The following is a 144,179-nucleotide window of genomic DNA, read 5'->3' as shown; positions in this document are numbered from 1 at the left end:
AATCTAGGAAGGTGAAATACAGGAAATAAAGAGGAAGAGTTGCATAGCTTTCCATCCTTCTCCTGAGTGCTCAGCAGAGGGTAGAGGTGGTGGCGTCCTAGTTCAGATCAGGCATCGGTCCCTTAGGGGGTTAGATTGGCATGAGCTCCCCTCAACCGGGTCGGTCTCTCTTGGGGGACTAGGCGCCTAGGTGGAGGGACCTACCATGCCGCTGCTACCACTAGGTACGCCGAACAAGTTCTAGGGGCCATATAGGCTAGATGTCAGAGCCGCCTCATCCTCCCCATCTGTCGTTGTTAGCCCCCAGGGGTCCCGATGCGATCATCGCCGTCACCCGCGGGGGCCCACATGGAGTGTTGCCTCGCAAGTTTCTATTTCTAGGGCTCATACTCCACCCGGTGGCCTCTAGGTCCGCTCACCACACCTATAGGTGACTCACCCCCTCCCTATGGGGGCTTGTGTGGCTGTGGGGACTTTGGCCCGGTAACACGAGCTTGTGTGCTTCCCTAGCGGGAGCCTTGCCATCGGTGTGATGATGCTCGTGGGGCATCCTATCATGCTCGGTGTTGCTAGAGTGATGTCCTGTATCACTCCCTTGTAGAGTCCTGAAGAAGGCGCACAGCGAGGGGGCATCGGCCCCTGCTGCACCAAAGAGGATGGGGCTCTAAGGCGCCTTGTGGATCATGAGGTGCTCTAGCGCCATCTAGAAGGACACCGCCGTGCTCCAAACTATGATGGGTAGATCTGGGAGGCAGTACTAGAAGCAGTGAGGCGGCAGGAGCACCTCGCCAATGGTGATCTAGTGGTGGACATTGGCCAGCATGTAGAACATCTAGTAGCGGTCCGACATGGTGGGATTCGGGCCCAAACTGTGCTAAATCTATCAGGTGTTGGTATTTATTAACGCAAATAGATAAATCCACAAGCGCACGGATATCATTGTATCTTTCACCTAGGAGTATTCTAGGGTATCATATTTATCCTCAGGGAAGCAATGGTTAAAGAAGTTGATAAACAACCATCACGCATCAACTAACTAGTGTACTAACTAGACTAATATGGGGGTAAGTGATAAAATTGGAGTTTTGTATAAATGACACACATAGGAGAACTCCGTGATAAGGAAGATGAGTAGATAGGCTAAGCTAGGAGGACAACAAGAGAGTTTAAGGTTCCTATTTACTTCTCCATTACTGTGGTTCTATTCTAGAGCAAACCAAAGGGATTAACTAGGTAAAGGTCAGACATAGCGATCACACCTTAACACTTCGGAGCAACAATACCTTATCGATCCTCAGAAAGACTAGGAAGGGGTGATCGGGGGAAGGCTACCAAAAGCTCTACTAAAACACCAACCCAAACATGGTGGACTACAAAGGCCTGGTCAAAGCTATCACCTCTAGGGCTACCACAACTATCCATGGGGTTGGGCGCAACCTCAGGCAACCTATAGTCTAGACACCATGTCTACACTATCGATTACTACTCCAGCCACATATGATAACTAGAGCACTCGATCGAGTAGAGATCCCATGCCAAGGTATAAACCACTATACTAACCATACTTAGCTAAGCCACTAAGGCATGAACTAGATAACCATGAAAGATATTCAAGTAATTGGAGAAGATAAATATATGAAATACTTGAGTCTTACAAAGGAATGATACAAGATTATACCAGACCTCCATGGACTCCTCCGGAACTTTAGCACCTCTCCCTAACTCCCAACTAGCTAGTGCTACTATTACATCTTGGAAATAGTAGAGGGGAGAGCCCTTGTGGTGTGTCATGTAATAGATACACATATACACATACTTTATTTCATATTTTTTTAGATTCACAATATGTGTATGTTCAAGAAAATCTTCTATATTATCATTTCCTTAGTAAATCAAGTATGTCCTGCAAAATAATGAGAGACACCAAAAACTCGAGAAACTTGTTAGATAAAATAATATTTTGCTCTAATATACCATGGAATATTGTCATTTTAGATTAATTTGGTGGTCAAAATATATGAGTTAAGGACCGCCAACATCGGGCTAGGACCTCAAGATATGCTCCCAAAAGTCCTAGAGGAGGGGGTGACACCGAGGGCTCATTGCTCGCTGGCACAGCCCCATAGAGTGGACAAAGCTTGTTGTAGCAGTCGGTGATGTAGACCAGGCTCCCAAAGTTGAGGACCAGGCCTAGAGCAAAGGCACCGGCCATGACGTAGAACTCACCTAGGAAGCTAACACCATCGTCTTAGGGGCACTACTTGCTCCAGCGATAAGGCGGGTGGCTTTGGCCTTCATAGAGCCTGAATCACACTTGATGCTGCCCCCTACCTAGCGCACCAGCTATCGCAAGGTCAAAATCATGGCAAGCATAGTTGTTCGAGTTGGTGTTAGAGTACGGGTCTCCTGTGGCTTGGGTGGACTCAAGAACACAAGAATCATAGAGAGGACACAACAGTTTAAACTAGTTTAGTCCAATCAATGCCTTACATCCAACAGCTCATGATCCTTATACACAAAAGCACTCAAAATCAGGGGGTTACAATAGAGTGTAGAGAGAGATTTGGTAGGGGGTTAGCTCAATGCTAATCCTAAGGTTGCCTCACCACCAGTGGAGCCTATCCCTCATCAGAGAGGGATGTGGTGGAGTAGCTCTTAGTGCCCCTCTCTAGGTTGCTCTGCTCTCGGTGCTGAGCCAGAGTGGATGGAATGGAATGGAATGATTTGTCTTGGATTCGTCCTCCTCTTGGTCCGACCTTATCTCTTACATAATGAGATATGTTGGGTACATGGTGGTTTGGGGAGATGAGTCTATGGTCTACATGCGCTAGAGTCCAGGACGGTCTTGCAGCGGTGCTCTGTGGACTATGGCGGTGTTGTGGAGCTGAAGAAGCCTTGGGCATAGCTCGGCTACTCTATTCTAACACTCTGCGTGTTAGGCCATGTCGGCTTGGATCGTCCTCTCCTAGGTAGACCTTCTAGAGTCTTCTTAGTGGTGAAGGAGGTTGGCTCCAGGGGCTGATGTGTGAGCTAGGAGCTACCTAGCCCCTAGAGGCCATGGGAAGCTTGTCTTCTTGTGTAATGCCCATGCATGACCCTATCACGGAAGTGGTCAGCAAGGCCATGCCCAAAGCACAGCGTCTGGGAGCCCCCAAGCCTTGATGGCTCAGGGCTTGTCTTCTTGTGCCAGGACCTTGGCTAGCATCGCAAGCCAAGCAGGAGCCAGGGCCCGAGCTTGAGTGTGTCATTGATCAAGAGCCTTAGGCCTAGATGAGCCCCTAAGCCCTATGCGAGGGCTGCGCCATGCCCAGGCTCAGTCAGTTTTCTTCATTGGAGGGTGCGCGTGAGCATACCCAATAGGTATAGCCCTTAACCCCCTGGGTGTTCCTAGAGGGGTTGGTCGGGGGGTCTCTTTGGTTAGGAACCATTGAACTTGAGCCTTAACATGCCCATATGTTAGGATCTCATTAGACATTGTGCACAATCAGATTATTGAGGGCCGCTTCACTGCTGGTCAACAACTCCCACTCCTCATCGTGATTGGTCTCATGGGCTACCTTCATCAAGCTCGCATGGCTTTTCTTTGGTGCCATTAGGCAGATCTAGCAGGGCAGAGGTGTTTATGTGATTGATTTTGCCCTAATGGTAGAGAGGTAGAAGACAAGAAGGCGCTTGCACGAGGAAGAAGACAATGCGCTGAAAAATTGGAGTGTGAGCCGGTGCTGCGGCGAATTTATACAGGATTGACCCCAACCTTTCACCTTCCTAGGTTTTTGGGAAACCGCACCCTACCACACCGTGCTCGCTTCTAAAACCTCCGCACGCCCTCCTGAGTGGCTAAATTGTCTTAATTCGAAGCCACAGCACATTTGGGCCACAACATGATGCTAAGATCTATCATTGTTTGGTATTATTAAAATTGCTTTTTCTTTGATCCTACTACAAGATGTTTTCTCCATCTTCTAGCAGGCTTGGGGACTAAGTGTGTACACTTCGCCTAGCGGTGAGTGTACAATTGTCTATTGCATTTAACCAAAGTCAGTTAAATAGGGGACTGGCTTTGTCTTTAGTTAAAATGGGGACTGGCTACACTATGGAATTACTATATCCTCAGCTAAGCTGGGGACTGGTGGCATTTTTGGCTAAGCTAAAAATTTTCATGGTTTTTTCCTAGATATTTGCAAGATTTTAGTTTTTGACTCTAACACCAGGTGTATTCTACTCCTAATCTCAGGCTTGGGGACTACATTGTATACAACGCACCTTGCGGTGCATGTACTGTTCTTCGGATAGGCCTTAACGAAGTCCTAGTTGGTACAAATTTACCATTGCTATTCATAGATGACTAAGTCATTGCAGTTACTCACATGATAATTCTTTTTGCACCTAAGTGTCTACACTTCATCCACGATGAAGAATTTTTAAATTTTCTTGAGCTCCTTATATCCTATTGGTGAGCCTTGCTTGGATAAGTCCAAGGTCTGTTGTCTAGTTAAATTGGTCGGTAGATGTTTTTACTGGTCGGCAGACCAGTTAAACCGGTTAGTGTCCACTTCAACAGGTTTGGCTACCAATTAAATTGGTTGGCTTCATTTTTCGCCGCTCGGATCTTTAGTTAAACTAATCGACTTCACACTAGGCTTCTCAGATTTGAACAAGACGGCGTCACCAAGCAGATACAAGGCACTAGGGGACTAGCTGTGGGGGGTCTGACCCTAGGTATCTACGGCAATGGACATGGGCCACACCAACAGGGATGGTCTAGCCCACAAGACGAAGACTTGCGATGCACGACACTGCTCGGCGCACACCACAAGACATCTCGGCGACATCCTAAAGATAGCATAGGATCTGTTAGGATATGCTAGATGTAAGATTCCATGTAAAGATTATCTGTTACTTGATTAGACTTAAACATGATCGGCATGTAACCCTACCTCGGGCTATCTAAGGAGGGTAGGGGACCCCTCAAAACTCATTCAATCTCATACAATAACCAATACAAACTAGCAGAACACAAGATTAGGGTATTATGTCGAGTTGACTGTAATAGAACCGTTCAATTTATAAGAGCACAAGTACAATAGCAATCACCGAAGCGATCGAACTGTCATACTTGAACCCATATAAACCTAGTAGTCCGATGAAATCATGAAGGATCTCAAACAAACCAACAAACAAACCAAGATCGTACATGATTCAACACAACTAGTCACATGTTACAACAAGTTCACAAATAGTTCTCATACATCGGAGTTTCAATAGAGTTATTACAACCCAAATTGAGAAGTAGTGGAAGCAACATAGTTTCAAAACATCATCAAGATAGTTTAAATACATAGCTAGCTTAGGATCACCTCCAACAAAAGCACATAGGTGAGATGATATAGAATGACCATGCCCTTGGTCTTACTCTCCAACAACTGCAGGAGTTATGCAATGCTTGCAGTAACCATGGTACATCACATCATCTAGAACAAATGGGAATAAACCCTAACTACAAGAATGTACTCAACTAGACTTACCCATCATAAACCAAAATAATAAGACACCAAGGAATATGCATGGCTTTAAAGGTGGAGTTAGCTAGACAACATTTTGCATAAAAGCTTAAGTAATATAACTTGGAGATTTAGTACTTCTAGCATCAATTTGAATACCTATTCAATAAAGCATCTCTAGATTAGCACCTGTACTAGAGCAATCACTTGATTAAGCTAACAAGCATTAGTAACCATATCCGGTATAAGAATAATTTGAGCATTATTATAACCATCAAGTTTCTATTAAGTTACTCTACGTTGTCGCTGCTCAGTCCAGTTCCCACTATCCGAGAGAGACAGTGATTTGAATCAGTTCCTACCTAGCTAGGGAATTTATTCCTAACACAAACCGAGGCACACCCCATGAAGGTAGCCTCAGGTCACCATAGGTACAATTTAGGACGAACTCACGGGTCTGATCAGCGTCGCACCCTTAGAGATTCTACCAATCTGCCAGGAACATCGGGACCCGGTCCTACCCTTGGACTCACGCCATTGGCTCTCCACACATCCTTACTGCCTCTAGTGTGCACACTTTCACTTATCGGGGACCAGCCTGTATTGAGCTACTCGGCTTTACGGTCATATCACCATATTTGGCCAACTAAGTGCTAGCGTTCAATATGACATGAGGACGTACAGCGAATTGGTCCTTAATCAACATAGATGAGGATAGATAGGCACCTAAGACCTCCAAGCCTTGTTGCTTCTCTATCACGATCCCAACTGGTCTCCTTTATTCATTGACACATGGTTATATTCCATGCTAGCACATATAGCCAACCATGATTAGTTATCAGCCTATATCATGTAGGTGACAGGTAATCACCCGAGTTCTATAGGCTAAGTATGGCTAAGCATATATTCGATCTTGGACCTACATAGGATTCAAGATATATATCTGATCAAGGAAGATAAATGCAACAAGTAGCTCCAATCAACTCCTATTACTTAATGCATCAACATAAAGGGACTCAAATTGATAGTTTAAAAACATAGGAGGCTTAGAATGCTCCAAGGCTTGCCTTTCACAAAGGTTGATGGCTGGTGATCTAGGCACTTAGGCAACTATTCACCATCGGGCTCGCCTTCTCCCGGGGCCTCCTGTTGCTGCACTTCCTGGTGCTCTTCCTAGGGATCCGCCTCGTACTCCAACACGGTGATTTCTTCCGTCGCACCTATTGCATGCATATGCAAAAAGTGAGAATCATGAATGCATAAGAAGGGTCATGGATGACATGACATGATAATGCGCATGGTTAAAGGATGACTATCATATTAGGTCATTAGGATGATAACAAGGTTAAATACTTATTTATTGAGTTGGTGCATATCTCTTCTCTAGAAATTTCAAGAATCCACACTAAGTCCATTTCTGGACCACAACACAATAGCTACAAGTTTAGATCATAACTGGAGTTCTACTCAACCAAATGTTATGATCTTGGACTTTCAAGAAATCTTATAAAATTGCCTACAACTTTCATTTAATCACCAAAAGTTGATTCAACTACTATCCTAGCAAAAATAGGTAAACTTCCCAGCTCTGTCCAGAAATTCTAGAGATTAAGCATTTTGGAAGACCAACTTCTAACAGCTATAACTCTCAAACCATTTGGCCTATTGCCTTGAAATTTTGACACAAGCAAGATAAAGAAATTGCCTACAACTTTGTTATTAACCATTTTTACAACAAACTCAATTTTGCCTATGCAAAACACCTAGTAATAGAATCTATCCAAACAACTTCTATAAATGAATTATAGAGCAAAATAATATTTCACTGCATACAACCAATCAAAATTGGGCACAACCAAAGGTACCAACAGTTCATAGGCATCATACACACTCTAGAAAATATGATGATAAACCCTAACTCAATTATTTAAATGCCTTTATTAATTTAAATAGATAATAAGGTGAAATAAACGATATATATCAAAATTGCACAATAAATTCTAAGAAAAACACAGTGGTCAATATATGATCCCAAAAGATCACTGTAAAAATTTCATGTCGAAAAGACAAGTACAGCACCCTCTACATAAATGGCAAGTTATAAGGCCTGATTTTTGTGAAAATAGTTATCCCTATTGAAAAGTGTCAAACAACATATTTTATATTTTTCTTAGCTTCCATAAAACCCATTAATACTGTACAAAAATTTGTATGGCAATATGTTACTTATTTTTATCCCTATGAATTTCCTTAGAAGACACCATTTTTTAAAATATAAATAGAAAGACCCTATTCCACTCAAGTTTACTACAAGTTCAACATTTTTTCCTAACTAGAGCAAGTCAACACAAGATCAGAAAAATTAGAATCACAATTTTATCACTTCCCTAGCTCAAGTTATGTATTTTACAAAATTGAAAACATTTAAAAAGCATTTATATAGTTCCATTTTATTCACCTAGAAAAATATCATAAATAGTATATTTCATATTTTTATCAAATACTACACTTCATGATGAATCCAACAAAATTTGGTTCACACCATTTGGACATTCATAGCTCTGGATATGAATTTTTTAAACATGCTTTCAAATATGTGAAAACAAATAAGAAAACCAAGACACACAGTGACTGACAGATGGGCCCGCTGGTCAGTAGGACCCATGCGTCAGCAACTCTAGAGCAGAGGAGGTGCTCTGGCCATCGATATCTCATCGATGGTGAGATCACCGGCGACGACGGTGACACCTATGTGTTCCCCACATTGAGCCACGTCGATAGGTGGTGACTAAGCGACCTAGGGTTCACCAAAGATAGCTCGCCGGTAGCGAAGGCGGCACGGCGGAGTTGTGCAGGGATGCACCGGCCATCTCTGACCATGACATGTGCCGATGAGGATGGCTACTCCATCCTGGAGACCTATTGTCGACGAAATATGGTCGGCAGTCTACCTAGGGGTATGCCCAAGGTAGTAGATTATCGGCAGACAGATGCGCAAGCCCCAAACAAGACGGTGACGCAAGACAGACACGAGGTTTTATCCAGGTTCGGCCGCCAAAAAGGCGTAATACCTACGTCCTGCGTCTGATTTGTATTGCTGTATGTCAATGAGAGATGTTTTTTAGAGGGGTCCCCTGCCCACCTTATATAGTCCGGGGGGCAGGGTTACAGATCTGGAAACTAATCCTAGTCAGTTACAATTGTCATATGTGGCCGGACAAGGATTCCTATTCTAACCGACCAGGATCCTGCTTGATCGCCAAATCCGTCTTGATTCCTTGTGCGGGACTCCGATCAGGTGGACCGAGCCGCACGTCGTTTTTCGGGTGGACTAAACCCATTGATCCGGGCCAGCCCAAGCTTAGCCGTAAGGGTATAGGGGTTAATACCCCCACAGCTAGTCCCCGAGCATCATGTATTATGCTGCGACACGCCATTTTCACCTTCTCCGACAAGCGAGGCTTGGAACCTTGACGCCTCCGACCACCGTCATCACCGGAGAAGTAGGTTGTCCGAAGAATGTATGGTGCTCTTATAAAAAAAGAAAAGATTTCTGTCCTGAGAAGTGTGCCCACTTGAATTTCTGAAAAGAAATGTAAGTGGTCTTGAAGCATAGCATTCTTGAACATCAGAAGCGTAGGGGTCGAAAAACAAACACATTCACCGCAAGGTGAAGTGTGCCCACTTAGTCCCCGAGCCTGGTAGGAGGTGACGTAGGCACGTGGTGCCAGGGTCTAAAAAGAATTCATAGTTTAGTTGAAAACCGAATTGCCGTACAGGCAAACATGATGCACCGGCAGGTGCATCGTACCGATGTAGTCCCCGAGCTTGCTGGAAGGCAAAGTATGAGCCTTGTAGCAAGGTCTAAAGAAATGTCTCTTAACTGTATGTGAGTACAAATCACATGTAGCCAAGGAGAACCATTATTCAAGCAGTGGTCGGGGCAGTCCCCGAGCATATTAATAATCCTTTTAATCATTCGAAGCACAGGGGTCGATTTAAACAAACACATTCACCGCAAGATGAAGTGTGCCCACTTAGTCCCCAAGCCTGGTAGTAGGTGACACAGGCACGTGGTGCCAGGGTCTAAAAAAGAAACTCCGCTGAAGTTAAGAATCCAATTGCCGTACATGCCAAACAAGACACACCGGCAGGTGCATCGTACCGACGTAGTCGCCAAGCTTGCTGGAAGGCGAAGTATGAGCCTTGTAGCAAAGTCCAAATAAATGTCTCTCAACTGTATGTGAGTACAAATCACATGTAGCTGAGGAGAGCAAAACTCCAAGAAGTGGTCGGGAGAGTCCCCGAGCACAGCGGTTGTCATAGCAGCTCCTGAATACGGTAATAGTCGGAGCAGTCCCCGAGCACAACCGTGGTCGGAGCAGTCCCCGAGCACAAAAGTGATCCGGACAGTGCCCGAGCATGGTAGTGGTCTGGGCAGTCCCCGAGCACAGTAGTGGTCAGGGCAGTCCCCGAGCACAGTAGTGGTCAGGGCAAATCCACGATCGCGTGCGCTGCTTGTACTATTATTTGGTGTATTTATTTTTCTCTACTCTCTGCCAAGTCCAGTCTGACCAGTCTGACACGTCTGGTCGAAAAAGTAAATAGGTATAGTACGTCATTCTGTCTTCTTATTTTTATTTTTTTATTTTTTTTTGGCAAACAGTCGGTTGACACCTGTACTGAGGTGTGTCAGTGTGGGCCCTCTTACACCATCAACGAAGAGGCGCGTACACTGTTAACAAAGGAGCACATTTATTGGCGCAGATTTTGAGGTTGTGTGAACAACCGTCTGCGGCGCGTGCGCACGACTCCCAATATTCTCGGGCGAACGAAACGACGGTGCCCTTTTGCTTTATATAATGTAGGTCTGGTAAGTTACCCTCACCATTCCCCATTGTCATCCGCCGCTGCAACCTTCTTCCTCCTGCCGAACCCTATTCCCCCAAAAATCATCACCAATCCCCTCGGTCTCCCGCATCCACCCACTTAGTAAGGACGAACTAATGGCGAAGAGAGACGCCCAGAAGAAAGGCGGGGTCATGGCGAAGGAATGGTGGAAGTCGCGGAGCAATGAGCAGACCATCGAGGACCTCGTCGCCATGGGAGTGCTCCACAACAAGGCGCTTGCGGGATGGCGTGCACCTGAAGGAGAAAGCTTCCCCGATCCACAACCAGGTGAAATTGTGGTTTTTGAAGATTTCTTCAAACGGGGTTTTGGGATTCCAGTGCACCCTTTCCTTCAGGGTCTCTGCTTGTACTACGAGATTGGGATTTGCAATCTGCATCCCAACTCGATTCTTCTCGTCTCTACCTTCATCCATCTCTGCGAGGCGTATGGTGGCTTCCAGCCCCATTTCGACCTCTTTCGCCACCTGTTTTGCCTTCGGAAAAAGGGAAGTGGTGGCTCGAAGATCGACGGAGGCGTCTATCTGAACTTGCGTGACGGCATGAAAGCCCAATACCTGCACTGTCCCTAGAACACCTCATTGGACGAGTGGTACAAGAAATGGTTCTACATCTGTGAAGAGCCGAACACCATCACTTTGTGCGACGTGGGGCTAATTCCAGAGAAGAAGAACAGCTGGTCGGAGAAGCCCGAGAACTTGGAACAGATAGCCGAACTGCTCGGGATGATCCCGTGGGGAAGGCTTGATGGCCCGAGCGTGGTCGGCAACTTCATTAGCCGACGAATTCAGCCATGCCAGAAAAGGATTCATCCTGGCTTCGAATACCAAGGTGGCGCGGATCCGACAAGGACCATGAAAGAGCCGCTCGACAAGATGGAGATCAAGGCCAGGATTGGAGAGCTGTTCAATCTGGCCGATCCGAATTATGTTGCACTAAACGCCATCGAGCACGCCTTCAAGCTGGCTCGACCTCCCCCAAAGGTAAATGACGCTTCCTTTTAACTGTAGAGTCATGTTGTATCAAGAAAATAACTGTCTTTTCCTTCATTTTGTGTCACACTATAATGGCCGTGACCGGGCGGGAGTGTTCGTGTCGCCTCCCCCTGGTGTAGAATGGCCACAAGCTACCGGCCCAGCCGCCCAGACCAGCACCAGGACCGACGACGTTCACTGGGCGGTACTCGAGACCGTAGAAGACGCCTCGACCAGAGCCGCTGGCAAGCGTCCGGCTGCCAGCAAACGGCGTCAAGCCATCTTCCCCCTGTCGGACGACGAAGCAGAGGATGCTGACATCTTCCGGCTCGTCCCCCGAAAGAGGAGAAGGCAGGTGGGACCGATAGAGCAGGGTGGCTCCTCTGGACCAGCAGTGGTCACAGCACCGACCACTGCTGCACAGAGGACCGACGAAGGGAACATGCCGCATCATACTTCGACGCCCGTACTAGAGGTTGATCAAATCCCAGTGGGAACTGCCGAGCAAGCTGAGCAGGGACGGTCGAGGAGACGTTCCTTCGCCACATCCTTCCGCAAATCGAAACTGTAAGTATCCATATTTTTGATGTAAGCTTTGCATTTTGTACTGGATGCTATTGTCGTCTAAATTTGTCTCTGAATTCATTAGATCTCAGTCCACCGAAAACCCCGACCAACTAGCTGGGTGCGGAACGTCCTCACCAACAACGGCGGGACCAACTGCTCAGCAACCAGCCGTGGAGGAGCCCATGGCAGGGACTCCGCCTGGGTCTCAGCAGGCGGACGACCAGACGCCGGTCCCCGAGCAGAATACAAGTGCTCCAAGCACGAACCCTGACGAGGCGGTTACCACGGCGCCAAGGGAGCTGGATCTAGCCGAGGGGCAGCAGCCAGAAGTTGCCCGGAACATGGTTACCGATGCGACGGCTCGTGGGAAAGCCGTGGTGGTCGTGGAGTCTGCAAACACCGGACCAGTGCCGCCTCCCGAACAGGAGGCTAAAGAGGACGAAGTAGAAGAAGTCCTGGGCCGTCCCCAAGATAGGCGACAACATGTATATGTATCGCGCTATCGGAACGACGAATGGGTCATGCACGAGGAAATCCCAGAGGTCGAAGAGACCTTAAGAGTCGAACGGGCGGCCAAGCGTCTGGTGACTGAAGTCCAGGTATATTTGGCTTTAGTCCTTGACCCTGTTGTGTAGTCGAACTGTCTGACGTAGCTTGTCTGTGTGCAGGACTTGATGAAAACTGCAAGATACCGCAAAAGGTGCTTCGACCAGATAGAAGGAATCGTGATGACCAACAAGGAGCTGACGGCTGAAGTGGAGCACCTACGGCGCCAACTTGAAGCCGCCGACCAGGAGAGGACAGACCAAGAAGCACAGAACCAAAACCTGGTCGGCCAGCTCCAAAGCAAAGAACAGGAGAAAACAGGTAAGTGTTCACCGTATCATAACAAGTGCGGGACTTGTGTTGTTTTGTTTTTGACAGTAATAGCTGTAATGCAGGTTTAGAAGCTGAAGTGACCCGCCTCCAGGGAGAGAACAGCCGTGCGCTTGCAGAATGTGGTCGCCTAAAGGAGGACAACGAGAAACTGGCACGCCGCCAGTCGGAACTCCAAGACCACACTAACAGGATGAAGGACGACCTGAAAAGTAAGCACTCCAGACCACCTTTCTCATACAATTGCCCACATTGCCTTGTCGTATCATCACGTTTGATGTCTTGTACTGTTTTTAGTTTTGAAAGTCAATGCCAAGAGGCACCTTGAGGCCGTGATCAAGGAGCGTGACGACTGGAAAGCACAATGCCTTAAGGCCACCGAGGAGCGGGACACGTGGAGCAAGCGGTGCCAAGAAATGGCAACTGGCATTGTGCCCGTCCTCGACCTTATCAACCCGGCGCTCACAGAGGAAGAGCTAAAGACGCCTCAGCTCGGACTGGTCGAGAGATGCAAGCAAGCATGGGGATGGTTCCAAGACTTCGTGAAGGAGGCGGGTGAGTACACGGGTGCCCATGTGCTAAGCATGGTGCATGCTCACTACCCCCTGATCGATCTCAAACGCTTGGAGGCTGGGTACCCGAAGGAGATAGACCCAGACAAGGCCGAAGAGCTTCGGACGGCCCAGCTAGACTTGTCGTCAAAGATAATTGGCGATATTAACCTATGCAGAGGTGGGACAACACCTGTGCAGGGTATGCCATCGACAAGTCAGCTGGAAATGCCGTCGGCTGCAAGCCAACCGACGAAGCCTGCGGTCTCGACCAGCCAGGCACCGGCGGGGCCATCTCCTTCAGCTTGATTAGCTCAAGAGTCCTCAAGACTCGAGTAGGGTATCAGAGGCGACGAGCAGTAAATGCCCTGCTCGCCGACCAGCCAATGTAATAGGCTTAGAGCTGTAGAAGGAGGACATAGTTGTGTTATTGTAAACTTGAGCCTCTTCAGGCAAGCTTGTAATAACGTAACTGTATATCTTTACAAGCTTGTTTGCTTTATACAAAACGCGTTTAAGCTTGAAATTTTTTGTTGGTGTAACTAAGTGGGAACGTGTTAACGTTCGGTTTAGTTGTACCGTTTTGCTCGACACATCATCCCGAGGGGTTTGTGCGGCCCTGGTTGGCATGTGGTCGGAGTGTGAGGTAACATGACCTGTGCACATGTGGACACGGACAAGTCAAACCAGGGGGGACCTGCCAATCACCCGCAACGTAGAGAGCGGATCCCATGCACGTGTTGGGAGGAACCAGAGACAGGACCTGCTCCGAAAACCGTAGAAGGAGTGGTGGTCGGCTTGTACTGGCTAAGTCAGAATATCCATAAAATTCGTAGTGACACATTAGAGTGGTCGGAGAAATCATAATTGCTTTATTAAAATAAATCGAAAATGTAAGTAGAGTACATATCTCAGTAGTTAAGCATAGAATCGTCTAAGCTTGTCGATGTGCCATGAGTTCGGTACGTCCGTGCCGTCTAGATGAGCTAACCTGTAAGACGTTGGACGTGTGACTTCCTTGATCATGTAGGGTCCCTCCCATGGGGTTGCGAGTTTGTGGACACCAGCCTGGTTCGTCTTCCACTTCAGGACTAAGTCCCCGACCATGAAGAAATGCTCTTTAACGTTCTTGTTGTAGTACCTACGCAAAACAGCAAGGTATTTGGCCGTGCGTACGCAGGAATCAAGCCTTTTCTCTTCTGCGCTGTTGACTTCTAGCTCCCGTACTTCGTCGACCTTGCCTTCGTCGAAGTTCTCTACCCGTGCTGATCTGAAAGCTATATCTGGTGGAAGGACTGCCTCAGCGCCGTAAACCATAAAGTATGGTGAGACGCCGGTGTTACGACTGGGCTGAGTTCGGAGGCCCCAGACAACGGCTGGTAACTCCTTGAGCCATCTTCCAGGAGCTTTATCATTTTCTCTGTACATCCTCTTCTTCAACGCATCCAAGATCATGCCATTTGCCCGCTCGACTTGTCCATTAGCTCTAGGATGCGCCACCGAGACGTATTTTACAACTATGCTCCTTTCATCGTAGAAGTCCCAAAAAGCGTTCCCGGTGAACTGAGTACCCAGATCAGTAATGATACTGTTGGGCACGCTGAAACGGTGGATGACCTGGTCGAGGAATGTGACAGCTTTCTCTGATGATGCCTGTACCAGAGGCATGTATTCTATCCACTTAGAAAACTTATCAATTAGCACGAAGACGCACGTAAATTTCCCAGGAGCTGGTTTGAAAGGCCCGATCATGTCTAGTCCCCAACATGCGAAGGGCCAAGAGGCTAGAATCGTCTGGATCTCATGTGCTGGTACATGGATTCTCTTGGAGAAGAACTGACAACCCTCACAGCGGCGGACTAGCTTCTCTGCGTCGGCCACTGCTGACGGCCAATAGAACCCTGCTCGGAAAGCCTTACCGACCAGTGTTCTCGAGGCCGCGTGGTTGCCGCAGGAGCCAGAGTGGATTTGGTCTAGGAGGTGCTCGCCTTCCTCCTGGGTTATACATTTCATCAAGATTTCCTCCTTAGCGTTTTTGCGCCATAACTTGCCATCGACGAGCAAATACTGCTTACTGCGACGCATCAGGCGCTCATTTTCTATTCGATCGATATAACCGCTACCATCTGTCAAGTACTTGATGAAAGGCGTTCTCCAGTCCGGCTCATGAGTGGTCAGAAGTGGCTCGATTGTGCTTGGCACCGGAACCATAGCCACTAATTGCTGGTCTGAAACTTTGTTGGTCGTTGAATCTTCGTCTTCAATGGAAGGCGTGAGCAGGTCTTGGACGAATACGCCATGTGGGATTTTGGCTCGGGATGATCCTAACTTTGACAACGCATCTGCTGCTTGGTTCTTGTCTCGGACCACGTGTATGTACTCGATGCCATAGAACCTGCCTTCCAACTTTCTTATCGATTTGCAATATGCGTCCATCTTTTCACTGGTCATGTCCCAGTCCTTGTTGAGTTGGTTGATGACCAGAGCCGAATCTCCGTAGACATAGAGACGTTTAACTCCAAGCTCGATCGCAATGCGTAGACCATGCAGGCATGCTTCGTACTCGGCGGCATTATTAGATGCTGGGAAATAAATCCTAAGGACGTACCGGAGCTGCTCCTTGGATGGTGACACGAAAAGAACTCCTGCTCCCGCACCGTCAATGTTGAGAGAACCGTCGAAGTACATCGTCCAATATTCGTCGGATCCAGGAGAGGCAGGCGTGCTTAAGTCTGTCCACTCGACGATGAAATCGACGAGTGCCTGAGACTTGATTGTAGTACGGCTTGCAAATTCCAAGGAAAAGGGGCATAGCTCCATTGCCCATTTGACGATGCGCCCGTTCGCATCCTTATTGCGAATGATGTCCCCCAAAGGATACTCGGTCATGACCACCACACGATATCCATCGAAGTAATGTCTCAACTTTCGGGATGTTATCAGTATGGCGTAGAGCAGTTTCTGAATCTGCGGGTACCTGGTCTTGGATTCGTTGAGTACCTCACTAATGAAATAAATTGGCCGCTGTACCTTGTAGGCGTGGCCTGGCTCGTCGCGCTCGACCACTATTGTAGTGGAAACCACCCGATCGGTTGCCGCAATGTAAAGTAGGAGAGTTTCGTCTTCTCTGGGAGCAGTAAGTACCGGAGGTGAAGTGAGGTATTGTTTCAGCTGCGTGAAGGCAGCGTCTGCCTCCTCCGACCACTCAAACTTCCCGGACGATTTGAGCAGTTTGAAGAACGGTAGTCCTTTTTCTCCTAATCTTGATATGAAACGGCTTAGAGCAGCCATGCAACCGGTGAGCTTCTGGACATCCTTCACCTTTTTTGGGGGCTTCATGTCTAAGACAGCTTTGACTTTCTCCGGGTTAGGGTGTATGCCGTCGTAACTGACGACGTTGCCGAGCAGTATGCCAGAAGGGACACCAAAGATGCACTTCTTTGGGTTTAATTTCCATTGGAACGTATTAAGGGCTGCGAAGGTGCGTTCCAGATTGTCAACAAGGGTATGTGCTTCCTTGGTTTTGACAACTACATCGTCGACGTAAGCCTCGACGAGGCCGTCTTTTATCTCATCGTTGAGGCAGGCCTGTATAGCGCGTTGGTAGGTAGCACCGGCGTTTTTGAGCCCGAACGACATAGTCATGTAGCAATAGGCGCCAAAAGGCGTGATGAAAGATGTCTTGATCTGGTCGTCCTTTTTGAGAGCGATCTGGTGATAACCAGAGTAGCAATCGAGAAAGGAAAGCAGCTCGCAACCGGCGGTTGAATCTACAACCTCGTCTATGCGAGGTAAGCCAAAGGGGTCCTTAGGGCAGTGTTTGTTGAGATCAGTGTAATCAACGCACATTCTCCATTCATTATTCTTTTTGCGTACAAGAACCGGGTTGGCTAACCATTCCGGATGATACACTTCTTTGATAAATCCGGCTGCCAAAAGCCGTGTAACTTCTACCCTAATCGCCTCCTTTTTGTCGCGAGCGAACCGTCGTAGCTTCTGCTTGATTGGTTTGGCTTTGCTGTTGACATTTAAGGAGTGCTCGATCAAGTCCCGAGGTACACCGGGCATGTCGGAAGGTTTCCATGCAAACACATCCACGTTGCCCCTCAAGAACCTAACGAGCGCGTCTTCCTATTTGGGATCCAGGTCGGCCCCGATGAGGGCCGTTTTGCTGGGATCGCCTTCGACCAGCTGGATCGTCTTGTGCTCCTTGGATCTGATGTTCTTGCGTGGAGCCTTGAGCTCTGGGATCTCCAAGTGGTCGGCCGGGGTCTTCTTAGCGTCGAGCATGGTCTCGGCCATGCGAATAGAGAGGTCGTGGGCCTCTGCTATTTTGAAGCTGTCGTCCTCGCAGGTATAAGCTGCGTATACGTTGCCCCTGAGGGTTAAAACTCCTTTCTCAGTGGGCATCTTGAGCACCAGATACCTGTAACGAGGTATGGCCATGAACTTGGTGAGCGACGGTCGACCAAGAATAGCATGGTAGGTGTCATCGAAATCAGCGACCACGAAGTTGACGTAGTCGGTGCGGAAGTGGTCCGGAGTCCCAAACTGCACAGGTAGCGTGATCTGCCCGAGAGGTGTGGAGCTCTGTCCAGGGAGAACGCCCCAGAACTGTGCCTCGTACGGCTTCAGGTCCGCCTGGGCTATTTTCAGAGCGGGCAGGCTGTTCTTGAACAGTATATCAATGGAGCTGCCGCCGTCGATCAGTACCCTGTCGAATTGAACCTTGTTGATACAAGGATCGAGGACCAGGGGAAAACGCCCTGGCTCGGGTATGGCGGCCCATTGGTCCTTCCTGCTGAAGCAGATTTCACGGTGAGACCACGGAGGAAGCCGTGGATCGGTGAGAAGGTTGTCGGTCTTTGCCATGTTCAAGCAAGCGCGGGCGAGCAGCTTGCGTTCTCGTTTGGTCTCAATGGACACCTTGCCGCCGATGATGGTGTGCACGCGATCAGTCGGCTTGACGTATTTATGACGAGGATCTCCATCGTCATCGTCGTTGTCCTCGTTGCGCTGTTCCCCCGCGTCGTTAAGCTTGTCGGACGTATCCGGAGCCTGTTGACGCGTGTAGATAGTCTTGAGGACGCGGCAATTCTCCATGGTGTGGTTCGACTTGGGATGGAGCTGGCAGGGTCCTTTCAATGCTTTGGCGTAGTCGTCCTCGTAGTTTCGACGTCCGCTGCCCTTTTTCACGGTATTGACCTCGCCGTCGTCTTCCCGAGCGCGCTTGCTTCTGTAATCGTCACGGCGGTTGCGCCGCTGATTACGTTGATCACGGTGGTCGCGGGAGTCGTTGCGCTGGTTGCGATGGTCAAAATTGTTGTTCCGACCACGATTGTTGCGGTAATCGTCGCGGTGTGGAGGGTGGTCGGAGCGTGGAACCCTTGCTGCTTCTTCAACGATTATCTTTTTAGCGTCGTCAGCGTCCGCGTATTTCTTAGCGGTGGCCAAAAGCGCTGTGACTGATTCAGGTCTCTTCCGGAGGAGCTTGTCTCTTAGGGCGTCATGGAAGCGGAGGATGGTGATGAAAGCCTCGATTGCTTCGTTGTCGGAGATTGATGGGACCTTGATGCGCATCTCCGAGAAACGCCGAACGTACTCGCGCAGTGGTTCATCCTTCCGATCTCGGATCCGCTGCAGATCGTACTTGTTGCCGGGTTGTTCACAAGTAGCGATGAAATTGTCCATGAAGGCCTGCCTGAGCTCCTGCCAAGAGTCAAAATAGTTTGCTGGCAAGCTAACCAGCCATTGGTGACCTGCATGACCAACAGCGACTGGGAAGTAGTTAGATATGACGTGCTCATCGGCCATGGCTGAGCGGCACGCAGTTTCGCAGAGCATGACCCATAATTCGGGGTTTTCCTTGCCGTCGTACTTCTGAAGCTTCTCGAGCTTGAAATTCTTGGGCCATATGACTTGGCGCAGGTGTGGAGTGAACTGCTTCAGACCCGGCGGACCGTGGGCGGTGTCATACTCCATACGGCGATAGCTTTCATGGGATGCACGATCGTCGGCTCTCTGGTTGATGCGAGCACGCAGATCACGTCCGCCGAGGTAATGGCGGAGATCGTTATTGCCATCGCGGCAATCTCGATTGCCATCTGGATTAGCCCTGCGACCGTGGTTATCACGGCGATTATCGCGGTTATCTCGGCGGTTGTCGTCTCGAACGTCGTGGCGGTTATCCTCCCGACGGCGGTTGTCGTCCCGACCACCATCATGACCACCGTTTCCGCCTTGATGATTGTCTGATGGGTCGTTATTGCGCGAGCCACGTTGGTTGAGTGGCTGTGAGCGACTCGAGTATTGGCGGCTGTGGCTTGATTCGACAGAAACTGATGGGGCCCGGGCTTGATTCATCTCCGCGGTTTGAGCCATAGCAGCTGTCAGATAAGCTTGTATGTCATCACGGACTGCTTGGGTCTCGGGAGTGTTGGGCAACCGCTGCATTGTCGCCATGGCGACGGCCACGTTGGCACTTGGGGTCTTGAAGACCTGTTTGTCCCCCACCCTGTCGAAAGCATTGTTGAGGTCACGAGGTCAGAGTCTTATGCGTCGTGCCTCCTGGTCTGCTTCAGCTTCGATTTGCCGACGATTAAACCGGTCAATATTACGTGCTTCGCGTGCAGTCTTTTCTTGTTCTGTTTCGCCAACTGCTGGCGGCTCGTCGTTGCTGACAACATGGATCAAATCCCCTCGTCTTGGCGGGAAAGACGGAAATTGGGGGAAACCCGGGGCGTGGTCTGGTAGATCCAGATCGTATTTGACACCTTCATCTTCATGACGCTGAAGCTCGGTGTGGACAGATGCGTTGGGTGCGACGCCGGATGAGGAGCTGGAGTCACCCTCTCGGACTGTGTGGACGGATCCTTCTTGATAATCTTCAATCCGGACCATGTTTACGATGTTGCATGGCTTTGGCCGAGATCGGTGGATAGAACATAGGTCCGAGCGGCGTCGTAGGTTGTACGCGTAGCTGGAGGCAGCGTTTCATAGGCCGTAGGGCTGGACCTGGTGGTTCTCCGTCGGGACTTCGTACTCGCAGAGTCGGAGACCCGTCGCAAAGGCTGGCTGGCGACGAGCGGAGCGCCCCTCAGGAGTAGATACGACCACAAGATCTGTTCCAAGCCGTGCAGGATGACTGGCCCAAGCCGGTCGGATAGATCTGTTGTGGGGAGCTGTTACCTGCTCATTAGGTTGGCTTTGAATCGTACTTACCAGAGCTAGGGTTTCAGCGAGTTTGATGCCGACCCGATCGATGGAGTCGTGCAGGTTGGTGTTGTCGATCTGCTTTCCTCTGTAGCGGGGAAGCGGATGACGGGTTGTCGGCGTGGCTGTGGGCGTGGTCGGAGCCAGATGTACCGTGGTCGGAGCCAGATCCATCGTGGTCGGAGCCGTGTTCGTCGTGGTCGGAGCCGTGTTCACCGTGGTCGGAGCCATGTTCACCGTGGTCGGAGCCGTAGCCGATGCAGGTGAAGTAGTCGTCGACGCGGGTTGAATCCACGCCTCCTCCGCGGTCATGGCGATGGAGACGCCAGGGCCGGTAGTCCAAGTGATCTGGCCGACGGTGAACGTGAGGCCGTTGGGCGTAGCCATGGAGCCGGAGATGATGACCATCTTGTTTGCTTGGATAGCAGTACGCACACCCCCTACCTGGCGCGCCACTGTCGACGAAATATGGTCGGCAGTCTACCTAGGGGTATGCCCAAGGTAGTAGATTATCGGCAGACAGATGCGCAAGCCCCAAACAAGATGGTGACGCAAGATAGACACGAGGTTTTATCCAGGTTCGGCCGCCAAAAAGGCGTAATACCTACGTCCTGCGTCTGATTTGTATTGCTGTATGTCAATGAGAGATGTTTTTTAGAGGGGTCCCCTGCCCGCCTTATATAGTCCGGGGGGCAGGGTTACAGATCTGGAAACTAATCCTAGTCAGTTACAATTGCCATATGTGGCCGGACAAGGATTCCTATTCTAACCGACCAGGATCCTGCTTGATCGCCAAATCCGTCTTGATTCCTTGTGCGGGACTCCGATCAGGTGGACCGAGCCGCACGTCGTTTTTCGGGTGGACTGAACCCATTGATCCGGGCCAGCCCAAGCTTAGCCGTAAGGGTATAGGGGTTAATACCCCCACACCTATCATAGCACTATGATGAGGATTAGGCCATGGTGACATAGTGGACAAGCTTGGCCGCATGGATGGCTATGCGGTGGCACTCGGTGCGCTGTGGTGGGGCTCTCCCTTCTAGTTAGCCGGCGGTGAGAGGGGAGTCTTTGTCTAACCTACTAGCTCTAGGTCACAAGGTCATGTAAAGACGACAATGAATGGGGACAGGAGTGACCCTGAGATGGCTGGCCGCGGTGAGCTCAAGCTCACGGCCATGGCAGCCATGGTAGGAGCGGTGGTGTGTTCCCGTGTGTCCACACAGTAGCATGAAGCCAAGCTCCTACCTAAGCATAGGGACCACAAAGCGACCACAGACCATAGAAAAGGAGGGTAGGAGGTGTGATGGAAAGGCACGGCCATGGTGAGCCGAGCGCGCGGTGGCGCTCCGACGAGCTCAAGATGACGGCGATGCAAAATGCACCCTTACCAAGGCTCGGCAAGTGGGGCTAGCGGGTCGGGGTAGAAGAGGTGACCATGGTAGAGCTATAGGAAAAGCTAGATTAGGCAATGGTGTAGTGATGATGATGCATGAGTGGGTGGAGCACGATGGCGGCAATGGCAGGCTTGGTGTCACCTTTGCGGATGTAAGAGCGAGCGAGGGAGAGGAAATGAGTGAGAGAGAGTAGACGGGCACATCGTGGTGGTGTTGAAGCCCTCCTCGGCCAGACTGGTGGGGCCCACGCTAGTGTATGGCCACTAGATGGCAAGCACGGTCTGATGATGGTCGGCCACCACCGGCCTGATCTGAATCGGCATGAGCCATTTTAGTTCGACTGAAATCGCCCCCTTCCTCACTCTCTATCTCTCAAACTAGCGTGATTCAATGAAAACCATAATAATCAAAGTTGTAGAGCTTCATGAGTACTCCAACTTTGCTTAAATGGGTTTAGTCTAGATCGGCCTAGTTTATGAACTACAGTGCGTCAAACATAGGTACATTGAAACTGTAATGCGATCCCAGAATTAGAAAAAATTTCAGTCAAAAACAATAATTCTCTTGCTAATTGTGAGTTGTTTTTGAGCATGCTATGCACCAAATTAGATCTTGACCCAAAAATAAAAGTTGTTACCCTAGTCAAGTACTACAACTTTTCTTAAGGGTGTATAGCCATGCAAACAATCTATGCTATAGTTCAACTTAGGTCAAACATACAACTTGAAAATGGTAACTTACACTATAACAATGACTTAGTGGCCAATTGGGTCTAAGTCATGAATACCAAAGTTGTTCCATGTGTCATTCTAAACATGTTAAAGGTACTCCTAAGGTCCCACAAGCATTTTATACATTGGTCACATGTAAACCCTAGCATATGTAAAGCATTTAGTGACAACACATGTGATATAAGCAATCATAGAGATAAAACTTGAGATGCTCATGCTCATGAATGATCAATGATGCTTGTGCTCATGCAATGCCAATGCCAAATGCATGCTTAACACCAGGGTGTTACAGCCCCTCCCCCCTTAAAGACATATCATCCCGAGATTGGAAAGACCTACCAATTCCTATAGAAAATGGGGTAGGCGTTACGCAGAAAATCGTCCCATTCCCATGTTGCATCTTGTTCACTATGGTTATTCCACACCACTTTATAGAACTTAACCACCTTACTTCAAGTTACTCTCTCCATTTCTTCTATCACCAAGATAGATTCTTCTTCATACGTCAAATCAGATTGGATCTTGACACTAGCGGGTTCAATGACTTCTTTAGGCACACGAAGACATTTCTTCAACTGAGATACATGGAAAACATTGAAGATGGCACTCATCTCTAGTGGTAGTTGAAGTCTATAAGCTATTGGTCCACATTGCTCAATAATTTTGTATGCATATTAGGGCGCTAGTTTTTGCTTCACAGCAAATCATTGTACCCTTTTCATTGGTGATACTTTCAAATACACGTAATTACCAACTTCAAATACAAGAGGACTCCTTCTCTTATCCACATAACCTTTCTATCTTGATTGAGCAGCTTCTATATGTTGTTGAATGATTCGAACTTGCTCTTTGGCTTCTTTGACAAAGTCAATACCATAATACCTTCTTTCACCTGGCTCAACCCAATTTAGAGGAGTTCTACACTTGCGGCCATATAAAGCTTCAAAAGGGGCCATCTTGATGCTTTCCTAATAGCTATTGTTGTAGGAGAACAAAGCCAAAGGTAGCCATTGATGCCACGAACCCTTTGAGGATATTACATAGGCTCTTAACATGTCTTCAAGAATCTAATTCACTCACTCTGTTTGCCCAGCAGTTTGAGGGTGATAAGCAAAACTTCAGAACAATTTGGTACCCAACTGATTATGTAAATGTTCCCAAAAATGATTTACAAACTATGAACCTCTAACAGACACAATGTTTCTTGGTATCCCATGCAATCGCACTATGTGGGTGATATACAGCTCTGCATATTGATGTGGGCGGTAAACTATCTGAACTAGAATGAAATGTGCAGACTTTGTTAGATGGTCCATAATTACCCAGATGGAATTGTTACCCTTCTGAGTGGTTGGAAGACCAGCAATGAAATCCATGCTGATTTCTTTCCATTTCCAACCTAGAACAGGCAGTGGTTGGAGTAGCCCTGCTGGCTTCAAATGAACGGCTTTGACTCGGCAGCAAGTATGATGAGGACATCACTCCTTCGGATGTACCCACTGATCCTCCAACTGACATGCAAGGTCCAATGACCCAAGCTCGAATGCATCAACTCAATTTAGAGGTGAGTTCATTCTTAAGCGATCATTTTCATACTTTTGAGAATAGACTACTACCTAATGAAGTTATCTTGCTTAGGAACATTGGAGAGGGTCATGAGGGACTTAGAGGAAGAGGTGGAGGCGTTGATGACCAGCAAGGACATTCAACAGAAACCGGAGGCCCGGTCCAACATGATTTCGAGTCTACCTCGGCCTCCAGGACCAGTCTGCCATAAACTGGCACCTAGGACGCATCCGGACTCCATTTTCGACGATCCACATATTGGAAACCTAATTTGATAAGGAAGCCAATACAAGTGGTCTCACATCAAAAACCCTCCAGAATCAATGGGAATCATCGAAACAAGTTAGCGTCCCGATCTGCCAGGGTGCTGCAACACCGTCTTTTGGTCCAATGGACCATGTATCATGTTTGGGCCCATTAGGGGGCATGTCCAGGGTAGGCGATGACCCTAAGACCTTTATAGTCATATGCCACCACCAACATTAGGTTTTGGGTTTTGCTTAGATTAATCTATCAAGAATAGTTTCATCGTTCTTCGGTTTGTGAGACCCCAACTTCATGAGATTAATCATTCATCTGCAATTTGGTTGCTTTCTTTCTTGTTCTTGCTTATGTTCTTCGTTGCGTAGGCAGGGATTAGCCTTCTTGGTGAGGTCAACCGGATCCGTGTCTCGGTTGATAACTAGAGGAGTTGTGGTGCTAAGATTGCAGGGTTTGATCTTTTTATCTGAAGCCGGATCGGTGTGTCATTCTCCGCCACAACGATAGTTATCACTACCTGACGGAAGATCGGGATCCCCATTTCCATTAAGTGGTAATCAGAGCTAAGGTATACAGTCAGGTTCATATTTATCCCCTAGTTTGGAGTGTTTCGCATTCATCCCATAGTCCAGTGCCATACTTCTTTCCTGTCCTAGAACGTTCCGCGCCATAGCCTTTGCATATTTTAGTTTCAGAGTCCGTCGTATTGAGTTTATGTCCTGGTCGAGGTCTTGTTGCTCTCTAGGTCATGTTAGAGTCTAGTTCATGTGTTTCCCCCCATCGTTTCCATCAAATCCTTGCTGTCGTGACCATTTTTACGCATATTGTTCTTGTTTTGTCCTCTAATTCGGAGCCAATTCTTAAAACTAGTCTAGTTTTCGCATACGAACTCAGATTTTGACGTTCCATATATCAAAATCGATCAGAAAAAAATTTTGGATCCATCCATTCCCTACATGGCTAGGGTTAGAAAATTTTATTTTGATCAAAAACTGGTCACAAGATCCTCTTTTCGTGGTTACAAGCTTTTTGTCGATTTTGAGCACGTCTTCTAAAATTTCCATAGACCATGTCTTTCACTTGTTTAAGCTCATATTTTCTGTGGTTACTTATTTCGTGCTCCTAAGTGAACGAAAAATATCAAAAAAATAAAAATAAAAAGTCAAAATTTCCCAAAAAAACAACGACAGCCCAAAAAATAGAAAAAGAGAAGGGCAAAAGAGGAACAATATCTAGAGGAGCACATAGAGATGGCCAAAGTGAGTTGTGTTAGCGTGTGCTGTCTGGTTTCTTGTTTGTGTTGTTGTTGCCATCCACCATACTTGTTTTTCACACCCCTATCACCTTGCTATCCACCATACTTGTTTGTTACACACCTGGTACTTGGAACATTTTAGACCAGCAACGAGAACAAGTACTTTGGACTATAATTCAGCATTACTTTCTGTTACTGACTTTTGTGCTAGATATACATATTATTGTTTGTATGCCTTCCAAGCTCCACAAACTCTTCAGATCAATATAGAAAAAGGGCCTTGCAATCTCGGTACCACTGCCTCACAGGTATCACGAACTAGCCACCGGTTGTATCACCCACTGCTTGTGTTGGTAAGAGCTTGGTAAGATGCTTCCACTTGCTATGAAAAGTGACACCACTGCAACTAAAACCACATAGTTATTTGTTAGGGATAACTTTCACCATTTGTTTCTGTTTTTGTGTTTACAATGGCAGGAGGTGATCAGACTAGAGATAACAATCCTAAGGGTTTCAACGAGTGTGTCAACCAAGAGCAACTACAAGTTGTTGTAGATGATGCCCAAAAAAGGATGAATGAGGCCATCAGGAAGGCCATCATTGATGCACTCATTGAACTCAACATTGGCAATAGCATGGAGCGTTTGGACAAACGAATTTCCATGCTAACTGACAAGGTTACTGAGTTGGAAACCTTTGCGGCAGGCAATAAGACGTCTCCGACAGCAACACTGATGGTCTCTTACTAGAAGACATGGTGCATGATGCTAGTGGGAACATAGATCGATCAGCCTTCCGACAAGCAAGATTACGACGACGTCTTTGCCACAACACGACAGGTATGGGTGGTGTCCACCACCATCAAGGTAATAATCACCGTGTGCCCGATGATCCTTATGCTAAGATTAAGTTCACAATACCATCTTTTTTGGGTCATTATGATGCTGAGGGATATCTTGATTGGGAGATGATAGTAGAACAAAAGTTTAGCGCCCACCTTGTGCCTGAGCATCATAGAGTTTAATAAGCTACTAGTGAGTTTAAGGATTTTGCCATTATTTGGTGGAATGGGCTAGCTGCACAGGATGCTTTACCTGGTTCGTGGGAAGAACTTAAGGTAGCTATGTGTGATCATTTTGTACCTCCTTCTTATCATAGAGACTTGCATAAGAAATTGACGCATTTAGAACAAGGAGATAAATCTGTACAGGATTACTATGGTGAGCTCCAAAAGGGATTGATGTGTTGTAGTGTTGTCGAGGGGAACAAAGATTCCATTTGTCGTTTTTATTCGGGTTTGAGGCGCGAGATTTAGGACATTGTTGATTATAAAGAATTTAACATTGTCAACCAATTGTTTCAGTTTGCTATGCTTGCAGAAAAGGAATTGCAGGGGCGTGAACAGCAGAGCAAGAGCAAGGTCAGCACCACATACACGCCATGCTCGGCACCATCTTTAGGGCTAACCAAGCCAACCACTTTTTGGGTGCCTCCACCAGTGAGCAAGCGACCAACAGCCTCTAGAGTTACCGCTACACCTAAGACACCTCTCGCATGACCTTCAGATTTAGGTAAAAATTCTTTGCAGGTGCCTACCAAGAGTGCCTCATCCGTTGCATCGACGGGATGCACTTTAGGCATTCAGTGCCACCGCTGCCATGGCATTAGCCATGTGTAGAAGGACTGCCCAAGTCAGCGGGCATATATTGCTATAGAAGATGGTTACATCAGCACCTCTGACATTGAGGATGAAGAAGACCAAGATGCAGATGAGGAGGATGGCGAAGTCCTTGGTGATGAGGCCACAGCAGCCTATAGGAGCATCATTATATAGCAGGTGCTCAGCTCACAAGTGCAGCAACCTAAGAAGCTACAACACCATAACTTGTTCCAGATTTTCTTCATCATTAGCAACTGTCGAGCACATGTCATTATTGTTGGAGGTAGTTGCAATAATTTGGTGAGTTCTGATTTGGTCAAGAAGCTTGGCTTGACCACATGCCCACACCAACGTCCATACTATATTCAGTGGCTAAATGATTCTGGAAAAGCAAAGGTAACACAAACTTGTAGAGTTTCATTTTCCATTGGTTATTATGTAGATTCTGTTGATTGTGATGTGGTACCTATGCAAGCCTGTTCACTTTTATTGGGTCATCCTTGGGAACATGATAATGATGCTACACACCATGGTAGAAGTAATAAACACACCTTTGAGCATAAAGGAAAGAAAATTACTTTGGTACCTTTGACCCCTGCTCAAATTGTACAAGCTGATAGAGAACGTGATGCTAGTTTGAATGATGTTCAATCTAAAAATTAGTAAGTTGCTAATTCTATTCTCCAACCTAAAAAGGATAAGTCTACATCTATTTCTAAGGCTGAGGGGATTAAATTGAAGGGTGGTGTTATGCTTGCAACAAAATGTGACTTTGTTGAAATTTCTGATGATGATATTTGCTATGCTTTGGTATGCAAACGAGCTATGTTTTCGCTTGATGATATTGTTAGCTTGGCGCCTCCTGCTGTCACTAACCTTTTGCAGGAGTATGAGGATATTTTTCCAGCTGAGATACCTCCTGGGCTGCCACCTATGAGAGGGATAGAGCATCAAATTGATTTGATTCCAGAAGCAACCTTGCCTAACAATGCTGCCTATCGAACCAATCCCGAGGAGACTAAGGAAATTCAGCAGCAAGTCCAAGACCTTTTGGACTGTGGGTATGTACGTGAAAGCCTTAGTCCTTGTGTCGTTCCTATACTTTTGGTTCCTAAGAAAGATGGAACTTGGCGTATGTGTATTGATTGTAGAGCCATCAATAATATTACTATTTGGTATTGTCATCCTATTCCTAGGCTAGATGACATGCTTGATGAGTTGTGTGGTTCTATAATTTTCACTAAGATTGACTTGCGAAGTGGCTAACATCAAATTAGAATGAAACTTGGAGATGAATGGAAAATTGTGTTTAAAACCAAATTCGGGTTATATGAGTGGTTAGTGATGCCTTTTGGTTTGACAAATACACCTAACACTTTCATGCACTTAATGAATGAGGTTTTAAGAGCTTTTATTGGCCATTTTGTGGTAGTTTACTTTGATAATATATTGATTTACAGCAAGTCTTTTGATGAACATATGGATCACTTATATTCTATTTTTAATGCTTTATGTGATGCACGTTTATTTGGTAACCTTGAGAAGTGCATCTTTTGCACGGATCGAGTTTCTTTTCTTGGCTATGTTGTAACTCTATAGGGAATTGAGGTGGATGAGACAAAAATTGAAGCCATAAACAGCTGGCCGGTCCCACAAACTATCACACAGGTGAGGAGTTTTCTTGGTCTTGCAGGATTCTACCGCTGGTTTGTTAAAGATTTCAGCACCGTTGCTGCCCCGTTGCATGAGTTGACGCAGAAAGGGGTGGTGTTTCATTGGGAAAAGGCACATGAGGAGTCCTTTGACACTTTGAAGGACAAGCTCACACACGCACCAGTGCTACAACTTCCAAATGTTGGTAAGACTTTTGAGCTAGAATGTGATGCTAGTGGAGTTGGCATTGGGGGTGTTTTGATGCAAGATGGTAAACCCATTGCTTACTTTAGTGCAAAATTACATAGTCCTATTCTTAATTATTCCACGTATGATTAGGAATTGTATGCACTTTTCCGTTCTTTAGAGACATGGCATCATTATTTATGGCCTAAAGAATTTGTTATTCATTCTGGTCATGAATCACTTAAGTATCTTCGCTCTCAACATAATCTGAATCGTAGGCATGCTAAATGGGTTGAATTTATTGAATCTTTTCCTTATATTATCAAACACAAGAAAGGAAAGGATAATGTGATTGCTGATGCTTTGTCTAGACGATATACATTGCTGTCCCAACTTGATTGTCAGATTTTTGGGCTTGAATCAGTAAAAGAACAATATGCGGTTGATCCTAATTTTAAGGATGTGTTGCTAAATTGTAGAGAAGGATGTACATGGAATAAGTTTATTATCAATGATGGATTTTTGTTTAGAGCTAACCGCCTATGCATTCCAGTTGGCTTCGTTCATCTTTTGTTGTTGCAGGAGGCACATGGAGGTGGATTGATGGGACATTTTGGAGCCAAGAAGACAGAGGAGGTGCTGTCCAGACATTTCTTTTGGCCTAGGATGAGGCAAGATGTAGAACGGTACATGGCTCGGTGCAACACATGTCAAAAAGCTAAGTCGTGGTTGAACCCACATGGTTTGTATATGCCTTGTCCTATTCCTTCTACTCCTTGGGCTGATATATCTATGGATTTTGTGTTGGGTTTGCCAAGGACTAAGAGTAGGAGGGATAGTATTTTTGTGGTGGTTGATCGTTTTTCTAATATGGCACATTTTATTCCTTGTCATAAGAGCGACGATGCTGTTCATATTGCTGACCTTTTCTTTGAAGAAATCGTTCGCTTGCATGGTATGCCTTCTACTATTGTTTCAGATCGCGATGCAAAATTTTTGAGTCATTTTTGGCGCACTTTGTGGAATAAATTGGGGACCAAGCTGCTGTTTTCTACAACATGTCATCCCCAAACTGATGGGCAAACTGAGGTAGTGAATCAAACATTGTCCACCATGTTGAGAGCTATTTTAAAGCGCAATTTGAAGATGTGGAAAGACTGTTTGCCGCATGTGGAGTTTGCATATAACAGGGCGTAACATTCCACCACCAACGTAAGTCCTTTTCAGGTAGTGTATGGTTTTAACCCTCACGCTCCTATTGATCTTTTGCCTTTACCTACCATTGAGAGAATATATAGTGATGCTAGAGAGCATGCTAAATTCATTCATAAGTTGCACGAAACAACTAAAGCAAATATTGAAAGAATGAATGAAAAGTATAGAATTGCTGGTAGTAAAGGTACAAAAGAAATTAAACTTCAACCGGGTGATTTGGTTTAGTTACATTTGAGAAAAAATAGATTTCCTGAGCTACGTAAGTCAAAATTAATGCCAAGAGTAGCTGGTCCTTATAAGATAATTGAGAAAATAAATGATAATGTCTACGAACTTGAGTTGCCACCCGAGTTCGGGGTTAGTCCCATCTTTAACATTGCAGATTTGAAGCCTTATTTGGGAGAAGAAGATGAGCTTGACTCGAGACGACTTAGTTTCAAGAGGGGAGGATGATGAGGACATCACTTCTTTAGATGTACCCACTGATCCTCCAACCGTCATGCAAGGTCCAATGACCCAAGCTCGAATGCATCAACTCAATTTAGAGGTGAGCTCGTTCTTAAGCGATCATTTTCATACTTTTGAGAATAGACTACTACCTAATGATGTTATCTTGCTTAGGAATATTGGAGAGGGTCATGAGGGACTTAGAGGAAGAGGTGGAGGTGTTGATGACCAGCAAGGACGTTCAATAGAAACCGGAGGCCCGGTCCAATATCATTTTGAGTCTGCCTCGACCTCCAAGACCAGTCTGCCTTAAACTGGTCACCCAAGACACATCCTGACTCCTTTTTTGATGATCCATATATGGTTGGAAAGCTAATTTGATAAGGAAGCCAATCCAAGTGGTCTCACATCAAAAGGCCTCTATAATCAACGGGAATTGTCAAAACAAGTTAGTGTCCAGAATCTACCAGGGTACTGCGACACCGTCTTTTGGTCCGATGGACCGTGTATCATGTTTGGGCCCATTAGGGGGCATGTCCAGGGTAGGCGATGACCCTAAGACCTTTATAATCATATACCGCCACCGACATTAGGTTTTGGGTTTTGCTTAGATTAATCTGTCAAGAATAGTTTCACCGTTCATCGGTTTGTGAGACCCCAACTTCATGAGATTAATCATTCATCTGCAATTTGGTTGCTTTCTTTCTTGTTCTTGCTTGTGTTCTTTGTTGCGCAGGCAGGGATTAGCCTTCTTAGCGAGGTCAACCGGATCCATGTCTCGATTGATAACTAGAGGAGTTGTGGTGCTAAGATTGCAGGGTTTGATCTTTCGATCTGAAGCCGGATCGGTGTGTCGTTCTCCGCCACAATGATAGTTATCACTACCTGATAGAAGATCGGGATCCCCATTTCCATTAAAGTATCACAACTAGCCACATATGCAGCAATCTCTTTCTTCATCTTTGTCCACCAAAACTAGGTCTTCAAATCCTGATGCATCTTGCTACTGCCACGATGGATGGAAAATTTAGAAGAGTGTGCTTCATCTATGATTTGGTCCCTAAGTTCTCTATCTTTAGGTACAACAAGCCTATCCTTAAACTAGAGTACACCTCTCTCATCTAATCTAAAATGTTTAGTCTCTTTTCTTCCATCTTTCTCTTGATATAAAATATACCCATGTTGGTCTTTTGGAGTTCCATGGCCTTAGCTTCAAGAGAGCAACTGATAGTGAGATTATGTAAAACTACACGATGCAGTAGGTTGAAGCCATCTTCTAGTAATGGTTTGCTATGATACTTCCAGCTCAAAGCATCTGCAACTATATTTGCCTTGCCCAGATGATAATGCACCTCAAGGTTGTAATCCTTGATTAGCTCTAACCATCTTCTTTGTATCATGTTCAACTCAGGTTGCATGAAGATGTACTTGAGGCTCTTGTGATCAGTGTAAATGTGGCACACATTGCCAAGCAAATAGTGCCTCCAAATCTTCAAAGCATGAACAACCGTGGCTAGTTCTAAATTATGAGTTGGGTAATTAACCTCATGTTTCCTTAGTTGATGCGAGGCATAGGCAATGACTCGGCCCTCTTGCATGAGCACACACCCCAAACCAGTACCAGATGCATCACAAAACACATCAAATGGTTTTTCTATGTTGGGCTATGCTAAAACCAGGGCAGTGGTCAACAAAGTCCATAAAGTGTGAAAAGCAGCCACACACTCCAGAGTCCACACAAATTTCTCATCTTTCTGAAGTAATCTGGTCATGGGTTTGACTATCTTAGAGAAGTCTTGAAAGAAACGATGGTAATAAACTGCTAATCCAAGGAAACTCCAAACTTCATGAACCAATGTCAGGGCCTTCCAATCCATAACTTCTTGCACCTTGCCTAGATCTATTGAGATTCCATCTTCAGATAACACATGACCAAGGAACGGTACTTTCTTTAACCAAAATTCGCATTTGCAAAACTTAGCATACAGCTTATGTTCTCGCAACCTTGTTAAGACAACTCTTAGGTGTTCTTCATGATCTTTTACATTCTCAAAATAAACTAAGATGTCATCAATAAACACTACCACGAATTTATCAAGTTCACACATGAACACCGAATTCATGAGATACATGAAATTGGCAGGGGCATTGGTTAGCCCAAAAGATATGACAAGATACTCATATAGACCATACCTAGTAGAAAAGGTAGCCTTAGGTATGTTTTCTAGCCTGATCTTAATTTGGTGGTACCTCGATCTCAAATCGATCTTGGAGAACACTTTAGCCTTTGATAGCTGATCAAACAAGATATCAATTTGAGGCAATGGATACTTGTTCTTGATTGTTACCACATTAAGGGGTCGGTAGTCCACACACATCTGCAAAGATTTATCCTTCTTTTTCATGAATATGGTAGGAAAACCCCATGGTGATGAGCTGGGTCGAATGAGACCTTTTTCAAGAAGCTCCTACAGTTGCACTTTGAGCTTAGCTAATTCATTGGGTGGCATCCTATAAGCCTTCGCGAGATAAGTGTCATGCCTAGTAATAATTCAATCTTGAACTCTACATCTCTGTTAGGTGGTAACCTAGGTAACTCATCCGGAAACATGTTGGAGAATTCACACACCACTAGAATGTCAGCAATAGTCACGAGCTGGATAGCATTAGCTACATTTTGGAGGTCAAAATCTCTGGGAAGTGGTACTAAGAAAGCATTCTTACTGTCTAGTTCCCTTAACATAACCACCCGAGTGGAAGTATCAATAAGAACTCCATGGCCACTCTTCCATTTCATTCCCAGGATTACATCTATCCCCAACTAGGGTAACACTACAAGATCTGCGGTATACTCACGGTTGCTTATTGAGATGCACACAACTATTTGGTTCGTGGAGATTTGATTTCTGGCTACACTTATGTAGTAACTACCCTTATCTATAGTAACTACCCTTTGATTATGTTTGGATATAAATATTTAACTCATAAATGAATGTGATGCCCTAGAATCAAACAAAACAACTGTGGGATGTTGGTTCACAAGAAACGTACCCACAGTAACAACTTCACTGGCAGAAATTTCTTCAATAGTGGTATAGTGCACATGTCCCTGATGCACATTGGAATTACCCTGCTTTTGGTTGTTCTTCTTGGGATAGGGCCAATTTCTTACCCAATGGTCGGGCTTGTTGCAGTTCCAACACGGCAGGTTGCTTGGTGGAACATTGGAACTTCCTTGTCCTAAGCCGCCCTTTGGTGGAGTAACAGAATAGGCCTTGCAAAACAACTTCTGATTCTGAATGGTTTGCACCTTTTTCTAAGGTGGCTTGAACCTGGGAGCAGGTGGGCGAAACTGAGGTCTCACAGCAACTGGAGCTTTTGACTGAGAAGCGCCTGCTTCAAAATCTCTCTTCTTATTCTTGGATGTAGCATAAATGTTGTTTTGATTGTCTTGAGTTAAGGCGTCACTGACAAATTCATTAAAAGTGGTAGACTTGTTATTAGCAAGAGTCTTCATCAGCTTGGGACCAAGTCCCTGCTTGAAACTAGCAATTTTCTTCACATCAGTGTCAACAAAATCTGTGGCATATCTTGACAGGTTGTTGAAAGCATGTAGATATTCAGTCAAGCTCTTTGTACCTTGTGTTAGCTTCATAAACTCGGTATGCTCGATACTCATAAGACCCGGAGGAATATAGTGTCCTCGGAAAGCAGCCTTAAACCGGTTCTAGGTAATGTGAGCATTCTTAGGCAGGGTGGTTCGGTGATGACTCCACCAAATGCTTGTAGGCCCATGCAACTAGTGGGATGCATACTCAGTTTTCATTGGGTCAGTCAGCCTTAGCAAACAAAACTTTTGTTCAAGTGTGTTCAGCCATTCCTCTGCTTGGAGTGGCTCTTCAGCCTCCTTGAAAATAGGTGGCTTGGTATCTAGGAACTCCTTGAAATCACTGTATTGGTTTGGCTCAGCACCCTAGCACTGATGTCTGCCCTGGGCGACTTGTTGTGCCATGGTGCGCATAGCCTCGCCCATAGCACATTGCCCTTCAACGAGCATAGCCATCAACTCTGCCAGAAAGGGTGGTGGCGGTGGTGGCAAATCCTCATTGTCATGACCATTCAAGCCACTACCCTCGGCACCATAGTTCCCATTGTTCTCACCGGCTCTAGAATGGGTGCGAGGCATCTGCAGAATTGCAACAGTAAGCAATTATTGATAATGTCAGAAAATTGAAGAATTGTATAATTATGTCAAACTGAATTTACTAGAGAGAATATAAATTGATAGAATAAAATAGAGGCACAATAATTCATTTCCACAACCATCCATCACCAATTATATTACTTAATGCCATTCGCAATGCATTTCGTATATGCCAAATTACTTACCAACTTAATGGTCATTCATTAAAAGTGCAACCACAACATGGAATACATGCAAGGTTTCAAGAGTACATCAAAGGGTACACCATAAGATCGAACTAAATTATGAGTTCATTACATATATGATTGAAGATAGAGAGCTAACGCATCTAGCTAGATACTAAAGCTAAGCTACTCCGTGGGGGGTCGCTGTCGATGTTAGACACACCATCACTGTGGTCATCCTCAAAAGGCTCAATCTCCTCATCTTCAGGCTCGTCCTCACCATCCACCTCCATGCCATCATCCTCGGCAATCAACACAATGGGATCTTCTTCCACCACTGGAGCATCTGGAGGAAGAATTGGTTTCACCATGTTGTTGAGATGATGAACATCCAACTGAAGCTCCTCAACCTAGTGTATAAGTTCCTGCTCTCTGCGATCAAACTCTGTTACCTACCTAGCAGCCTGAAACACTATCCGCATTCTAGCTGCTTCCCTAGTCTTAGCAAGGTGAATAGCCTCATCTCTCTCCATACAGATCCCCTAAACCTCTGCTATGGCTGCATCCCTCTTAGCAACAGCATGGACAAACTGCCCCCAACGAGCTTCCAAGGCTGTCATATAATTACCTATCTCATTCTGAGCTGCTCTAACTGCCCTTTGTGCCTGTGCACGTGTTCTCGTATCCTACGCTATGCAGCCTATGCTCTTTGGAGCTCTTGCATATAGTTGATGTAGCTATCCTGATGAGAGTAAAACATCTTCATAACAGCATACATGGCACTCATGGTAGAATTACTACTTCCTACTCTTTTATCCTAGTCTCTTACTAAAGCATTACCGCCTGGTTGGGTCCAAGCGGTTTGAGATGTGTCCACTTGAGGAAAGGATCCAGCAAGACCGTTGACAAGCTCGTCCCCAAAGTACTGACATATCTCACTGAAGACCTTGAAAGCTACAACTTGGGCACCCTTCCAAGGTGTCTGCCCATCTGACTCCACACTCCAGCCTTGCCACTATGGGTGATCAGCATGGGCTAGGGCAGTCACCCGTACGTCATACTACTATTGTCCCTTAGTTACCACTTCGCTCCAAAAGTAGCGAGGTAGCTTAGCATACCCGACAGAGTGCAGTACCCTCCATAGTAGGGTGGGAGTTCCAAATAGTGCCAAAAAGGTGTCACTTGCAACAGGGACTCCTGGGGCTACCATCTGTATCAAAATGGTATAACTCCTATGAGACAACATGATAATAGAAAAGGGTTACATAACATAATCTAAAACTTATAAGGGGACGAACAATGTAATGATATGAATGAATGATTTATCATGATGCATGCATGTTCCATACATCCTTATGAACTTAGGAAAAATTAAATCCTTAACGATATATGTCGTGGCATACACACGTTCTCTCAATATAATCATAACTAAATGAGCTACATGTTTTGTTATTAGTGTACCTGTAGAAGATTCATTTTAGCCCATCCCAACAATTAAATGTACAAGAATGTAATCTAGGCTCTAGGTTGAATATATGAGAGCGGTAAACTAAATACTTCCATATATCCCAATATATATTTCTATATCAAAGCTACCCAATGACAATTTATTACCCACAATTAAATACGCACCATACACACATGCAAGCATGCATATACAGCCCTATCAAAGCTAGCTCTCCCTGACTGCACACTTCACACCTTGTGGTAAAGCCACTCATTAACTTACCTTCTTACCTAGGCGTAGAGGCATTCAATCCAAACATTACTACTCAAGTGAATGGCATTCAAACAATAGCACGCCGTATGGACAATGAAAGCAAAAATGCATCCCATGTTAGTACTTATATAGCCACCTAATAGTCCTTAACTAGGCATAAGGGAGATGACCACTAGCATACTTTCTATTTTTATAAATTAAAACCTTTGTTTTGAATACACATATGACAAGTTTAATGTTGAACCTTGCTCCGATGCCAGCTATAACAGAACTGTCCAATTTATAAGAGCACAAGTACAATAGCAATCACCGAAGCGATCAAACCATCATACTTGAACCCATATAAACCCGGTAGTCTAATGAAATCATGAAGGATCTCAAACAAACCAACGTACAAACCAAGATCGTACATGATTCAACACAACCAGTCACATGTTACAACAGGTTCACAAATAGTTCTCATACATCGGAGTTTCAATAGAGTTGTTACAACCCAAATTGAGAAGTAGCAGAAGCAACATAGTTTCAAAACATCATCAAGATAGCCAGCTTAGGATCATCTCCAACAAAAGCACATAGGTGAGATGATATAGAATGACCATGCCCTTTGTCTTACTATCCATCAACTGCAGGAGTTATGCAATGCTTGCAGTAACCATGGTACATCACGTCATCTGCAACAAATGGGAATAAACCCTGAGTACGAGAATGTACTCAGCTAGACTTACCCATCATAAACCAAAATAATAAGACACCAAGGAGTATGCATGGCTTTAAAGGTGGAGTTAGCTAGACAACATTTTGCATAAAAGCTTAAGTAATATAACTTGGAGATTTAGTACCTCTAGCATTAATTTGAATACCTATTCAATTAAGCATCTCTAGATTATCACCTGTACTAGAGCAATCACTTGATTAAGCTAACAAGCATTAGTAACCATATCCGGTATAAGAATAATTTGAGCATCATCAATACCATCAAGTTTCCATTAAGTTACTCTACGTTGCCGCTGCTCAGTCAAGTTCTCACTATCTAGGAGAGATGACGATTCGAATCGATTCCTACCTAGCTGGGGAATTTATTCCTAACACAAACTAAGGCAAACCCCATGAAGGTAGCCTTAGGTCACCTTTGGTACAATTCAGGACTAACTCATGGGTCCGATCAATGCTGCACCCTTAGAGATTCTACCAATCTGCCAGGAAGATTAGGACTTGGTCCTACCCTTGGACTCACGCCATTAGCTCTCCGCACATCCTTACTGCCCACACATCCTTACTACCTCTAGTGTGTGAGCTACTCGGCTTTGCGGTCATATGACTAGATTCGACCAACTAAGTGATAGGCATGCGTTCAACATGACATGAGGACGTACAGTGAATCAGTCCTTAATCGACACAGATGGGGATAGATAGGCACCCAAGACCTCCATGCCTTGTTGCTTCTCTATCATGATCCCATCTGGTCTCCTTTATTCATTGACACATGGTTATATTCCACGCTAGCACATATAGCCAATTGTGATTAGTTATCAGCCTATATTATGCAGGTGATAGGTAATCACCCGACTTCTACCGACTAAGCATGGCTAGGCATATATTCGATCTTGGACCCACATAGGATTCAAGATATATATATGATCAAGGAAGATATATGCAGCAAGTGGTTCCAATCAACTCCTATTACTTAATGCATCAACAAAAGGGACTCAAATTGATAGTTTGAAAACATAGGAGGCTTAGAATGCTCCGGGGCTTGCCTTTTACAAAGGTTGAGGGTTGGTGATCGAGGCACTTAGGCAACTATTAACCATCGGTCTCGCCTTCTCTTGGGGCCTCCTATTTCTACACTTCCTAATGCTCTTCCTAGGGATCGGCCTCGTACTCCAACACAGTGATTTCTTCCGTCGCACCTATTGCATGTATATGCAAAAAGTGAGAATCATGAATGCATAAGAAGGGTCATGGATGACATGTCATGATAATGCACATGGTTAAAGGATGACTATCACATTAGGTCATTAGTATGATAACAAGGTTAAATTCTTATTTACTGAGTAGGTGCATATCTCTTCTCTAGAAATTTCAAGAATCCACACTAAGTCCATTTCTAAACAACAACACAATAGCTACAAGTTTATTTCATAACTGGAGTTCTACTCAACAAAATGCTATGATCTTAGACTTTCTGGAAAGCTTATAAAATTTCCTACAACTTTCATTTAATCACCAAAACCTGATTCAACAACTATCCTAGCAAAAATAGGTAAAATTCCCAGGTCTGTCTAGAAATTCCAGAGAGTAAGCATTTTGGAAGACCAACTTCTAATAGCTATAACTCTCAAACCATTTGGCCTATTGCCCTGAAATTTTGACACAAACAAGATAAAGAAATTCCCTACAACTTTGTTATTAACCATTTTTACAACAAACTCCATTGTGCCTATGCAAAACACCTAGCAACAGAATCTGTCCAAACAACTTCTATAAATGAATTATAGAGCAAAAAAATATTTCATTGCAAACAAAGGTACCAACAGTTCATAGGCATAATACACACTCTAGAAAATATGATGATAAACCCTAACTCAATTATTTAAATGCCTTTATTAATTTAATTAGATAATAAGGTGAAATAAAGAATATATATCAAAACTACACAGTAAATTGTGAGACAAATACAGTGGTCCATATATGATCCCAAAAGGCTACTGTAAAAATTTCATTTCAAAAAGACAAGTACAGCACCCTCTACATAAATGACAAGTTATAAGGGCTGATTTTAGTGAAAATAGTTATCCCAATTAAAAAGTGTCAAACAATAGATTTTATATTTTACTTAGCTTTCATAAAACCCATTAACACTATACAAAAATTTGTATGGCAATAAGTTACTTATTTGTATCCCTATGAATTTCCTCATAAAAACACCATTTGTTAAAGATAAATAGAAAGACCCTATTCCAATCAACTTTACTATAAGTTAAACATTTTTCCTATCTAGAGAAAGTTAACACAAGATCATAAAAATTAGAATCACAATTTTATCACTTCCCTAGCTCAAGTTATGTATTTTACAAGATTGAAAACATTTAAAAAGCATTTATCTAGTTCCATTTTATTCTCCTAGAAAAATATCATAAATAGTGTATTTCATATTTTTATCAAATACTACACTTCATGATGAATCCAACAAAATTTGGTTCACACCATTTGGACATCCGTAGCTCTAGATATGAATTTTTGAAACATGCATTCAAATCTGTGAAAACAAATAAGAAAACCAAGACACAAATTGACTGACAGATGGGGCCCGTTGGTCAGTAGGACCCATGCATCAGTGACTCTAGAGTAGAGGAGGTGCTCTGGCTAGCGATATCTCGCTAGCAGCGAGATCACCCCGTGCGACGGTGGCACCTATGTGTTCCCCACATTGAGCCACGTTGATAGGTGGTGACTAAGCGACCTAGGGTTCACCAAAGACGGCTCACCAGCGGCGATGGTGGCATGGCAGAGCTGTGCAGCGATGCGCCAGCCATCTTCGACCATGACATGCGTCGGTGAGGATGGCTACTCCATCCTGGAGACCTATCGTAGCACTATGATGAGGAGTAGGCCATGGTGACATAGTGGACAAGCTTGGCCGCGTGCATGGCCATGCGGCGGTGCTCGGTGCGCTGCAGCGAGGCTCTCCATTCCGATTAGCTGGCAGTGAGAGGGGAGTCTCCATCTAGCCTACTAGATCTTGGTCACAAGGTCATGTGAAGACCACAACGAGTGGGGATAGGAGTGACCCCGAGATGGCTGGCCGCATTGAGCTCAAGCTCACGGCCATGGCGGCCATAGCGGGAGCGGCGATGTGTTCCCGCGTGACCACAGAGTAGCATCAAGCCAAGCTCCTACCTAATCATAAGGACCACAAAACAACCACAGACCATAGAAAAGGAGGGCAGGAGGTGCGATGGAAAGGCACGGCCATGGTGAGCAAAGTGTGCGGTGGTGCTCCGACGAGCTCAAGGCGACAGTGATGCAAAATGCACCCTTACCAAGGCTCGGCAAGTGGGGCTAGCAGGTTAGGGTGGAAGAGGTGACGATGGTAGAGCTATAGGCAAGCTGGATTGGGCAATGGTGCAGCGACGATGGTGCATGAGTGGGTGGAGCACGGCGGCAGCAATGGTAGGCTTGGCGTCACCTTTGCGGATGCGAGAGCGAGCGAGGGAGAGGAAATGAGCGAGAGAGAGCAGACAGGCGTGTCATGGTAGTGTTGAAGCCCTCCCAGCTAGACTGGTGGGGCCCACACTAGCGTATGGCTACCAGATGGCGAGCATGGTCTGATGACGGTCGGCCACCACTGGCCCGATCTGAATCGGCATGAGCCATTTTAGATCGACTAAAACTGCCCCCTTCCTCACTCTCTATCTCTCAAACCAGCGTGATTCAGCTAAAACCATAATAATCAATGTTATAGAGCTTCATGAGTACTCCAACTTTGCTTAAATGAGTTTAGTCTAGATCAGCCTAGTTGATGAACTATAGCACGTCAAACATAGGTACATTGAAACTATAATGCGATCCCAGAATTAGAAAAATTTTCAAAGTCAAAAACAGTAATTATATTACTACTTGTGAGCTATTTTTGAGCATGCTATGCACCGAATTAGGTCTTGACACAAAAATAAAAGTTGTTACCCTAGTTAAGTACTACAACTTTGCTTAAGGGTGTATAGCCATGCAAACAATCTATGCTATAGTTCAACTTAGGTCAAACATACAATTTGAAAATGGTAACTTACACTATATCCATAACTTAGATGCCAATTGGGTCCAAGTCATGAGTACCAAAGTTGTTCCATGTGACATTCTAAACATGTTAAAGGTACTCCTAAAGTCCCACAAGCATTTCATACATTGGTCACATGTAAACCCTAGCATATGTAAAGCATTTAGTGACAACACATGTGATATAAGCAATCATAGAGATAAAACTTGAGATGTTCATGCTCATGAATGATCAATGATGCTTGTGCTCATGCAATGCCAATGCCAAATGCATGCTTAACACCAGGGTGTTACATTGATGGCCTGAACCTATCTAATCTTGTATCTCTGTCACCATCAAGCTCCTGTTCATGTGCACCTCTCCGATCAATCTACCATCATGGGAATCACCCTCGGTGGATTACCGAGCATATTTAGTCAACAGGCACCGGTGATCCCAACAAGATGGAAATGATTAGTGCCCATCTCTCCAAAGAATAGGAACTGGCACCCACCAACTTTCTCAGGGACAACAAAAATATCTTTGCTTGGAAGCTAGCCGACATGTTAGGTGTCCCAAGAGAGTTGGCTGAGCACAAATTAGAATTAAATCCTAGCTCCAAGCCAGTCAACCAATGACTACGATGGTTTTCACTAGATAAGAAGGCAGCAATCAAGAAGAAAATCACTAAGCTATTAGCAGCTGGGTTCATCAGAGAATTTCTTCACCCTGACTGGCTAGCTAACCTGGTGCTCATACCGAAGAAGTCGACTGAGTGGTGCATGTGCATCGACTACATAGATTTCAACAAGAATTTCCTAAAGGGTCCCTTTGGCTTGCTGCACATTGATCAGATTGTAGACTCTACAACTGGGTTGGCTCTCTTATCCTTTCTTGATTATTACTTGGGATACCATTAGATTGCCCTTAGGAAAGAAGATCAAAGCAAGACATGTTTCATCACTCTATTTGGCACCTACTGCTACACAACTATGTCCTTTGGGTTAAAAAATGTTGGAGCCACTTATCAGTGAGCCATCCAAGCATGCCTAAGAAACCAAATCAGTCGTAACGTTGAAGCCTACGTTGATGATGTAGTTGTCAAGACCAAGGATCCCTCAACACTAATTGCTGACTTAAAGGAAACCTTTGACAACCTTCGAGAATACAAGTGGAAGCTTGACCCAACCAAATGTGTATTTGGAGTCCTGTCAGGACAGCTCCTGGGTTTTCTCATCAGCCATCGGGGTATCGAGGCTAGCACAAAGTAGATCCAATCAATCACCCAGATGGGCCACCCTTGTGGTGTCAAAGATGGGCCGCCCTCACTATGTCAAAGGTGCAGCTGTTGTAGCAGATGGTGGAGGTTTTGATGCCAACTATGGTTAGCACTTTGCTAATCGGTATAGTGCTTTCATTTTGATATATTTTGTCTAGGGAGCTTTGCTTCATAGCTTGTTCAAAAAAAACTATGGTGACTCTATTGCCAACATGTAAAGCAAAATTTGATGAGGCACCTCCATTCAGGAAGAAAGCCTCTTCCACGCCCTCTGTTCCTGCCACCATTATGGTGGCCATAGGAACCTTGGTGCCCACTTAAACCATAGTGTCATAACCTAGTCGTGACTAGTGCATTTTTATTAGCATTGTAAGCATCCTTGTTGATGGTCATGAAACACCATTTTTACTATCAACATTGCACCTAAATTGAAGGTATAATTAACATTATAGTGATGATCTCTGTTTCAATTAACATAGTTCCACTTGCACTTGAAAGATATTTGAATGTTGATAAAATTTCATCAAATTCAACAACAAGTAGCAAGGGGTCATGGCAAGGCCACCAAGGACTTGCTAGTGCGGTTGGCTATCCCCACCCTAGGTAGCCTGACCTGGCCCCACCTAGTGCCACATCACCGATCCATGCCAAGACTAGGAAACACACTTTGGGCCAATCCTAGATGTTACTTTGATGGTGGTTGCATCAAAGGGTTATCATGAATTAATGCAAGGATTGGAGGACCCACCATGGCATCCCCGGTCAAGCTATGGCTATTACACTACCTAGGATACATGTCAACTGCCTTGGAGGAGCTCCCTGCACTATTAGATGATGAGACAGTGGATCCTAGGGTCAATCAACCCTAGGGGGTCACCCGACCCTACTAGGGCTCCACCAGCCTCCCATCTCCTCCTACAAGTATCCCTCCTCCTTTGTACTATAAATAGGATTGTTGGCGCCACTTTGTAACCATCTCTAATTAATATATCCAAGATCGTAAGCTAAGATAGCCACAAGTGAGATCACTCTCTAGTAGTTAGGCTAGTTGTGGGAGTTAGAGTAAGAATTCGATTCTAGAAGAAGTCTTTGGAGTCTAGTATAGCTCTTGTATCTTTCCTCTTTTGAAACACTTTCCTTACTTGAATATATACTTTTACTTTAATCAAGTACTTCATTCAAGCATACTTGCTTTGATAGTATACTTGGAGCTTGTTATAAGCTTAGCATCTTAGTTAACTACCTTGTTTAGTGTAGTTACATCTTGCATGGGTTTCATCGCTCTTAAAGAGAGCTTTGGTCTCATTTCATTGGAGCTTAGACCGAAGTAGTGAGTTTATAGATTAAGCATGGTGCTTAGGCTATAGCTTGCCTATGTGAAAGGACCATGCATGATGCCTAAGAGAGGGTTAATTAGGCAACTTAAAATTCTACTTCTAACTATAGCCTCCAATTTCAACCTAAGCATAACCTATGCAATGGATAAACTATCTAAATGTGCAACTATGGTTTTGCTAGGTGTGTTGCTATCTCAACTACCAAAGAGTTATGCAACCTTGGTTCTAATCCTATCAACTAGCCTATCAACTAAGCTAGGAAAGGTAAAGTGCACAACCAAGGTAGCAATGTAAACATGGAAGCTTAATTGAGATAGAGATGCAAACTTCCATTGATGACTCCGGTATTTTTACCAAGGTATTGAGAAGCGTGCAAGCTTCCTCATAGTCCTCATTGGATTCCCTCGCAAGGAAGCCCTCGCAAGGGTCTTGGTCGGGTAACTCCATGGATAGCCTCGGGCCTTCCTCATGTGCAAGTTGGTCTTTGATGTGCCATCCGGCAAGCATCTCCCGGATGCTCTCCACTGTCTTCACTCTCAAGCTTCTAGCCAAAATGCCACGAGCCTTGTTCACTTTGTACACGGTGGCGGCCACACCACAAATGCGGTTGGTATGGTCTCGAAAGACTTACATGCCCCACTGAGTACAACAATGGTGCGCGCAAGCACCTTTGATTATGAGGTATGCAAACCTCACTAAACACTAGGCCCAACACCTAGAGCAAGCACATAAGCATGGTCTAACTAGCCTAGGCATTTCGCAAAGCGCCTAACTAATCTCCTAATCTTCTCTTAAGCACTTAAGGTGATTGGAGCACTCGGCGGTGTGGGGGGGATATACCCCCGGGTATCCATAAGACAAGACATGGGCCGCACCATCAGAGATGGCCCAGCCCACAAGATCAAGGCGTGAACGGCACTGGTCGACGTGCACCGCAAGATATTGTATAGTACCAAATAGGATACTTTCCTTGTAACCCTACCCCTCCAGAGTATATAAGGAGAGGCAGGGGTCCCCTAGTTGACATCTATATACATCTCAATGCAATACATTGAAACACAGGATGTAGGTATTACGTTATACTGACGGCCGAACCTATCTAAATCTTGTGTATCGGTGCTTGTATTACCATCTAGTTCGTATCACGCGCACCCCCACCAATTCATCTACTACTGTGGGTATACCCCTCGGTAGACTGCTGACCAGATTTCGTCGACACGGTATGTCTCAACACTCCTATATCTCCAGCAAACTCCAACAACTCTAAAATGCCCGGTCAAGGGGGGTATAAATAGCCCCTCCAAAGAAACTAGCCATTGGGATCCGGATCAATAAACCTCTAGGGTTTTCGAGCGATTCGACGAGGGAATAACTCCACAATAAAATCCAATATAATCTGTTACAAGGCGGGGACACCCCTAAATAAAGGCACACAAGCCTGATAACACTGGACCAGACTCGACGACTACAGCATGTCCCTATCTAGCCCTCAACCATAATAACATAAAAAGGACTCAAACTTAGCTACCTAATTAAATAGAACACTTACACAAGTTCAAAATATATATTAAAATAATGCAGCCCACATACTAATCATGTAAGCACCTTGGATCTTCCAGTAGTAGTAGTATATGAATATCGGCACCTTGGAACTATTTCCTCATGGTAATAATAATTTAAGAGATGTCAATCTGAAATGAGCCAATAAAATATATTTTCTTGGTTCCATATTTTCTATTGTCCTGAATGTTGCACCTCTAAAAATATTCGTTGACCAAAATCCACCAAGAGCAACTATTTCATTCTCCTTCCTCATGGTATATGTTTGTTCATCATGAATAGTACCAAACTAAACAGGGACAATTTTTATAGCATTACCTTCTGAATATTTTGAAATCGATGCACTTTCCCATACTTCCATTAGTAATAGTAGTTTGAGAAGTCATAGACTCATCATCCTCTCCTCCTTTAAACAAAGTTGTCATTGGCTTTGGTACATCCTCAAGTGACTTTTATGGCTCATCAGATAATTTGCTACCACACACTACAAGAGATGTGTCATTTTTAACATTTTCCTGCCATAATATCATAAATTTATGTCATAGTTCAAGATTTGTGACATCTAATTGATGAAAATGTTTGTCGCAAACCATGAGTCCAGAAACATGCTTTGTGACGTCTGTGTATTTGATTGGCGTCACAAATCTATGGCATTAGTTTTTAATGTCACAAATGTTTATGACATTCTTTTTTGTCGCGATTCTTGCATCATGCCATGTAGGATCAGAAAATTTCATAAATGTTGATGTTGTGCTGAGTTCGCAGGATAGGTCACAAAAATATCATAAAACTGAAATGCAGCCTGTTAAAGCCCATATGGCAAGCAGACTTATAATGGGCCAAGCCCAATTAGAGGGCTTTGTTTTTGGGTCTAGCCCATTTTATGATTTATGATTTTTTTTGGCTCATATGTTTTTTCATGATTCTAATTTCTATTGTGTCAAGCCCGACCCTTTTATGTGCCACATTTTTTTCTTGGTCCATCGCATGGCACATTTATTTTTCCACAAATCACATGTTTTTCAATAGTCCATGGGCACAAAAACAAATCGGATTACACATGTATGGTCCCAAGTCAATATATTCCATTCATGACCAAATAACAGGCTCACCTGTAATACAATAAGATATTCATTACATTCATCATCGGTCATAACATAACCTTTCCACAACCCTCATTGTTTTTCACACACCTATCCTATAGAAAAGGCAAAAATAGTGAGATGTGATACATTGACCTAAGTGGCAACAACCATGTAATACTAAAATTATGGAACAAAAAGGTTTAGCTCCTTTGTCCTATAAATGTTTAGCAAGAGCTCCTTCGTCCTATCAATGTTTAGCAACATGTAATCACCATACCTTTTCTATCTTTTGTTTCAAGAGCTCCTTTGTCCTATCAATGTTTAGCAATGGCTTGCTCATTGCCATGGTGGATTCACATGCAACAGCTAGGAGTGAATTCATCAATAGCAACATGCCACATATACATGTGTCACAACCCAAGGGGCGTGAGATCTTGCATCTTGATTCGGAACGAGGAGCGAACTAATTCGCTGGATCAGATTTCCAATTTTTTGATAGTGGCATCTTCAGTAAAGTTAATAAAGAATCATATTCATACTATGCCGTGCATGGTTTGTTCCACGAATTAGCAACATGCATTTCATCACATGAATGCATTCGAATAGATTGCTCCAATGTTAGATGTGAAGGCATCCAATCAGCAGTCCGTCATATATCTTTCATCGCTCAAGATAGCAACACATACAGTGAGGAATCAGAGTTTTATGAAAACATTAGGAAGGAAATAGGTAAACTGAAACAAACAGTAGATGTTGGAAATTTACGTACTTTGTTGTTTATTGGAAAATTTAATGCTATCTTTGATAAATTTTTTGAAGACATTTCTCAAGAATTGAGAGCACTGCGTGTTCTAAGCTTAGTTACATTACCTTCAAACTTCTTACTGCATAGGCTTTCAAAACTCATCCACCTTCGTTATCTTAAAATCCAAGTACCATTTGGTTCAGTCATTTCTTTGCCTAACACAGTCACAAGATGTTATCACTTGGAGTTCTTGGATCTGAAGGGGTGGGGTCCTGATTCTAGTTTACCTAGAGACATGAGCCATCTTATCAATTTGCGTCATCTTCTTGCTAACAAAGATCTGCACTGCAAAATTGCTGAGGTCGGTAAACTGAAATTTTTACAAGAGTTGAGAAAATTCGAAGTTAGAAAAGATGTAACTGGATTTGAGCTACATGAGTTGTCAGAGCTGACAGAGCTCACAGGGTCACTAAGCATATGCAATCTTGAAAATGTCAAAACAAAGAGAGATGCTGATACAGCTAAACTAATTTTGAAAGGGAAGCTTGATAAGTTGAAACTAGTCCGGAACAGTCAGTGGCCTAACAGGGATCCAACAGTGGAAGATGTTCTTGAGAGTCTTAGGCCACATCCGAATCTTAGAGAGCTGTGCATTAAAGATCATGGAGGATCAACATGTCCATATTGGTTGCGTACTCAGAGATCCATTAAAATGTTGAAATCCCTCCATCTACATGGTATTTCTTGGAAAACTCTTCCACCTTTTGGGCAAATGTCAGATCTCATGGAGCTCAAAATGGAGAACATTTCTTCAATGCATCAGTTTGGAGGAACAGAATTCGGACAAATCACTGATGGAAGCTTCCAAAAGTTAATGGTGCTTAAGATTGCTGATATGCCACAACTTGAAAAATGGGTTGGAGCAGGTGCTCTGCATTTGTTTCATCAGCTTAAAAAACTTGCTATTTCAAATTGCCCAAAACTTAGTGAACTGCCATTCTCACATTGCATTACCTCCTCTACAGAAGATTCTAACAAGACTTGGTTTCCCAATTTTCGTGAGCTTGTGATAGAGGCCTGCCCACAGTTGTCTCTACCTCCCCTTCCACATACTTCTACAACAGATCTTGTTAGAGTCAAAACTACAAATGGCTACTTCTCTTATAATAGGAATGAGTTGGTGATTGATGCATACAATGGAGCTCTGTCATTCCACAGTATGCATAAACTAGAAGAGCTATATGTTTGCAAGACCTCACTTTCATTGACAGGTCTCCAAAATCTAACTTCCTTGAGGAAATTGGATATAAAGTATTGTGGCAGTGTGCTATGTGATTCTAATCTGGGGGGAGCTATTTCCGTTCCTGTTAAATCACTCATGATTTATGACTGTTCTATCACAGGAAAAGAACTGTCAAAGCTTCTCAACTGTCTCGCCGATCTTTCCTACTTGGAGATATCTGATTGTCCAAATATAACAAGATTGTGCAACACAAATGATATGGACAAGGAGGATGGGAATGAAGAAGGATTGCTCTTATTCCCGCCTCATCTTTCCATCTCATCTGCAACTGCAGGAAGTTGTTTCTGGATCCAAAGGATGGAGGACTAAGGTACCTCACATCCCTTGAATCATTACAAATGCAGGGATGTGACAGCTTATTGTCAAGGTGGTTCGTGGAAGAAGCAACTTTCCAGTGTCCTTTTCCTATATTCCTCAAAGACCTCGTTCTTAGAAATGTACAGAGCTTGAAGACAATGGCTATGCTCTCAAATCTCAGATGCCTTACCCATCTGGAAATAGTTGACTGCGATAATTTGAATGTTGACGGGTTTGATCCTCTCATCACTCAATGCCTCACTAAACTAGTTGTTGTCAACCGTCATGATGAGTATTCTAAAGTAACAGCTGAGCTGATCTCAGGAGTAGCAAGGACAAAGTTGAATGGTTCATTCAAACTGGAAGACCTGAGAATTGACAACATTTCTGAACTTCTTGTCTATCCCATTTGCGACCACCTCTCTATCAACCTCCACACATTATGTTTTCAATATGATAACCGGATGCAGAGGTTCACAGAAGAGCAAGAGCAAGCACTTCAGGTACTTACCAACGTCCAAAATCTCTATTTTAAGAGCTGCCGGAGTCTGCAGTCCCTGCCTGCAGGGTTATATCGCTTTTATTCCCTTAAGGTTTTACTGATTGACACATGCCCTGGCATACGGTCATTGCCCAAGGAGGGTCTCCCTGCTTCACTTGAACAACTAGAAGTCTACAATTGCAATAAGGAATTGAAGGAACATTGCAGAAAACTGAAAGTTCATAAACTCAAACTGTATTAAGCTAAGGTAGAAACATTCTCTCCTTCTTCCTGCTTATATGCTCCAAAAAGTAACAGTTTTAGCAGAAGCCCAAAACGTATTTGATGTGTACATTTTACTTATTTGTGTTATTTGCAGTGTCTAATATCAAGGAAGTTACTGCTGGTGTTTGGGTTGCAAGCGAGAAATAGTGTGGTGGAATTGGTATGTTGCCTACTTTATTACTATTTGTTTCTGCTGATCCTTGTTCCTGATAGTAAGAACATTCAGCATCGGCCTTGTTTTGTTGATCTCATTGCATATAACACGGTGGTTGTAATGAGTTGCGAAAAGGAAGAATGGAGATTCATGATGCAACAAGAGGTCACCTCCACTTGCATGTCATTGAGTAGGAGAGGGTGTGCAGTTATTTGCTAATTTGAGCATGGCTACCCCCTGAATTTTTTTCCTAGATACTAGGGCCTGCTTGAATCTTTTGCCAAGCTAACCTAACCTCGTCTGCCTTGCCTCACTCAGCAAAGATAGGCATAGCAAGAAAGAGGAAGTCGTTTGGTTCTCTTGTCTAGTGACCTTGCCAGCCTCCTCTCTCCATTGGAGCTGAATCTGTTGGCAGGATGAGCAAATCTTGCCCAAGCGGGAGAGCCAAATCCGCTCTCCTGGATGGGCAAGGATATCCTTGGCAAAGCATGGATAAAACCAAACAACAATTCTTGCTGAGTGAGGTGAGGCAAGAGGCTTGCCAGGAAACCATGCGGCTCCTCAAATCTATATATCTTATATTTGCAAACCTTACTAGCATGTCTATCTCTCCATGCAAGCTATCCATATCAGCAGCCACTACATGTAATTGTGATGGTTATCTCTTCATTCAAGCTATCAACATCAGTGAGCCACATCATCCACTAACATGCGTTTAGTTGTCCACGTCAGTGTCCACACCATTCACTAACATTCATTTATGATAGTTTATCCTTCTATGTAAGTAAATATAAGTAGTCTAATTTCATTCTAAATTATCCGTGATGCCTGCAACAACGCGCGGAGTATCCTTCAAGTTCTATTCTAGTATATTTGTGATTCTTGGATTTGATATAACTTGGATTTTTCAGGTGATAGCCAAGGAAGTGAAGAGAAATGGAAGGTGAACAATCCAAACATTGAGAAATTTGTGAGACAGAGCCACGACAGTTCCTTGCAATTCAGTTCATGGTAAATCTTTGTTTTACGTGGTCACAGGTTATATTGGTTGGACTTCCCTTTAGGTAATAGTGTCACAGGCTCATGGCTGTGTCTAGAGCAGGAGTGATCATGTATCTCTTATCCAGAATTTTGGGTTGGAGGTGGAGAGAAAACCTGTCATTTTTAGGTTTGATATGTGATGGCTGTGAAGGGGGAATCTCCATGAACTGGTTAAAACAGTATGGAATACTACTTATGACTTCTCTGATCTTTTAGATATTTGGTAATTTAAAGCTAGGTTGTTAAGGAAGAAAGCTAAGAGTTGAACCTTGAATGTGAATCTGAAATCAGAAAAGCTAAGCAGAACCTCCTTAAAGAGTTCCAGATTCTTGATGTTTTTGAAGAAACCTGCCAGTGGAGTGAGGGTGAGAGGAAGAGAATGCTGGATATCATGGTAAAGCTTATCATATGGCAGATGGGAGATCATGGCTAAGCTGAGAACTAGGGATAAAACTATTGAAGAATGGGACAGTTATACTCCTTATTTTCAGGTAGTTGCTAATCAAAGAAATAGAAAGAAGAGAGGATTCAGTGCTTGAGAGCCCTAATGTCCCTATTATGGAAACTAAGTATGCTATAATTAGCTTATGGTTCTTCAAAAAATCCTTTTGGATATGAGATTTGGAGTAAACCAAAGGTAAAGTAGTTTTTTTTACCGTAAATACAGCAGAGCAGGCCCCCACTGTGAAATTTATTAAAAGTAAGAAACACCGAAACAACTGTACAAACTAAGAGAGGAAAACAAAACAGACAACAGGAAAACTGTACAGAGCCCGAGAAGGGCGATATGGGGAACTCGAACTTGGCCAAAGAGGCTCAACAATGAAAGGAAAGCTGGTCTTTTCAAACCACCAAATCTATGGGCTTAGTAGACTAGCTTCCTCACATAAGTTTTGCCTCCAAGAGTAAAGGGATGGGCGTCAACGGTCGAAGATGACGTTGTTCCTTTTGTTTCCAAATTTGCTAGGCACCAATGATGGAGAATTCCATAAAGAGCTTCCAGGTAAAGTAGTTTGGAGGAAATGAGCTTCCAGAGGCTCCTCTTTTGGAGGATGAAATTAATGAGACAGTTTTTGGGTCTTCGAAGTCCATTTTTGTAACAATCTCACCTTCATTGAGAACCATCTCTAGTTTCTTTACCACTCGATCATCATCAGTGCTCCGGAAATTCTGCCCTTAAGGGCTCATGCCTCTACGCATGCGACCCTTCGATTTCCTTTGAGATGTGTGCCAGCTTTACAGTCTAGCTGGTATTCAGTTCTGCAGCTCATATTCCTCTGTTCATCTCATCCCGGTTCCATACCTGTCTGGCTGTCTCTCTCTCCCTCCCTCCCTCCCATACCAGCAGGCGGCGCCCGGCCCCCACGGTAGCGCGCGGCCACGGACTCTGCAGGCGGTGCACTGCACCTCCCCCGGCGCCGACCCCTCCACAAGCGTTGCCCCTACCCCGACCCCAGCGGCAGGCACTCCCAGGAGATGCCCAGCAAGGCGTGGAGCCATCAGAGCTGGCGACGGAGGCCCGCCATGCGCCACCGCTGGCAACTGCCCACCACCCCGCCGCGGTGCGGTAGGGTCTCGCCGGAGCTCCGAGTTCGCGGCCGTGACCCCAGAGCTCTGGTGAGACCCTACCGCGCCCGCGGCGACCTCCTTCTTGCCCTCCCCCCCCAGCCGCCGCCGCCATAGCCATGGTTGCCCCCGCCTTGACCTTGCCTGGCCGCCTCCACCGCCGTCAGAACCCTAACGCCACCCTCCCGGCGTCCCCACCGCCTGGCCGGCGTGCCTCCCCCGAGCCCCTTCTCTTGTAGGCCCGCCGGAGATGGAGACGAGGGAGACACTACTGCGAGCGCCTTGTCCTCGGTTCGCCGGTACTCCGCCGCCGCCATCGCTCACCAGTTGCTTGTGCGTGCGCTGCTCGCCGCCGTGGGCTCGCACTCGCTGTCAAGTTGCTCGTTGCCGCCAGTGGCGCTTCCCACGACTTCACCGGCGTTCTCATCCGCGGAGGTCTTCCCCGGCTTGTTGTCGTTGCTGCTCTTCTTTCTTCAGCCATGGTGGGTGCCCCAGAGGTGTTCGACAAATTGCCCCTAAGCAATTTCAGCGCTGCTCAGGTGAGAGTGTAAGTGGAATTCTCCCCACTGTTCCATTCATTAATCAAGAGTTTAAGGAGTTACATGACTCTTCCACTACTAAGACTTTTCATTCTATACTCTTCCACTGCTAAGACTCTTCATTCTAGACTCCACAAATTCTAGGCTATTCATATTCTAATACCCTCCCGCAGTCTCAACTGGGAGATGATCAAACATTGAGACTGGATCAAAAGTTGAGGAAGACAGCAGTTGGTAATCCCTTAGTAAATATGTCGGCATACTGAAGGGATGTAGGAAGATGTAGAACCCGCACAGCGTCAATGGCCACACGCTCCCGGACAAAATGGATATCGATTTCCACGTGTTTGGTCCTTTGGTGATGAACTGGGTTTATTGACAAATACACGGCACTGATGTTGTCACAATAGACAAGAGTAGCACGTGGTAAAGGACGATGAAGCTCGCCCAAGAGTTGGCGAATCCAACAAGCCTCAACCACGGCATTGGCAACACCCCTGTATTCGGCCTCAGCACTGGACCGTGAGATAGTGTGTTGGCGCTTGGACGACCATGATATAAGATTATCGCCAAGAAACACACAATACCCAGAAGTAGAGCGGCGGGTATCCGGGCAACCTGCCCAATCGGCACCCGAGTAGATGATCAAATCATGTGACCGGCTGTGAGAGAGAGTAAGACCGTACTCCATAGTGTCTTTGATATATCGCAGAATGCGTTTAATGGGAGCAAAATGGGACTCTCGGGGGTCATGCATATACAAGCAAACTTGTTGGATGGCGTGAGCAATGTCCGGCCGTGTGAGCGTCAAGTATTGTAACGCCCCATCAAGAGTGCGATATAGAGTAGGATCGACATCCGGTGGACAACTTGGAATGAACCTCAATTGGAGTTTGGCAAGGATTGCATGATGACATATTTGCCTTGGCCAAAATTTCATCAGCATATTTAGCTTGAGAGAGGAACCGACCTGAGGATGACCGCTTGGCAGAAACACCCAAGAAGTAATGAAGATTACCAAGATCAGTCATGGCAAATTCTTGCTGCAGGGAGCCAATAATATGTTGAAGAAGATGGTGGGATGAAGCCGTCAATATGATGCCATCCACATATAACAGAAGATATGCCACATCCATCCCATGAGTGTAGATGACAAGCGAGTTGTCACATTTAGAAGCCCGAAAACCAATTGAGGTGATGAATGCCTGGAAGCGGTTGTACCAAGCTCGTGGGGCTTGTTTGAGGCCATAGAGAGCTTTGTTGAGCTTACACACATAATTGGGACGAGCCGGATCAACAAACCCAGGAGGTTGTTGGCAATAAACAACTTCATTAAGAGTGACACAAAATAATGCATTTTTGACATCGAATTGATGAATAGGCCAATCTAGAGACGGCAAGCGACAATACTGTGCGAATGGTAGTGGGTTTAACCACGGGACTGAATGTCTCATCATAATCAAGACCATGCTATTGAGAAAATGCTCGCACAACCCAATGAGCCTTGTAACGAGCCAGAGAGCCATCAGCATTGTGCTTGTGACGGTAGAGCCATTTTCCTAAAACAATATTAGCATGTGGCAGCGGTGGCACAATGTCCCATGTTTGATTAGCAATGAAGGCACCATATTCCTCCTCCATGGCACGCTTCCAATTCGGATAAAAAAGAACACCACGATATGTTTTTGGAAGCAAGCTGATATCTATGGAAGCCGTGGACAAATTGCAGTATGCCTTCCCGTCATGTTGCCGCGGTTGGCTCATGCCAGACTTGCCCCTGGTTTGCATGGCATGCTGGTTGATGGTCGGAGGGACAGGTACAATAGGCGCTTTGGATGAGCGCATATAATCTGGGATGATAGCTGTGGTGGAGCTGGAGGACGCAGGTGATGGCGCTGGTGGAGCAGCGGCAGCAGGCGCTGGTGGAGCAGCGGCAGCAGGCGCTGGTGGAGCAGCAACAGCGGCAGCAGGCGCTGGTGGAGCAACAGCAGCGGGTGGTGCCTCGGAGACCGGTGGTGCTGCGATTGCCGGCAATGTCGCAGGTGGTTGCTGCCGGCGAGTGTATACCTGCGTAACCGGAGGCCGATAGTGGGCCAGTGCTCCCGGATCAGCTAAGGGGCGCTTGGGGCCAACTCTTGGCCCGGACTGGGTGCCACTGAAGGACCAGGGGAGCCAGAGACCGCTGCGGGGAGGGCGCCAGGTAGCACCAGATCAACATCTGTATCATCCAAAAAATCATAGACACTCAAAGGTGCCGGTGAGTTGCACGAAAAAGGAAATTGGTGCTCGTCAAAGAGCACATGACGAGAGATAATGACTCGGTTTGTGGAGAGGTCAAGGCAACGATAGCCTTTGTGGTTATTGGGAAAGCCAAGAAGGACACACTCCATAGAGCGTGGTGCGAGTTTATGGGGCATGGTGGCGGAGAGGTTAGGATAACAACGGCATTTGAAAACTCGGAGATGATCATATGTGGGTGGTGTACCGAAAAGAGCTTGGTGGGGGTGCGATTTTGAAGGGTTTTGGTGGGGTAAAGATTAAAAAGATGAGTTGCAGTGCGAAGGGATTCGGCCCAATATGCAGGTGGCATAGATGCTTGGAATAACAAAATGCGCATGATATTATTGATGGAGCGAATGACACGTTCAGCCTTGCCATTTTGTTGGGGTGTATGAGGGCAAGAAAGGCGAAGGTGAATACCTTGTTGAAGGAAAAAGGAGCGGGCTGCATTGTTGTCGAATTCGTGACCATTGTCGCTTTGAACAAACTATATACGACAATTGAAATGAGTGAGCACATAGCTATGAAAATTGCGCATAGTGGTGAAAGTATCAGATTTCAGTTTAAGCGGAAAAGTCCACAAATAATGAGTAAAATCATCGAGACATACAAGATAGTATTTGTTACTGGATAAGCTCATAATAGGAGACGTCCACAAGTCACAGTGGATTAACTCAAAAGGTTTAGAAGCCCTTGACATGGAATGAGAGAAAGGTAAACGACTGTGACGACCCAACTGACATGCATGGCACAAAGAGGTGTCATGATCATGAGGAATAAGAGAAGTAGAGTTATTTGACCGCAAGCGGGAGAGGACTTGGGCGCCGGGATGCCCCAACCGCCGGTGCCAAGTGGTCTCCAGGGCAGCGAGCAGGACACGAGGATGTGAGGTGGACGTCGGAAGAAGCGGATAAAGATCTCCGGAGCTATCACAGCGGTGGAGCACCGTCTTAGTATGGAGATCCTTTACAGATAAAGCAAAAGGGTCAAATTCAACTGAAATAAGATTGGCTATGAGCTGAGGCGAAACAAGAACATTGGAAAGGTGAAGAGGACGGTGTGAATTGGGGAGGAAAGTATGACCAGAACAAGTGATAGGGAGATGAGTGCCATTACCGACAATGATGTTGGAATTGGAATGAAGAGAGGAGCTGATGGAGGAGAGATTACCAGAAGATGAAGAAAGATGTGAGGACGCACCCGAGTCCATATACCAATTTGGGTCGATGGCTAGGGCAGCCTGGTTCTAGGACGCCGTCAGGTCCGGGGTGCCGCCAGAGCTGTAGAGGTAACTGGGCGGAGGTAACGGGGCTGCTGCTGCTGGAATAAGCCAGCGCCCGGGCGGGAGCCGAGGATGCCTTGGCCCGGTATCGGCCACATCTGGAAGGAGCCGCTCCACGGATTGGACCACGGAAGGGGGGTTGCTGCGGCCAGAGCAGCAGCAGCCTGAGTATCGTCATCGGCCATGGACGTGATGAGGAAGAGAAGGAGGTGGCGGGTGGAGAGGAAGAGTTAGGGAGAGGGATAGGAACGGTTCCTAGCTGATATCATGTAAGTGGAATTCTCCCCACTGTTCCATTCATTGATCAAGAGTTTATAAAGGAGTTGCATGACTCTTCCACTACTAAGACTTTTTGTTCTAGACTCTTCCACTACTAAGACTCTTCATTCTAGACTCCACAAATTATAGGCTATTCATATTCTAATAGAGAGAAGGGGAGAGGATAAGGCCAGCTAGGCCACACCCATGCCGCTCAATCCCACTCATGTGTGTGGGTCCCACAGTATATATATATATGTATGTATAGAGTATTCGAAATTTATAATAATTCGTATTGGTGCTGACATGTATCCCCATATATCTCATCCCACGGCTACATGTGTCGGAGCATGTGCAGGGCAGATTTAACTTTCTCTGTCTGCTCTATCTTTGTCCTATCTCCACAGAAACAGTATTGGTAGCTCTGCCTTAAATTCCTTTTTCTGCTTTCCCTAATCATGCTTCAAGTGTAGAACATGGATGGTCTCAGACTCAATGGAAATTGAATTTCTTGTTTCAAAATTGCCAAAATTACCTTATCTTTACTGGTTAATTTAAACTAAATTTGTTTGTGGTTCTGTCCACATTTAATAACTAGTTAAGATCACCTTTAGATGCAAAGACAACTTACACAAGCAAGTCAAACAAGTAAATCTGGGCACCAAGTCAGTTAGAGCAAATAATCATACTATTTTTTCTCTCTTATTTTTAGATTTGTCTTTATTTCATTCTTTGACCTGTTCACAACATATAACACGTTTGGTATTATCATTAAGTAGCCAAGTGGTGCAAATACAAGTGGACAGCACTGAAATATTTTGACTCCAGTTTCAACCCTCCACTACTGTTGTTGTACCAATGACGAGCATAAGTTAGATGAACTTCTTGTTGGATTCACACAGGTATGCCCATGCGACAACTGCAGCAGCAATTGCGACCCCAGCTGCAGCTTGCACCAGCAAGGACTTCTGTTTATTTCCGGATTTGCATGTGAAAGAAGAGCGAGGGGGTGTGAAGCCTAGCTCTGAGAGCTTCTTGTGTGACTCCGCGTAGTCCCTAAAGAAAGTTTCTTCATCCTGCAAACAAGGTTGGCAAAATGAATAGTGAACAAACAAGGATTAATGTCAACTACTACTGTATAAAAGATTGTTATGGCAAGGTGCATAATTTTCTATATTTTCAGATTATTGAAGCCGTAAGGATCAGCATTAATGAGAGAGATTCTTTAGGTGTGCCTTTCATTGCCTCCCCACGACTACGACATCGCCAACCGATTCAACCATGTGTGGGAGCAGCCTTGTGCAGTCTCCTCAGGTATGTGCCACGCCTCATGCCTTTGTTTCACTATCTCAGATTCTCAGCTCATCTTTGGCTGTTCTATTTATTAGTAGTAGTAGTATATAGATGTTCATCTACATCCTTCTGAAAGGTGTTGCCTTTTTGTTTTCGTAGACACATGCGTATCCCACATATGCACTCCAAGGACCTTTCCACCACTAGACTCAAATGAAGCAGAAAGCAAGAAATTATGCACTCTGTTTCTCATCACATTTTGAAAATTTAGAAACTTGTATAAACATTTTATTCTCTGCTACTTTTTTATTGACTGAATTATACCTTGTGCTCTTGCCTACTATTTCATTGTGATGGGGCACTTGCTGAATGGCACTGATGTGTGAGCAGGTCCATCTATTGTGCTCGTCATGGATGGTTCTCTGGTTCTGCAGAGTCGCAGTCCAAAGTGGTTGCGGTTTATTTTAGTTCCTTGTGGATCATCATGTATTTATTTATTTATTAGTATTGTGTAATCCTTTTAAACGCCACCCCACCAAATAAACATATTTGTCAAGAAACACTATATATGGTAGGCATGTTTTTTTTGTAGATCAATGCTATCCCTGTATATATATAATGCTTGGTCTGTGGTGTCGTAGGACAAAATTACATCACACGTTTATTGTTGAACTATTCAGAGTGTTTCTTCAACTGCGTATCTAGCATCAATATTGCTTGTGTGTAAAAATAAGAATTGTATCAACAAGGTGAAAAGAATAGAGTTCATTGGGCCCAATATGTTAGTGCACTTTTGATTTGTTGGTCTCTGAAATTTCGTGCCAACAAAGACATTTTACAGTTTTGACAAGACTTTTTCAATAATGAAATTTTTGTTCTAATTTGCATATGCCTAAATGTTGTTGCCATAGCATTAGCATGGGCAGTATACTAGTATTGACTAGTTTGCTGATCAAATGATTTGGCCTGATATTAGCTAGAAATGAACTTAACATAATGAGTCTTGACTATGTTAACAAACTAAATACTTGAAAAATTTGTTGACTCAACTCAAGTTTGTAAGGCAAGCATTGACAAGGCTGGGTAGAGAACCAATCGGCCCCTCAATTTCTGTTGGCCTTAATTCAAACACTGAAGCTTCATTACGTAGTTGGATTATTAAAGTTTTATTTTGGCACTACAAGTTCTGTTATTGTAATTATTACAATTCTATGATTCAAAAGGGGGGAATGAGAAAAATATAAAATGCAGAAAATGTCAGTGCCTACCTGATTTAGGTTTTATTGAAAATTCGAGATCAAATGAAAACAACGAATTATGTTTCAAGAACCATTATTTTTTTATGATAAGGTATTTTTTTATAAGGTTTCAGGAACCGAGCATGAATGGAAGAAGGTAACTGAATAGTTGTGTACCTTGGCATATAGTTCGACGTACTGACGGAATTCAGGATCTTCCACAAGAACTTTGTCAGTAGGGAGTTTCAAGAGCCCTTCAGAATCGCCTTTCAGAAGCTCACTGCGTCATAGGATGTGAAGTGATAGACACAGACAGGTGTGACATTACTAACCATATTAATCTGAGAAAAATAAAGACAATAATCGGGCGTCAGGTTTTTGAACTAGTCAGCTTAAGGCTTACACGAAATAAGAGTTGTCAAATTTCAGAGGTTCCTTAGTCCAGGGGCCATCAAATCCTGTCCTCTCTGGATGTGCTCTTCCCTGAAATTTGTATTGTGTGGCACAAAATTTTGGATTAAAAAAGAATCAACCCACGTTAATCTAATTGAGACCATGTTTATATTTGTTAACCCTTCTCTACTAAAAAATAATGCATGAACAAGAAAAGATGTTCTTGTGTACCAGAGTATGGCCGCCGGAGAGTGCCACAATGTCCTTGTCAGATAAACCCATCCGGTAGAAGACTTCTCTTAGATGCGAAGCACCTTGTGACAGATAACAAGAGCAAGAAGAATTGAAAGTTGTTCAGTAATGCAGAAGTGCTGAATTTGGGACGTCTGTCCATGAACATCGAAGGTGCGTTGCAATGCTGAGAACTCTCCTGCGTGTACTAATTGTGTTTTTTTGGTATAAAAAGAAGCTTCTAAAGAGGTGTTACGAAGCAACCTTTTGTAGCATCCGGCAAGCGTCCTTCCTCTGGACAAGCCGATGAATCCTGGTTTTTACAAACATGAAAAGCTAGAATAAGAAGGTCTAACAAGATGATATATACTCAGGAATGATAGAATTTGAGGTTGCCACTTGCACAGTACTAACTCACCTTTCTGCCAGGAACGAAATCAATGGTTGGTCCACCAGTAACTTCGACGGCGACAACTCCGGCAAGCTGGTTAATGAAGCACAACGTCAATTGGGTAAATAAATAGTACATGGGGACATAGTTTTGTACTACCTGATACAGGTCTGCATATGTGATCTTGGGGTGCTTCTGTTTTATTGGCTCTGCACAGGAGGAAGCAGAACTGTGGTGTCAAGACTTCATCCACTTGATGCATCTGACTCCAAATAAATTCACTACTAGGAGACTAAAAAAACTGACCTAAGAGGTCAATGGCAATCTTGAGCCCTGCATTCGAAGAGTGGCTGTACTCCTGTTGGAACCTTATGGAGCCGTTGGGGCCTCCAGTGTTGGTCTTGGCGTCGTAAGTGCCAGCATCATGCCACCTGCAACATCGAAAAAGTGGCATTCGATGTTCAGCAAGATGTTACAAGCAAATCAGGCCACACCACACTACACTACCCTGTTCGCTTGACTTATAAGCCGTATTTTTTCAGTTAATAAACAGTATTTTTCTCAAACAACAAATCAGCAACAGTACTTTCAGTCATGGCTTATCAGCTAAGCGAACATGCGCTTTCCCATGAGAACGTACGCGAGGCGGAGCATGATGGGCGCGCAGTTCTTGCTGGAGATGAGGGCACGGAGGTCCCGCCACGCCTTCTCGATCTCGGCCATGTACTCCGCGTCCACCACGGGTGCAGACATTGCTGCTGAGAACTTGTTGCTCTGTGGAAGCAGAGGAAGTGAAGCCGCAGCAGAAGCAGTTGGACAAGAAACAGGGCAGCAGCAGCCCTGGTTTCTTTTGGACTCTGGAGCAGGGGAGGTCTTGTTTCGTACGAAAGTCATGGGAGAAAAGGAGGGAGGAATCGAATGAAGTGGAGACGTGGAGAAAGCAAGGGATAACTCCCGACGAGAGCAACGTGTTTCTAGAGGAGAGGATCTATGCTGCCGAGCTTTCTCAGCTCTCAAGACTGCCGAGCTTTCTACGACTTTCGTCTCGGATGATTTGGCCCTGCTGCAACATCGGATCACCTTTGACAGAATGCAGTTGATTTTTATTTATTTATTTCGAGGATAGTAGTTCTAGAGGGTTCCGTCATTGTGGAGGTTCCGACATCACGAAACGTCACCCGAACATCCATGTTTCGTCGGAATTTTTCCAGTTTTCTGATCATTTCAGCAATGTTGCAAGTTTCACTATAAATTCTCGACGCAGCCTAGTTTTGTTTTCCCAAGCAATTTTCAACAATATGGTAGCACTTTGAATGGTGGACATGGCAAACATTTTGGTACGGATTTAAGGATTTCCCATCATCACTGTGGAATGCTTTCCAGATATTTCAGAAAAGGAAAAGTCTGTTTTACTTGCTGTAATCTGAATTTTCTCGTTAAATTCTAAAACCTAACATCGCACCTTGAACATTCAAAACCATTGAAATTACCTCAGTGCCCCCTGTTTTGAAGTGGTTTTAAACGCTTTTACCCTTTTCAATTAATATAAAATATGAAAAATACTTAATAAGATTTCTAAACCGTAGAAAGTGTCTCTAAACTTTTAAAAATTCCAAGAAAAATCATAAAGATAGATTGGAATACGATGAATTCGAATAAAATATACAGAGCTCGTAAAAATATATCTAGAAGCTTTAGATCTTGAAAAATAGGAAAAAAATATCCAGAAAAAACTAGAAAATCTCCAAATCGATGACTAAACCTGTTTGAAAACTTTTCACAACAAAAATATGAGACGCAACCAACATAGATGCTACACACATTAACATGTAACGCAGACGTGCTCATTATGTTGGATTTTTATTGTCGAAGTTTTCAAAACATGTTTACACATAAATTAATATGTTTTGCAAATTTTCTAGATATTTTTATTATTTTCCTAGAAGAAAATTTTTAGAAGCTTCTAGATATATTTTCAAAAGCTCTAAATATTTTATTTGGATACATTGTATCCCAATACATTTCTAGGTTTTTCTCAAAAAAATAATAAGGTTGGAGACATTTTTGTGGTTTATAAGTATTTATATTTTTAATTAAAAAGGACAAAACATCTTCATAACCACTTCAAATCATAGCAAGGAGATAATTTGAACGGTTCTCAGAGTTCAGGAGTGTGATATCTAGTTTTGCAGTTGGAGAAGAAAAAGGCCCTTCAAAAGCACTGTAGTGGTATTCAGTTTTGGATAGTATAGAAGATCGTGTAAGTAGAATCTTCTTGTTTCATTAATTAATTGAATATATACTCCTTAGAATAGTCCGAGGAAAAGACAAATTTATCAACAAATTGGGATAGATGTACACTTTTCATGCAATCATGTAAAGAACCATAGGATCTTTTGTGTGGGCAACGACGGATATAGCATAGAATACAAGGAGGGGCTTGCTTCTTCCTCCTTTTTCTTCTCCCTTCTTCCTCCTTCCTTTCTTCCTCATCCCTCTTAATTCTTCTTCCTTCTTCTTCCAAAAAATAGAGGAGGGGCACAAGGAGGGCTCCATTGTGCGGGAGGCGGTAAAGGGGCTCGAGCCTAACCTGCCCCATCGCTGGATCCGCCTTTGCATGGGCTTGAAGTGCAACTGTGTGATGTATCTTGATAATACACTAGAACACTGGCGGCCTAAATTCTTTTTCGACACATTAGTCAGTTATGCCTATACACTACCACAAAGCATAATAGTTAAAAACTCTCAAGAAAACCAAAAAAAACTGCCAAGAAAACTAGTCTAAAAGTGAACTCCAAAGGAAGGACCGCTAAGAGTAGAGAGTAACGGAAATTGAATTATCCTGAAAGTTGGTTGCCTTAAATAATTTCCTTAGAGGTTTGGCCACAAAAGAAAGAAAAAATGAGGTCAAACTTTTCACGAGGTCAAGGAAATATGACAACCGCCAAAGATATAAATTTTCTTCAGAGCTAATGGCGTCAAGGATATATATATTTTGGGCGACCTCAAGATATTTGTACCAGCCCAAGGATATATATTTCTTGAGTGCTTATGACCATCAAGGTAATTTTACCAAGTCACACAATATATGCGTGCGTGAGGTAGCTGGGAATCAAATTCATGACTTAAGGCCTCGCGCAAGCCTCCCCTACCACTCCACACCAAAGTCGCTTTGTGACTAAGTTAATAATACTTTCGATTATTCACTTTGGTGAATCTTATAGTGAATATTTGATATCCTAAACGATTTTAAATGAAAAATGTTTGAACTAAAAATTCTAAAATCTTTTCTTGTACTATTACTTTGGTTTCAGTCATATCACCATCCGATGTCATTTTGAAAACTTCAAAAAAAATTAAATTTAAAAAATATGAGAACTTAAAACATAATTTTGGATGCTAAATCATTTCAAATGAAAAATCCATCAACTAAAGATGTCTAAATGTCTTTGAGCACTACAACCTTGATATAAAGTTTGTCTTCATCTAACTTGATATGTAAAATATATACATATTTCTGCCTTAGAAACTAAGATGACTTCATGAATATTTACTAGCAATTATGTCCATTTATATGCACAATATAAAGTAGAGTAGGTACACTCATGTGAGCATAGCCAAGAGACTATACTAGTATGTTGCTTGCTAACATTAAAATTAACTAGACATCTCAAGCTAAATGACAATACGAATCTAACAGATAACATGTGCCTTTTGTTGGATTAATGTACCAAGGAAACACCGTATTCCATTCCACAAACATGTCAAGGGACCATTTGTGTCTATAAAATGCAATGCTTAACTAACAAAGCTGCAATGAGTCGTCTAGCAAATTAATTGAGGGTTTGCACCAAGAAAACTAGCACTTGGCGTTTCCAACTACACTCAAGGGAACATGCATTTTCCTTGGTGTTGTGGAATAACACCATGTTGAATTACCTTGGCGATTTGTAACAACGCTAATTATCTTAGCAATTTTGAATAACACCTAAGAAAATGTAGAATTACCTTGACAATTTAGGATAACGGTATAGCACTCAAGAAATATGCATTTCCTTGAGGTTTTCTAGTTCCTACAACCACCAAAGGTAATGATATTCCGATCGGCTGTCATTGTTAGGCTGGGGCTATGGTTGTTTCCTATTTTAGCTATAGTAGAAGGTTGTTGACTGTGTGGTGTGCAGCCACAGTTGTAGACAAAAGTAGCTGCAGTGAGCACAGCAATATTCCTTGACGTTTAATTTCATCCGTCAATGAAATTATTAGACACCAAGGATATTTCACTTTCTCATAGTGACACAAGAAGTACACGGTGGAGCAAAAGGTTTGTATGGGCCAGCCAGAACGGGAAACTCTAGTATGGCGCTGGGCTTTAATAATCAGGCCCATAAGACGAAGCGTGCGCAGGCTCCAAAGGACGCAGCAAGAATTGCTGCACAGAATCCTCTAAAAAAATACTCTCGGTCGACTAGCAAATTAAAGCGAGCCAAAGCTAAAATGAGAGAGCTCACAAACGTTGTACGATTATCTAATAATAATATAGACACAATACGTCAATACCCACTTTATTCAGCATGTATAATACACAAATCAGAAAATATGTTCTTCAGATAACGACTGCCTCAGGAAATCAAGCCGCCAAACGTCTAGTCTTTCTTGGGGTGAAGATCAGCATAATCACCAGGGCCATAGATTCCGAATAATTCCTCAAGAAAGCCCTTCTTTCTTCTTGGATCGCATCCCATATCCCGGCACAGCTGATCATTGTACCAGATGTGAAGGAGTCCAATACAGGACCTGCGAAAGTACCTACCAGCGTATCTTTTCATGCACTTCTCCCATTCAAGGATATCCTTCTGCATTGCAGTAACGTTTGGCAACCTGAAGCCACCGTCCATGAAATGGGCCAGCCACTTGGCTCGGAGCTCTGAGGTGTACAGGTTTGCAATGCTCTCTGAATAACCGAGAACCGCAAGCTGCGGTATCTTAGGGTGTATGCACTCCCTGTGGATTGCATTGCATGGGGTGCACATCAATGAAGTGGTTAATGATATCGAGAATTCGATTAAGCCCATAATAGTTGCAATTATGTACACATAACTTACCTGTAGAGAGGCACAGTTGTGCATGTTGATCCAGCTGCAATACTCTGGAAATATTCTGAGGTGAACATATCCTTGATCTTCTGATCGCCTCTGAATCCGGTTCCGTAGATCACTATATCGCTCTTTATCGGCGATAATTCTTCACCTTCCACAACAACACCTTCCTTGCAAAAGGTAAACGTCTTTGATTTCTTTAGAACTATGCTGCCTTCTTCCAACCTCTTATAAAATCCATTTGGTTCGATCGCAACCAAACACGTAGCTAGTGCTTTGAAACAGGCTGTGGTCAGGCACCATCTCGTACTTCTTCATTGGGATGGAGTAGTAGCTCTCAGCAAACTTTGAAAATAGCCGTCTCTGCAAAACATATCAATACGTGATGCTTACTATTTGAATAAATGAATCTATCCTCTTCTTAACACAAAATGTGTAAGTTCTACGAAGAATAACAGAATGGATTGTTACCAATGGAGCCAGCAGGGTGGCCAAGAGCCAAAGGAGAAAGCCTTCACCTGGCTTGTGAATCAGTAGCTCTGCAAAGCGATTTAGGTATAGCAGCGATATGTGGACTCCCCAAGCATAGTAATCCGGTATGATCCAATGCTTTGTTCGGACCACCATTGTACATGGATGATCAGTGCCTACCGATCAGAAAACGAACTGTCAACAACATAACTATTAATCTCCCGTTTTATGCAATTGACAATTGCTAAAAGCTACTCCCTCCGTTCTAAATTATAAGTCACTTTGACCTTTTTGGTACATCGAATTTTCCATGTATGTACTTATAATTTGGAACAGAGGGAGTAGCTAAAAAGGCTGGACATTCTTATAGGATAAAAAAGGTCCGAAAGGATTCAATATGCATGGTCGAATATCTATGATTTCTTGACCGAAGTATAATGAGGAGCACTTTTCGTACCATTTATTTCAGCGCATTCAGCAGCAATGTCAATTGCTGATTTCAGGTATCCAACAACAGTCACACGCTTGCCTTTGATCATCTCGGTTTTCTTGGTGGCCATCTTAGCGTAGTCCATGGAGTGGATGACCTGCCCATCAAATGCTTCTGGACCTTTGCCAGGAGGGAATGTAGGTGTGTTCGGTACACCACTGAACCCCCCAATACAGAGAATTACAAAGTCTGCCTTGTGTGTCTGCAGCAGAAGAAAAAAATTCTGAATTGCAGCAATGATCTTTTTCTTTGAAGAAAAACTTCTATTACAGTTTTTACTTATATAACTCATGTAGTAATTACCTATGGTGAGATAGGTCCGAAATTGCTGGGTATACAACATAGCCCACGGTGGAACCTGGTCGTTGACTTGCCCACGGTTGATTCCTCTAGTTTCTCGGCCTGGTGGTGCAACACCATCCAAGCAGTGCCAAAAGATACGAGGAAAGGTTTGAACTCTCTCATCATAATTGTGGCCTGGGAGGTTTGGAAGCACAGCAACTTCTACACGTTTGAAGGAGTACGTACGTCCAAACATCCAGATACTACTCCAAACAGTGGCGAATGAGAGCTCCTCGTGGTGTATGGCTGGGGCCTCAAAGCTCCAGGAGCTCCTCACTAGGTCGCTTGTGCTGGACACTTGGGCGCCATGGCTACCGCACTACGTAAAAAACGATTTTTAGCAACGGTTCGATTTTTTTAGAGGCGGCTGGTGATGGAGCCGCTCCTACAGTGACGTGCTCGGATGCACAGACACCAGCCACCCCTACAAATGAAACAGCAGGGGCGGCTGGTGTTACGAGCCGCCCCTACAAATAGAGTCTGATTTGTAGAGGCGGCTCAATCACCAGCCGCCCCTGGAAATGGCCCCGTATTTATAGCTCCGATTTGTAGGGGCGACTCAATCACCAGCCGCCCCTACAAATGCCCCCCATATAAAACAGATGCAGCACATTCTTTCTCCTCGGATCACTCACTCCAACCCGTGAAAGAAAGGTGGGGAGGCCTTAGCCACCTCTCAAAAATTACTCTACTAAGGGGTGAAGGTTTTGGTCTCAAATCCTTTGATAGAGAGGTTGTAGAAGGTAAGAAAATGCTATTCCATACTTTTCTTTTTGAAGTTTTAATGGTTGGTTAGTGAGTACTTAGAGTTTTATTTTTCTTTCTCTTCTATGGTGCTTGAGCTATTTATGAAGCAAATTAGACCCAACTTTTAAATGTACTAGGGTAAATTAGGGAGGGGAACAAGATCATACCCTTATTTGGTCCATGTTTCTTGATTTTAGTGAACAATTAGTTAGTTTTATGGATGTTTCATGTGCATGTGGATCTAGATCTAGGGTTTGGTTTTTTTATTAATTTCGTTTTTGTAAATTTATGTTTGATCAAATTGGACTAGGGTTTGTATGAAAGATATTGGGTAAAGTATAATTGTTGCTAATTGTTGTCTTTGAAATTATTTATTGTAATCAATAAATATGTATTTTAATTATTTATGGATAAATGGGCCGTTAATTAATTTTCTTTTACCATGGTGTGTTTATATGCTTCATGTAATTATATTAGATTTATATTCATATATATCTGAAGTATATACAATTATTCTCAAGTAATTATTAATTTGTTTTATTTTTATATATATCTGAATAAGTAGTCCTTTAATGTTTGTTTTGTTGTTGTTGTAAAAGATGGAGTACAGGAACTCTTGGATGTATGGTTCGTTAAGGTTCAAGGCAGGTTTCCGTGAAGAGGTGGATAAATTTATTGAAGCCGCAAAGAAGCATGCAACGACATTGAAAGAGAATAAAGATATAATTATTTGCCCATGTAAAGATTGCAAGAATCGTATGGCATAGACAGATATGACTATCATCAGATCACATTTGATTATGCGAGAATTTGTTGAGGACTACACAGTGTGGATTCATCATGGTGAAACGGTTATTGTTAACGACGAGGATGAGGAGGAATACGACGACAAAACCATAAAATTCCTGTCCCAATATTCAGCAGAGCTTGATGCACGAATGGACTTCGAGTTTGGCAATGAACAAGGTGGTGATGCTGGTGGTTGGGATGGTAACGACGAAGGTGGTGCCAATAATGATGGTGGAGCACATGTCAGGGATGAAGATGATTTGGAGGACATGATTCAAGCCCTTGGACCAGAGATTTTACTAAATAGCCCGAAAGGTCTAGAAAATTTGAAAAGGGTGACAAAAGCATCAAAGGAGACTGTGTATGATGTTGAAAAGGGTTGTCCGACACATTGGACATTGCTACATTTTGTGCTTGAGCTGCTCATCCTGAAGGCTAAGTACGGTTGGTCAGACTGTAGTTTCAATGATCTATTGCATCTTCTGTCATGGGTGCTGCCACAACCAAACTCAGTTCCCACCAACACATACCAAGCGAAGAAGGTCATAAGTCTATTGACAATGGGGGTTGAAAAAATCCATGCATGTCCCCACCACTGTATACTTTTTTATAGCAAAACGTTCAAGTCACTGGATAAATGTCCCTGGTGTGGGGCCAGTCGGTACAAGAACAATGACCTTTACGGTGGGGACGAACCCTCCATAGGAAAAAAGAGGAATAAGAAGGGTACCAAAAAGGTGGTACAAGAATCTCAGCCCCCAGAGGACACTCCAATAGGCAACGATGCAAAGCAGAGAAGAATTCCTGCCCTGGTAATGTGGTACCTACCAGTGATCGACCGCTTGAGACGTATCTTCCTAAACCCTAAAGAAGCCGCACTCATGACATGGTGGGATGATGAGCGCAAGGTGGATGATGATAAGATTGCACACCCGGCTGATTGTAGTCGGTGGCAAAGGTTTGATGAGAAGCACAAAGAATTCAGCGATGACCCAAGGAATGTACGGTTTGGCTTGAGCACCGATGGAATGAATCCCTTCAATGAGAGGATGAGCGACCACGGTACATGGCCAGTGATCTTGACCATGTACAACATCCCAACATGGCTGTGTCAAAAGAGAAAGTACATTCTCCTCACTATTCTTATTTCTGGCCCTAAACAACCAGGCATTGATATAGAAATGTTCCTCGAGCCCTTGATGCAAGAAATAGAGAGGCTATGGAGGCATGGGGAGCAGATGTATGATGCGTTCCGAAAGAAGGACTTCATATGTAGAGCAATAATATTTGTTACTACCAATAATTACCCCGCGCTGTTTGCTTTGTCTGGACAGATCAAAGGGAAGATGGGATGCTTGGTTTGCTTGGATGGTACTATATGGTGTACCTGGATGCATCCAAGAAGATAGTTTACCTAAGGAACCGACGCTTCTTAAAGACAAGTCACAAATACCACAGCAAATTGTTCTTTAGATTTTATGACAACGCCCCGGAGATTGATCCCCCTCCGGAGAGATGTCATAACGGAGAACACGTGTACAGAATGGTGAAAAACATATGCGTCGTCTATGGAAAGAAGAATTCGGATGGGACGAACAGAGATAGAAGCACACCTCCTGTCGAAGGCGTACCTTTCAAGAAACAATCGATCTTTTTTCAGTATCTGCCTTATTGGCCAGACTTGGAGGTCCCCCATACCATTGATGCTATGCACGTGCAGAAGAATGTCTTTGAGAGTCTCATTGCTACCTTGATGGACACAGGCAAGTCAAAGGATGGTCTAAAAGCACGGAAAGACATGGTGTAGCTAAACGTGATGCCACAGCTTCACCCGGTACCCGAGGCTAATGGAAAATACACTCTGCCTACGGCGTGCTTCAACCTAACACCAGACGAGAAGAGAGCTATATGCACTTTCTTGAGAGGGATCAAAGTCCCGACTGGGTTTTCAGCAAATGTGAAGAAGCTAGTGTCGATGAAGGACTTGTCAATAACACACTGCAAGGCTCACGATTGCCATGTGATGCTGACAGTATTTCTACCTATTGCAATCAGGGCTATAAAGCCAGAGTTCTTGAAAATGTCCATCACCTGCATGTGCTACTTCTTTTCGAAGATCTCATAGAAGACGATTGGCAAGGAAGAGCTGAGTGACCTACATGAATTTGTGGTGGACACACAAAACCAACTGGAGATGTGTTTACCTCTTGCTTTTTTTGATATAATGCCACATCTCATGATTCACATGGTTCATCAAATACAAGCGCTTGGCCCTTGCTACTTGCATGAAATGTGGTCCTATGAGCGGTTCATGTCGGTTCTAAGTCGATACGTGCATAATCGAGCATACCCAGAGGGCTCCATGATAGAGGGTTACAGTACTGAAGAAGTCATCGAGTGCTGTCAAGAGTACCTAAAAGTACAGAAAGGGATTGGTAAACTCGATTCTCGTCACAAGGGTAGGCTGGCTGTGAAGGACACCAGTGGTAGAAAAGTGTTCATCGACCATGATTACAAAGAAGTGAGTCAAGCACATTACAGTGTCTTGCAGAGTACACAACTGATGCAACCATACATTGATGAGCACTTGGCTATCATTATGGCAGAGAGAAATGGTCGTTCAGATGATTGGGTCATGAAATAGCACAAGCAACGACTAACTACATGGTTGAAGGACCAAAACATACCGCCTGGAGAAATCATAGACTCTATTACCATCAGTAGGTTGGCGGAGGGGCCATCGAGACAAGTGACATCTTGGAATGCTTATGACATCAATGGGTATACGTACTATACCCACGCAAAGGATAGTAAATATGTGAACCAAAACAGCGGCGTTCGAATAGAGGCTCTCGGTGGATTAGGGCGAAAGATCCAATACTTTGGCATCATTGAAGAGATATGGGAACTTGACTATAGAAGGGATATAACGGTGGCCCTGTTTCGATGCCGCTGGATCAAACAACACCAACTGAACAAGATCGGATTAAGAGTCATGGACCTCTAGAATCTAGGCTACCAAGATGACCCTTGGGTGCTCGCTTCACGTGTCGCACAAGTTTTCTATATGTCTGACCCACAAAGTAACCTTCCCCCGAAGAAGAAGACAAAGCACGTGGTTGCCTCCGGGAAACAACACATTATTGGAGTTGATGGCGTGGACGATGTTGAAGCTTACAATAACTACGATGAGATGCCGCTATTCACAGACTTTCCTAAGAAGATCAGTGTTGTGGAAAAGAACCTCCCCAAAGACATGTTGCCATGGGAACAAAAAGGTGTCAAGGGAAAAGTCGTTACAGCGGGCTAGCTAGTTGTTTAACGTGGAGTGTTTATGTAAATGTGTGTTTGTAAGACTTCATTTATGGATGCGTGTGAGACTATATATTTATGTACATGTGTAAGACTACATATTTTTGTATGTGTGTGAGACTACATTTATGCATGTGTGTGAGACTACCCTTTGCAACATCTAGATGACTCTATTTGAACATCCACTCTATTACTACTAAAACTTTATGAAATCACTTAACACTTTATGAAATGAAGAAATGACCAAAATAACAGTAGGAGATCTTGATGAGTTATACAACTCTTATATTCATCACCTTTACAGCTGAAATCATTTAGTGTTTGAAAATCAGCTGAAATCATTTAGTTCGAACGAGATTTTCAACCACTAAATAATTTCAGCTGAAAAAGTGATGAATACTAAAGTTGTATAACTCATCAAGATCTACAACTTTTATTTTGATCATTTCTTTATCTGACAAAGTGATAGTAAACATTATTCACAAATCAACATGTTTCTCGTATAGTTCATGAAACTATGAGTCATATGTGAATTTATGAACAATGTTTCCTAATACTTTGTCACATGAAGAAGTGACCAAAATAAAAGTTGTAGATAGTGACGAGTTCAACAACTTTTATGTTCATGACTTTTATTGTTGAAATCATTTAAGGTTTCAAAATCTTGTTTGAAGTTGCCATTTAGTGAAATTCAAAATTTCAACTATTCAAATTTGGTTAAATGAAAATATGATCAAAATAAAAGTTGTACATATTGATGAGTTCTACAACTTTGGTATTCATGAGTTTTTCATCTGAAATCATTTACTCTTTCAAAATATTGTTTCAAGTTGAAATTGTTTGAATTTCAAATTTTGAGTCGTTCAAACAAAGTCACATGACAAGATGACCAAAATAAAAGTTGTACATGTCGATGAGTTATACAACTTTTATGTTTACAACATTTTTATTTTATTTCATTTAATGTCATAAAATTGTAGTCGAAGTTTTAAAATTCAAATTTTTAATTTTTGTTTTTTTCTGTTTTCTATATTGTTTTGAGTACAATTGTTTATATATATTTCTTCATATATAGAATAATACAAAATATTATATTTGTGCATATACATAATTTTTTATATTACTTTGTGTTTTTATGATATAAAAAAATATAGAATTTATAATTTAAAAAATAGAAAATATTTGTAGGGGCGGTTTGATCAAGAACCGCCCCTACTAATGCATTTGTAGGGGTGGCTGTATCAGGATGCGCCCCTAGAAATAGTCGAGTATAAATAGGAGGGCGCACAGGAGAAAACCAGTTGGGCGCTATCTTCTTCCACCGACGCCGTCAGGCTGCCCAGTTTTTGCCCTGCGCCCCGCCGCTGCCGCCTCCCGATGCCCGGTCCTCTCCCGTCGCTTGGGCCCCCTCTCCGCACCCCCGGCCTCTCCCGACGCTCGTGCTCTCCCTCGCGTGCAGCGTCGCCTGCTCGCCCTCTCACCTCGCACGGTAAGCCATGGTGGCTAGGGTTTGAGCGGCACCCCTCTCCTACTCGTGCGCCTCCTATCTCCGCTCGCTCCGTCTCTAGATCTCTAATTCGTCTTCCTCACAGAGCACTACGGTGGGGGCTAGGGTTTGAACGCCACCGGTCGCTGCTCCCTACGTCTCCAAGCCATCAGTTACGACCCTCACCATGCCACCACCGCCGCCGCTCTCATCCCGGCCAGTTGGCCCGCATGTGTGGTATGTAAGTCACAGGCTGGACGCGTCCTCATCTATTTTTGTTGTTAGATAGATCTGCTATATATATGCATGGATGAATGGTGGTGGTTCCTGCACACGGTGTGCCTGATTGTGTAAATTGGTTAAATCAGTGTAAATACATGCAATGGCCTTGCTAGTTTTGGACAGAGTTTTGACTGTTAGGTTCAGAGAAATTTCTAGGAACTTGTCCTGGCAGCCTATGTGAGGTGTACAACCAAATTTGTAGGTTTTGGTGGCTATGTGATATGCTTATCTCAATCGCTTTATTCACTGGCTTGCGTAAATTAGCAATATCACGCCATAGCAGTGATACTTTTGGGAAGAGTTTTTTTTGGGGTAAGGTTTATTATAGAGAAAACTCAAGTAGCATGCGAGGGCGACCCATGTGCCCATAGATTTTAATATCGAGCAGTTAAAAACCCAACATATTTTTTGAACACAGAAAAATATAGAATTCCTAATTATATATGCCCAATTAAACCTAATATTCTTGTTGCTTCATAGTGATAGTGATGTGGTGATCTGAAATGGCCTGTGATTTGCTGGGGCCTCCAAGGGGAGCCACATGTGCCGCCCTTGTGTGCTGGGTTAGCTGTTCATCGTATCACTTTAGTTTTTCATCAATTCATCGCTAATAAGTGCGTGGGGGCTTTACATCTACCAGAGCTACCTGGGATACAACCATATCCAGCTTGATCCTCGGTGACCACCTGATGATGCGCTCTTATCACATGAACTGGTCCATCTTGGACCATTGGTTCTTTTTATGTTTGCAGTGAGATATTTCTAGCCCCCGGTTCGAAAGGGAAAGCTAGCTAAGGGCCATCATGCATAATTCAACTTGTTAATCTTGGGTGTCCTCATTGAAATTAGCTGGTCATTAACAATACTAAGCGGTTGTGTTGTTTGCTTGTAGCTGCTCATCTAGAAGCAGTTACAATATCTGGTACTAGTATTATGCAAAGTACTATTTTATGAGCAGCAAGCTGGTGTGCATTATTCGATGAACTGTACTGCAATAATCGGATTGCCTAATTTCCATATCTAACCAACTAAATTATGAATTTGTGAGAAAAAACCAAGTAACCAAGCATTTATTTGGGCCATTTCATCGGTACTGTCAGCTGGCTTAGTCCCAAAAATTTGATTAGGATTGAATTTGTACATGTTAATTACTAATCCCCACAACCACACTCACTCGCACATCCCTATTTAGTCTCCTGTTTGTGAAAGTTGACTTTGTACTAATCTGGAATCTTGGCTGGCCGGCTGGGCCTGCCGACTGGCAGAGGCCGGTAGTGGTGTGGTGCTGCTGGTGCAGCTAATACAAACACCTCTTGCCTGTCCTGGTGTGAATTCATACAGCATGCAGCTAGCAATTGCTGGCTTGGCACGCTTCATATAACAGCTACTTTTACTTTTTGGTCATCCCCAGCTGGTTTGAGTTCATTTGATATTTGATTTAAGTGACGCCGAATCATTATAAATTGTTATTGTGAACCCATCTTTGTTTCTGGAACCTTTACTTTGTGATCTGTCTGTCACTCTATCTTGTGTGCTGGCAACAACAGCTGGTGCAGTGGTGCATGATGTGGTGGTTGATTTTTTCTCACTTTTGCATCTGTATCTTTTTGCCAATAATTAGGACACTGAATTATGCAAATTGGTTTACTTGTACAACTGGCCATGCTTGTACAATTGGATGCCCCAATTTGGATCCACCGCTGCTCCACTCTGCTTGCTGCTCAAAATTGAAACAGGCTTTCAATTGTAGAAGTTGTTAATGCTTATCTTGGACATGATGATGGCTATTTCGATTTTTACACGCTGAGCAAAGTGCCTAGAGTAATAGGAACTATACATGATGTTCATGTCCATTTTGATTCACACTGAGCAAAGTGCCTTAGGTCAATGATGTTAAATTTTTAGGCGCAGGAGGAGCACCCTTAGGTGCGGCAGCCGCACCTTACTTACGATTGTCGTCTGCAATTGTTGCTAGCTAATAATCAGTACACCCCCTCAGTGCATCCTCCCTATCTAATTAGCACTATTTCCTAATGGTATCTGTGGACTGATTAGTAGCTTTGATGAGAACTTGGGTTATTAATTGAGACCTAAGGCACTTTGCAATGATGTTTCTATACATTCTTAATAGTATTATTTCCCATATGTGAACTGTTGGTACTCGTTTACTGCCATTTGAAATAGCTCATTAGCTCATTAATCCTAGCTGTTCTGGTCCCAGATACATATAGAGCTGTCCATTTTTGGGAGATATAATTTTTTTGATGTCACTGTCAGGTTTTCACCGTGTGCTATATAGTTCTGCAATTTTTTGTATTTCTACCATGTTAACATCAAAACTAGCTCCTCTAGTGCCTTAACCTGAAGCCATGCCCAATAGCCAGGCTTCCTCTGAAATTTCTCTGAGAGTCAATGCACTATATGGGGTTCCTGTTATGCTGGTACTATGCATTATTTGCTGAAAAAAACTTATGTCACTGGGATTCAGCAGAATGTGGTTTTGAATGTGAGTGCCTGTTCTAACAATATTGCCTTTTGTCATGATTTGTCCTTTTGAGTTTTAGTGTGGCTTGTACAGTTGATGATTACACTCTGACCATGTTCAGTGATTTTTTTTTGGTGTTGGGCAATGGTCTTACATACTAAAGTGTTTGAAAAATAAGTTGCAATAATGATTATAGATATGTTAATCCATTACAGTTCATCTTTATCGGTCAGTTTACACTCTGATGCTCTTCTTTCATTGTATGCTTGCAGCCTTGCACTTGTTTGTTTAATTAGTGGGACTTCGATTCATCTACTTTCATTTTTTTGGGAATAAATATCTGCTGAGTAGAAATAATCCTTGCATTTATATTCTTCTTCTTACATTGTCATTTGTCAGTATTATGATGATCCTCAAGTTTTAGTAAAAATTAAAAATACACTATTGTGGTCGGTGGCTACTAATCTTCTCTGTACTTGCTGTCTTCTCTGTACTCCTCTTCTACTACTACTGTCTACTACTTCTGATTGTTCGATCTGCTTATCAGGTTTGGAAGATATTAAGCATATGATGTTCTTACATTGTCATGTAGCTTTTTCTGGGAAGCAGCACCTGCTTTTTTTTGCCAAATCTCCCCTCTCCTCTATTTGTTGCCACCTTTCCTATCCTCTATGTTTTGGAAGCAGCACCTGCTTTTTTTGCCAAATCTTCGCTCTCTTCTCCTCTCCTTTGTTTTGCCAATGATGAAATTGTCCAAGTCTATACATTATATGGAATATGAGCTAATGATCAAGAATTTGTGAGGAACTTGGCATCATTAGCAGCCGCCCCTACATTACCTTCTCCTCTCTTCTTTGTTATGATGCCTTGATGCTCCAAGTTCAAGATCAGATGATGATTGACATGTTTCTGAGGCCTCTACCACTTCTACTTCTCATTTTTTTTATATTGTTATTTTATAGGACTACTTTGGTTTATAGACCTTTTTGATTTCTTATACCTTCTCGCGTACCTAAAGCACACTTTCTTGCATCTATTAGAACAAAGCGCGAAACAATATCGCGGACACCAGACAGTGCAGCTCAATACCCTGAGCATGATGAGCAGCCAACCCTTGAGGAGCAAGCACTAGAGGACTAGCTTACTCAGGAACAGTTCAATAAGGAGGTAGAAAAGGATCTAGAAGTGATGCTTACTCAGGAGCAGTGTGACGAGGAGGAAGGCCCTGAAGGAGAGGCTGCTGAAGGCGAAGAAAAAAAGGACGATGATGATGATGACTCAGAAGAGGGATATGTAAGTCCCGAGGATCCTTTCCCACGTGAAGCCAGAAGGAGGCCAACGGAGAAAGATTTGGACAAGGACTTTGACCTGAACAAGGAGGTAGGGAAAAAGGCTTAGCTTGTAAATTTTGCTAAAGCTTTGGCTGTGTTACCTCTGCTAACACTTTGACCTGTCATATATACAGGTCCCTCCTAAAACTCGGAAAAGACGACGTCGATGTCCGCGACATCTCGCTGGACAAGACGGAGTAGAGGAAAGGAGAGCAGAGGCAATAGCCACAGAGACGGATCACGATGCCTCTGCTCCACAACCTAAAGACACAACCACGACTACCAAGCCTAAGAGGAAACGAGGGGATAGAAAAGGAAATCTATATCCAGATAAGGCATGCTATGTGATAACGAAGGTCGGGCTAGCAGGGGAGGTCCTTGAGCTGAAGGAATTAAGAGGATGATTCCGTAATGCGATCGGGGCCCTAGTAAGAGATAAATTGAACCCAGCAATCCCTAACTAGAAAGAGGTACTAGAGAACAAAAAGAATGAACTATGGGATAGGCACCTGAGGGTCAATTTTAGATTTCCGGAGGGTAAGCACGAACTGGTAAAAAAATGCTTTCAGGATGATGGGAAAGGTATTCCGACGTTGGAGGTCGGAGCTCAACATGAAGTATATCCAAAAGAGGTTAACTCCCTTCAACGAGTTTGGCAAAATAACTCCTAGTCAATGGGAGGAGCTCGTGGCTCAGAAGACTTCACCAGAGGCATTGGATCTCAGTGCCCGTAACACCGAGCTAGCGAAGAGGAACAAACACCGCCATCATCTAGGCCCCGGTGGCTACTATACCAAGGAAGAGCAGTTTAGGAAGATGGACGAAGAGGTCGCAGCTGCTAGGACTATCGATGTGACGAATCTAAAGGTACGCTCAAGGAACTGGATATATGCGAGGAGTACAGAATCATCCGGCAGTAATCTTAAGTTTGATAAGCTAGAGACCCAAGAGGCGGTATCAAGGATACTAAAATATGCTGAAGACAAGGAGAAGGGCTCCTTCAATCCTTCTAGAGAGAGGGATGAGCTTAGTGAAGGGACCGTGACGCCTAAGAGGGGGGGTGAATTAGGCAACTTAAAAGTTATAACTCTAAACTATGGCCTCTTTTTCTAACCCTAGCAAAACCTATGCAACTGATAACTATCTAGATGTGCAACAATGGTTTTGCTAGTGTGTTGCTATCTCTACTGCAAACGTAGTAAAGTAATCAATGTAAATACGGAAGCTAAAGAGCAAGGTAGAGATATGCAAACTCCCGTCGACGACTCCGGTATTTTTACCGAGGTATCGAGAAGCGTGCAAGCTTCCCCCTAGTCCTCGTTGGAGCCCCTCGCAAGGAATCTCTCGCAAGGGCCAAGCTCCTAGTCGGGTAACTCCGTGGATAGCCTCGGGCCTTCCCCACACACAAGTAGGTCTTCGACGTGCCTTTCGGCAAGCCTCTCCCGGATGCACCCTGCCGTCTTCACTATCAAGATTCCGGCCGAAACATCACAGGCCTTGTTCCCTCCAGTACACGGTGGCGGCCACACCACAAACACGGTTGGTGTGAGCTCACAAGAATTCAAGCCCCTCCGATGTACAACAATGGTGCTCGCAAGCACCGAGTGGAAAGAGGTATGCAAACCTCACTAAACACTAGGCCTAAACCTAGAGCAAGCGCATAAGCGGTGGTCTTAATCAACCTAACCACTTCGCAAAGCACCTACGCTAATCACCTGCTGAATCACTAAGCACTATGCAAGTGGAGATCACTAAAATGGTGTATCAACACCCTTGGTATGTTTCCTCAGTTACACTCTACTCAAATGGCTGGTTGGGGGTTGTATTTATAAGCCCCACTGAGAAAGTAGCCGTTGGGGTCGAATTCCCGTGAAACTGCTACTGACCAGAAGCTGAATCATCCTGACCGGACGCGTCCGGTCGTCCTGACCGTTGAGCCGGCAATATACTGATCGGACGCTGGCCAGCATCCGGTCGCCTGCCATCGGACGCGTCCGGTCATAGATTTGCCGCTCTAGAACCTTACTGTACTCGATCGGACGCTGTTGTCCTACGTCCAGTCGGTTGCCGCCAGCATCCGGTCCAGTGTCTGGTCGCCTGTTTGCCGAGCGTCCAGTCGCTTGTCCAGCGTCCGGTCACCTCAATGAGCTCGTTTCTTTGCGATCTTGTGTATGGCTTGGTTCCAATCTTCGTGCTTGGACTTTGCTTGATATCTTAGGTATTCTCTTGTGCTTCTAAGGTCTTTCTTAAGGTGTTGATCATCGGATCACCACGTTGCCTTCGTCCAAGTCACGTCTTGCACCCTATTGAACTACAAAATAAACACTTGCAAATTCATTAGTCTAATTTGGTTGTATTGGTCATCAAACACCAAAATCCAAAGTAAATGGGCCAAGGGTCCATTTTTCTTACAATCTCCCCCTTTTTGGTGATTGATGACAACACGACCAAAGCAAGCAAATGATAAGAATTTGGAGATTAAAAAACTACCTACTTGCTAGGATGCAATGAAAAGGGGCAAGGTTATATGATACTAATTGACATATACTAATAAAAACTTTACTTAAAAGCTTGTCTTGCCCTTGCAAATGTCCCCATGTGATATTTGGATTAAAGCCTAACTTTCTAAAAAAAATTCTCCCATTACTTAGACTAATCCATAATTCACTTTCCTCCCTTTCTCGGACTATTACTACTTGTAACTAAATGCTTGTCTTTGGTCCTTCAAATTCTCCCCCTTTGACATCAAACACCCAAAAAGGAATACATTAGTAGCACAAGGGAGGGTCAAACTTTGTGAACCAAATGAAGGATTTGATTAGCATGGAATAGGTCACAAAACTTGACTATCGCATTATATAGACTAAGCTCCCCCTAAATTCATGCATACATATGATAAAAAGCAAAGCATATGCATAATTAGCAATTTATTGCACAAGAGAGGTTAATCTATATAATGCATGAAGAAAACAAATAAATATCAAAGTGAGATCAACATGGTGATATCGGTTGAAATACCATATGTGAAAATCAATTTGATTTCTACCAATTGAAGTATAATGCTTTCCTCCGGGGACTCCATTTTCCTTGCAATGAGACTACTACACACAAGATAAGCTTAAAAAGGTGTTAGTCTCAAAGCATCCAACTTGTAGATTAAGCTCCCCCTAAATTTGTACACACAAGTGTTGAATACTTGTAAAATTTGTGCACATTGATTTAAGTATCAAAATACCACTTGAAAGATGATATTTGGGAGAGATTATCTACAATTTGGACTTTGGCACATATTAGATAACTAATTGTAAAACAAGCTATGTGCCTTGCTTCTAAACAATTTTAAACCATGTAGGTTTGCTCTAAGGGTTGTTAATGAAACTGAGCAAGCCTACCATATGATATACCTATTTAATGCATGACAAAAGATTTTAAGCATGTAAATGCAAATATAGGCATGAAAGATAACTAGATGCTTTAAGAGTGTATCAATTGAAAAACAATACCAATTGAAATGAATACTAATTGAAAGTAATGACATCTAGTTACCTAGCATGGGAAGAGGAATTTGGGTCCATAGTATTCACTAACCTACTTGGCAATGACTTTGTCCATCATGATGCACCCCATGAAATGCACCCAAACTTTGCCAAGTCTCCAAATTCCCCAAAGTCCGATGGACTTCTCACTTCCCTTTTAGGATCCAAACCTTCTTGGTGCTCTTCATGTTTGAAATGATTTCCTTTGGCACCCAAAAGCATTTGACCCCATAGTTGTCTTGCTTGTTCACCTTGATGGCCACCACCTTGTCATTTTTCTTCTTCTTCAAGAGATAAGGTGTGGAGGCCTTCTTGTCCACCTTGTTGGTGTAGGTGTTGAAGAGCTTGCTTGTTTGCATTTTCTCCTTCTTCTTTGCTCCTCCCTCATTCTTCACCTTGCACTCATAGGACTTGTGACCTTCCTTGTGGCATACGTAACAAACAACGGTTTGTCCTTCATCAAGCTTCTTCACTCCCTTGACAGTGTTATCTTGATGAAGTTGGGTTTGCTTCACCTTGCCTTTCACTTGAATCAAGTCCTTGGTGAGGCGAGCTACTTCTTGCTTGAGTCACTCATTCTCCTTTGCAACCTCTTGTGTGCATGTATCTACAACAACTTTTTCAACACAAACTTGGTTGCACAAAGGTGAGTTTAAACATAAATCATTACAAGAAGTAGAGGCATCCTTTTTAGATATGTTAAAGATAGAACTTTTCTTTTTAGATGCCTTGGTGGGGGTTGTGCTAACGGCTTCAAGATTAGCAACTTTATTAGTTAGCTCATTACAATGTTTGCACATGGTTTCCATTTTAGCAAGCAAACTATTATATGCTTCTTGTGAGCTAGCTAACTTTTCTTTTAGTTTTTCATTTTTCTTTAAGAGTTGCTCATTATTGATTTTGCATGCATTTGTTGTTGCACTAGTCTCAAGTTTCTCAATTTTAGTAGATAGTTCAACATTGAGATTAGCAAAGTTCTCATATTGTTCAAGCAAGGTTTTATATGCTTTTTCTGAACTATCTAGCTTTTCTTTTAAACTTTTGAGCTTCTTATGTTGACTAGTGCACGCTTTAGCATAATTAAGATTTTCTTGCACAAGTTTATGATAAGAAGGCATATCATCATCACTATCACTCTCACTAGAGGAAGAGCTTTCGTTACCTCATGCCATAAGGCATACACGAGAAGAGCTTGATGATGAGTGCTTGCAGCCTCGCCTCTTGTGATGGGGTTCTTCTTCACTTTAAGAATCATCCCATGATCTTATTGATGTGAGGGCTTGGTTCTTGCATGCCTTCTTCTTTGTCTTGGGTGTGGGCTTATTTGGACAAACTTCCACAAAGTGCCCCAACTCGCCGCATCTATAGCATCCTCTCTTTCTTTGCTCATTTCTTTGATTTGTGAAAATGAAATCTTGAATTTGGATGGGTACACCCTTGACATTGAGCCTTTGGATCATCTTCTCCACCTTGTTGATCACTTTGATTGATTCTTCATCAAGATCGGAGGTGGAGGAGGAAGATTGATCATCATCACTTGATTCTTGTTCATCATCATCATCATCGTCATCTTCTTCTTCACTTGAGGAGCTTGAGCTTGAGCTTGACTCAACTTTCTTGCCCTTCATCTTTTTCTTCTCGCTACAAGCGAGAGCTTTGCCTTTGCTTGATGAAGATGCTTCTCCTTGACCCATCTTACGTGACATTTCAAATGTCACTAGCTTGCTAATGACAATGCCTGGGGTCATGGTGCTCAAGTTCTCCATGTTGTGAAGGATGGTGATGATGCTTGCAATTTCTTTTGTGGTAGAATGGAGATGATCTTCCTCATGATGTCCATATCATCTAGCTTTAATAATCCTATTGAATGGAGCTCATAGATAATTAGATTCAATCGAGAATACATATCACAAACAAGCTCATCATCATTCATAACAAAGGAATCATAATTTTGCTTGGCTAGATAATGTTTTTGCTCACGGACATTACTTGTGCCGTCATGGAGCTCTTGGAGTTTTAACCAAATTTCATGTGCCGTATTTAAGGTGAACACTTGGTTAAACACATCCATGCTAAAAGATTCAAACAAGCAATTCTTAGCTCTAGCATTGAAATGCATTTCTTTTTCATCACTCTTTGTGGGCTTTTTGGGATTCTTAATGGGTTTCATCCCGTCATGAGTGACTCTCCATACACCTAAATCAACCGCCTCAAGGTGGCAAGCCATTCTTGCTTTATAGTAAAGGAAGTTAGTGCCATCAAATTGTGGAGGCCTAACGGTATCCATCCCAACCACTCTACAATAGCGTTGGCTCAACGGCGGTTAAGCCAAAGGTACAAATATGAGCCAACCAGCTCTAATACCAATTGAAGGGACCGTGACGCCTAAGAGGGGGGGGGGGTGAATTAGGCAACTTAAAAGTTCTAACACTAAACTATGGCCTCTTTTTCTAACCCTAGCAAAACCTATACAACTAATAACTATCTAGATGTGCAACTATGGTTTTGCTAGTGTGTTGCTATCTCTATCGCAAATGTAGTAAAGTAATCAATGTAAATGCAGAAGCTAAAGAGCAAGATAGAGATATGCAAACTCCCGTCGACGACTCCGGTATTTTTACCAAGGTATCGAGAAGCGCGCAAGCTTCCCCCTAGTCCTCGTTGGAGCCCCTCATAAGGAATCCCTCGCAAGGGCCAAGCTCCTGGTCGGGTAACTCCATGGATAGCCTCGGGCCTTCCCCACGCGTAAGTGGGTCTCCGACGTGCCTTTTGGCAAGCCTCTCTCGGATGCTCCCTGCCGTCTTCACTATCAAGCTTCTGGCCAAAACGCCTCAGGACTTGTTCCCTCCAGTACACGGTGGCGGCCACACCACAAACGCGGTTGGTGTGATCTCACAAGACTTCAAGCCCCTCTGATGTACAACAATGGTGCTCGCAAGCACCGAGTGGTAAGAGATATGCAAACCTCACTAAACACTAGGCCTAAACCTAGAGCAAGCGCATAAGTGGTGGTCTTAATCAACCGAAGTACTTCGCAAAGCACCTACGCTAATCACCTGATGAATCACTAAGCACTATGCAAGTGGAGATCACTAAAATGGTGTATCAACACCCTTGGTATGTTTCCTCAGCTCCACTCTACTCAAATGGCCGGTTGGAGGTTGTATTTATAAGCCCCACTGAGAAAGTAGCCGTTGGGGTCGAATTCCTACGAAATTGCTACTGACCGGACGCTGAATCGTCCTGACCGGACGCGTCCGGTTGTCCCGACCGTTGAGCCGGCAATATACTGATCGAACGCTGGCCAACATCCGGTCGCCTGCCACCGAACGCGTCCGGTCGTAGATTTGCTGCTCTGAAACCTTACTGTACTTGATCGGACGCTGCTGTCCTACGTCCGGTTGGTTGCCGCCAGCGTCCGGTCTAGTGTCCGGTCGCCTGTCTGCCGAGCATCTGGTCGCTTGTCTAGCGTCCGGTCACCTCAGTGAGCTCGTTTCTTCGCGATCTTACGTATGGCTTGGTTCCAATCTTCGTGCTTGGACTTTGCTTGATATCTTGGGTCTTCTCTTGTGCTTCTAAGGTATTTCTTAAGGTGTTGATCATCGAATCACCACGTCGCCTTCGTCCAAGTCACGTCTTGCACCCTATTGAACTACAAAATAAACACTTGCAAATTCATTAGTCCAATTTGGTTGTGTTGGTCATCAATCACTAAAATCCAAAGTAAATGGGCCAAGGGTCCATTTTCCTTACACTTAGCCTTGGCTTGGGAAACAAGGAGTACACAGGCCGCACCAGGGGGCTAGGGAAAAGGACGACCTGGAAGCAAGGATTCGAAGAGGACAGGCACATGTACAAGAAACATGGCCGAGACTGGGAGACTAGTCTTGAGCTCTAAGTGAAGGCTCTAGTTGCGAAGGCGCTGGAGGAGCAAGGACTGTCTACGGAGCCACGGATATTAGTGACGCCGCTGGGAGAACTGGCATTAGTTGGCAGCCCTCCGAAAGTTCCTAGCAGCCAAGGTTCCACTGCAGTCACAACCCCCGTCGATCGCATACGGGAACCAACTAGTTGCACCTTGGTGTTTCTCAGTGGCCGATAGAACACTATGATGGAGGTGGCAACGGGTGTGGCACATCCTCCTGGTGGCTTACACCATAATAATAAGATACCGCTGGACTACACTAGGGTCGAGGTGCATACCGTGAAGCCCGAGTTCATGCAGTGGAGGATAGACTATGCAACTCCTGAGGGGCTAGTGTTACTCGGAGATGTTATTGGGCAGTTCATCCTCTAGCACAAACGGGACATTATATTGACTGCTTCTTCGCTGCCTCCCCCTCTCCCAAATTTGGAGCGAGTTGTTGAGGTTGGGGAGATATTTTCACCGTCTCATGACCACCACGTACCTGAGATGCCACATTCTTCCCTGCCTCCTAGTGAGCATGTGCCTGATGAGATGCCACAACCTTCTCCAGCTCGTACCAAGCAAGTGCATGATGAGATGCGACATTCTTCTCAACAAGCACAGCCGATACATGAACAACGAGTGCCTCCTAAAGAAGGTGATGCACAAGAAGATGAGGACGTGCCTGAATGGGAACTTCGAAAGAAGATTCCAATCAACATAAGGCCAGTTTATGTTCTGATGAAAGACGTCTCGTCGATGTCTAAGTGGTATTCACATGACCAGTTCAAGCCTGAGAACCAAGTTAAACAAGTCCCATCACGGGGTTCTGAGGAGGCCGTAACTAGCAAACTCTACCAAATTGCAAAGCAGTATCCAAATGTTGATGACATCAAATGGTTAAAGGATTGCCTGAAAACATATGAAAGAGGCAAGCCCTTCATACCAAACCGGGATATCCAGCGCCTACCACTTGGAATGAGAAGGTTCCATGATTGGTACTTGCGTGTTCTCCCAACGAGCATAGATCTCATACAAGCATGCTTCCCCACCGGCACATTTGGAAGCCTAGCCGAGAAAATTGTCTTTGACTTCAATGACATGCACACATGCTTTCACCTGGGAGAAATGGAGATGAATCTAATTCGCACGTGGTACTTGTAAGTCCTTGTCCTCCCAATATGATATGAATGTAATCTTTGAATTTTGTTGTAACTAACCAACGCCGTGATTTGTAGAATGCAAGTGCACATTGTCAAACAAATGCCAAGTCTGAAAGGCGGGTATGTAGACCCTCAAGTTATAGCCCAACCAAATTTTAATTACCCTAAACAGTGGACACTGGATGCCAAAGAGCTAGCTGCTGCAAAGACTCTTTGGGAGAAAGAGCGCATCCGTACGGCGAAACTAAAGGAAGAGTCCCTTAAGGTTGCGGCATACATTGCTCTGGCTTTCAAAAATCTACAACAACACTCTACTATATGGCTACCATATAACTTCGAGTAAGTTCAACTATATACTGAAAGCTTTGTTCGATATATTTTATTCAATGCAAAAGAGCTTATTTAGTTCTATGATTAAATCCATGCAGCAACCACTAGATTTGTATAGCCGTCAATGTCGGAAGGAGCATGGCATGGGTCTTTGATTCAATAGATAAGGACCCAGCGACATATAAAGACTTCATATCGATTCTCAAGACGTATACATATCGACAATCCTCATTAGCTTATATGTTTGTATACATACTTGTAACGTTCACTTATGGATACTAACAAGTTGTATTTGCTAAAATAATTTAAACAGGGCATTTAGGTTCTATGTCACTAATCATCGAGGAAGGCATGATCTAGTAAGGAAGGAAAAGCTGGCTATAAAAATACTATGTGCGGTAAGTGTAACTTACTTCTTCAGTACTTGATTACATGGCTGTCAAAAGCATTACTTAACATTTTCATATGCAAAATACACAGTGCCCCAAGTAGAAGCCTGGGAGTGTACATTTTAGATACTATATATGTTCTATGATGAGTAACACCGGTGCCTACAGGAGACACCCCTTAAGGGTAAGTTTGAACATCTTTACCCGTAGTATAAAAACTTCGTACATGGTATGAAATACTAAACCGAAACTTGTTATCTTGTAGTGGAGAGAAGAGAAAGGAATAAAAAGAGACCTATACAAGGATGACCAACTCTTAGAGCTCGTCGACGATCTTTGCAACTTCATATTGGACCAGATTGTACACGTCAAAGGCACCTACCATAATCGAGAGTCTGACTTAGGTATAAATCCTCAGTACCAACACCTTCGTGAGACTCAAAGGCTAGCTCTAGGACGTTGATAATAATGTGTATGGAATTTGTATATTAAATGATGGATTATATATATCCTTACGAATTGGACTTGTAATTGTAGTTTATATAATACTATTGTGCTTGTAGTCGCGTTCGGAACGTTGGTCGCAGGGTGTTCGGCAACGCGAACGTAGTTCGGAACGTTGGTCGCGGGGCATTCGGCAACGCGAACGCTGGATGGAATACGCGAAAACAAACAGTTCTGGTCGGATTTGAATTGTAAATTTGATTTTTTTTTTGCGGAAAAATGTACTGTAGGAGCGGTACTAGATTGAATCGCCCCTACAAACAGGTATTATAGAGGCGGCTGGCACTACAGCCGCCCCTACAAATTGATTTGTAGGGGCAGCTAGTGATTGAGCCGCCCCTATAAATAGATTTGTAGGGGCGGCTGGTATTACGAACCGTCCCTACAAATCAATTTGTAGGGGCGGCTCAATCACCAACCGCCCCTACAAATCAATTTGCAGGGGCAGCCTGGGAACCGCCTCTACAAATGCATGATTTGTAGAGACGGTTCTGTAGGGACGGTTGGCCAGCCGTCCCTACAAAGGATTACCAGTCGCCCCTAAAAATGCTTTTTGTAGTAGTGCCGGTCATGTCTGTGATTTTTTGTTGGCAATTTTTGTTTTCTGTTCTGGTGGGTGTTTTGGGCTGCAGCTTGTGTGTCTCCTTTGCCTGTCCCTATCCGTGTCTCCGCATGCATGGACGGAATCCGTGCGTTTCTCTTCAAAGGTGGGCCCTCCTACAAAAAAAAACCGTGTGGGCCTAGCTTCTGAAGGACGGGGCGTGAATGAATAAATGATCTCCACGTGTACAGAGACACGGGGGTAGACACGTAAGGAGACATGCAAGTTGCAGCCGTGTGTTGGTGTGCAAGGATTCTGAAGGACGGGGCGTGAATGAATAAATGATCTCCACGTGTACAGAGACACGGGGGGAGACACGTAAGGAGACATGCAAGTTGCAGCCGTGTGTTGGTGTGCAAGGATTAGGGGGTCTCCCCTAAGCTTTGTATTTGCTCACTTGTTTCTTAATGAAATGACGCATAACTTTTCTGCGTAGTTTGAGAAAAAAAAAACTATACAACATAGCGTGAATTGTCTCCGTTGAGCCCAATTTAAAAAGATTCTAGTGGTAACTCTGCACTAACACTCTCCATTGCATTTAATTGTACCGTTATTACCGTCATTTCTACCATTCTGCTTATAAATATTAAGAACGAAAAAAATCAATGATGTTAGTCAATTCACAAAACTGTGCTGCTCTTGTTTCTGCCAGCATGAACTTTTATTTTGTTGTTTCATATTGGGCATGCCCGGTGCGTTGGGTTCCCAGTAAAAGCAGTTGCCGCTGGAAATTGTTTATAGGCCTGTGAAGATGTTGCATTTTCACAAGAAGCTGATGACTCAACTCAGTTGGGAAAAAAATCTAACTATAGTAGAAAGTTCTTGGCTTTTTCTGTCAACATAGGTGGGGCACACAAATTGAATAGGTGGTTTATTCACTGTAGCACACTGTAGCATTTCGTTTGTATTTGATAATAATTATCCAATCGCTGTAGCATTTCGTTTGTATTTGGTAATAATTATCCAATCGCTGACTAATTAGGCTCAAAACGTTCGTCTCGTAAAGTACAACAAAACTGTGTAATTAGTTTTTGATTTCGTCAACATTTAGTACTCCATGCATGTACCGTAAATTTGATGTGACGGGGAATCTTCTTTTTACATAGTGCAAAAGTTTAGATTTTGGAACGGACCAGCCCTGGCCGTTTGTGCTGGATGCTCTCTTTATCTAAAAAAACTATCGTATTTATACTCTCTGTCTCTAAAAAATAAATTCTGAGAGTTATTTTAAGTAAAAAATTTAAATTTAACTAAATTTATAGAAAAATAGTCTCTCTGTCTCTAAATAGATAGACTCCTAACAAATTTTAAAAAGGCTAGTATGACAGAGAAAAGACCATATTGTCCTTTATTAATTGGAGTAGTTGTACATTAGTCGATGATTGTTCTAGTAACACGCTAAGTAAAAAAACTCAAGACCACATTGGAGAATTTGAGGGCAGCGGTGGTGGAAAAGAGCGAGATGGTAGGAGGTGCAGTGAATAAATGCGAAGAGACTCCAAGAAAAATAGATGAGCTGGTGGATCGTTCAGCCTCTAAAAATAGATTTATTTATAGATAAATTCTTAGGTTAGAAATCTATCTATTCATATACAAAGAGAATAGAATAATATTTATGACATCAAATAAATAAATTATGAAGAATATATTACGTATTATATATAATGATATTAATTTGATACTATAAGTATTGTTGTTGTTGTTTTTTTTTAAATTTGTTCAAACTATAAAAATTGTCTCAGAACAACTGTAAATATTGATCTATAAAGGGACGAACGCAGTATGAATCTTGATCAGTTAATGCTTCCAACCTCTATCGTCGGTGCATCGAGCGTATGCCTGCCGCATTTGTGGACTACTTTTTTTCGGAGTACTGCACATGTCATTTTCGGTTGGAAAGGCGTCGGCACCAGAGCTCTTTTGTTTTTCTTTGATTTCACAAAGGATGACCACGAGCAATGGCAACATACTTTAATATGGGACTATACAGAGAATATATATATATATATATATATATATATATATATATATATATATAACTACTATCCTGTAGCTGGCTACAAAATAACTTATTATGTAGCCACTTTGAGTTACGATAATTACTATATTAATTTACTAAGTGGTTTATTATAACGTTACGGTAAATATCTCCATGTGTTATAGTAACCCAACTATCGTAAATATGTATTAACATTATCGTAAATTAGTGTATAAAATTATGGTAAATGGAGGTGGCTACAGAATAACTTATTTTGTAGCCGGCTACTGAATAGCCTCTCCCTATATATATATATATATATATATATATATATATATATATATATATATATAGTACATATAATCTTAATCCATTTGTCCTGAAATATAAAGTATTTAAATTATTTTTAAATAAAATAAGAAGTCTGACAAAAGACTATCTTTGTTCCTCACTCATTAGGACGGAAGGAGGTAGTTCATTTTTTATTTATTTTTAGTTCCGGACTGTTTGTTCGCCAAATTTAACATGAATCTCAATGTTCTCTATCAAAAGACAAGAGTGAGGGTGCTGATGATGAGAACCTAGAATACATCATATTTTGATATACAGCCTGTTCGTTTTGGCTGAAACGATCGTGGATTATTACTGCTGGCTGGTTTGGTGTGAGAGAAAAATACTATTCTAACTTATAATCCACGATCATTTAATGCCCAGCGATCAGGCTGATAAATTTCAAAATCACGATCATTAGATTTTAGGACACGAGTACATTGTTCCTATAGCTGTAGTAGCAAGATGTTAAAAGTTTGTTGGCCCGCTATCATGTAGCAGCACTGTTGGGGCACATGCATGGTTCCAGAAAATGTGATGAGGCTCGTGAATATTTGGCGTAGAATGTGTGTGGACACAAATTTTTTCAAGGGATATATCTTCTCCTTGGAAAGGCCTATAATCAGCTTTGAGCCAAATGATGATGACGACGCATGCTTACCTCAACGCGTCCCTCGGCGTCTGCCACCTTGAGGCGCCACTCGCCAGCGCCGCCGCCGGACCCGAACCCAAACGCCTCCCCATTCCCGCTCCACTCCCACGCGGCCACGTCGTCCTCTGCGACGCCGTGGTACTCCATCCCGAGCACACGGCGGCCGAAGCGGACGAGGCCCATCACGCCGAAACGGCGCGCGTAGGCGTCCAGGTAGGCCATGACCTGGCGGTGGCCCGGGAACACCTCGGTGACGTCGTCCAGCCACGGGAGGTCGGAGTACTGGTACATCGGCCGCGGCGTCTGCAGCGCCGTGCTGTCGGCCTCGAAGACGACCGGGCGGCAGCCGCGCTCCCGCCGCCAGGCCACTCACGCCGGCGCCGACGATGGCCACCCGCTTCCTCTCCGCGGTGACGACGGATTTGATTGGAGAGCGAGTGTGGCTGGTTCGTTGTAGTCGTCTCGGAAGCGAGGTGGTACACTACTCTCACTCAAGGCAGTGAGATGGGCTGCCCGTCGATAAGGTCGTGGCTCATCATCGTCCCTACAGTCTTCCCCAAATCCGACACCTTGCACTCTCGTACCGTTTGGTTGATTAGTTGCCTGTTCTTGGGTCTTAGCTAAGCTTCCGCTGGCCACCGTACGCACCTGGCCTGGCTCCCAGAGAACGGAAGGTGAATCCGTTTTTCTGGGGCCAGCGCTCCGTCTTCCATCCCCTCGCCTCCACGCGCGTGATGGAGACGCCCAGCGTGTTGAGGCCCGGGAACGTGGACACGGTGGCGCGCGTGGAGTCCCCTGCTCGTCCTCCTCGCTGCAGATTCGGCCATGGCGACGGGAAGCTCGGGGAGGAACCTACGGCTGCCCTCCTACGCTGCAGGGCATCTCCCGGCCGGCTACCTCCAGCCCTCCGCCACCGACCTCGCCGTGCTCGCGCCCACCCCCGCCACCGACCCGCCCGCCGGGTTTGCGTCCGCTGCCTCTTCCGTGGCGGAGGGCGCCAGCGCCTCGCCCGCGCCCCGCAACGGCCTTTATGTTTGGAGGCTAACCCAGGCATCCATCACTCTCCTCCCAAAGAAAAAAAGATGCCAACACCGTCGAGGATTTCAGGCCAATCAGTATCATTTCGAGATTCATCCATTTGGAAACTCTGAATTCCTGGAAACGTTGATGACTTCCTTTGCTTCTTCAATTACAGAGCGATTTCTGCATGGGTCCTTCAAATAGCATACCGTCGCAAAACAATTTGATTCTAGCCAGAGGCGCCCTTTCTTGGAGGCAAGGGTATGTTTTAGACCCACCCAAGCAGCAAAACATTCTGCTTCTTCGGCCGACCTGCATCGCTAATCGCTTGACCATCCAGAGAATAAAACCTCGCCCACATGGTTCCTTGCAATGAAACCAAGCCTGGCATGACTAGAGTGGGGATCAAAACCTGCATCCACATTTAGTTTTATCCCGTCGAGGGGTGGTGGCGACCAAGGAACTTATTCTTTTTTTATCATTTTGGGCGGCAAGGAAGGACCCTGTATGGTAAGGGTAACAGATTGCTTTCCCTTTTCCTATGGCTGTCAACTTACTGTTTGGGTTCATCGGTGTGAGGTAATTTCGTAGAAAATCAACCGAGGCAGATATAAGGCTTTCACCTTTCACCCCGTTGGCTTATGCTGAAATTTGGCTTATACTGATGCTTATGTTGATTTGCTGTGAGAGAAAAACACTAGTCGTTGATGGAAAAGTGAACAGGGTGAATATCATTTCCGAGATACCACTCTCCAGAAAAGGAACATCAGATTGGCTCATGTTTCTTTATTGACGCTCATAGATGGCCAACGGGCCAGCCCAGCCCAGCACGGCACGAGCCCGTGCCAACACGGCCCGATAGCCAACGGGCCGGCACGGCATGCCATGCCTCACAGGGCCACGGGCCTGATTTCTGGCCCAGGCACGGCACTATGGGCCGATTTTCGTGTCGGGCCGGCCCGCGAGGCACGACTAATTTCACAGGCCGTGCCAGCCCACGGCCCGCTCACGGGAGGAGGTCGTCCGCTCGCTGGATCCGGTAGTTGCTCGCTAGATCCGGCTGCCACCTCGCCCGGATCTGTCCAGTCTCCACCGTTGTCACGTGCGGGCGCCGCCGGATGGAGGAGAGGAGAGAGGGCGCCGTCGGAGACCTCCCGTGCACGCCATAGCTGGATGCCTGGATCCAGTCTCTCCGCGCAGCGACGTCGCCGGATCTGGCATCCCCGCGCCGTTCTGGCACCGTAGGGAGGAGAGAGGGCGCACGCCACCGAAGGGAGAGAGGCAGAGAGAGGGCGCGCGTGGGTCGGCTGGGGCCAGCGCCGCCGTGCTCCTAGGGCCACCGCGCCGCTGGAGGGTGAAGGTCGGGCGCCACATCTCAGAGACGGAGAGGGAGAGGGCCCCGAGAGCGAGAGGGTTGGGCGCCGCATCTCAGAGACAGAGAGGGAGGGTCGGCCACGGCATCTGGGAGAGGAGGGAGGAGCCTCGAGTGGGGGCTGTCATGGGAGAGAGGGAGAGGGAGCGGCGGGTGCGGGGCGTCGGGTGCGACTGAGGGAAGGGGCGACTGGGTGGGCGAGCGGGGAGTCCCCGCTAATGTATGCGGGGCGTGGGGGGTTGGCAGGCCGGGCCGCTAGCGGGCCGCCTGTTCTGTAGCAGGTCGTGCCTTGCCGGCCCACGTGCCTGGGGTAAGGCCCAGGCACGGCCTGCTCCTCCATGCCGGGCCAGCCCGGGCCCACTAACCGCCGGGCCGTGCTGTTCTTGGACTGGGCCAAAAAAACGGGCCTCAGACCGGGCCGACGGGCTCGGGCTGCATGGTCAACTATATTGACGCTACTGAGCAGGACCAACAACCAGTCGGGTCCTATATAATAAATAAATGGAAGGCTCACTCGGAAGGTCCCAAACTTGTCGGCGGGCTTGTCGAGGAGCAACAGCTTTCGTGCATCGGACCATGGCATGGTATTCGGATTTTGGTTCCAAGCCACATATTGAGCAAGTGGCGTCCGGGATTAAATGACGTTTCAGTCTGTTTGTTTGCACAGCTTGGCCATTTCGGGCCAACTTCCATGTGCAGACTTTTATTTTCTGTGGCACCGGTGTTGTTCAGATCGCCTCAAAATTTTTGTTATCAGCAGAAATGCTTGTGCTGCAGTCATTGGAATTCATCTCTGCTGCAAGTTTGTATGCGCTCCTAACTGAAAATAATCCACTTTTTTCAAAGTGCCAAGCGAGGATATCATCACCCTCATTTTCTGAAATCCTGATGCTGAGAATTTCTTCAGTTTCGTGCTGAAATAATATTTGCTTTATGAGGGCTTCATTCCAGCGTCTTGGATTTTTGAGGATCAGGTCGGACACTCTATGGATTCTGGTAGTTTTTGCCGGTCGAGAAATTTTTAGGAAGTTCGACCGTGGTATCCAATTGTCCCTCCAGATTTGGATGTTCCGGCCACTATTGACTCTCCAAATGGTTTTTTTTTTACATGAATGCTATACAATACACGTGTGTTTTGAAAAAAAAAAAAAAAAAACATATGAATTTTGTATCCGTCCATCGCGCGTTGCAATTTGTGCTAGCGCCTCCTGCGCACACGGGCTGGGCTGTGGGCTGCGGCGGCTTTTTTATTTTTATTTTTAAATCTCGGGAGTCACGCCGTTTTGTATTCATTTCTCTCGGCGGATGGGGGGCGGATGGTCGCCGGCTGCTCCCGTTGCCCCTCCCGTGTGACCGTGCCTCTCGCTTGCCGCACCGCTCCCTTCCCTTCCCGGGGCGAGATCCGGTGGCTGGTGCGCTGGCCCTCCTCGTGGGATTCGTCGAAATCCATTGTTTTTGTGGGTCATTGCTCTCATTTTGGCCGCGGCATTGTCTTCAGCGGGCGGTGGCCGCGTGTTCTCGTTGTTGGCCGTGGCGTTGTTTGAGGCCGCGGCTGCAGCGTTGTCTCAGGCGGCGGCAGTCGTTCCTTTTTTAGTCGGCGATGGCGGCGTTGTTTGAGGCGGTGGAGTCGGCGTTTTTCCGAGGCACCGGCGACAGCGTTGACCGAGGTAGCGGCTGCAGCGGCGTTATCTGAGGAGGAGGCGGCGGCGGCGGCAGCGGCATCCCCCACGGTGCCGTTCTATTCTCTTTTGGTTTGTTCGAAATTTCGAATATGTTCTGCGGTTGCGTCAGTGGCGGCGTTTGGTTGCGGGCTTGGTCGGGGCAAGCTCGTCAGCAAGTTCTGTTCTCGTCTGCAATTCGTCGAATACCTGTTAGGTGGGGGAGACGTAGCTGAGCCTTGGTTGCCGTAGCTTCCTGTTATCCTGTTGCTGCACAGACTGGGAGCAAGGCGTTTCGTAATTAGTTTGTGTGCTGCACAAACAGCTAGAATCCAAAATTACATCCAGAAAAAGTATCGGTGGAGGTGGACTTAACAGCACGAAAATCTCATATTTGGTTGTTGCAGCTTTGTTAACTTGCCTGAAACTCGGGGTAATTGTGTCAATTGACCGCTGCTGATTGTTTATGCAGTCGATCAGGCACTTTTTTGTGCTACTATCCATTGTACACTCTCTTAAAAACAAATGCTCTGATAATTCAACTGCTTTTTATAGCTATAGAAATCAGACGCTTTGCTCTTGTTGCAATGCTTCTTTTGATTGAACATAATTTTATTTCGAATCGGGCTGTTTTTTTTATTGAACACAATTCCACATCTTGATTAACATAATCGTGTTGTTTTTACAGCTTTTCACTGAATAAAAACAAAGTACATAGGAGAGGGAGAGGCTAAATGAAATTAGATTGTACAAAGAGGAATATGAAGGTGAATATACAGCAGCCTGTTTTCAGACAATTAAACAAGTCAAGTCCATAGTTTAGCTTGTTTAACAAACTCCAGCGCTTAGTGATTCCTGGGTTTCCTGAATTCTGCAGTACTCTTATAAATTGGGGCAGCATCTGCATTTTTCTTTAGGATGAACTCTTGTGTACCAAATTAACCTCTGCACTTGAGGGGCACCATTTCATTGCATATTAGCCAAATAATCAAGTTGGGGAAATTCCCCTTGCTCTTTGCCTGTCATACTGTCAATGACTGTATGTCCCTTGGGGTTCAGAGCTAAAAGGAGGTGAATATACAAGCCTGTGTTTTAACAAAAACCATGTCTTCAGTTTAGTTCAACAGGCTCCGGAGAACAGTTAGTCCTCAGGCTTCATTTTGTGTAGAGAAATTAGTCTGTACTAAATTAACCTCTGCACCTGGTCTCTAATTCATTGCATATGTGCCAAATAATTGAGGTTGGGAAATGCTCCGTACTAGTTTAGTTTTTTTAAGCCCCATACTCTTCACCTGTCAGTGCCCATATCCGCTAACTATCGCTGTATAGTTGTATTTTTCTGCCACATCTAGATCTGTGAAGTCACAAGGCTGTGGGGTTGCCGGTTACCACATGGCGACATTGGAGTTGTTGAGTCCTGCTGTATCTCTTTATCCCCAGTGTAAGAATCTCCTAGAAAGAAAAACTCTGGCTTGGAAGAATGCCACTGCTGCTTTTAATATCCAACGCTGGGCTGACTAGGGCCATCCCCCATTAGGATACTTTGAACTATGAAGTTGTTTGCACTGGGACAACAACTGGTGCTTTGTTGAGTTTTTATCATTTTTGGCTTTTCTATTTGCACACAAGTACAATATAATTGCATTATCAAATAGTAATAGTTGCACTAATACAAATGTGCAATTTTCTTGTGTATTGTCTGAATTTTTCAGCATCATTTAGATGGTTTATTCTTTACTCAGTAGAAATGATTATGCCTTCATTGTTATGCAGTTCATAATGTAGAAGTACCATTTTTTTGATTGCACATTTATTAGTAGTAAATTGCACACTTTAACTACTGCAATTATGGTGTGTAACATGTGCAATATCTGATCTTTATAAATAACTTTGTCACTATTTCATGCAATTGTTCTTGCTTTAGGGCATCGATATTCTTCTGGATGGGCTATTTGGGACTAGAAATGGGTCTTTTGTTTCAGTGTAAGCACTGGACAATACATTTTTAAGGAGTGCATCTCATTTCTATTTTAATACAAGTCTTCTCTTTAAGGAATATATCTAATTCGTCTTGAGAATTAGTGTGTGTGTGTTTGTGTCTTTAGAATGCATTTGTGAAGCTGGTAGGGTAAAAACTTTGTAGTGGTGCCAAAATGCTAATATGAGGCCCAACATATATTTCCACATTTTTAATTTGAACATTCTCCAGCTAATCTAAATGCACGATAATTAGTTTGGGTCTGACGTTGCGGTTGCAGCTTCAGTGTAAGAACCAGCCATTTTCCTGATCCTACACTTATTGAAAGTCATGAGTTTACTTTGTTGCTGTACATGTTGTCTATATACTTTGTGCCTGCCCACACCAAGTTTTTGTCATTGTTCTTTCATAGAAAAAAAATTCTATTATGATTTGTGCTAACACATCTTGAACTTTGTTAATTGTGATTTGTGCTAGCACACTCCTCTTATTTGTCCTTGTCCTTTCATAGAAAAAAATTGTCTCTTGTGATTTGTGCTAACACATCTTGAATTCTGTTAATTGTGATTTGTGCTAACTACATGAGTAACAAAGGCATTTGTTTGTGGTTGTGGACTAGGATTTTCATGCCAGGGGTTAGCTGGCTGGTAACTAAGTGTTACTGCATGTAGTTGCACTAGTATTGTTGACATCACTACTCATGCAAAAGCTATTTGACTATGAATGACATTTTCTAGTTGATAGAGGATAGGATCCTAAGTAAGTAGATTATAGGTGGCCATGTTAACACATGATATTTAACTAAGCTCACATGATATTTTCTTTTTTGGTTCTTGCGTGCTTGTAGAAGTGCTGGGTTAGCTACTTGATTTGGTTAGGGCAAAGTTAATCGAAGCGGGTAGGGAAGTGATTCAAATCTACTAATTTATTGGGTTTGTGTGTTATCCATTCAGAGTGCACAATATCAGAAGCTCTATATGAGATAGATATCTGATATCATTTCAGACTTAGGTGGTATCCTACATATTTTGGCACTTCTTTTGTTTGTATTCTCTAAATTCAGCATTAAGTCCATTCTGCTGCATCATAGATTTCATTAGAGGCCGCTTCTGGACTGCAGTTTTGAAGTTATTATATAACTGTTCTCACAATGAAGTTGTTTACATAAGTTCTCACAATAAAGGTCCGCAGTGAGCCAAGCTGGAACGCCAAAGGCTCGTCCAACTGCCTTAAAATCAAGGGTGAGCCATTTGAACATAAGTTTTGTGCTTACTCAAACCAATTTTTTTCCTTGTCATTTGTGTTGGGATGTGTGTCAGATTATGTTCATTCATAGTCACTTCTGTCCCTGCCGCACACCACAGTCCACGACACTAGTTGATTTTTTTTGTATTTGGGAGGAGTTGCTTGTGTCTTTGTGTGTATGCGTGTGGAGGAGGCACAGGTGTGTCAGTGTTACCACGGTTTGCTTGCCTCTAAATCCTAATTGATGCACATTCTTTGTTTAAGCTGCAGTAGCCATCATGCCTAATTGAGCTCGGTCTCTCTACTAACAATGACATTGATGAAGCATTTTTGTTTTACCCTGTACTGCTTGTGTATAGCCTCATCCTCCTGTAGTTTTGGATAGCTGGGCTATCTTGTGGCTGTTGTAGTGGAATAGTAAGAGCTCACATCTTTTAATTGTGTGTTGCATATACGCATACACTATACAAGAAAGCTGTGTTTAGTATCCATTTCTTGATTGCACATTTATAAGTAATAAATTGCACACTTAAAATACTGCAATTATGGTGTTTAACATGTGCAATATCCAGTCTTTATATATAACTTTGGCACTATTTTGTATGGGAGGCGTGCGTCGCAGCTGCTGAAGTAGATTGACTCCTCTGAGGCTGATCAGCTTGCGCCATTCAACGTAATTCCCACTTCTCTGTACTCACCTGCAGTTATTAGTTTGGAATCAGAGTGATTGCTGATTTTTATCTCGTTTGTGTCTATGGCAGGCCGCAATTTTGTATGATCTAGTGTGTTCTGTGTTCGATGGGTGAAATTGCGTTAGAAAACCTTTTGTATCCTCAGTCGAAAGTATTGCTTTGGTAGCACCTAAAAAATCATAAATCGTCAAATCAAATGACAAATATTGTTGGTTTGGCTGACAGATGTTCCTGCAGAGTTAAATAAATTTTTTGAGCTACTGAGCCAGTGCCTTTTAGACTCTTCTCGCTTCTAAACATGTTAGTTAGTATGTGCTATCCAAATTTGGAAGAAACTCGTATTGGACCTGGACAACTGGTTTAATTCTCCATCAGGTTAGACCCTGTCCATACCTATGGATTTACATAAAAAAGAGATCACTACATGTTTCATTATTTCATAATCATATTTTTTTACCATGTGTATTTTGATATGGATGTAAACAATTACATGTTATGACATCTTTAGAAGCAAACTAAGGGTACTAGCTGCAATATTGTTTACTTGTCATTATATAGTGCAAAAAAGGTTGAAAATATTTATACAACTCTTCCATTATTAGAAGCAATGTGACTTTGACAGCAATAGTTCCTTTTAGTTTCTTTTGTACCTAAAATGTAATCTCTGAAAATGTGCAGACTGATGTGTTTGATCAGGTGATTAGAGAGTGCAGTGAGCGCAATTCACAATTTCAATCACTGATCAGGTAAATTGTACCCTACATTCCTACTAGAATGTTGACCATCTGGATCCAAAGTTACCCTGATTGATAGACATTTCCAATGCACAGTTTACTGACAAGGCCTGGCTTATGACAGGAAAATGGTGGAGCAAAACTTAGATATTGAGACAACTAGAAATGAGGATCACTATGGTGCACCTATCCACCATCTTTCCCTGCTCCATAACAAAAGATGCCTTATGGCTTACATGTACATAACTAAAAGTTCTCAGATGAGCTAACTTTTTGTTTCTCTGTTTTATGCTGATAGCACATGCTTAAATTTGATTTTGCGTGTACTTTAGCTGAATGAATTCTATCCAAACAGGTACAATCGAGCAGAAGTTATTCAGAGTTTTAGATGGAAAGTTGGCCCTGTGCTTCCTCATCACATACAAGAAAAGCTCCATTTCTTAGAGAAAGAGTACTTCAAGAACCACTCTGCAGCCATTAAATCATACATATCGGAGATGGATATAGATTTGACAGTAGTATGGTGTTTTTTCTATTTCTTATGCTTTACTCGGGATGAGAGATTTATCAGACTTCTAATACCCTTTATTACAGGACATGGTTCCTCCCAAGGATCCTTACATTCAGGTTCGGGTGCTGGAGGACATTGGTGAAGTATCTCTTGGTGACCATTCTGTATCATTGACCAAGACCTCACTCCATTTCCTAAGGCGCACAGATGCTGAACAATTTATATCACAGGTTTGCTGTCTGTTTCTTTGTGATAGCTACCAACTTTGAAGCATTTTGTTCTGTACTTGGACCTGCTTCTTAAACTATGCATCTGTGAACTGATTATCTTACAGGATGTGTGGCGCTTGTTCTCTTCAGTGCTGCTGCCTGATGGAATATCACCCTTGTGATGCTTGAAGAGACTATTTTCAACAATGAAAGGACATGTCATCCTGGGTCTGAAGGGACCAGGTACATGAGACGTGTACCAGGGAGCTTCTAACTAGACATGTTCTGTACCAGGGAGCTTCTTGTAACTAGTCGTGGGTGATGATTACTTGCTCTAGATAAATGAGTGAAGTTTATAATATCTCTATTAGTGACAAATTTCTTCATGATGTATTACTTTTATAGTAGATCTTACAACTTTGTAAATTGTAAATCAGTCTTACTAAAATTCATTTCCTCTGTTTATATGTGGATGCCTTTTGGTCAGTGTGCCATCTAAGAAAGCAGATGTTGATAACAGTTTTACTTGTGTATTAACATTTAGTTTTGCTCAACTTAGAAACTTATTTTTCCTATGCACAAATTTGATTTACTTCTTGCACTCAATGCTGTAAAATCACAGTTCTCTCAGAGTTCACATTCTAACTTGCTCTTGCAGAAGCTGGTTCATTCCACCTCTGTATCACATCGTAGTGACCTTTCCATCTTTGCCATGAAGCAAGATTAGTGCACTTCTTGCAGGAAAGTTCATGCTAGCCAGATTTATGTATTGTTCTGAACATCACTTAGTTAAGGTTGCCATCTAAGAAAGCAGATGTTGATAACAGTTAAGGTTTTAGTACAGTCTGTGTTTGTGATTGCTTCCTGCTGTTACTCTGTTGTGTTGCCGTCTATGACTCTATTCTCGGCTCTCGCTCAGTAATTCCAATGAGTGCCGAATGTGTGCGCCACGCTAATCTGAATCTCTGCCCGACGCACTCTGAATGCAATTTGGACATGTCACAAGCTCTGTTGTTTTTCCTTTTCTGAATGCAATTTGGACGAGTCGCAATCTCTGTTATTTTTTGTTTTCGGAAACGAAGCTCTGCTTTGAATAACCGTTTGGTTGTCAGTTGCCAGCATTAGTGTTACAGTGTCACATGTGTATTGTAATTGGCTAATTGCGTTACTCGTGTTTATCCTTAAGTGAAACTTGTGAGCATTCTGATTGATCCTACAGGTGTCAGAGAAGCTCCTAGTGTCCCATGTGTTTTTAGGCGGCCAACAATCGTGTGCTAGCTTCTCCTAAAATACATGGTTTTTTATCTATTGGAATTCGTATGTTTTTTAAGCAGCCAACAACCATGTGCTAGCTTTGGCTGAAACACATGATTTTTCCTCATTTACAAATCGTGTATTTTGCAGCTAGCAAACAACCATGTGCTACCTTTTGCTAAAACACATGGTTGTTGGATAGACAGACTCTTTTTTAAAAGCTCGAGACTACCATGTTCAATGCTTTTCCAAGTCGGTGAAGAATTTGCTGGGAAGCTAGTGTCTAGCAGACTTCCATGAGGGAAATATTTTGTCTTAAGCAATCTCGCGCATAGGCTATCAGGGAACTGTAGGAGGCGCCAGGCTTGTTTAGCAAGAAGAACTTGGTTGAAGATGGCTAGGTCCTGGAAGCCAATGCCACCTCTGAGCTTTGGTTTGGTAATTTTATCCTAGGCAAGCCAATGAATTTTCCTTCCCTCGTGTTCATCTCCCCACCAAAAGTTCCTTATCAATTGCTCGAGTTCATCACATGCAGAGAATTTAAAGGCACTAATAGCGTAAGTAGGGAGGCTCTGTAGGACAGATTTGACAAGAACCTCTTTTGCCCCACTTGAGAGGTATTTCTCTGAACAGTCATTTGCACGCTTACTGAATCTCTCTTTTATACTTCGGAATTTTTCTTTGACCATTCTTCCTTCTGGAACCGGAAGACCAAGATATTTTTCGTCCGCCTTTCTGTTTAGTGTTTCCCACCAGCGACTGACTGTCTCAATGTTGCCCTCAGAGGAATTTCGTCCAAATAGAACACTGGATTTGTTTTTGCTGATGAACTAATTTGTACTCTTTTCATACATGCTCAGGATGTTTTTCACTAATAGAGCTTGCTCTTCATTAGCTTGAACAAAAAGAAGGCTATCATCAGCAAACAACAAGTGAGAGATCCCCGGTGCATTCTGGAAATGTGTAGCTCTTTCAGCTGACTTGTAGAAATTTCTTTATTTAATATAGTAGATAAACCATCTGTGACCAATAGGAAAATATACGGAGACAAAGGATCTCCTTGTCTAAGGCCTCGAGATGGTGTGAAAGAGTCGAGCATTTGACCATTGAGGCGAACTGACAACTTGACTGTTTTTACACATTCCATCACCCAATAAATCCATTTCCTATCAAAACCCAATTTTTCCATTGCCTTCTCAATGTAGTTCCAGTCAACTCTGTCGTAGGCTTTAGCCAAGTCCAGTTTATAGGCCCAGAATTCACCCCTTTTGTCATTGCAGTGTTGGATGACATGGAGGCATTCGAAAGCTATGATAGCATTGTCTGTGATCATGCGTCCAGGAATAAAAGCACTTTGGGTTGGTGCAATAATTCATTCAAAATGGGACGGAGTCTGTTAACCAGACATTTTGAGACCACCTTGTACATGACATTGCACAAACTTATTAGTCTGTAGTCTTTGAGCTCCTTTGCATCTTTGTTTTTTGGAATTAGCACAATTACTGTATCATTCACACCATCAGGCATATGGGAAGAAGAGAAGAACTGTTTTACCCCTTTAATCACATCATCTTTTAGAATATCCAATTTCTTTGGAAAAATCTAGCTGGGAAGCCGTTGGGTCCTGGGGCTTTTAGAGGTCCTATCTGGAACAGAGCATCACTTATTTCCTCGTTGGAGAAATCCCTGCAGAGATTTGTGTTCATGTCTGCATTTACTCTCATCTGCAGGTGTTCAGTAATTAAGTCAGGTAAGATTGAGTCATCTTTTGTGTACATATTTGTGAAGAAATCAGTTGCCAGCTTGCCCATTTGTTCTTCATCTATCACCATGTGGCTGTTGTTGTCTTGCAGACTTGAGATCCTATTTTTCTTAGCCCTCCAGGATGCCTTCCTATGAAAAAACCTGATGTTTCTGTCCCCTTGCTTTAGCCATAAGGCTCTGGAGCGTTGGCGCCATAAGATTTCTTCTTTGTATAGCAATTCCTCCACTTCAGCTAAGAGCATTTTCCTTCCTCCTTGGCAGTTGGCGTCTGTTTTTGTTGCCAGGACTTCTAGTCTTTTTGTGTAAGTGTCCAGTTTCCTTGGAACTGAACCTATTGTCTTTTTGCTCCAGGTTTTGAGATCTGACATAACCCCTTGTAGTGATGATGCAATCTGTCCTAGATTCTCATTTCCCCCCTTCTCAGCCAAGCTTCTTTAACCGTGTCATCTAGAGTAGGTTCTCTCTCCCAAAAAGGCTCATATTTGTAACACTGTTTAATGTTTCTGTGAGCCTGAGGTTTGAACAGATTGAGTAAGACAGGTACATGGTCGGACCGAAAGCTTGGAATGTGTTGGAGGTAAGCATCTGGGAGTGCCAACGGCCATGCTGGGCATGCAACAGCCCTATCAATCCGGCTTTTAACATTTTTAGGACCCTCTTGTTTGTTGTCGCAAGTCCAGGGCAGACCTGTAAATCCCAAGTCATGGAGATTACAGTATGATAGGACCTATCTAAAACATCTCATCTATTTTTCGCCTCTGCGGGATGAGGAGAAATGTTCATGCTGCCACATTGTTTCATTGAAGTCGCCGATCAAGAGCCACGGGCCATTTCCCATGGGTTTTATTCTTCTCAACAAATCCCACATGATGTGCCGATCCTGGACTCTAGCCTCCCCATAAACAAAGGTACATCTCCATTTTATTGATAGGGCAGGGAAGAAGACAATGTTTACATCGATGAAGTGAGGGTCTAACTTTTTCAGCTCTACTATTACTTTGTCATCCCGGTACAAGGCGAGTCCACCACCCTTGCCATCACTAGACCTCACCAGTACATTATTTAACCCAAGTCGGTAGCGAAGCCCTTTCACAACAGACTCCCTCTGTCTGGATTCGGAGATGAAGATGACACTTGGCCTATGGGTCTGCACCAGGCAGACCAGTTCCTGAACTGTCCGGGATCGGCCGAGTCCCCGACAGTTCCAGCTCAGGATACTCATGGCTCCTGACAGGCACTGTCGTTCGCGCCTATCAGTTGACCGGCAGTCCCAGGGCCAGTAGCTTCCGAAGCATCTTTCCTTCTTTCATGATCTTCTCCTTCAGTTCTCTTGTCTGAGATGATGGCTGTAGCCCCCTACATATTGGTTTCAGGCTGTACAAGATGGATTACAGTAGGGTCATCGTCTTTTTTCATTCTGGTTTTACATTCAGGGATTTTTGGTTTGGGATCTCCTCTCCTCTACCATGCAGCTCCATTTCACGGAGCCTCTTGACGCCCTCTTCACTAAAGCAGTCAGATAGCGACGGAGTTCTAAACCTTTTGCAGCTCAGCTTGTGTTCATCTTCCAGTGGTGGTGTAGGGGAAGGTAGCTGTCTGATGAGTACAGGCCCGATCTTCCGAGAGGTAGCCGGTAAGTTCGATTTGTGGAGATCTCGACGTTGGCGATCCGGCTTCAAATCAGACACGATTCGAATCCTGCAACCGTTACACCACTGCTCCGTTGGTTATCAACCAAGCACAACTTGATTGACCTCGCCAAGAAGGCTTTTCCTGCAAGCGAATCGAAGAGCACAAGCAAGAAGGTAAAACACGCAATCTGAAATTGCAAATATGAATGACGCGGATATCAATAGAGGATTCAAGAACTCGGTTCCAAAGGACTAATCGACACAGTGGAGGAGATCAAGAACGGGGGCCCTGGATCACTGTAAAAGGATTTATCACCACAGTTACAATGAACGATTCAGTTTCTCGATGGAAAACTAAACTCTAAACAAAACCCAATTGTGTAGCAGCAGAGGCGGCTGTGTTTATAGTCTAAGACTCGACCTAGGGTTGGGGACGGCCAGGGGTTGGGCGCCCACAACTTGGGCTTAAGGCCCGACACGATACATGGCCAAGTTGGCCCAAATAGGTGACGCTGCACCTTGCCGTGGTCACACAGAATGATCCACGGACCTTCTGGAGCTGGGACCAGATGCAAAACGACGGCATCGTCGTCCCCTTTCCAACGCATCCAAGAACGGCCCGTTTCGATGTCGTATGAGGAAGTTATGACCGAAACAGTGACGACGTGTCTGCTGAATCCGAGGACGACGTGGCAGCTGAGTTGGAAACGAATTGCAACTTGGGGAAGACCATGGCGTCGATGTGTCCAGCGTGGCGATGTCCTCATCATCCTCCCCTTCTCGAATTGGAGTCGTCCTCGACTCCATCTTGGCGATGTCCTCATCATCCCCTCCTTGTAGAATTGGAGTCGTCCTCGACTCCATCCCATCATCAGCGAACTCCTGCAAAAGGTTAGTGACAGCAGGCAATGCACCAGACATAAGAGGTTGACAAAACATAGTATAACATGGTGCATCAGGATTATCACATAACTCAGCAGTAGCAGGAGTTGTAGCAAGAAAAGCACCTCCTTTTAACTTAATCCCATTATTTTTAGCAATGTCTGTTGGACGATTGAACTACGACCACGAACACAATCCTAAACCAGCAACAAGACTCGACCACGGACACAAACTCAACAACACGAATCTAAAACGAAATTGCAAAGGGACAAAGGGCGATAGGACAGCGGAAATTGAAATATTTTTGGGCTTTTTGTGGACTATAGGTAATGAAAAAATATGAATCTAAGGCAAACGAGATTATACCTCGCGGTAAACCTGAAATATCTGATACCAATTGATGAGTACAGGCCCGATCTTCCGAGAGGTAGCCGGTAAGTTCGATTTGTGGAGATCTCGACGTTGGCGATCCGGCTTCAAATCAGACACGATTCGAACCCTGCAACCATTACACCACTGCTCCGTTGGTTATCAACCAAGCACAACTTGATTGACCTCGCCAAAAAGGCTTTTCCTGCTAGCGAATCGAAGAGCACAAGCAAGAAGGTAAAACACGCAATCTGAAATTGCAAATATGAATGACGCGGATATCAATAAAGGATTCAAGAACTCGGTTCCAAAGGACTAATCGACACAGTGGAGGAGATCAAGAACGGGGCCCTGGATCACTGTAAAAGGATTTGTCACCACAGTTACAATGAACGATTCAGTTTCTCGATGGAAAACTAAACTCTAAACAAAACCCAATTGTGTAGCAGCAGCGGCGGCTGTGTTTATAGTCTAAGACTCGACCTAGGGTTGGGGACGGCCAGGGGTTGGGCGCCCACAACTTGGGCTTAAGGCCCGACACGATACATGGCCAAGTTGGCCCAAATAGGTGACGCATCACCTTGCCGTGGTCACACAGAATGATCCACGGACCTTCTGGAGCTGGGACCAGATCCAAAACGACGGCATCGTCGTCCCCTTTCCAACGCATCCAAGAACGGCCCGTTTCGATGTCGTATGAGGAAGTTATGACCGAAACAGTGACGACGTGTCTGCTGAATCCGAGGACGACGTGGCAGCTGAGTTGGAAACGAATTGCAACTTGGGGAAGACCATGGCGTCGATGTGTCCAGCGTGGCGATGTCCTCATCACTGTCCCGGGACTCCTGCTCGTTCCTTGAACTGTGCCTGGTCCATGTTCCTGATGCAGACGTCGGGCTTCTTGCTTCTAGTTGTACCTTGACACGAGCATGCTGGCTTTTGAGGCTCGCATTTGTGTCGCTGTTGGCCAGCGTCTCGCTGAGGGTAGTGCTGCCTCCATGCACGATCAGGTTGGCCACTCCTTTGGCCACTGCCTCAACGGCCTCCTGCTGCAGAGGGGGGCCTGCTTGCTGCTACTTCCCGAGCGGCCAAGGGCAAGGCGTTGGTTGTCATGCCCTCGACCTTCACGCAGCTGCCAGCTACGGGGGTCTCCCTGGATGAATGGGGGAACCCCCAGGTCTGTTGTGTACATGTTCTTGCTTTCTTTCTCTGTTGCGTTGCACTGCAGCTCACCATGCCCAATCAGTCCACAAAATAAACAGAAATTCAGAAGGCGCACGTACCGTATGGACGTCACCACTTCCTCGTCTGTTGCCTCATCGATCAATGAAATTGTTGTTTGAAGAGCTCTGTTCAGCGGAAGTAGGATTCTCAAACGGATGAACTTTTCGCAGGTGTCTCCATGTGAGTTGATGTCCACAAAGAGGACTTTGCCGACCTTTTCTCCTATCTTTCTGGCCTGGTTTTTTGACAGGAGGTAGACGGGGATGTCGTGGAACTGTACCCAGATTGACACTGTCTCGAACTGAGCCAGTGAGGGTTCCATTCCCACCTTCAATTTCAGTCACGAGGAAGGCGTCTCCTCTGTACCTCCAGGGGCCTCCGCGAAGGGCGTGAAGCAGATCGCCCTCCAAGGAGAACTACAAGGTCCTCAAACTTAAATTTAAAAGTTTTATATAAAAAATACAGCTCAATCAGAGCCCCTACTCAAACCCTTAAATTTTGGAGGCCCTAAATTCTCAACCTCCAACCCTCGTTCCCAGCGACTCTCCACCCGGTCCTTCCTTGGTGGTTAAGCCGCCACTTCTCGACGACTGAGCGTGTGCATCTCCCAACGAGGTCCCTAACGGCTCCACTTCACACGAGCAAGGTCAGTGTCTGGCCGCTCCTCCTGAGACCATGGGCGTGCAACCTCTCCTCCGGGACGAATCCTCGCGCGAGGTCCTTCCTAGTCTTAGTCTGACTCCTCTTCCTGTTGCCCAGCAAGATCCCAAGAGCCGCCATGAGTCCTTTTCCCAATGAACGGCACGGCCCTTCTCACCTAATGCTCGCAAGATCCTGTCTGAGGTCCTTTCAACACTCGACGAGATCTATCTCTTCTTCCCAACGGCGTAGCACTCACTACTACAGATTATATATCACTATCGTCACTTTCACCGCTGTAGCGATAAAAGCATCGGTATGATATTTTCATTGTCGGTTGGACCGATAGGGAGGCCTCCTAAGGATGGAAACCGACAGTTGAAACTGCTATCATCGACGGGTTAACAGTAGATGTGGCAGTGGTATTGAGGTTGCATTTCCTCCGTTACATAAAAAGCCAGGCTAACTGGGATATGTGTTTTGGCCGGCGGTCCAAAACTAGTGTTTGGTCAACCGACGGTAAAAATTCAGCGTGAGTGTTGAATGCCCTCAACTTCCAAGGCCATCAAATCATCATTACTTCCACCGCTTGAAGCCAAAGAGCCATACCCACTGCTCTACATATTCTTCAAGCCTGGTGCCCTATGATACCACCACTCTTCTTCATCCATCATCCCCTTCTCTTCCAATCTGCAAAGAAAATATTGGATAGCCCCATCAAATTTTCAAGCAGCCCATCGTCTAGCAGGGATGACCTGCCAGCCCACCAGTCCTCCGTGGAGGACGTCTCCTCCGACGACTGAATGCCTTCTGATTATAGTCCTCCGTAGAGCTCCGACAAGGAGGACCCGAAGGAGGAGGACAAGGACGAGGAGGACAATGCCAGCACCGATGACGACGACAACGACGACTCTGACTTTGATTTGCCTCCTCCCAAGCGAGCGAGGCGATCATGATCCTCTCTGCAAGAGGATCATATTTAGATTAAGTAGTTTATAGTTAGTATAAGTAGTTTTAATAGTTTAGGTTAGTTATTATGTTTTCGGACGAGTACAATCGTATACTCGTCCAAATTGTATTTATGTGTATATGCAATGAATCAATGAAAAAAAGTTCTTTGAAATATTATGTTTCCTACTGCTGTTCTTGCTATCTATATTTGATTCTTGCTATATTTCAGAAGATATTGCTACGCGACGAATGGTTTTTTTCTTTTTCTGTATATATATGAATGAAAAGTAAAAACTGTCATGTATGGTTCCGGTTCCAGGAGATTCTAATAGCATTTCAATTGCTGACAATCACCGTATTATTGCGTTGGATTAGCGTGGCTATGGTTAGCTTAATACTGATACTGTTTACCTTCTCCCGTGTTGTCCGTTCTCACTGCCAATCAATATGGACCGTCTGTTTGGAAAAGAAACCTAGAACTACCCGGTCTGTTCCCCAACTCCCCTCGGTCCGGTCGACGAATTGGTGGCTATTGGAACCACTAAAAAACCCCAATACGAAGCCATTAGTTCTCCCCACCTATTGCTTCATCTTCATTCTCCCCACTAGTTGTTTTATCTTCATTCTCCCCACCAACCTTTGCTTGCCCTGCCTTGAGCACCTTGCATTGTCATCGTGGACAACACCCCATGAAGGTTAGACGGATTCGATCACCCCTCCGCTGTTTGCATTTGGTTCCGATTGGTTTTGGATTAGGTATTAGTTTTGTTCATATTAGGAATTTCTTCATTGCAACAGATGTCTTACTTCGGAAGAAGCCATTATAATGCGAGCAACCTTGCCTTTTGGCGGCTAGGGGTGGCACCAGGACCCTAAATGATGCTGTTTGCTACTTGGGGATGGAGTATTCACCCGGACCGACTGTTGATTGTTGAAGCCGTTGTTCATCACCTCCTCGGACCACAAAATTTGACAAGAATCGTTCAAGACCCTGTTTGTGGAGACATTTTTGTGCTTTGTAGGACTGGACAAGAAGTAGACTTACTTTATAGATACAATGTGTCCGTGGACGGAGATGTTGTCATCTTCGCTATGGTTCACTACCTTTGGCTTTCAGGACTGCATCAACCAATTGAGTACCTTAGCAACTGCCTACCCGTCTGACATTAAGTCTTAGAATTTATGAAACTTTTATGTTAATAAAGTTTATATGTACTGATGAAACCTTTGGATTAGTATGTATGAGTACTGCATAATCATTGAACTATTACTTCGGTTGAACTGTTAATTGAATCAGTTGGTCTTGATAGTGGTCAATGTGTACACCTCTATGTAAGCATAGAGGATCCAAAACAGGCCTTCTTCTATAGGCGGATAGTACCCTGAACTAGTGGTGACATAGCATTTCATCTTGGCGGGAGTCCGAGGGTTTTGAAGGACGTTTTGGTGCCTTGGCAGGAGGTAAAAGTGTAGACAAAAGGCCTAGGCTGACCTCTTCACTCAGAGTGTGCAACACTTTGAACCCTGACTGCTCCATGGCTACATCTAGCTCCAACTCCTACCTATGGTCGGCACTATCCTAGGGTGCCGTCACGAGACCAACTCCTACTAGTGGTCAGCACCATCCTAGGGCACCGTCGTAACAAGAACACCGGCTTCCAGCAGAGGAGGCTACAACGGGAGGGGGCCGCCCATCCCATGCCATGTCGAGAACCACCCCTACGCATACCAGCCACCACTCTTGTGTCATTGCGGCTTGAAGACGCCTCGGTGGATTTTGTGGAGTGATGGAAACACAGGATGTCAGTACCACAGATGATGTAGGGCAAATAATGTAACTCGATTTCTTTCTTGTTCATTCTGTTTTCGCAATGCAAATGCTAAAATCCCACTGTACTTATGGTAATTTGGTTTTTTCATAGCTTGACTTAGATTGCGGGTTCTTTAAGTGATCCCTAATATGAAAATTTTCTAAAGACTTTGATTTTGGATTTACGTAACAAGATTTAGGAGCTGAAGGCGGAGGCCAATGTTACAACAAATGAAGAACATCTGCAGGATGAGGAAGAGATTATGCCATAGATTGAAGAAATGGCTAGGGTTTCAACGAAGATGATGGAAGATTTCATACCTTTGAGGAGGAAATGTGCTACCTATTCTTCTTTTACTTATTTTGTACTTACCTTAGTTCTTGGCATGTTCATTGACAAGTTGCTTAGTTTACCGCTGTAGATTCAAGTATCAATTTATGATGTATCGGACTAAAATCTATCACTTTTGTACAACTATTGTTAAACTAAATGTAAGGTGATTATCTAGGTGTTCAATTTATTGAAATGTAAATACTAGTACATCCAAGTATCAATTGATGTGTCGGACTAAAATCTATCACTATTGTACAACTATTGTTGAACTAAATGCAATGTGATTAACCAGGTGTTCAATTTTTTGAATTATAAATGATAGTAGATCCAAGTATCAATTGATGTGTTGGAGGCATCCTACTTCCCTGGACACTGTGCCCTAGTACAGGGGCAACCAATTTATTGAACTGTATATACGCTCCTACGGTCCTACCACAACTTCCTCCCATCCATTCCCCACTTTGCTCCCTTGCTCTGCTCCACCCTGCTAGCGTCAGACGAAAGGTAGCCTTTTGCATGCTCACTGCTCCTTCACCTCCAACCTTGCTAGCACACAAATCTTCAGCACGCCATCCCTACTTCTCTGCTCCATCCAGATCTAAGGTAACTGCACTAGATCTGCTTCTTCATCGGATTCTATATTCCTTTGTATTGCTCTCTCATGCTCTCTGCTCCTTCACTTCCAACCTAGCTATAGTATTTTTGTTGGATCTGCAGATGAAAATGCATCTTCTCATTCTAGAGTTTGTGGCCTTGTATATCCATGGAGTGCAGCTTGTGAGCCTTATTGTCCTTAGTATTGGTTCACCAAATCAGTGCTTTATGAACAAGTCGATGAGTTAAATGAAAGTGTACCAATGGATGTGGATAGGGTTGTAGTGGTCAAGGCTTGGGATGACATGGAGATTGACAACGTTCCCATGGAGGTCGACAACGATCTACATGATTTTATGGAGATTCACAACGATCCCATGGAAATTGACTAGGATCTGCATGGAGAATCATTAATTATGCAACCAATGATGTACATATGAAGGCCTTTTAACTTTTGCTTAGTGTCGGCCTAATTAGTATCTACATTTTAGCTTTTGGCATGCGTGTTAGCTTGGTAGTGTCCACCTACTTATTTGGTATGAATGTATGGAACTCAAGTTGAATTCCTTTCAATCCAAACGTTAAGATTATGTTCCTTAGTGTTCATCACCGTATCATATAGTGATAATAGGTCCTAGCCGTCGGTGATGGTACTGTGCATTCACCGCCAGTTAGTTAGAAGATTTTCAATCGCACGTTTGAACCCTCCCATGCGAAACTGATGAAAGTTTGATTCCTGCGTGGCGTAAAAGTTACATAGTGAGCAAGCAACCCCTGCCCCAATATCCCCCCTAACCCTTCCCCCCCTCACTGTCGCCCCCTCCCCCACACAGACATAACTTTTTTTGTCCTCATTGCTGCTGTTCGTCATCGCCGTTCTAGCTCATCACCACTACTTAGCTCTTGCTTCACACCGGTGCACATCGCTGGCTTGCCCGCACAGATCCACTGGCGCATGAACTACTGCTATCACCGGCGTTGCCACTCATGCTCACCACCACCAGATCCAAAGGTAAGTGTAATAAGGCCTTACTTGCATCACCGTCCCTTCTCCTCAAAACTCATCTCCTTACTAATGTTTATTGATGCAATTCCATGGTAGGGCGACCTCATCTCTTCGGCTGCTGGTGTCCTTCTAGATGAAGGAGGCCCGCAACATGAGGAACGTAGTGGACAACCTCTCAGACGATGTGTTTGCTAACATCTTTAGCTACCTCCCCCCTAGTCCTTGTGGCACTACAAGTGTGTCTATCGCTCCTGGAGGCGCATCATCTCTGACTCCTATCAATGTAAGAAGCTTTCATAGACTATTGTTGACTTCCTCTATGGCGGCTGGTGGAAGGGCAATTGCCATTTCACCAGCATCACTGATCAACAGCCCTCCTTGTCCTTCCCCCTTAAAAAGTCCTAGTCTCATATTGTTGCAGCGGCCTCATCCTTTACTAGTGTGTTAGGCCTGATGGATTACGTAGCTATGTTGTCTACAATCCTGCGACCCACCAATGGCATGTACTACCACGTAGCATCTGTTCTATTGGTCAGGCTCACTTAGGTTTTGATCCAATGTCCTCGCACTTCCATGTGATTGAATTTGTTGAGGTGAAGGGTGAAAGGTCCTAATGGCTAGAGGAGGGGTGAATAGACTATTAAAAATTTCTACAAAAACACTAATACAAGTGATTAGTTAATAAGATGGCAAAGCAAATTTTGCACTAGCACTACACTTGGGGTTGCAAGCCACCTATCCAATTCTAATTTCTATGATCTATAGTATGTCACACACGAGCTATGTCGCTAAACTACACCTAGGTGAACAAAGCTAGCTAGATAACTACAACTAAAGAGCTATACAAGCTATAAGCACTTACACATGGTGAATACAAAGTAATGAGGGAGAAGTGTAGAAGTGATATACCATCGTGGCAAGTGATTAATCAATGAGTATCAATGAATACCCAGGAGACAATCAAGACACAATGATTTTTCCTTCGAGGTTCACTTGCTTGTCGGCAAGCTAGTCCCCGTTGTGGCAATTCACTCACTTGGAGGTTCATGCGCTAATAGGCATCACACGCCTAACTCGCAACCGGGTGCCACACAACTAACACAAGATGAGGATCCACAAGCCACGCGCAATCTACTAGAGTTGCCTTTGGCGCTCCATCGGGGAAGGTACAAGAACCCCTCATAATCACAATGATCAGAGCCAGCGATAATCACCTTCCTCCACTCCATGATCCACCAATCACTGAGCCATCTAGGTGTCGACAAACACCAAGAGTAACAAGAACTCCACCTACCCAAATCACCCAACTAGTGCCTCAAGATGCTAGAACACTAAGCAATGCACTAGAGGCTCTCCAATCTCAATCAAGATGATGAAATCAAGTGTGCAAGTGAGTGGAGTGGTGTGCTCAGCTCTCAAAGGGTGTATAGAGCTGTTAGAAGTGCCAAGAGGGTGGCCAAGGCTGGCCACACCCTCTATTTATAAGCCCACAAGCAAATAGAGTAGTTACCCCTTGGAGCCAGCCTTTGTGAGGTCACCGGACACGACGGTGGTGGCACCGTCCTAGGGGTGATGGTGCCCCCCAATGGTCAATTCCAATAGCTAGTTTGACTAGCTATGGTCACCAAACAGGGTGGTGGTGGCATCGCCCTAGGGGTGGCCGTGACCACCCGACCACCCCTCAAAAAACCATCTCTCTAAAAAAATATGGGGGTGCACCGCCCTTAGGGTGGCGGTTGTAACACCCTAGGTGTTAGTCATGAGTTAAACAACAAGTTTGGGCTCAAGTAAGTTATGTCAAATGATTATTGAGAACTCTAGTCTAAAATTTTTGAAATGGTGATTGAAGTGTTGAGGTCAAATCTATGAAATTGAGTCCCAACTTGAACTTAGATAATACCCCTTGCTTACATGTTGACCCTTTTCAAATATAGGCTTGAGTAGTGTTCAACATGCCTCTTTTATGAGCATCACCATAGTATCAAGCCATCTTGACCATTGGAAAAGTATCATGAAGTTTTGAGCCAAGAAGTCACATGAAATGATAAGTTATAACCTTTCTTGAATTGCTTCATCAGGTGAATGGGAACATGGGATGTCAACCAAACCTTGCAACCTTGCTCAAACAGTCCTAATTTAACTCATGAACAAAAGTTATGAAAGGTTCATGTTGATCAAATGTCAAAAAAATGCTTCAATGGACCAAAAAGCATAATTTTAAGCATATTTATGATGCTACTTTGACCAAGATGAAACAATGATTTTGGTACTAGTGTTGAAGTTTGATCTTTAGAAAAAGTTGAAGTTTGAGTGGAGTATAACAAACTTTATTTTTGTACCAAGCCCTGATTCAACTCCTAAGTGGCTCAAACAGTGGCCTCATGTTCGAATGCAGTGCTGTTTTGGTTTCACCATAATTTTTCTAAGTCCTTGATCGGCAGAATTAAGTTGAAGTACACTTTGTGAGTGAAACAATAGAATAAGTCTCATCCGATTTGGAGCTCGTTTGGACCTTCAAAATCAATTCCCAAAACTGTTAGTTTCATCATATTCGTGGACTTTGACTAATTATCTGAACTCCGAATTTTAGTTTCATATACGTTACTTTAGAATTTATATCATGCAAACCAAGCAAAGTTAGACCTTGAGATTTTAAGCAAAGTTGAAGTCTAAGTTGCATGCTACAAACTTTGTTCTTGGACCAAGAGCCGAACCAAGTTAGAAGCAAGTCAAATAGGTGCTCGAATATCGAATATGCGGCTATTTTTCAGACAGAAATATTCTAAGTCCGGGATTAGTAGCAATTCGGTTGGCACATCGTGTTCTCATGTTTTTGTTAAGCAACATGATTTGATCCAAAAATAAACGTTGGAGTTTACATCTTGGAGAAGGACATACAAAAGGTTGGGATCAATTTGACCAAGTTTGACCTCACAAAACTAACAATAACCGAGCTCTTCCTTAATCCTCATTTTCTTACTGACACTATCAAGTTTGGTGCTGATTATCTCCTAATCCGTGGATCTAATGACTTGGCACCTTAAATAAGGTTTGTAGAGAAGCTCGATATTAGCAACTTTGCTTCAAGGCCCGTTAGCTAAATCATCCCGTAGCTAGCCCAAAATTAGATTCCAAAGAGGTCACACCATCACCCACCACGTGCTCCAAAGAATGCCTCCGTGGTGACCATGCACCAGCCGCACCCCCACCATGGCTGATGCGCGTCCCTATGCCCTATGTTGAGGGGGAGTGCCTCATCGAGTCCCAACTCCCTCTCTCACTCTCACTCGCCCTCTCTCCAGCTCTCTCTATCGCTCTTGCTCTCCCTTGCCTCTACTAAATCACGCAGAGCGTAGGCGGTCGCCATGGCCGCCATTGCTGGCGAGCGAAGCATCCACGCCGCTTGTTCCTGCTTCTTGGTGTATCCTCCTCTCCCAGGCAACCACCTAGCTCCTTCTTCACTTCGCACGCATGCTTGTCCGATCCAGCGCTGTGGGGAACCTCTCACCGCCGCGGCTTCCTTGTCTACCGCCGGTGCCTCCTTGCTCGGGCCGCTGCCTACAGGTGGCCAGAGTGCCATGGTCATCCTGGTGCCAAGCCAAGCCCCACTGTAGGTGCAACCACACGCTGCAATTCTCACGTGGCCTGCCCTCACCGCCGAGGTCCATCTCCGCCAACCAGAAATCGGTCGGCCCTGACCGGCTTCTCTGCTCTACGACCGTGAGAAAGAAGAAGTAGGTGAAAATGGAAATAGAAACTCTTCTCTGGGTCTAGATGCAAAAGCACCAGAGAGTATATTTTTCAGATCTAGGCTTAGTTAATTAGAGGAAAGTCCAGGGTTCCCAATGCAAAAGTGTTTTTCTTTATTTTTCCTTTGTTGCATTTAATCGGCTAAAATTCAGAAATTCATGGTAAGTTGTAGGAAAATCGTAAAAAAGCAAATGAATATGTTCTGGAATCCTTGTGAGTAGATCTATGTAGTAGAGTCATGATATGATATGTTTTAGTAGAAAGTTTATGCTACTTTTATTTATTTTTGTAAATTAGGGTTTTCTAGAATAAATTCATATCTAAAGTTGTGATGCTCCAATTGCTGTGAAATTTTTGTGGTAGGCTACTGATGCTATATGTGTGCTGTGGTAAAAATTTGAGGTTCATTGGATGCAAGATGATTGATTTAACTTTTTTAGTGCTTGATAATTGGTTTTAAATAAGTTATAAGTTTTATGAAGGTATAAAAATGGAAAATGTTGTTCCTCTACCTTTGTATGATGTTGTGCTACCATAATAACATATAATATGGCCATGTGTTTACAGAAAATAGTGTGTTTAGATTTATCTTTCTCACACATGTTTTCTTGCAATAGCAATTTGTCTTTTTTGTAATAATTAATTTATAAAACCTAAGCATGTAATCTTTCTACTGTAATCATGTTTTGTCATCACTTATCTCATGTAAAAATCTCAGCTCCAAACTAGATGTTTGTCACATCACCTGAAAATCAATATATAGCTTTATATATATAAATAGGAGAGTGAAAGTTGCTAGTGGATGCATGTAGTTAAGTCATATGATGCTCCCATGCTTACACTAAGTTGAATGTTGCTGAGCTATGATAAATAATGGTTTAAAGCTAGTTCAATGTCTTATGTGCTTGCTCTATTGTTAATATAATAACTAGTGAGTATGTTGCTTATGCATATTTCTAGTCCTTGCTTTAGCTCTTGTGTGAATGTGTGCTATGTGTATGCTAGTACATGTTTGGTTGTTGATGCGACCAGCCTCTAAATCATCTAGAGGGCAGGTTGCTCTTATTTGCATGTTGCTCATGTTTATTACTTAGTAAATGAAGGTCCTATGAATTGTTTGAAAGATGAACATTGCTATGTGGCATCCATGTTAGAGAAGTGTTAATGTGTTTTTATTTGGCTATGACTAATGTTAGTTTTCTATGTTAATAATAGTTTATGACCCATGCAATGAGTTGTACATGTATGATCTTGTTAAAGAATCAAGTAAAGCATCACTTTGCTTATGTGCTGAAAATGGCTGCTAGAGGAGTCTCTGTAGTGGTGACAACTTTGTGATTATAATGATCTCTTCTGTGAATGTGATGAATACCAAAGTTGTACATAAATTCCTTATCTTGCTTAAAATTTCATGATTTTAGGCCTGATGGTTTATGAGTTATAGATTTTACAAGTTTGCTGTCAGCTTTGGCATGTGCTCTAAAAAAATCTGAATGATTGTATTGTATTGCTTATTTAAAAATGGAGTCATGTATTGGTGATAATAGAAGAGTTGTAGTGATTTTGTTAAGCTTTCCAAAATGTCCAAGAACACCCTTTTTGGTGGTCCAAAATCTGGGCAGAGATGCCTTCTTTGTATTGATTGACCTTGATAGCTATAGAACCATCTTAAGATGATAATAATAAATTTATAGAAAACTTAATAAGCTTTCCATAAAGTTAAAAATCATGTTTGTTGGATGATTAGAACTCTAGTTATGCATTTTTGAAGTTCATGTCAGTTTTCTGTCCTAGTTTATGCAGATCCATTTGTTAGTGTTTTTCAACCTTGTTAACCTTTGAATCAGCTCTAGGTGTAAATAACAAAGTTGTAGATAATTTCTTTAGCTTTCTAGAAAGTCTAGGGTCACCCTTGTTGGATGCTTATAACTCTAGTTATGGTTAAATTAAGTGACTATTATGTTGCTATCCAGATTTTGTGCATGTACTTGAAGATTGATTGCTTATGATTGATCTTGTTTGTATGATTGCTAGGATTAGCTTATGCTAGATGATTGCTTAAAGTAGCTTAACTTGAGTGCCTCATTGGTGAATGCTTGGTGTTATTTTCTTGCTATCTTACCATGATAGGTTTGTGCAATAATTAGATAAATGACTTGCTCTCTAGTGCTTAAGTCAATATGATGTTACCTTGTCCTTGCCTTGTATGCCTGTTGCAATGCATCATGAGTTGTTTTCTATGCATTCATACATTTGCATTATGCATCTCATCTAGGTATACTAGATGAACCATGTAAAGGACAGAAGGACATGATGTTGGAGCCGAACCCAAAGATGGTGTTTGGCGGACCTATCCCGAAGATGGAAGGACCCCTAGAGTGCATGCCTAGAGTGGAGATGTTCCCCAAGACTATGTAAGCTAACTAAACTGACTTTGTGATGGATCCCAGACAAGCCCTGGAGCATTCTAAGTCTCCTACCCTCTCTTTTTACAAATGCACATAAGTATAATTTTTGTATGCTGCGTTAGGTGATAGGAGTTGAATGAAACCGTTGGTGTATAATTCCTACCTTGTCCACTATATATAATACCTGAACCCTTACTAGTATGAGTAGGATGTTCTATGCTTAGACTAGTAGAAGGGGGTGATTTCTTATCACCTGCAATATAGGTGGATACCTAGTCATGGTTGACTATATTTGCTATCGTGGAAAATAACCATGTGATGATGAATAAATGGAGACCGGACGAGATCTGGTGATTGAGAGGCAGCAGGACATGGAGGTCTTGTGTGCATGTTTTATCCCATCTGTGTTGATTAAGGACCACATCATTGTTGGTCCTCAGTCATTTTGAACACAACCTCTCACTTAGCTGGCCAGATAACTCATTCCGACCACGAAGCTAAGTAGCTCAACTTAGGCTAGGCCCCATTCTATAAGAGTGCACACACTAGAGGTAGTAAGGATGTGTGGGGAGCCAGACGTGAGCCCAAGTGCAGGCTAGGCCTAACCGTCCTAGCAGCTGGTTCTCCCTGATTGTGCGGCACTGATCAAACCCGCGACATGTGTACCTGAGTTATACCAAAGGTGACCTAAAACTACCTTGGCACATGTATGTTTGCGTTTGTGTTAGGAATACTGTCCAGCTGGTTGCAATAAATTTGAATCACCATCTTCGGATAGCGAGAAACTTGACTGAGCTTCCATCATTCGTAGTAACACTGGATGTAAGATGATGGTTATGATGATTTTATGATAACTCGGATATGGTTACTAATGTTTGCTTTAGCTTAATCATGTGATTGCTCTAGTATAGGTGCAAAGTTAGCCATAATAGGCTTCACTAAACTTGATGCTAAAATATTGATTAAAAGATTGAAAGTAAGGACTAATGATAGTAATACTCTTTTTGCAAAGTTATGCTATCCAACCAGTTGTGGCTGAACCACCCAAAATAACACGCTTTTGTAGGCGCTCATCTTTCACTAGACACTAAGCACCCTAAAAGTTAGCTACACTGGACAGTTCCGTCGAGCACACCCCACGAAAGAACTCGAATCAATCCATGTTTTACCTCCAGAATTCAATAATGAGTATGAGCTTATAATACTTAGTCTATTTCATACAACAAGAGTTCTTGAAAATTATTTATTACAATACCAGAGTTCAAAGTGCAATAATTAAATACCAGAATAAAAATAAACATCTAGCGAAAATGATACAAGGATCTATCTGTGCTCACTAGAAGAATCCTCCACACAAGAGCTACTCCTCAAGCTGCACCTACAACATGGGTAAAACAAACCTGAGTATGCAATGTACTCGCAAGACTTACTCGAGTAGTAGGAATAGTTTCATGACTCTTAAGGATATGATAGGCAATATGGGTTTGTTATTTTCTTTTTGTTTGCAGAAAGCATTATTAATAGTTCATCCTTACAGTCAAGTTTTATTAGCAGTCATGATTACTTCATTAGCTAACCATTCTAGGTAAGCACCTGTTCTACTTTCAAGCAAGGGTTAAGCAATTAGAACCATTTCACCATCTTTCGTCATCCAGTTCTTACTACGGTGCTAGACAATAGCCAAGTCATATCGTCTCATGGAAACAGCGATTCGTGAACTAATGTATCCTAGCTGGGTACCCCAAAACATACGCCCCGGTTGTACCCTAGGCACAAATAAGACCAACCCATTCCACTCCTGTCATAGGGTCTAGGTCCTTGTTCAAACTTGGACTCTAAGCCCCCACACTTGAGACCTAGTCTCAATATGGTGCTTAGAACTCCACCTTTCCCCACCTCCAATCAGTCAGTCCAAAAAGAGCTAGAACCCACGACAAGAGCGTAACGAGTCTTCTCGCTCCCATAAGCAAGTATTTGCTCAAGATAATAAGTCTGTGACCTGACTACCATCCACAGCAACGGATGGTCCTTAATCGACATGAATAAGGAAAACAGTGTAACCTAGCTAAGCCTCGTTGGCCACGGGACACAACCTGTTATACCCACCAATACCCATACTATATCCCTGCCCTGTCTTCATTTTTCCTTTCATCATTTTATTATGAGAGTAATAATAATCAACTATTGTGAGCAACGGCAGGTTACTCACGCTACTAATGACCTAAGCATAGCATCTACTCGAACCTGAACTAGTAAGACCCTTAGGACAAGTATATCTATGCATGTGGTTTCCATAAATTTCCTATAACATAAATGCACATAACAAATACAAACAATAATTATAAAAAATAAGGGGTTATGCACCGGGCTTGCCTTGGGCAGGCGTGGTGTCAGTTGAGTCAGTCATTGGCGGCTCTGGGACCTCCTCCTGCATGAGAATCTCCTCCTCATACTCCTCAATAATCTCCTCAAACTTGTGATCGCTGGTGGTCATGATCTCCGCCAACTCATTCTCTACATACATGCGATGATGATGCAACTCTTAGACTAAGAATACACATACTAAGCTACTAAGCTAGCTCTAAGGACAAAGGTACTAAGCTAACTATCATCTTTACGAAGGAAAGTGTTGGGTTCAACTAAGAAACACCTAGCTTTACAAATGAAGGATATATCTTTATTAATATTGATGATTTAATGGATATTAAAAGAAAGAGCATTTAACTACCCTAATGCTTAGTCTATTCTAAAGCCACAAAATTTATAGTGAGCACATAATAATACAATGAAGCTACTATAAAGATTTTATGACTAAGGCTATCACCAATTTACCACAAAAATTCCTACAATAATTAACTTAAAATTATTAAGCATCCTCAATTGATTTAATAGCCCCTAATGTCAACACATATAAACATGAACTAAATACACCAATAGATAGAGCACAATTTTAGGAACCTAAAAAAATTTGTTTCACATTTTTTGGACACCTACATGATTTTATATTAATTACCAAAGATCAGCTAAGAAATTAAATTCAAAAACTATTTCTAATTCCTTATGAAAATGAAAAATGAATCTCCCGCGTGGCCCACCCATGTGGCCTACTGGCGCAGCCCATGCGAGGTCGGCCTGCTCACGAGGCGGCCCATAGCGGGGGAGTCCCGCGCGCATTGCTGATTTTGCAAAAGAGACCTCAAACTCCTCGCAATTTACAACTAAGTACTAACACTATTTTCCCCTCTCGCAAACCTTCTCACTTAACCCCCTGGCTTTTTCCTAACTCACCCACATGCACCCCCAGTAGCTTAGTGCACGGTGGCACGGGTGGGCGGTGACACGACGCGACCGCGCCAGCCACTAGAGGCTTGCGCTGGCCCATCGGTCGGTCCGACCTTCAACTATGGTCCAACCGCCTATACCAAGCAGCAACGCGGGGCGGCAGGATGTGCTAGAGCAAGCTATAGCGATGCATGGCCATCCACGGTGGCGGCGCAGCTGCCCTAGTGATCTAGAGCACCTAAGAACCTAGCTGGCTAGCGAGGGAGAAATAGTAGACTACCGTGGACCTAGCCGAGGTGACAGTTGGGGTGGAGGATGGCTGAGGAGGGATGGCCATGTGTGGGTGAGCCATGCGACGGTGCACCATGGTGGCATGGTCACGTCAGTGATGATGGGGAGGTGGTACCGGTTTGGCTAAGGCATGTAGGGTGAAGAGGGAGTCAAGGTGATGCTACTAGTGTAGGCGAATTGGCTCGAGATGGACGGTAGGAGGGCTACCCTCGACTATGGCTGAGCACGACTTAATGGCATGGTGGTGGGGAAAAACTCCAAATTGGAGCTTGGCCATGCTCGCTTCAAGGCTGGGTAGGGTCAAGCAGCGAGACGATGTGATGGTGAAGCCGTGGATGCGATGAATTGAATGGAGGTGATCGCTCGTTAGGTAATTTGATGGCGTGGCTCGACGGTGGCTGCAGAGGGAGAAAGAGAGAGAGATGGGGCAACAAGTGGGCTCGTCTTAGTCTCGCCCTAGTCTCGGAGGCACACGTGTAGATGCTACGGACAAGTGCACGTGTCCCCAACCGGCATGGCCCACACGATCTTAGTGCCATAAATGACAAGGCGACGGTGAGCTTGGCCACATGCGCGTGCCAGTGGCAGCCTCGAATTGGGCCGACAACGACGCAGAGGGTACAACAGATGGGCGCAGACATGATGACGATGTGATTATAGCGGTAGCTGCTATGTCATGGACTGAGGCAGGTTGGCAGTGCGGTGAGGCAGCAGTGCGCGAACGTGATGACGAGGTGGTGGTGCCGGCAGTGGCTTCATCATGGCATGGGGCAGGGCAGGTGGCAGCAGCTCTGCGCGGTGGGGCCAACGACAACCGGGCCATAGCCAGGCCAGAGGCAGCTACGGTTGGCCACACACTGCAGCGCGCACAGGCGTGACCAGCGCGGTGACGCCGAGCGCCCGAGCATGGTGACCGCGCCCATGCAGCCAAACAACCCGAGACCGAGTCGTGCATGAATTTTAAAGCACCTATAACAACTAAACTGTTGCTTTAGGAGCCAAACCATCTTCATCATGCTCAAGATGGCATGTGAGGCTGCCAAACCGAGCTAAAACTTAACACCTTTTCTTAACCCAATTTCGCAAAATAAATTGCCAAATATGGTATTGTCTTGCTGTCTATGAACTTAAAAATATTCTAAGTCTTTGAGCTAAACTTGATTCTAAGTTGCATTTCTAGGCTATTAGAAATATTAGCTAGCAATGTTAATTTTCTATAGCAAGTATTTTATTGTCATCTACAAAGTTCATATTTCAAACTTTATTTAAGCGCCATATATATGTTCTATAGCATTTTTGTTAAATAAAAATTAGTTTTAAACCCTACTTGATACATATGAGTTATGGAATACCTTATTATTTAACCTTTTTATTGATCATATGAAGTTACAAAAAATGCTATCTACAAATTCCATCACACGTATTATCACATAAACATGATGTTCATGACATGGTTTAGTAGATTGTTTAGGGCGTAACATCGAGGGCGTTACACTAGCTCCACAAAATAAGTCTTGCGTATCCTTGAGAGTCTTTTTGTTTCTCTCCTCTCGAGTAAGTCTAGCTGAGTATATTCGAGTACTCAGGGTTTATCCCACCATATTGTAGGTGAAGTTCTCGGCCTATGGAAGATGGTGGCTAACCATCGGTGGGCTCGACGACTATATATTTATTTCTCATCTATATGCTATTGTTGGAGGATGTTACTTGTGCTAGCAGTGTATTTGAAACATATGTTATTATAACCATTTTAAAGCTATGTTATTTTGGCCATCATATTTGTACACTTGGCAACATATTATTATTTGTGAACTCAATTGTAATATTATTTCGCTGCAACTCCATGTATGTGATGTGTATTTGCTTAATTGTGCGATCTTAGTTGTGATGTGGATTTACCGAGGTCCTTCATGACTCTCGGTGGACTACCAGGTTTATATAAGTGAAAGTATGTGTGTGTCAACATGTTAAACGGGGACAGCCATACCTAATCTTGTATAAATTAGACGGTTCTATCACAGCGGTGCCCGTGGCAGTGACCAACCTTGTTTCCCTTGCTCTCTGGTGAAAAACGGCAGTGGCACCGTGCCTCCAATGGCGGTGACTAGGTGTAACACCCCTAGTGTTATGAGCTTGTTTAGAACCATGATTTAGGCCTAAGTAAAATTTTTGAAACGAGTTTCTCAGATTTTTGATTTAAAACGTACATGACGTGATAAGTGAATCTGGTGTGACTTAGTTTTGTGGATGCCAATAAACGCCCAAGTTAAATTATCTAGTGCGTAGAAATATTTAGGAATGTCCAATAATAGTTCTAGCAAATAAATAGAGAATGGCTTATTTATTTGATTAGGCATGAAAAATAATTTCTATAAACAAAAATTTGTTGAAAGTAAATTTGCTAAATAATAAAACCTTAAAGCTTTAGTTATGCTTGTACATGCATAAAGTTGTTTTAGAAAATGAAATTTTGGAAGTTAAAATAATAGAAAATATATACAGGAAAAATCAAATCATCAGCAGGACATGAACATCGTGAATATGTTGGTACGCTTGTTTAGGTGTCAACGTGATGTTGTTAGTTTAAAAATAATAATGTGAGTGCTGCTGGCCACTCGCCTTACCTACCTCACAGGTACGATGTGCGTGTTGATGGATGAGTTGGCCGCGCTGCTGCTGCCGTGTACTGCTTTGCATATTTTTCCTTCTTCACTGTCAGTTCTGTCGCTTGACCCTATGCCTCTTGGTGTGATCACTGCTCCTCTCTTGCTTGCGAAGCTAGTGGTCTGGTCCAAAGCTAGTGGTCTGGTCCAAATTTTTAATTGGAGCATGTGGTTCTGCCCCACTGCCCTCGCCATGTCTTTTCACATTCTATGCGCACACAGTCGCGCAGCTGATGGCCATGCCGCGCCGTCCTTCCCTGTCCCCCAATGTCGCGTCTACGAATTTGGTGGCGAGCCGTGCACAACTCCTCACTCTCGCCCGCACGTGCAAGCGCACCGAGTCCTGCTGCTAGCCGCGCCATCATCACGCCCCGCTGTGGCTGCCCCTCGGCCCACGCCGGTCTTGCAGTCCTAGCTTTTGCTATTCCCCCTGCTCCTCCGTAGCTCCACTGCGCGCCGAGCCACCTCGCCAACCGCCGTGCCTCGTGCTGCGTTTCCCCCACTCAATCGCTCTTCTCCTCTCACCTAGGCCCACCACGGCTCCTTTCGTTCCCCCACATGCTAGCACCCCCTCCTCTTCCTCCCCGTGCTGCCCCGCAGTCGCCGCGCCTCACTCCGCCAGTGCTGGCCTGCCCCCACGAGCGAGCGCGCCCGCGCCCCTCAGCCACACAGGACCTGTAGCTTCCCCATGCTGCCCCTCCCGTGCGCCCGCACCATCACTATGGTCGCGCCTACTGATGCCCTAGCGCCGCCCCCTTCCTAGCTCCTCAGCAAGTACCGACACCCTCCTCTTCTTCCCCGCATCGCGCGACCCTGCCTTAGCCGCGCCTCGTGCCCACGTGTAGCACGGGCGCTCCTGCTGCCGCCTAGGCATCCTCGTTCACGCGCTGCTCATCCACTAACATGCTCCCACCATAGGACTGTTCGGTCGCCATGCTGCATCGCATCCCGCATGGCGCCGCTCCACCTTCACGCCCAACGCTCGTGCTTTGCCGCCGTGTCGCCTTCCCTGTCGTGGCCGTGTGTGATCGCCGTGCTGAGCCCTGCCCTGGCCTGCATCTTCCTCCTCGAGTGCGTGCGCCACCGCTACGTAGCCACCGCGCCTAGTGCACCGTTGCCACCATCTGTTCAGCTAGAGCGGGCAGATTGCCGTGGGTCGGCTCGGGTCTTGCCGCGGCCAGGCCGTGGTCGCATGAGTTCCCGTGCAACTCCCCAATGGGCCTCTCACCGCTGTCGGGCCTTCTCGGCTGGGATTGGTCGCCAGTCGAAGCTCCTCTGCACGTGCTCTATTTTTGGAGTGGGAGAGAAGGGTAAGAATCCAAGTAAAATTTTGTACAGGGTTCTTATTGTAAAATACGAGACTCACATAAATTGTGCGTTTGTACCGCGAGATGATTTGAGGAAAACTCGGGGGTCTCATCGCTAAAATGCAGCCACCGCCCTACCCTGGTCGTGTGGGCTAGCTTACTAGGCCACTGGCCCCATCCTTGCTTGGGCCTCTAGCCGCGCGCGCTGTGCCCTATCTAAGCCGCCACACCTATTTCCGTGCACTGGGCTGGCACTACCGCCGCCAGCTAGTTGGGCCGCTATCCGTGTGTCCTGCCTGGGCCGCGCGGGCGCCTTCAGGCTAGGCCGGTTAGCCGGTCATGGGCCACGTCTGAGGTCGCTCGTCTGCTGGGCCGTTTTGATGACCACTGGCCTTCTTTAGTTCTAGAGTATTTGTTAATTTAGTTTCGTAAATAAATTTGCAAAATCAATATAAAATTTTGTAGGTATCCAAAAATGGTAAAACCAATTTTATTAGTCTCCTAAAATCATGATCTACCTGTTAGTAGATTTTGTTCATATAGTTTGATAATATTCTTGGAAGCTATATAATTAATTTAAGTCACTTAATATTATAAAAATATAAACTTGTAGGAATTGTTGTGATAAATTGGTGACAGTGTTGGCTCTGAAAATTTTACAGTAAATTACTACTATTATTAGCTGCTCACTGTAATTTTTGTAGCTCTAGAATAATTAGTTTGCTAGATAGATAGAGATGCCCTATTTTGAATAATGATTAAATCGATAGGATAAAATAAAGAAACAACTTGGGTTTATATAACTAAAACATTGGTTGGAAAGTAACATCTTTTTTGAAAACATGGATATGTAGCCTAAGTACGGTCATCGTTAGAACTAGCTCGTTAGCTTGAGTGGCGTAAATCGTATTTTACGGGTCACGATTGCAGTCAATTAATTATGTCTTTGCATTGCATATCATATAGGTACGATGATGGATCAACGAATCAATTGGAGAATGAATGAGAATCCAAAGATGGTGTAATGGTATTCTCTCCAGGAGATGATGCAATTGGCTTTCTATCCAGTTGAGGGTGGATGATCTGAAGATGTAGATACTAACTTTTAATATATATCTTACCCAGGCAAGCCCCAGTGCATAACCCCTACTTTTCTACAGTTTAAATTATATATGTGCATTAAGTTTTAAGGAGTTGAATGAAACCCACTTGCATATATATATATATATCTTTATCCTATGAGTCTTACTAGTATGACATGATCGTGTAGATTGCTATGCTACAGAACTCTGGTAGATGTCAAGTGATTGCTATCACTTGCGAGCTATAGGAAATATATTATTGTATTATTGTAACCTAGAAAATATAAATGGTGGAAAGGAAAAATGATGACCAGGCAGGGATATGGTTTGAGCATTGGTGGGTGTAAGAGGTTGTGTCGCTGCGGACGCGGGGCATAGCTTGGTTACACTGCTTTCCCTGTCTATGTCGGTTAAGGACCGGCCATTTGATAAGATTCTAGGCAAGTCACGGACTTATTATCCCAAGAACATACTTGGGTATAGACGCTTGGAAGACTTGTTGCTCTCTTGTCATGAATCCGACTCTTTCCAGACCGACTGTCAGGGTGGTTTTTGGGTTTAGAGGTCCTTGCACCATACTAAGTCTGAGACTTAGGGGCAGGGGATTGGAGTCCCAGTTTGGATGGGGACCTAGATACCTAGGACAGGTAGGTGATGGGTTGGTCCTGCTTGTGCCTTGGGTACAAGCGGGACATGTGTTTATGGGGTACCTAGCTGAGGGCATTGATTCGTGAATTGCTGGGAAATTTGGTACGGCTTGTCGAAGGCCTAGCACCGTAGTAAGAACTAGAAGATGAAAGATGGAATAGAAAAGGAAATTTGATTGCTTACCACCTGCTTGAAAGTAGCACAGGTGCTTACATAGAATGGTTGGTTAATGAACTAATGCGGCTATTAATAAAAATTGAATATAAGGACGCACGCTTAGTAATGCTTCCTGCAGATGCAATAAACCCATAAGCCAGATAGCCTTGCATATCCTTGGAGTCTTTTCTTTCCTCCTATCGAGTAAGTCATGCTGAGTATAATTGAGTACTCAGGGTTTTATTTCCCCCCTATTGTAGGTGACAGGTGGATGCTAGAGCTGACCTTTGTGTGTGGATTTCTCCTAGTGGGCTCAGAGATGATTTCATTTATGCTGCGATCATAGTTTTTATTTATAACTCTCACCAAATGTTTTTATAAATAGAAGTTTTTATAATCTATTGTCATAGTTCATTTATCAATGTTTCATCATGCTATGAATAGATATTTATTTCCGCTGTAATTCTGATTATATGTTTATATTCCGCTGTTCAATTAAATTGTTCATACACTCTGATATGATGATTACATTCCGCTATTATACAATAACTATTATACTCTGATGTGGTATTAAAAGTGATGTAAGAAATGGTTAAGAATGCTGTAAGCTTTATTCTCTCATTTGTGATCCTGATGGAAAAATATGGATTTTTAGGTTCTCCCATAGGGTGTGCCCGACGGGACCGTGTAATTTGGTGTTTCCCCTTGAGTGCTTAGTGTCTAATGGAAGATGAGCACTCCTGTGAGGCATTAGATTAGGTGGTTCTGCCATACTAGGCGGTGCACCGCCCTCAACATGGCGGTGTACACCGGACGCACCGGTGCCCACGCTCACTCCACTGCTTCTCGGCCACGTCTAGGTGGGCACCGCTCTAGGGGTGGTGGTGTCACCGGACAGGGTGGCGATGCCTCACCAGAGCACCTCCCTCTCGGCCTCCTCAGTAGGTCACTGCCACAGGGCTGGCGGTGCCCTCGTTGCAGCACACCGAGCCCGGCAACGCCTCCTTTACTTCACCTTTTCACCACCTTTGCAAATGTGCTAACACTCCAAGTGTCTCACCATCACGTGCAAGTGTGTTAGCATTTTCACAATCATTTTCAAAGGTTAAACACTTCTCATCGATTGTGCACTAGGCCTAAAATGCATGTGCATGTTTTCCAACACCTAGTGGCACTAGATGATTGAGTTGTCCGATAAGAGCTCCCCTCTTAATAGTATGACCATCTATCCTAAATGTGATCACACTCTCTATAGTGTCTCGTTCACCGAAAACAAAATGGCCCTATGGATTTCACCTTTGTCTTGAGCCCATTTTATTTTTTTCTTTTTTTTCAAGTCCGGAGCTTGATCACCTTCATTACATGTCCACCAACAACACCATGGACTTCATCTTGCTCCACCACTTGGATTGAACTATCTTATCTAATCACACACTTCGATGCAAGGATTAGTCCAAATAGGTTTCATCAATTAGCCAAAATCAAATTAGGGCTTTCAATCTCCCCTTTTTGGTAATTGATGACAACCTCCACAAAGATATAAAATAAATTTAAATTTGAATCAATGTTGATTGTCCAAGCATTTTTACCATGTTTAAAGGATTTGGACAAGTTTTATGAACCCCTATTGGCAGGATTTGCTCCCCCTACATATGTGCTAAGAGTTTGAATTGAAAGCTTGCACATATGTATAAATTTGAGTTGTGGAAGAGTAATGCCTACCAAATGATGCTAAGGTATAAGAGATGGACCTTTAAAGCGTGATACCAATAGGAGTGCACCAAATATATCATCCTTAGCACCATTAGTAACTAGACATACACAAAAACTAGAATACCCCATGAGATCAACATTAGAAGTAAGGATCTAGTTTTCACCAAATAAACACAAGTCTAGTTACACAACCTATGCATGCTAGTTTTTTATTTCATCATTAAAGCCAAAAACTAGCGTACACCACACAAGCATGGATATTAAAATTTAAAACTTGTGCCATGCAAGCAAACATATGAAATGCACATTCAAATGCATCAATCAAGTTTATGAGCTTGCTCCCTCTACTTGTGTGCTCAAATTTTTTTAATTGCACTACTACAAAACATAGATATTGTAACACAACCTTATAACACATACATCAATGTGATACAAAGAAGTTTCATAGTAACACAAAACTATCTGTTACAGACGAGGGTTGTAACACAAATCACTTGTTTTATAAAAATGTGTTACAGATAACGATCTTAGTAACACAAAATTTTGTGTTACAGGTAAAACATTACAAAGATGGTACTATATTGTACCACATGAATGGAACATGTAAAATATGTGACAAGTATGTACCCTACATTAACATAAAATAATGTTACGACTAAAGTGTTACAAATAACATATCTATGTGGACCTTCCGAGTCATGGGCGGCAAGGATAGCACACACTTGTAGTCGTTTTTGTCTCTAGATAATCACATCATGGTCACCACACACTACTACCGAACAAATTTTTGCAGTCGGTCAAATATGATTTTTGGAGGCGGGCAGGGAGTCCACCTCCGAAACATGGCCTACATAAATCGATATTTTTCGAGGCGGTCAATTGCTAATCTCCGACATTAGATTAAAAAAACAAAAAAAGAAAAACCCATCGACCAACCCGCCGAACCCTTCCACGCGCCGCTGTCACCGCTGTCGCTTGTCGGACCCGAGCGCCGTCGCTGATACTCGCTGGATCCAAGCCACAACCACCGCAGCGAGCCCCGTGCCGCCACGGATCTGGATATGCAGCTCCGGTGCCACGTTCTGGATCTGAATATTTGAGACAACTTTAAAACTTCTAAGCATACAAATATCTGAATGATTCGTATCCGGTGTTGAGATCTGAGAAAAAAATTTGGATATAATATGTGATATGGGATATAATTCTGGTATCCGTCTTTGTCCAATCGGATTTCATCCCTAACAGAGTTTTGATACGGGTTGTTATAAAAACATGCTCAGAATCTAAATTTTAAATTTACCTCCTATTTGATACGCATGAGGCATCAGCACGTTGCACCCAGATCGTTCGGGTATGGATGTTTTAGTGAAGAATGAAAATATGCATATAGCATATAAAACATAGAACTCAGTGTTGTGCATTTCTTTACTATGTTCAGAAGATAATCATTATGCATGATATGTAGAAAAATTGAATGATAGAAGCTTACTTGTGTACGATTATTTGCATTAAGAATTCTGCATTTATTATTCAGACTTGCGTATGTAGTAGAGTGACAGTAGCATCTGAAACTTGATGAATATGGTAGCATAATTTCAAAGATTCAAATTCGCTTCATTCAGCCGTAGTAAGAACAACAGGAATAAATATATAAATCTGCATCTAAATTGTTGATACTCACGGGATATGAATGCAGAACAGGAGAGACTGCATGTGCTCTGGTCGATCTGCTAGGCTGCATTCGGCCGTTGGCTACGGAGGACACGGGAGTAGCGAAGGCATGTTCGCAGCACCGCGAGTTTCTTGGAATCAATCTGCAGGTTAGCGCCCCTTAGTCCCCTGCCCATCACCGAAGAAATTTATGGATTGGATGATTACGGAAATATAATCCAGAATAATGGAAGGGCATATAATTTAGTACGTAGACTCCAAGACCTATGCCGCACAACCATCCATCTGATGATTAAGGAGAAATAGGGCTGTTGGAATTTGACGAGGAAAAGCAGGGAGGCAGAGCGATTTGTGTGGTAGGGCGATTTGAGTTTGAGACGCAACAGGATAATGGTGGGTTAGGATTTGTCATATGGCGGCAAGGGAAAAACTTCAGATACTGCCTCCCGCCAATATCTCTTGACTCCCGCTTTGCTGGCCGTCGGTAGGCGGACAAATTTGCAGGGGAAAAACTTCACGCGGTAACATGTAAAGATAAAGCAGGATACTAATAAACTTATATTACCTTTTTGTGATATTGATAATATTCACTTAAAAATACTTACATGATAGTTTTGCTCTTTAAATTAAATGCAATGCCGCCTCCTTTTATTCTTTGAATTTACATGTATTTATAATTTAGATTTATTTTGAAAAAACAATATTTTTGGTGAAATCTTGGAAGAAACAAACTATCGTTATGTAGGCAACTGAATGATTTTGGCAAAATTTTCCAAGATTTCGTAAATTTCTCTTTTTCCTCGTTGGGTACAATTATTTTTTGAACGGAACTAATTTTTTAACTAAAATTATCGTTCTACTAAAAGTCATTTTTTAAAGATAATTTATCCTTCTATCTCCAAATTACTATAAAATAATTATAATGATATCTAAAATTGGTTACTAACTTCTAGAAAACTTGCATGTCAACATGATTTTTGTGTATGATCATTTCATAATAATTTCAAATAATTTAACAAAGTTTTACTATACATTGTTCGCAAATGAATACATCTCTTACATAGTTATGTGTAACTATATAAGAGATGTACCATTTGTGAAGAATGTATAGTCCCTCTTCTTAAAATTTTGTGAAATTTAGATAGTATTACAATGATTTTGTGAAAATTACCATAGAATGATTATAATAATATCAAAACTTGATTGGTAAATCCTATAAACTTGCATGAAAATATATTTTAGTGTATAATCTTTTGATGAAATTTTCAAATAATTTTTAACAAAATGGTATTATACATTGTTCACAAATGGATACACCTCTCACATAGTTATAAGAATGTAAGAGATGTATCTATTATTGAATAATGTATAGTCTTATTTTAATAAAATGATTTGAAGTTTTTGTAAAATGCTTATGGTCCTAAAATACGTTTTCGTGATAGTCTGTACAATTACCTAGGAAAATTTTGATATTATTATAATTATTTGGTTACTTCAAGGTAGTGGGGCCATTTAATGAGAATGATGTGGACAACTTTCACCGGTGTGATAGAACATCCAGTGGGGATTAGCTTTATTAGAGTATGTACATATAGATATGGATGCGTAACAATGTCACAATTAAATTATGTTAATAATATATAAATGCTAATTCATTATATGACACTTTGTAAATTTTCAAGTTTATGCTAAAAAATCAAGCATGATCCTTTTTGCTTGCCTTTAGCTATTTTAGTTCTTAATGCAAATTCCTTTCTAAAATGGTATATTTGAGTTTTTGATTAACTAAAAGAAGCTATTATTCCCGATCTAATGGATCATGCTTATTTTTTAACATCTAATTGAAAATTACAAGAGTTTTTGAGGTCGTCTTGCGTTTTTGGTTGACAAAAAAAGATCTGGAGAAGCAACACTAAACGGAGGGAACGAACGGTTCACGTACTAAATATCGTTCGCCTAGTGAATGAGCTTGAAAAAAAGTTTACTCATATAACAATTATGAAATAAATACACAAAACCTTTTTTTATGGTACACAATTTTACATGATATATGGTGAAACTAAATTTATTTTCCCATAAAATTTGGAAAATGGAGTAGTAAAGCAACAAATGTCCTTAATAGTCCACTATATAAATTTAATGCCATTTGCATATCTATAACTACCTCTACAGAAATGACAAGTTACATAGGCTTATTTTAGCAAAGAATGTTTAGCATAGTTAAAAGTGTAAAGCAACAAATTTAATATTTTTATTACATTCCTCCAAGCATAAGAATACTATGTAAAAATTTGCATGATCATATGTCATGTATTTTTACCCCTATTAATTTCACTAGTAACTAGCAATTAATTAGGATTAAATAGGAAAACCATATTTCAAGTATGATTACTATAGGTTTAATACTTTTCCTAGCTAGAGCATGTCAACACAAGACCAGAAAAATTAGAATCACAAATTTATCACCTTCCTAGCTCTAGTTATGCAATTTACAAGATAGAAACCATTTAAAAAGCATTTATCTAGCTACATTTTATTCTCCTAGTAAAATACCATAAATAGTGCATCTCATATTTTTATCAAATACTACACTTCATGAGGAATCCAACAAAATTTTGTTCACTAAAATTGGACACTCCTATCTTGAGATATGAATTTTTGAAACACACATTCAAATCTATGAAATAAATCCAGAAAATCAAATCATATCTGACTGACAGCTGGGGCCCAGGGTCAATAGGGACCACTCGTCAGTGAGACAAAAACAGAGGACGACGCTGACCGGTGAGAACTCGCCGATGGTGAGGTCTCCGGTGGTAGCGTCTTCACCACTGCACTCATTTCACCCACGCGCATCGGCTGGTAGGCTTAGTTGGTTCGGTGGCTCGCCGGAGCAAGCTCGACGGCGACCATGGCGGACGGTGGAGGTCTAGCAGTGGGACGCTAGCCATCTTTGGCTATGGCACACTCAGGCGAGGATGGATACTCCATCCTGGTGACCTAGCGAAGCTACATGGTGTAGGTAAGGGTTTGAGGTGGCGTCGGTGAGCTTGGCCTCGTGCATGGCCATGTGGCGGCGCACGGAGCACGGCGGTGCTCACGCTGTTTTGGCTAGATGGTGGTGAAAGGTGGGTCTCCATCATGCCACTAGCAAGGTCTAGGGTTACTCGACCTAAGGCATGATAGAGAGGAGGGAGACGATCAACCAACTCGACAGTAGTGAGCTCGAGTGCCACGGCGGCCATGACGGACGTGGGTGGAGCGGCGACTTGTTTTGGCACTGTCAGGTGGTGTCATCAACCCTAGATCTGGCCTAAGCATATAGACTCTAGCATGGTGTTGGACCAGAGGACATGGAAGCATGTGGTGTGGTGAAACAGCGAGGCCACGGTGAGCCATGAGCACGGCGGTGCTTCGGTGACAACGACGGCTGCGGCGAGGCAAAATGCCGCTCTACCTATGGTCGGTAGATGGTGCTGGTGGCTTGAGGAGGTGGAGGTGATGGTGAAGTAGTTGTGGCCGGTGAGGCTACATCAGCAGTGAGCGGCTATGGTGGAGCTGCGGTGGTGCTACGATGGAGCTACGGTGGTGCTGTGGCGAGCCCGGTGCGGCGCTGCGAAGAGGCAGAGCGAGAGGGAGGAGGTGAAAATGGGCGAGTGGAGTGAGCAGCAGGGGTGCTAGCGTGCTGCTGCCATGCGGTGGCCATGGCCTATGGCTGGTTAGCCACGACGCTGCGTGCGTCCACGCGGTTCGGTCCGCTGAAACCGACTGATAGTGCAACTTAGTGACTCAATAACTCCTAATCCATGGCAAATTGGCAAAAACTTCCATAATAACTATTGTAGAGCTACGTGAGATCTTCGACTTTTCTTTAAGAACCATCATCTAATTCTCACTAGTTAACAAACTACACTACTCCAAAGTAAGGTACTTTGAAACTGAAAATCATTTTAACATATAGAAAATTTTGCAAGTCTCAAAACAACATTTTGTTGATACTTGTGTGCTATTTTTGAACATGCTATGCACTGAATTAGACCTTGACCCAAAAATAAAAGTTGTCACCCTAGTCAAGTACTACAACTCTTATTTAGGTCACACAACCATGCAAACACTCTAAGCTACTGTTCAACTTTAGTCAAACTAGTATCATGAAAATGACATTTCAAATGAAACCAACACTTAAAAGCAAAATTGGCCTAGGTCATGAATACAAACATTGTTCCATTGATCATCCTAGATGTGTATAAGGTGTTTTCATGACCTCCCAACCATGTCATACATTGGTCATACATGATTGCAAGCATAAACACATAAATCAACATTTCATTTGACAATGTATAAGAATGAGATGAAATTTCATATGCTCATGTTCATGAATGCTTGGATGATGCTTGTTCTCATGAAATGTAGGTGTCAAATTCAATGCTTAACACTAGGGTGTTACAGTCCCTCTCCTTATAGAAATATTGTCCCAAGATTTGCAAGACCTACCATTCTTCGTAGAAGGCGGGATAAACCTCACGTAAGTAATCCTCCCGTTCCCACATGGAATCTTGTTCATTGTGGTTATTCCACACCACCTTGTTCAACTTAATGACCTTGCTCCGTGTTACTCTTTCCATTTCTTCTAGCACATAGATCGGTTTCTCTTCATAGGTCAAATCCGATTGGAGCTTAATGTTGATGGGTGCAATGGCTTCCTTAGGTATACGAAGACATCTTTTCATCTAAGAAACATGGAAGACATTGAATATCGCACTCATCTTAGGAGGAAGTTGTAACTTGTAGGCAACATTTTGTTTCCATTCAATAATCTTGTATGGCCCTACATATCTAGGCGCAAGCTTTCTTTTTACTCCAAATCTCTACACTCCTTTTAGGGGTGACACTTTTAAGTATACATGGTCTCCCACTTCAAAAGTTAGTGGTCTTCTTCTTTTATCAGCATAACTCTTTTGTCTTGATTGAGCTGCTTTCATATGTTGTTGGATAATACGTACCTGTTCTTCTGCTTCGGTGATAAAGTCAATGCCAAAATATCTTCTTTCTCCAGGCTCAATCCAATTCAAGGGAGTTCTACATTTCTGACCATACAAGGCATCAAAAGGAGCCATCTTGATGCTTGCTTAATAACTATTGTTGTAGGAAAACTCAACTAAAGGTAACCACTTCTCCCATGAACCCTCAGAAGATATAACACAAGCTCTCAACATATCTTCTAAGATTTGGTTCACTCACTCGGTCTGTCCTGAAGTTTGTGGTTGATATGCTGAACTTTGGATTAGTTTAGTTCCAAAGGCCTGGTGCAAGTGTTCCAAAAAATGAGCTATAAATTGTGGTCCTTGATCTGAGATTATGGTCCTTGGTACTCCATGTAGTCTCACGATCTGAGAAATGTACAGCTCGGTGTATTTCCCAGCTAGATACCTTGTGTTAACTGGTATAAAATGTGTTGACTTGGTAAGGCGATCTACAATGACCCATATGGAATCATGACCTTGTTGTGTCAGTGGGAGGCCTATAATAAAGTCCATACTTATTTCCTACCATTTCTAGCCTAGAATAGGCAATGGCTGAAGAAATCCCATAGATTTTAAATGAGTGGCCTTTACTCTACTGCAATTATCGCACCTAGCGACATAGGCGGCGATCTCATTCTTCATCTTGGTCCACCAAAAATGGGTTTTCAAATCTTGATACATTTTGCTACTACCCGGATGGATAGACAACTGGGATGAATGAGCTTCACCTAAAATTTGATTTCTAAGCTCATGGTCTTTTGGTACCACAAGTCGGTCCTCAAACCATAGCACACCTCTTTCATCCAACCTAAAATGCTTGGTTTCTTGTTCTTTCATCTTTCATTTGATGTGAAATACACCTACATCTATCTTCTGTAGTTCTATGATTTTGCTCTCATGTGAGCAACTGACAGTGATATTGTGCAGCACAACAGGGTGTAACAAATTAAATCCATCTTCCAATAAGGCTTCTAGAGTGTTACAATGAGATTTCCGACTAAGTGCATCTGCTATAACATTAGCTTTCCTTGGATGGTAGTGCACTTCCAAGTTATAGTCCTTAATCAGCTCTAACCATCTTTGTTGCCTCATGTTCAGCTCAAGTTGAGTGAAGATGTATTTGAGGCTTTTGTGATCAGTATATATGTGACATACGTTACCCAACAAGTAGTGTCTCCATATCTTTAGCGCATGAACAACTACTGCAAGATCTAAATCATGCATAGTAAAATTGATTTCATGCTTCCTCAACTGCCGAGAAGCATAGGCAATAACTCTTTCTTCTTGCATGAGCACACATCCCAAACCTATACCCGATGCATCACAGAACACATCGAAAGGCTTTTCAATGTCGGGTTGTGCTAAAATAGGAGCTGTAGTTAACAAGGTCCTTAGGGTGTGAAAAGTGGCTTCACACTCTAGCATCCAACTAAACTTTTCACCCTTTTGAAGTAGTCTAGTCATGGGCTTAGTTATCTTAGCGAAATCAAGAATGAAACAATGATAGTAGCCTGCCAGTCCTAGAAAACTCCAAACTTCATGAACCGACGTTGGGGCCTTTCAATCTATGACCTCTGATACCTTAGATGGATCTACAGAAATTCCATCTCTAGATAAGATGTGACCTAAGAAAGGTACTTTGCTCAACCAGAATTCACACTTGCTGAATTTGGCATATAACTTATGTTCCCTCAATCTAGATAAAACAATTTTTAGATGCTCTACATGGTCTGCCTCATTCTTCGAATAAATCAAGATATCATCGATAAGCACAACTATGAACTTGTCGAGCTTAGGCATGAATACTAAATTCATCAAGTACATGAAGTAGGCAGGAGCATTGGTCAGTCCAAAAGACATGACCAAATACTCGTACAAGCCGTACCTAGTGGAGAAAGTTGTTTTAGGTATATCCTCTAGCCTAATCTTAATCTGATGATAGCCTAACCTCAAGTCAATCTTAGAAAATACCTTTGCTTTTGCCAACTGATTGAACAAGATATCGATATAAGGCAAAGGATACTTGTTCTTAATGGTCACAACATTAAGTGGCCTATAATCCACACATATTCTCAAGGACTTGTCCTTCTTCTTCACAAATAAAGCTAGACATCCCCATGGGGACGAACTAGGTTGAATGAGACCTTTGTCCAATAGTTCTTGTAACTGAATTTTAAGTTCAGCTAATTCATTTGATGGCATCCTATAGGGTCATCTTGAGATAGATGCCGTACCTAGCACTAACTCAATCCTAAATTCCACATCCCTATTAGGTGGTAAACCTGGCAACTCATCTGAAAATACATCAGGAAACTCACAAACTACTTGAATATCACAAAGGGTAGTGGCTTGGATAGAACAAGACAAGTTTTGGAGATCAAAACTTTGGGGAAGTGGTACTAGAAAAGCATTACCTCCCTTTGGTGCTCTCAACATAATTGTCCTAGTGCTAGTGTCAATGAGAACTCCATGATCGCTCATACATTTCATGCCTAAGATCACATCTATAGCTAATCCAGGCAATACTATCAGATCCATTGTATACTCCCTCTCTTGTATCAAGATAAGCACATCCCTGACTATCTGATTTATAGAAATAGTAGCCCCAACTGAACTTATACTCAATGTTTTCCTAAACGATAAATGGTCTTTACACTGCCGCCCTTCATTTAGCATTTAGGCTGTTTACACGGTGTTTAAACGAAGTTAAATGGTCTGAACAGTTTTGTACTTTTAAAAAAATACATATAATTATATATGTGCATGTAAAAAATCAAGTATTCTAGCATTTATACATATTTATCCAAGTAAAAATCTATTATTTTGGTATGTATATATATTTATGCATGTGAAAAGAACCAAATATAGATATTTATGCATGTACAAATCAAGTGTACACATCTATAAATATAATAAACTTAAGTATACAAATTTATCCATACCAAACTGAACTAGATTTACCTTGTGTTCGCCTAAACAGCCGTTTAGACAGCTATTTAGCCCGTTTAATACAATTTATCTCCGTTTTGTTTAGGCCATTTACACCGTTTTTCCTGTTTTTTTACCGTTTAAATGGTCAACCATTTAATTTCCGTTTACCCCCTAAACAAAATAGTTTACCACCGTTTACCGTTTAGTGGTCATTTAATTGGCCATTTAGGCCATTTAGGCGAACACTGCTTATACTATGACCACCCTTGTTTAACTCAATTATTTTCTAATCATACTTAGATGCAAATGCTTGGCTCATAAATGAATGAGAAGCTCCAGAATCAAATAAAACAATGGCGAGATGTTTGTTAATAAGAAACATACCAGCGGTGATAACCTCTCCTACAAGAACTTCTTCAACAGCGGTATAATGCACGTATCCAGGACGTGCTTTAGAATTTGCTTGTCTCTGATTGCCCTAGTCTTTATTGTTGTTCTTCTTAGGATGGGGGCACTCCTTGGACCAATGGCCCAACTTATTATAGTTAAAGCATGGCTGATTGCTCCTGGGTCCTGCTGAGTTTCCTTGCCCTCCATTTCCCTTGGGTAGGGCAATAGTGAACGCCTTACAAAACACCTTCTAAGATCGGCTGGCCTGGGCTTTTGGTAGAGGAGGCCTAAACTTGGGCGTAGGTGGACGAAACTATGGCCTAGCCGCCACTAGAGCTCTAGGCTGGGAAGATCCTGAGACGCCTACCTCAGCTGCTCTTTTGCGGCCCTTACCGCTACGTGCAGATTGTTTTGGTTCTCCTAAGTCAAGGCATCACTGATGAACTCATTGTATGTGGTGCACCTTGAGTTGGCCATAGTTTTCATTAGCTTAGTGCTAAGGCCTCTCTTGAAGCTTTCAATATTCTTTTCCTCTGTATCGACAAACCCTGGGCCATAATGAGACAAATTGTTGAAAGCTTGCATGTACTCCATAAGGGTCTTGGTCCCTTGTGTGAGTCGCATGAGCTCGACTGCCTTCATGCGCATTAGCCCTAGGGGAATGTGATGTCCCCTAAAGGCTAGCTTAAATTGCTCCCATGTGACCTAAGAGTTGGTAGGTATAGATGACAGGAAATGGGTCCACCATATTTCGGGCGATCCCTATAGCTGATGGGACACATATTCTATCTTCTGATGTTACATAACCCTCAATAGATGGAACTTTTGCTCAAATGTGTTTAGCCATTCATCCACCTGAAGCGGTTCTTCAGCCACCTTGAAGATAGGAGGCTTGGTGTCTAGGAAATCCTTTCAAGAACTATATTGATTCATCTCAAGCCCTTGTTGTTGCTGACGAGCATGAGTAGTGTTCTGCGCAATGAGGCATAGTGTTTCCTCCATTGTTCTCTGACTACCCAAGAACTATGCGAAGAATTCATTCACAGACGGTGGTGGCGGTGGTGGTAAGTCACCATCATTGCCACCTTGGCCATTGCTGTCTCCAATGCGAGTGCGAGTCATCTGCAAAGTTGCAATAATAAGTGATTATTGGATGATGTCAAGAAATTGTAGATGAATTGTATAATCATGCCAAACTAGAATTACTAGAGAGAATCTTAAATTCATACAATAAAATAGAGGCATAATAATTCATTCTCGCAACATGACATCACCAATTTGATCACTTATCATGCTCGCAGCGCGTTAACATGCATGTCATAATCCACCAGTAAAACAAAACTAGAATTTCATTAAAGTTCAACCCATAGTGAAACTACATGCAAAGTGCCCATATTACATGGAAGTCAAATCATGAATACCGAACTTCAAGCTGTAAGTCCATTACATGAATAACAAGGATAGATCTAGCACTTTAACTAGTCACTAAGCGACTCTAATCTTCCACGTGCTCACTGTCGAGGTCAGAGATAGGATCGTCCGCATCCTCTAGCTCTACTTCTTCCTCTCAACCATCATCCTCGATCAACATCTCTAGATCTTCTTCCTCCTCATTAAGGATCGGGTGAAGTTGGTTGTTCAAGAAATGCACCTCATGCTAAAGACCAACCACCATGTTCTAGGTCTATGCAAGCTGCTGGCGCATGTCCCTCTCGACATGGTCCTACTGCATATTCAAGGCTTGGGTCCTATCTTGTTCTGCTTCTGCCATAGCTGCATGGTTGTTTGCTAGGATCCGCTGGCACGTAGCTATGAACACCTTGACATGGGAGGCCTCCAGCTGCTCCCACAGTCCTACTAGCACTGCCTAATCGTCCGCTCTTGCCTCTTGGGTGGTAGCTCTCTGCTGATCAACTTGCTCCATTTGGGTGTGGAGATTTCCCAAAGCTACATAAGCTTGATCAGTTTCTCATCAAGCCTCACTTGCTGCCTTTTTGTGATTGCGCACATGCTTCTTTAGCTTACATTGTGTAGCTTCGGCTCTCAGGAGCTTATCCATGCAAGCGGTATAGGACTCCTGCTAGAAGTCCTTGGTGTCCTAATGAGTATAGAACATCTTCATCACCACAAACATTGAGCTCATAGCGGAACTAGGACTGTCTGCCCACTCATCCCAATCTCGGATCAACGCATTGCTGTTGCGCTATGCCCATACTATTGTGGATGGGTCCACTTGAGGAAAAGTACCAGTGGCACTACTGGTAAGCTCATCCTATGCTGCTGACAAATCTGACTCAGCACCTCAAAAGCCACTACTTGGGCAGCCTCCCAAGGTGTTCTTCCTTCAGAATCTGCCTTACATTCTTACCAGGAGGGTGCTTGGTTATGAGCTAGTATGGTCAGTTGTACTTCATACCATGGTTGTCCCTAAAGGTATACTTCATTCCAGTAATAGAGGGGCAGTTTGTAATACCCTGCGTAATGCAAGACTCTCCAAAGTAAGGCAGGAGTACCAAACATCAATAGGAAATTCTCACTTCTAGCCGGTGCTGCCATTTGTACCAACAACATGGTGCAACTCTTGTGAGAGAAAGTCATAATGGATAAGAGTTACATAACCGAGTAAAAGATTTATAAGGGAAGGAACAATGCAAGTATGAAATAATGATTTATCATGATGCATGCACATTCCGTACATCCTCACAAACTTAGGAAAAATTAAAACTTCTAATGACATATACAGTGGCATACATACGTTCTCTCATATATAACGTAACTAGTCAGGCTACATGTTTCACTGTTAGTGTACCTGCACAAGAATTTAATTTTAGCCCAACCCCACAGTTATATATGCAGAATATAAATCTAGGCTCTAGGTTGCAATCTAAATACTTCCATATATATATACCCATATATATACTTCTGTATCAAAGCTACCCAAAAGTAAATATACCCTATATATACATATAAATATGCATATATAGCAGTACCAAAGCTAACTCTGCCCATAGACCGCATGCTCACATCTTGTGGTCATGCCACTGTGATGATGATTGGCATCTTACCTTGGGCGTAGAGGCATTTGATCCATACATTACCACTCAAGTGAATGGCATCCATACAATAGCATGTCGTATGGACGATGAAAATAAAAAAACCCCAAGTTAGTACTTAATTAGCCACCTGAAGTCCTTAACTAGGCATAAAGGAAGTGATCACTGACACATTTTAGATTCAAACTCTAGGTTTTTAAACACCTATATATATAGCTATCAGTTGCTAAAAACTAGTTTTGGAAAACAAAACCTTTGTTTTAAATACACATGTGGCAATTAATGTTAAATCTTGCTCTGATGCCAGCTGTAGCAGAACCGACCAATTTATAAGAGCACAAGTATAATGGTAGCCCGCAAGCGGTCGCACTATCATACTTGAGCCTATATAAACCCAGTAGTCCATCAAGTGCCATGATGGGTCTCGATTAACCATCAACATACAACCAAGATCATACATGATTCAACATACATGTCACATGTTACATAAGGTTCACAAATACAGTTCATTCATTAGAGTACGAATTAAGGTTATTACAAACCAAGTTCAATAAATAGTAGCAGAAGCAAATTAAAATTTGAAACTATCATCTACCATTATAGTTCAAATATAGTGCCAACTCGTGATCATACTCCCACAAAAACATATAAGAAGGATTAATAAGAGATGCCTGCCTAGGGCTCACTCCTCTTCCACGGCGGGACATAAGCTGTTCTTGCAATAGCCATGATAAACTGTACCATCTGCAACAATAGAAATAAAACCCTGAGTGCAAGAAAGTACTCAGCTAGACTTGTCCATCAAAAACCAAAATAAAGTGACTCCAAGGATTATGCAAGGCTTTATAAGTGGAGGTAGCTTGACAA

At 43.6% G+C, this 144,179-nt stretch overlaps 3 protein-coding genes, 2 long non-coding RNA genes and 1 pseudogene across 18 annotated transcripts; 4 read left to right on the top strand and 2 right to left on the bottom strand.

The window, feature by feature from the left end:
* The first annotated feature begins 48,105 nt into the window (after positions 1-48,105).
* Positions 48,106-49,274, top strand: LOC136495538 (putative disease resistance protein At3g14460). Its single transcript, XM_066491444.1, has 2 exons — positions 48,106-49,121; positions 49,214-49,274. Exons 1-2 carry the CDS (start codon positions 48,106-48,108, stop codon positions 49,272-49,274), a joined length of 1,077 nt encoding a protein of 358 aa, XP_066347541.1.
* Positions 49,275-49,379: 105 nt separating this feature from the next.
* On the top strand, positions 49,380-51,391 carry LOC136495336 (uncharacterized). The gene is made up of 3 exons (XR_010768974.1): positions 49,380-50,159; positions 50,271-50,336; positions 51,242-51,391. It is a non-coding gene; the product is annotated as an uncharacterized lncRNA (long non-coding RNA).
* A 1,335-nt stretch (positions 51,392-52,726) lies between these two features.
* On the top strand, positions 52,727-61,288 carry LOC136495335 (uncharacterized). Of its 3 annotated transcripts, none has more exons than XR_010768973.1 (7): positions 52,727-53,476; positions 58,199-58,383; positions 58,480-58,610; positions 59,962-60,143; positions 60,455-60,625; positions 60,881-60,963; positions 61,060-61,288. It is a non-coding gene; the product is annotated as an uncharacterized lncRNA (long non-coding RNA). The 3 variants fall into 3 exon arrangements; XR_010768971.1 differs by having other exon boundaries at positions 59,955-60,143; XR_010768972.1 differs by having other exon boundaries at positions 52,727-53,484; positions 59,955-60,143.
* On the bottom strand, positions 53,510-62,094 carry LOC136495334 (probable L-ascorbate peroxidase 3, peroxisomal). Of its 2 annotated transcripts, XM_066491291.1 has the most exons (9): positions 61,483-62,094; positions 61,149-61,273; positions 61,002-61,051; positions 60,870-60,935; positions 60,716-60,764; positions 60,452-60,534; positions 60,231-60,310; positions 60,005-60,107; positions 53,510-58,372 (listed from the first exon to the last, which is right to left on the bottom strand). In XM_066491291.1, the coding sequence occupies exons 1-9, from the start codon at positions 61,734-61,736 to the stop codon at positions 58,169-58,171; spliced, it is 1,014 nt and encodes a 337-aa protein (XP_066347388.1). In that variant the 5' UTR covers positions 61,737-62,094; the 3' UTR covers positions 53,510-58,168. The 2 variants fall into 2 exon arrangements, with proteins under 2 accessions (XP_066347388.1, XP_066347386.1); XM_066491289.1 differs by having other exon boundaries at positions 60,870-61,051.
* Positions 62,095-65,408: 3,314 nt separating this feature from the next.
* LOC136495537 (probable flavin-containing monooxygenase 1) lies at positions 65,409-91,779 on the bottom strand (annotated as a pseudogene).
* Positions 91,780-93,649: 1,870 nt separating this feature from the next.
* Positions 93,650-100,956, top strand: LOC136497139 (uncharacterized). 11 transcript variants are annotated; one of them, XM_066492931.1, is made up of 7 exons: positions 93,650-99,012; positions 99,101-99,406; positions 99,728-99,777; positions 99,890-100,003; positions 100,121-100,283; positions 100,360-100,506; positions 100,611-100,956. In XM_066492931.1, the coding sequence occupies exons 4-7, from the start codon at positions 99,894-99,896 to the stop codon at positions 100,665-100,667; spliced, it is 477 nt and encodes a 158-aa protein (XP_066349028.1). In that variant the 5' UTR covers positions 93,650-99,012; positions 99,101-99,406; positions 99,728-99,777; positions 99,890-99,893; the 3' UTR covers positions 100,668-100,956. The 11 variants fall into 11 exon arrangements, 6 of the variants coding, with proteins under 6 accessions (XP_066349028.1, XP_066349026.1, XP_066349027.1 ...); XM_066492929.1 differs by having other exon boundaries at positions 99,710-99,777; XM_066492928.1 differs by having other exon boundaries at positions 94,777-94,870; positions 94,957-99,012; positions 99,101-99,777.
* The last annotated feature ends 43,223 nt before the right edge of the window (positions 100,957-144,179 follow it).

This window comes from Miscanthus floridulus, chromosome 12 (genome assembly GCF_019320115.1).
Source record: "Miscanthus floridulus cultivar M001 chromosome 12, ASM1932011v1, whole genome shotgun sequence".
Lineage (NCBI taxonomy): Eukaryota > Viridiplantae > Streptophyta > Magnoliopsida > Poales > Poaceae > Miscanthus > Miscanthus floridulus.
Note: the sequence above shows the minus strand (reverse complement) of the source record. Positions and strands in the feature narration are given on the sequence as shown.

Excerpts from the sequence above, each read along its gene's own strand:
- LOC136495334 (XM_066491289.1), bottom strand. The coding sequence starts at position 61,736 with ATGACTTTCGTACGAAACAAGACCTCCCCTGCTCCAGAGTCCAAAAGA. Across the intron at positions 61,274-61,482 it reads CCCATCATGCTCCGCCTCGC|GTGGCATGATGCTGGCACTT; the intron begins GTACGTTCTCAT and ends TCGATGTTGCAG. Across the intron at positions 58,373-60,004 it reads ACGTCGAACTATATGCCAAG|GATGAAGAAACTTTCTTTAG; the intron begins GTACACAACTAT and ends CCTTGTTTGCAG.
- LOC136497139 (XM_066492930.1), top strand. The coding sequence starts at position 99,894 with ATGGTGGAGCAAAACTTAGATATTGAGACAACTAGAAATGAGGATCAC. Across the intron at positions 100,004-100,120 it reads AGATGCCTTATGGCTTACAT|GTACAATCGAGCAGAAGTTA; the intron begins GTACATAACTAA and ends CTATCCAAACAG. Across the intron at positions 100,284-100,359 it reads TGGATATAGATTTGACAGTA|GACATGGTTCCTCCCAAGGA; the intron begins GTATGGTGTTTT and ends CCTTTATTACAG.
- LOC136495538 (XM_066491444.1), top strand. The coding sequence starts at position 48,106 with ATGAGCCATCTTATCAATTTGCGTCATCTTCTTGCTAACAAAGATCTG. Across the intron at positions 49,122-49,213 it reads TTGAGGAAATTGGATATAAA|GAAAAGAACTGTCAAAGCTT; the intron begins GTATTGTGGCAG and ends GTTCTATCACAG.